The sequence below is a fragment of the Panicum virgatum genome, chromosome 1K, assembly GCF_016808335.1.
Source record: "Panicum virgatum strain AP13 chromosome 1K, P.virgatum_v5, whole genome shotgun sequence".
Taxonomy (NCBI): domain Eukaryota; kingdom Viridiplantae; phylum Streptophyta; class Magnoliopsida; order Poales; family Poaceae; genus Panicum; species Panicum virgatum.
In genome coordinates this window covers 1,227-145,405 of record NC_053136.1, presented here as the reverse complement: position 1 = coordinate 145,405, position 144,179 = coordinate 1,227, and the positions used below count along the sequence as shown (strand labels likewise).

The following is a 144,179-nucleotide window of genomic DNA, read 5'->3' as shown; positions in this document are numbered from 1 at the left end:
GAAGTAGTGCGAACATGTCCAAACTGCCAGCGACACTCTCCATACAGCAAGTTCCCGCCAGACGAAGTGTAGTTGTTGCCTCCGATCTGGCGCTAGCACGTTGGGGCATCGACATTGTGGGCCCCCTCCCAATGGCTCTGGAAAACTACAAGTACGCAGCAGTGGCAGTGGAATACTTCTCCAAATGGGTCGAAGCCAAAGCCCTCCGGGACATCAGAGCAGGAGCACTACAGAAATTCTTCTGGCAGAACATTGTGTGCCGCTTCGGCGTGCCGAGAGAGGTCACGGTGGATAATTGAAAACAGTTTGACTGCGCAACATTCAGAGCATTCTGCTCGCAGTTGGGGACAAACCTGTGTTTTGCTTCGGTTTACCACCCGCAGTCCAACGGTGCGATGGAAAGAGCCAACAGAATAATCTTCACCGGCATCAAAAAACATATCACCGAACTGCCGAAGGGGAAATGGGTCGACGAGTTGCCAAAGGTCATTTAGTTGCACAACACCACCAAATCCAGGGCGACAAAATTCACTCCTTTCAAATTACTCTATGGCGAAGAGGCTGTGACCCCAGAAGAAATAAAGCTCAAATCCTGGAGAACGACGGAAGGAGTCACGCAAGTGAAAGACGAAGACATGGAGCCTACGGTGGACACCATAGAAATGGGCAAGGTGCAAGCTGCAATCAACCTCAGCAAGTACCAAGATGAAACGCGAAGATGGAAAAATAAGAAGGTGAAGCCCAGACAAATAAAAGAAGGGGACCTCGTGCTTAGACGCATACCGAAGAGCAAGCAGAAGGGAAAGATGCACAACAAATGGGAAGGCCCATTCATGGTAACATCGATGGCACAACCAGAGGCTTGCAGACTTCGCACACTTGAAGGCATCAAAGACCCTTACTCTTGGAACAAGGATATACTGCAGAAGTATTTTGTATAGGATCTTTTAGAAAGAGCCACCAGAGAAACATGACCGAAGGGGCTCATAGTATAGACGTGTGTCACTTTGTAAACTTTTTTTTACAGCTCTTCGCGTCAATGACACATTTTGTAATTCAAGGCCCGTACTCTTTTTCTCACGGGGGAAGCTTTCGCGCAGTCGTCATGGTTGCCGAAGGTGTGAGGTTTTTAATGAGGCGGAACCTTTGTACACCCCTTATGAAATATAAACAAGGTCCCTAAAACAGAGCATGTTATCAGTTGCACATAGGGCACCGAAGCATCTATCCCTCCTCGTCATAGCGAAAGAGGGGAGTCATCGGCGCCAATAGCAAGCAAAGTCGCTTGACAGAAGGAAGCACGGGGGCCATGACCTGAATGGCCCCGCGCCCCTTAGCTTCACTTCCAGCAAAAATAGCAAAGCCCCTTCGCACTATCAGCGAAGGGCAGGAAAGACCTATCGCATGAAAGCCGAAGGCAAGGATTCTTTCGTGCTAAAGAGCTGAAGATACCCTATTCACAAAGCCCCTTCGCACTATCAGCAAATGGCAGGAAAGACCTATCGTGCGAAAGCCGAGGGCAAGGATTCTTTCGTGCTAAAGAGCCGAAGATACCCTGTTCGCAAAGCCCCTTCGCACTATCAGCGAAGGGCAGGAAAGACCTATCGCGTGAAAGCCAAAGGCAAGGATTCTTTCGTGTTAAAGAGCCGTAAGATACCCTATTCGCAAAGCCCCTTCGCACTATCACCGAAGTGCAGGAAAGATCTATCGCGTGAAAGCCGAAGGCTAGGACTCTTTCGTGCTAAAGAGCCGAAGATACCCTATTCGCAAAGTCCCTTCGCAAGAACAGTGAAGGGCAGGAAAGACCTATCGCGTGAAAGCCGAAGGCTAGGACTCTTTTGTGCTAAAGAGCCGAAGATACCCTATTCACACTAATCTGTGAAGGGCAGGAAAGTCCTTTCACACTAATCTGCGAAAGGCAGGAAAGTCCCATCGAGCAAAAGCCGAAGGCTATGATTTCCTGTCGTGCTAAAAGGAGATCGGCCCCCATTGCGGCCCTTTCTCGAGCAGGGGGGGTGGCGCTTCGCAAAAATGAGATCAGCTCGACAAGAGTGCCGCTGTATGCAATCTCAAGGCCGCGCCTTGCCCATGCAAAGGGGGGGGTGGCACTTCGCGTCAATCACAAAAATTGCACGACAAGGCGTCGAACCAACCAAAATAGCCCCACGCCTCCGCAGGAAGGGGGGTGGTGCTTTGCAAAAATAGAATATGAAGGCCATGAGGTTCACAAACTTGATAAAACAATGTTACAATGTTTACAACCAGCCCAAAGGCTCTTTCCACAAACATACATACACAGTGATTACAAGTAATTGTACAAGTTATAGGATCAACTCGGAGGCCTCATCTTCAAAGACTATGCGGTCCGCCTCTTCGACAAGATCATGGACCATGCTATCTAAAATTTCTTCGGCAGTTTTCCGAAGAAACTCTTCAAATCCAAGGCCTGCAGCGAAGGCAGGAAACAATTTTTCAACTTGACAACATTGGGAACTAAACCGCGAAGCGGTACATAAAATCGGAGGCGATAACGCCTTCCTCAACTGGCTCGGCCTTTGGCTCGAGAGCCCTTGAGGCGACATGTAAGGCACGTCAGTATCTATGATTCGCTTCGTTTCGTGGCGAAGAGCCCGATCAGCCAGAACTTGGGCATGTTTCTCAGGATCCTTTTGAAAATTCTTATAAAATCGAATAGTCTCCGCGTTCCGAAGATCACAGAGAGTTTCTCGCCAAAACCAAAACACATCAAAGGAAACCCAAGGTCGGCACGCATGAAATTTAGCCCACGAGGCTCCGGACACAAAAAAATCACCACGGTGCATCCGCAGAGGAGTTATACCTTTGGTGATCTGTGCAGGTTCCGACGCAGGGTCCTGTGCAGACACCGAAGGTGTTAGTATGTTCAACGGCAAGGTTTACACCACAAAACATAAACCCTCACATCTCACACCTCGCTACGACCCACGTCATCGCTAGGGGCTTGGCCTCCGGCATCGGCATTCCCATCAGTTTCGCCAGCTGCACGAGCACCAGCGTCTTCAGGGGCTTCGGGGTCGTCCCCCTTGGGGACTTTGGATTCACCCGGGATAGCCGTTGACTCAAATAACTCCTTCGCTTTCAGCTCCGCCTTCGCCTGAATCTACAAACGAGCAGAAGCGATGTTAACAACTCATAACAGCTTACAGCCCATAAGAAACACTATTTCTAACCTGTGCATTCAGGCGCTCCCCTTCGAGGCGTACAAGTTCTCGACCTTGGCCACGGAAAAATGCATCCATAAAGTTCACAGCAATGTTCTTGGCCAACGCGGGAAGGGCTTCGGGCCGCACAGCCTCCCCATCGGGCCAGGCGAAGCTTCGGTCCCGAAGAGAGCGAAGTTGCGCTTTGGTCACACTGGTTGTGTTGCCTGCGGCCGAGGGAAAGAGCCCGTACACTGCAGCACTAAGGGTCTGAACGGCCACCACAGCACTCAGATCCTCGTAGAAATGAGCCCCCGCTTCGACCATAGTGAGGCAACCCCTCAGCCACTGGAAGAAATCCTCCAGCCCAGCAGTCGCCTTTGAAGAGCCGGAGGACATATCGGGAGCTATGAGCCCGTACTTCGCAAGTAGGGCCGGAAGCTCTTCCTGCAGCGCTGTGGCACCGGCCTTGACGGTTTCCTTGTATGCGTGCAGCCGACCTCGCATCAAGCACCGTTTCTCTTCGACGTTCTCCGCCTCCTTCTTGGCCTCTCGCGTTTCCTCTTCGGCCTTAGAAGCCCGCTCGGAGGCCTCTGCCAGTTTGCCAGACAGCGATGCCGTCTCGCCAGCTGACTTCTCCAGACAAAGAAGCAAGGCTGTTTTCTCCTCCTCCAAAGCGGCCACTTTCGCCTCTATGTCGGCGATGCGAGAGCTCGACTCGCCATCCGCATTCACCCGACGAGCGGCACCGCGAGCAGCAACGAAGGCTTTTAGAGCCAGGTCTTGAACGCACTGAAGCGTGTTCGTGGCCCCCGTCTCCATCAGATCCCTTTCCATCAGAGGAAAATAGAAAGCTTGCCCAGCGGTACAGCAGCTCTCGCTCCCGGTCCCGGCTCTCAAAGCGAAGAGACTTCACAATGTTACCGCCGAGCCGAAGGGCGGTGGGTTTGGCCCCGAGTTCCACAGCCACAGCTTCAGGGTTAGCATCGCTGACAAATTAGCTGCTGCTATTCGAAGAACTGTTGTCCCTGTCGCCCCCCGAGCTCTTCGTCTCGGATCCAGATGGAGCTGTCGGACGAGGATCCACCCGTTCCCTTTCACCAGCGACGCTGATGTCCCCCCCCCCCCCCCCCCCCCCCCCCCCCGAGGGGCTCGTATGGGAGCGGGAGAGTCGATGACGACCACCTTCTCCGCGCCGTCCTCGTCATCACCGCTCTCCTCAGTGATGCTGAACTTGAGCTCCACACACGTAGTTGCATGCGTCAGAGAGGTCCGAGCGCTAGCATCGGCATCCACCGGCGTATGCTTCGACGGGTCGTGCGAAGCAATGGTGCTGCCATCGCTCCCTTCATCTTCGGACCCCCCTCTGCTTCGCGCGGAGAGCCCTCAAGCACCTTCTCCAGGATGTGGGTCTGCTTCCTTGGGCCGGAACCAGACGCCCCGCTCTTCCTCTTTACCTTCTCCAGCGCGTCCGTAGGAGCGGCGCCCTTGCCGGCAATGAGCTTCATCTCTGCCACCCGACGCGGGGCAACGATGTTGAAACAGTGGAACACTCGGTTCCGCCGGAGCCCTCCGAGGTGACCCACCAGGGCTTTATACTCATTGTTCGATACCGGGCCAAGAAGTTCATCGGCCCGGCCCTCGACAATGGTAGCATCAATACCAGCGAAGACCATCCATAAGAAAATATCCCGAAGAAACTGAAAATGAGATGGCATTGCGAGGCTGCAACTTACGTTCGGGGCGCAAGCCGAAGGAAGCCGCAAAATCGGGCACGGGAATTCCGTCGATCCAACGGTCTTCGGCAACCCAATGGCCGACTCTCCACCCGGCACGGATGGGAAGGCAGTCGCATGCCACGAATTCCTCAACAAGGTCCCGGGTGCTGAACGTCTTTGACACCAGACGCAGCATGCCGAGAAACGCCTCATCTTCGGGACGGGCATTGGAATCTGCCCTCGGAACGTCGCCAAGGCCACCGATGCGGCTCATGACGAGAGGGTGGCGCTTCATCGCGGTGTCCAGAGCGACTTTGTGATAGAACCAGTGCGAAGCCCAGTCGATGGACCATTTATTCTTGTACGCTGCAACGGGGCTCGGCACATTCTTGTGAAAGGCGAAGGTATAACATCCGTATTGGGGCACCGCCTCTATCTTCTCCCCGGCCGCAGAACAAACCACTATCTTCTTCGACTGGAAGTGGACCCGAAATGCTCACGCGAAGTTCTTCGCACTCGGCGTCACGTTGCAGCTCTTCACCAGCCACATATACAAGCTGAGCCGCAGGATGGATGTGGGAGTCATTTGATGAAGGTAGACCCCGAAGAGGCAGAAAATATCCACCACCACTGGGTCTAAGGGGAAGCGAAGGCCGGCGGCAAACAAGTCCTGAAAGACCACCACCTCATTGTCTTTGGTGTGGGCCGAAGTCTCCCCTGGAGGAGGGGGTGGGCGCACGTCATCCGCCAAGACGACTCCCCTTCGCACCAAATCGTCCAGAAGAGTCGGAGTCATCTTCGACATGCCCAACACATTGGTTGTAGGTCCATTTGCAATATCACGATTCGGGGCCATCGTCACAGGCGAAGCGTCGGCGCAGGCCAAAGAGGTCGCGAAAGCAGCGAGTGAAGACTAAGCAATCGAATCAAGGAAGAGATCATGCGTGTTAGAATGAGGATGGCAGAACGCCCCCGCCTGCCGTTATATTTATATCGATCTCGGTCTCGACCTAAGCACCCGTAGTCGAGAGGTGCAAAGACATCTTTGCCCTCCAAGCAAGCACGGACACCGCCCTTTTTGAAAAAGGGCATCATCGTCTTTTCGTATCCAAACTAAGGAGATCTAACACTTCACCGAGGCCGCATCCTCGCTATCTCTTCATCTACTTGTGCGCAGGACAACGGACTAATCCCCGCCCATGGCAAGCGGCGCCCAAGTCCGAAGGGTGGCGCTTTAGGCGCAAGCGGCACCCAAGAGAGGTCGAAGCCGCGTGCCTCTCGAGCTCGGCCCGTGACTTCGAGGGGCTACTGTTGGGGACGCCACCTTCGGCTCAGGCGCTGAAGAGGGCAAGTGCGCCGAACACGGCTCACTCGTGATGAATAGAACGTTTGGCCCGTGGCTTCGAGGGGCTACTGTTGGGGACGCCACCTTCGGCTCAGGCGCCGAAGAGGGCAAGTGTGCCGAACACGGCTCACTCGTGATGAATAGAATGCCAAGAACCTGCAAAGATGGCTCTCTTTCAACAAAATAGCCGAAGAGGTGTGAAGCATTGCGAAGGTCACCAGTGACCTTCGCATCAAAGGCGAAGGTCGCGTGTCATGCCGGCCGGAGGTGACGACGAAGACGACGGATCCGTACCGGACGGACGGAAGGGGCCCGCATGAGCTGTAGTCCACGCACCTTCGGTCTAGGGGAAATTACTGTCAGGCCCAGAATATTCTTGGGAAGATACTGTGCTGTACAAGTCGATTTGTAAATTCGCGAGGGAAGGCCAACGGCCTCCTATAAATACCCTTGTAACCAACATTGATGGGATATTGAATACAAGAGAGAAAGTACGGACGGCTGCCCCGAAGGCAGTCCTCCGTTCCTACGGTGTCCACTCGTCTTCCTTAAGCATCTGCATCTTCGACTGTTGTAGTGTTAGTCCATACCGGAGACACTCTCCACCACCATCTCTCACATACAAGCACACATATACTTCTTGTGAGATGTTTTGATTTTATTTGTAAACATCGTTATGGCAAAATGTGCTAAACCTTCTCAATTTTTTATCACAACCTCCACGTGTGATACCATCACATCATGACAAATCTCATAATTTTCAGACTTCATTTGCTTTTTCTAAAATTTAAAAATCATTCAGACTTAATTCTTAGCCGAGTGTTAAAAAAAACACTCGGCAAACTCTCATCTTTGCCGAGTGCCAAAAATGATACACTCGGCAAAAAACTCTTTGCCGAGTGTATTTATTTTGCTGAGTGTTTTTTTTATGATACTCAGCAAAGATCTTATTTGTCGAGTGCTCGAAAAAACACACTCGGCAAAGATTCAACACTCGGTAAAGATCAAGTTTTCCGTAGTTATTATTTTGCATGCATCGCGCCTGGCCTAAGGCCTGAGCGGCAGCAGCGTGGTCACCGCCGCCACCGTTGAGTACCTTGGAACGAAGAAGTTCAAGGCTTTCCCGCAAAAAGAAGAAGAAGAATTTTTTTGCGAAACAAAAAAGAAGAAGTTCAGGGCTAAATTAAAACAAAATTCAATTGGCGGCCGGGCCAGATATTGGATCGGGGATATATAGCCCGGGGACCAATTAGCTAGATTAATTGTTAACTAGTACTATAAGTGCAAGCAACAAGAGCAAAAGTAAAAGCGCGTAAAGGTAGAAAAGGGCCGGGTGGGGGTGAATGTGCACGGATCCCTTTATTCCCATGATGAGACGACCGCCATCTGCAGGTGCTCTTCGCTCCGACGACCAAATATAGAATTCAATCGTCATACAGTAGAATTTAGTCATACAGTATGTATAGGAAGCTGATTATATATATAGTACATACATGCATTGAGAAAAAAAAGGACTTGCTGATCTGAAACCTCAACCATATATATTAATATATATATACTATCATTAGATATATGATACCCTCCCTAATACAGCAGCTCTCTTTGGCCATTCCACCACCTTGACCTGCGCCAACAAGATGAGAAAAGCAAAATTAAATGCTCATTCATTCATGCGTGCACGCATGTTGTAATTAAGCAATGCAAGTGAAAGTAATGCGTACCAGAAGTAATCCCATCGTGGATTCATCTTTGACATGCGGTTGTTGATGGGATACTCGCCACGGCGGGTGTTGGAAATAAACCCAGCGCGATCGTGTTCACGGCTGGGGGGTGCGTGTGTGCGCGTGTGTGCGCGCGGGTGTGAGCTCGGGTCCGGCCGTGTGTGCACGCCGGGACGAGCGGAATGCGATCGTGTGCGGCGATCGTCGTGGCGTGAGTGGAGTCGAGATCGGGGGGTGATCGAGCTCGTTCGTGCGAGCCGTTGAGGTAGTTAGAGCGCCCGCATTAGCCGTAGCGTTTCTGTTCCGTGGCGTGCGCGCAGCGAGCGCGTCGTGGGCGCCATGGCAGAGCCACGCGGGCCGATCGGCGATGATGGAGGGCTGCGCGTGGTCGTGAGCGCGTCCGCCCGCCTATATAGCCTCCTTGTAACCCCTAGATCATGCTACCGCGGTGAATTGGAAAACGGCGTTCGGCGCCGACCGTTTGAGCGCGAAGTTCCCCGTGTCACTGTTCATCTTCTTCCTCCCGCCGAGACAAATTCGTCGCGTGTGTGAGTGAGTTCGTCCAACGATTGGTTCGGTGAGCTTGAGTGTGAGCTGGTGCGTCGATTGTGCACCAAGTTCCTGGCTGGGGATCGCCGGAAGAGTGAGTTCACCGTCGACCCCCCAGAGGGAGCTCTGTTCGTCTCTGTTCGCCGTCGTCGCGGCGCAAGGCTGAGCTCCAACAGCGGGCATTGCGGAAAGCACAGCAGCCGCACGAGTAGATGGCGATGAGCGCAACGAGGACGACGACGTTGAGGATGGTGATGTTGTGCCAGTCTCGCCGCACCTGCTCCAGCACCCCGGCCTTGCACGAGTCGCACTGGTAGCATAGGATGCCGGGGGCGTTGTTCCACCGGTAGCAGTCCTCGTCCTGCTGCGCCTCCATGAACATGTTGTTGTTAGCAGGGTACGTGCAAGATGTCGGGGGCTTGCAGCACCCCGACTGTATTGGCGTCAGGCTATGCTGCAGGTAATCCATGGGCGTCCAAGCCGCGATCCTGGGGCACGCCCCGGACCCGACCACGCATGCCAGCGCCGGCCGCCAGTAGCGGTCGACCTGGACGCGCTTCTGCAGCCAGGCCGAGTAATCTCCGATCCGGAACTCCTGGTAGGGCCTGCAAGGCACATGCCTGCCGCCGCCCGCCGCCGTGACGGCCATGCCGAAGACGGTGATCCCCAGCAGGGCGACGGCGAGCAGCAGCATGGCCAGGAGGTACAGCCACAGCGCCCATTTCACATGGTAGCAGGCGCCGATGAAGCCGGCCAGGGAGACGAGGAGGACGGTGAATCCGATGGCCAGGAGCGGCGCCTGCAGCGCGGATTCGCACGTCGCCGCCGAGCCGTGCGCCAGCCACAGCCCTGCGCCGATGATGGGGATGGAGGAAAGGAGCGTCACCAGGTTGAGGTATCCGATGACTGTGTTGCTCATCATCAGGCGGTGCTGTGGGTATGGGTGCGAGTGCGAGTGCATTGTCATCACCTGCTGCTGCTGCTGCTTCATCCTCTTCTCTCCTCTCGAATTTTCTTTCTCAATGCTAGCTAAGTACTGGAGTACTACCACTACCTTATTAATTAGCTGCTTGCTTGCTGCTTATATATCCCCTCGTGCTAATATATTGATCCTATATAGCTAGCTAGCTAATAGCTATAGTTGTTGCTGGCCTATATATATAGTTACTATTCACGACACTATTCAAATTCAGCTGACACTATTCAAATTCGCGGTACTATTCAAAATATTTGGTACTATTCAAATTCCGAATATGAATAGGACGTTCCCACTCACGAAGTGGACGAAGCACCTCAGGGAAAGCGTCGCTTTCACTCTACAACTCGGTATTCGCTAAGTATGCGCTTAACTCTTAATATGAGCACTCACGAGCACCCAAAATTCAAGGCTACTATTTGGAGCACTTATGGTGGGAGTATGGTGGTTGGAGCACTTCTAGGAAGTATGCGTGCGTGAATATTGTACGAGCGATTATTAACTAATATGCAGGTGGATTATAGGTATGCATGCGAATTATCAGGATCTTTGGCAGGTTGGCGAAATCAAAAATTCAACCGGTCGTGCAACTATGCTTGTGTAAATCCTACTCGGTACTCACCGCATGCATTGCTAGCTCCCTTCAAAAACTTGCCGAAAAAAAATTCGAAAAATTCAAACTACAAATTCAAAAACTCGAGTTACTATTCACATCACTATTCAAATTCGCGGTACTATTCAAAATATTTGGTACTATTCAAATTCCGAATATGAATAGGACGTTCCCATTCACGAAGTGGACGAAGCACCTCAGGGAAAGCGTCGCTTTCACTCTACAACTCGGTATTTGCTAAGTATGTGCTTAACTCTTAATGTGAGCACTCACGAGCACCCAAAATTCATGGCTACTATTTGGAGCACTTATGGCGGGAGTATGGTGGTTGGAGCACTTCTGGGAATATATTCTCGAATATATCCAGAGAATATCATGTGAAGGAAGTGGACAATGCAAAAGGAATAAATAGTAATTTCAACAGTGAGTCCTACTGTAGGCAGGACAATTATTGAAGCCAGCACCGCCGTCCAGAACAGTGAGTTCTACTGCAGCAGGACAATTATTGAAGGCAGCACCACCGTCCAGCTGTCCAGGCAACAATAAAGGAGGATAATTGAAGACACCAGGTGTCTAGGCGATTCCTTAAGCCAGAAGGCTCCTCCCATCTATAAAAGGTGAAGCCAGACGCAGCACTCGACAACGGCGCGCAGAACCGAAAGCCACCAAAGACATCCGCCACTCCACTCTACCTAATTAGTAGCCACTTCACTCCAATTGTAATATAGAAATAAGGGAGAAGCTGTGAGCGTTAGTCGTTTGTAAGGTAATCCTAAGGTTTGTACTAAGTGCTTGGGGTTTCCCGAAAGGGAAAGCCGTATGTAAGTTTGCTCTGTGGAAATGGATTAAGCTTTCCTGTGAATTTCCCTGCTTTCCTTTGAGCTCGTTCATATGGGGCGATGTCTCTACGCTAGGGACCCTAGAGAAGAAACCTCTGCGTTGAGTTACTCTCGTTTAGCCCAGGAGAGGCGTCTGAGAGAGCCTGTGTCCGCAGAGAAGTGTTCCCTTTGGGAGGAACTGCCTTGGGAGACAGTAGAGCCTGAGTCATGTGTGCGCGTAGTCGGGGTTAGCTTGGGAGAAGACCGGGTACCGAGTAGGATTTACATAAGCATAGTTGCACGACCGGCTGAAATTTGGTTTCGCCAACCTACCAAAGATCCTGAGAATCGCACGCACACCATAACCCGCCTGCATATTAGATACTAATCGAGCACATATCCACATACGTCGCTATCATCCTATAGCCAGTAGCCTTGAATTTTACTCCTAATATTCTCTAATCACCCGCATAATAATCACGCACTCGTCCACCATCCACGAAGGTCGCTATCGTTGAATAGTATCACACACCTCATCATAATCAAGTACCATATAATTTGCATAATCAGAAGAAGTGCTCTGCATAGTGCATCGAATAGTAAGTGAATTTGGGTGCCTGAGTCACTCAGTTGAAGTGCTCCAGCGCTATTCATATTTTGAATTTGAATAGTACCTGATATTTTGAATAGTTGCATGAATTTGAATATTTCAGCTGAATTTGAATAGTGCCATGAATAGTAACTCGAGATTTTAAATTTGCGAGTTTGAAAATTCGATTTATTGCGCGTATTCCCGTGATACTGGTACCAGAGCCAAGGTTATTAAAATTTAATTTTAAGGGAATTCTTGATATATTTTAGAATACAAGAATTACTGGAATATCTCAGTTATGCTTAAAATTACCAGTATCACAATGCCTGAGCCACGAATGTCACATCTTTCGGTTCTTGTGATTATGCAAATTATATGGTACTTGATTATGATGAGTTGATGCAGTATGGGTGTACGATACTATTCAACGATAGCGACCTTCGTGGATGGTGGACGAGTGCGTGATTATTATGCGGGTGATTAGCGAATATTAGGAGTAAAATTCAAGGCTACTGGCTATAGGAAGATAGCGACGTATGTGGATATGTGCTCGATTAGTATCTAATATGCAGGTGGGTTATGGTGTGCGTGTGATTCTCAGGATCTTTGGCAGGTTGGCGAAACCAAAAAATTCAGCCGGCGTAGTGTCTTATGCTTGTGTCAATCCTACTCGGTACTCACCGCATGCATCGCTAGCTTGCTTCAGAATCAGGCCCACCCGGTCTTCTCCTGAACAAACCTCGGTCACGCGCATACAGGACACAGGCTCTACTGTCTCCCCAGGCAGTTCCACCTGAAGGGAACACTTCTCTGCGGACACGGGCTCTCTCAGACGCCTCTCCTGGGCTAAACGAGAGCAACTCAACGCAGAGGTTTCTCCTCTAGGGTCCCTAGCGTAGAGACATCGCCCCATATGAACGAGCTCAAAGGAAAGCAGGGAAATTCACAGGAAAGCTTAATCCATTTCCATAGAGCAAACTTACATACGGCTTTCCCTTTCGGGAAACCCCAAGCACTTAGTACAAACCTTAGGATTACCTTACAAATGACTGACGCTCCCAGCTTCTCCCTTATTTCTATATTACAATGGGAGTTAAGTGGCTACTAATTAGGTGGAGTGGAGTGGCGGATGTCTTTGGTGGCTTTCGGTTCTGCGTGCCGTTGTCGAGTGCTGCATCTGGCTTCTCCTTTTATAGATGGGAGGAGCCTTCTGGCTTAAGGAATCGCCTGGACACCCGGTGTCTTCAATTATCCTCCTTTACTATTGCCTGGACAGCTGGACGGTGGTGCTACCTTCAATAATTGTCCTGGCTGCAGTAGAACTCACTGTTTAGGACGGCGGTGCTGGCTTCAATAATTGTCCTGCCTACAGTAGGACTCACTATTGAAATTACTATTTATTCCTTTTGCATTGTCCACTTCCTTCACGTGATATTCTCTGGATATATTCGAGAATATATTCGGTGTGTATAGTCTTCCACACCCCAATTATTGATGTCGCAGACATCAAGCAAACAGTCTGGCATGCTTATCCCACGGCGGATTTGTTGATAAGTCCTTATCAACACTGGCAGGTATTTAAATATTAACACATATTTAATTTTCATAATATATAATTCTTAATACTCTTGTTGCTGCCCATGACCACGAATATCCAGCATATCATCATCAGATATTGGCATATTCATTTTTTATTCATAATCCTTCTTTATATTTTCTTCATAGTCTTTCTTTATGGCATCAAAATTTTCCTTTGTTTCATGCTTCACTTCTTGCCATATTTCTTCTTTTATATCTTTCTTCAATTGAGAAATTATTGAATCTAGCCTTTCTTTGATCTTCTTTTCAACATATTCTTCATTTGATGCTTCTTTTTTTACGGCATCCTTATACGTGGGTATTCTTGAAGGTCCATCTTCTCTTATATTTATTCCAGGCAAGTTTGTCTTTACCTCATTTGTCTTAATTTATTCCTAAAATATTTGTTGCATATGATAGGGCTTGATCAATATCTAGATATTTTTTCCATGATATTCCTCCATCTTTTTCTCTTTCTATTTGCTGAGCTATAACTTCTTCAAATGTTACATATATTCCCGCTGTTTTTCCCCTATATATGACATATATGGGTTTCTTTTCTATATTGCTCGATAGATCTTTTGGCTGTATCTTCCCATTGATTATATGAAAATATTCAGCTAAACTATTTAATATTGCAAGCATATAACCTCTATCATCTCTCTTATTATTATATTGGAACCAAAAATTATCTAAAATGCATTCTTGTATTTCATCTAAGACAATATGGTTTTTAGGCTTAAATTTATAAGTATTTGGTGGAAAGATCCTCAATCTGTTTTCAGTTCCAAAGCTGAAACTTTCACCACCACTAGGACTCAGTCCTCTCTTCATTCCTGTAAAATAGATGATCGTGAAAATATATCAGACAAGGTATTATCTTTACCTTTTATATGCTCGAAGATTACTTTATAACCATTTCCTGTAATGATATCTTCAAATAAATCCCATCTCCTAGTTGAACTTTTCTTACTATTGACTTTATTATAATATATACATATAGCTTCACAGTCTGTCCTTACTATGAACTCTTTAAATCCTAAATATAATCTAAAAACATTTATTGCATTTATTACAGCTAATATTTCTCTATCAGTGTAATTTATAGCCTTTAACTTATATTTCCCTGAAGCGTACCTACATATTTTTTCTTCTGTTTTTGGAGAATACTTGTTTGGCTTTTGTTTTAATATAGCTCCCATCCTATTTCAGATGCATCTGTCTCTATAATAAAATAATAATCATCTAAAGGTAATTCTAAAGGTTTTAATTCTTTGACTTTTTCTTTTATAATTCTTACTAACCTTATATCTTCAGAATTAAAATGCTTCTGTCCATTTTTTCTTAACTTTGCATACAATGGTCCAGCCAATTTGGCTAAGTTTTCAATATAATTTCAAGCATAATTTACTATTCCTAAAAACTGTTGCAATGTCTTCTTGTCACTCATAACATCAGGGAACTGTAAAATTTTCTTTGCAATATGATCTTGTAAATAAAATTTTCTTTCTCCTATTTCATGACCTAAAAAATTTATCTTTTCTTTGCATATTTCCATTTTCTTTTTAGAAAGTATTAATCCATGCTGCTCTACCTTTCTAAAAAATATTTCTAAATGAGCTATATGTTCTTTATAGGATTTTGAAAAGATTAGCAAATCATCAATATAAACCAATATAAATTCTTGATTTTCATTAAAGATATTCTGTATCTTTCTTTGAAATAAAGCAGGGGCATTCTTTAATCCTAAAGGCATTACTAGCCACTCAAAATGGCCTTGAGGACACGTAAAAGGTGTCCATTCTAGTGATTCTTCTGCCATCTTTACTTGCCAAAACCCAGCTTTTAAATCAAACTTTGAGAAATATTTACTTCCTTGTATTCTATTTATCCATTCTTGCTTATTAGGGATGTTATAACCATCATCTATAGTGTTATCATTTAATCTTTTATAGTTAATGACCATTCTTGATTTTCCTCTAACTATTTCTGCATGATTTCTGACTATAAAAGCAGCTGACCTATGAGGACTTCTACTTTCTATTATGGCTCCTAATTTTAGTAGCTCTTCAATATGCATCTTGAATTCTTCTATGTCTTTAGGTGTAGCTTCGATAGGACTTGTCTTAATTATATAATTAAGATTTATTATATTAATTTTACACAGAATACCATTCTTATCCCAATATTTCATTAGTATTTCTCCAATTATTTGAATATCTTCTAATCTTTGCACAATTTATATCTCTATACCAATTGGGTGCATAGGATTGTAAACTAATACATTCTATACATGAGTTTGCCATATGAAACTCTTCTATATTTTCACCTAACTCCTCATTTGTATGATCATCAAGGTCATTATCATCAGCTCCTTGGAGTTCTAAATTGGACTTTCCGATATTGGAACTTATAGTTTTACGCACTTCTGTTATGTATGGGATATTATCTTGATAAGGAATAAATGTAATTCCTTGCTCATGTATGATCGTTGTTTGCAACGAGAATTGTAAAAACCTTAGTCCTAAGATCATATCATCATGTATCATAGATAGGTCACTTATTGTAATATCATCCATAATATATTTAGTATTATTTATTTGTACCTCAATATTGTAGGCTAACTGATTATAAAGCTTCTTTATTCCAGACATATCAGTGGATATATCTGCCTTTTCTTGATCTATTGTATGAACTATTTCTGGACATCTTGCAAAATATTTATCATGCATAATATTTTTGGTACAACCAGTATCAACTAATGCTAATATTTTGTAAGTGATAGTAGGTGTTAAATTTACTTTCACAGGTATTCTTATTCCTACAATTTTTTTAAATGACAATTTGACTATATATTTGCTACCAAAATTTATTATAGCATCCTTTAACTGTATGGCACTATTATCTTTGTTGTTTGACTGTATTGCACTATTATCCTTGTTGCTTATTATCGTTTGATCCTTTAACTCAATATTCTTACCAGCCTTTTCTTCAGCCTTTTGTACCTCACTGAGTTCTATCTTACTTCTTAGTTCTTCTAGTTCCACTTCTAAACTATTTATTCTATTTTCTAAATTTCTAACTCTTCTTGTTAATAATTTATCTTCTTCTTCTAATTCTACTTCCTGTCTCCATCTTTGATTTCCAGACTTTAAACATGAAGCACATGCTTGCTTTAAGCATATACTACAAGTAAATCTATTTTCTTGACTAGGATAATAAATGCAGAAAGCACATTTAATATTATAGTCACCTCTTCCTTGTATCCAATCATGATCACAATTTCCTTGATCCATTAATTCAGTTTTCACATCCTCTAAGGTATTAATTCTCTCACTATTTATCTCTAATGCATCCAAAGCATTATCTAGATTATATAAACTATCATGATCTAGAGAGTCTATAAAATCTCTGTATTGTTGGGCATTATTTTCTTCGTCTTCATAACTTTCTAAAAACTTATTCATAGACTCTGGTTGTTTGTCCTCTTTCAACACATTATCTATCATAATATTACCTTTATGAGTGTCTGGATCCCTTTTGGCTTTATGATTCTGCACATCTTTTGGGTTTGACTCATCTTCCCACTTCTTTATCACAACTGACGCTTTATATTTCTTATCATTTAGCTCTCTTTCTTTAGATATCTTTTTTAAATAGGCTATCTTTCTATTGAAATAAATTTCTTTTTCTCTAATAGCAAACCATTCAAATAACATAGAAGTAATATATTCATCAGGAATTTTACTTAGTTTAAATTCGTACTGCTTAATTTCATCATCTAGAGCTTCCATTTTAAGCACAACTGAGATATTCCAGTAATTCTTGTATTCTAAAATATATCACGAATTCCCTTAAAATCAAATTTTAATAACATTGGCTCTGATACTAGTATTACGGAAATCTGCGCAAGAAATTGAATTTTCAAACTCACAAAATTTAAAATCTCGAGTTACTGTTCCCAGCACTATTCAAATTCAGCAGTCACTATTCAAATTCGTGGCACTATTGAAAATATCAGGTACTATTCAAAATATTCGCTACTATTCAAATTCGGAATATGAATAGGAAGATCCCACCCACGAAGTGGACGAAGCACCTTATGGAATGCGTCGCTTTCACTCTACAATTCGGTATTCTCTAAGTATGCGCTTAACTCTTAATATGAGCACTCATGAGCACCCAAAATTCAAGGCTACTATTTGGAGCACTTATGGTGGGAGTATGGTAAATGGAGCACTTCGGGGAAGTATGCGTGCGTGAATATTGTACGAGCGATTAGTAACTAATATGCAGGTGGATTATAGGTATGCATGCGAATTCTCAGGATCTTTGGCAGGTTGGCGAAACAAAAAATTCAGCCGGTCGTGCAACTATGGTTGTGTAAATCCAACTTGGTACTCACCGCTTGCATCGCTAGCTCGCTTCAGAATCAGGCCTACCCGGTCTTCTCCCGAACTAACCCCGGCCACGCGCACACAGGACTCAGGCTCTACCGTCTTCCCAGGCAGTTCCACCCGAAGGGAACATTTCTCTGCGGACACAGTCTCTCTCAGACGCCTCTCCTGGGCTAAATGAGAGCAATTCAACGCAGAGGTTTCTCCTCTAGGGTCCATAGCGTAGAGACATTGCCCCATATGAACGAGCTCAAAGGAAAGCAGGGAAATTCACAGGAAAGCTTAATCCATTTCCACATACCAAACTTACATAGGGCTTTCCCTTTCGGAAAACCCCAAGCACTAGCACAAACCTGGGATTACCTTACAGGCGAAGGGCGATTACAACAGCTCCCTTATTTCTATATTACAATGGGAGTGGAGTGGTACTAATGTAGCCGACAAGGCAAAAGGAATAAATAGTAATTTCAATAGTGAGTCCTACTGTAGGCGGGACAATTATTGAAGCCAGCACCACCGTCCAAAACAGTGAGTTCTACTATAGCCAGGACAATTATTGAAGGCAGCACCACCGTCCAGCTGTCCAGGCAACAGTAAAGGAAGATAATTGAAGACACCGGGTGTCCAGGCGATTCCTTAATCCAGAAGGCTCCTCCCATCTATAAAAGGAGAAGCCAGACATAGCACTCGACAACGGTGCGCAGAACCGAAAGCCACCGAAGACATCCGCCACTCCACTCCACCTAATTAGTAGCCGTCTCACTCCCATTGTAGGCCTGATTCTGAAGCGAGCTAGCGATGCATGCGGTGAGTACCAAGTAGGATTTACACAACCATAGTTGCACGACCGGCTGAATTTTTGGTTTCGCCAACCTGCCAAAGATCCTGAGAATTCGCACGCATACCTATAATCCACCTGCATATTAGTTACTAATCGCTCGTACAATATTCACGCACACATACTTTCCAGAAGTGCTCCAACCACCATACTCCCACCATAAGTGCTCCAAATAGTAGCCTTGAATTTTGGGTGCTCGTGAGTGCTCATATTAAGAGTTAAGCGCATACTTAGCGAATACCGAGTTGTAGAGTGAAAGCGACGCTTTCCCTGAGGTGCTTCCTCCACTTCGTGAGTGGGAACGTCCTATTCATATTCAGAATTTGAATAGTACCAAATATTTTGAATAATACCGTGAATTCGAATAGTGTCAGCTGAATTTGAATAGTGTCGTGAATAGTAACTCGAGTTTTTGAATTTGTAGTTTGAATTTTTTGAAAAAAATTTTTGGCAAGTTTTTCCTTTACGTACTGGTATTAGAGCAGTATCACGGGAATACGCGCAAGAAATCGAGTTTTCAAACTCGCAAATTTAAAATCTTGAATTACTATTCACGACACTATTCAAATTCAGCTGGCACTATTCAAAATATCAGGTACTATTTAAATTCAGAATATGAATAGCGCTCGAGCACTTCAACTGAGTGGCTCAGGCACCCAAATTCACTTACTATTCGATACACTATGCAGAGCACTTCTTGTGATTATTCAAATTATATGGTACTTGATTATGATGAGTTGATGCAGTATGGGTGTGCGATACTATTCAACGATAGCGACCTTCGTGGATGGTGGACGAGTGCGTGATTATTATGCGGGTGATTAGCGAATATTAGGAGTAAAATTCAAGGCTACTGGCTATAGGATGATAGCGGCGTATGTGGATATGTACTCGATTAGTATCTAATATGTAGGTGGGTTATGGTGTGCGTGCGATTCTCAGGATCTTTGGCAGGTTGGCGAAACCAAAAAAATTTAGCCGGCGGAGTGTCTTATGCTTGTGTCAATCCTACTCTGTACTCACCGCATGCATCGCTAGCTTACTTCAGAATCAGGCCTACCCGGTCTTCTCCCGAACTAACCCCAGCCACGCGCACACAGGACTCAGACTCTACCGTCTCCCCAGGCAGTTCCACCCGAAGGGAACACTTCTCTGCGGACACAGGCTCTCTCAGACGCCTCTCCGGGGCTAAACGAGAGCAAATCAACGCAGAGGTTTCTCCTCTAGGGTCCCTAGCGTAGAGACATCGCTCCATATGAATGAGCTCAAAGGAAAGCAGGAAAATTCACACGAAAGCTTAATCCATTTCTACAGAGCAAACTTACATACGGCTTTCCCTTTCGGGAAACCCCAAGCACTTAGTACAAACCTTAGGATTACCTTACAAACGACTGACGCTCCCAGCTTCTCCCTTATTTCTATATTACAATGGGAGTTAAGTGGCTACTAATTAGGTGGAGTGGAGTGGCGGATGTCTTTGGTGGCTTTCGGTTCTGCGCGCTGTTGTCGGGTGCTGCATCTGGCTTCTCCTTTTATAGATGGGAGGAGCCTTCTGGCTTAAGGAATCGCCTGGACACCCGGTGTCTTCAATTATCCTCCTTTACTATTGCCTGGACAGCTGGACGGTGGTGCTGCCTTCAATAATTGTCCTGGCTGCAGTAGAACTCACTCTTCAGGACGGCGGTGCTGGCTTCAATAATTGTCCTGCCTACAGTAGGACTCACTGTTGAAATTACTATTTATTCCTTTTGCCTTGTCCACTTTCTTCACGTGATACTCTCTGGATATATTCGAAAATATATTTGGTGTGTATTGTCTTCCATGCCCGAATGATTGATGTCGCAGACATCAAGCAAACACTCTGGCATGCTTATCCCACGGCGGATTTGTTGATAACTCCTTATCAACACTGGCAGGTATTTAAATATTAACACATATTTAATTTTCATAATATATAATGCTTAATACTCTTGTTGTTGCCCATGACCACGAATATCCAGCATATCATCATCAGATATTGGCATATTCATTTTTTATTCATAATCCTTCTTTATATTTTCTTCATAGTCTTTCTTTATGGCATCAAAATTTTCCTTTATTTCATGCTTCACTTCTTGCCATATTTTTTCTTTTATATCTTTCTTCAATTGAGGAATTATTGAATCTAGCCTTTCTTTGATCTTCTTTTCAACATATTCTTCATTTGATGCTTCTTTTTTTACAGCATCCTTATATGTGGGTATTCTTGAAGGTCCATCTTCTCTTATATTTATTCCTGGCAAGTTTGTCTTTACCTCATTTGCCGTTCTGTATTTATGAATATATTCTTTGGCTGCAGGCTCTAGGAAATAATTTATTCCTAAAATATTTGTTGCATATGATAGGGCTTGATCAATATCTAGATATTTTTTCCATGATATTCCTCCATCTTTTTCTCTTTCTATTTGCTGAGCTATAACTTCTTCAAATGTTACATATATTCCCGGTGTCTTTCCCCTATATATGCCATATATGGGTTTCTTTTCTATATTGCTCGATAGATCTTTTGGCTGTATCTTCCCATTGATCATATGAAAATATTCTGCTAAACTATTTAATATTGCAAGCATATAACCTCTATCATCTCTCTTATTATTATATTGGAACCAAAAATTATCTAAAATGCATTCTTGTATTTCATCTAAGACAATATGGTCTTTAGGCTTAAATTTATAAGTATTTGGTGGAAAGATTCTCAATCTGTTTTCAGTTCCAAAGCTGAAACTTTCACCACCACTAGGACTCAGTCCTCTCTTCATTCCTGTAAAATAGATGATCGTGAAAATATATCAGACAAGATATTATCTTTACCTTTTATATGCTCGAATATTACTTTATAACCATTTCCTGTAATGATATCTTCAAATAAATCCCATCTCCTAGTTGAACTTTTCTTACTATTGACTTTATTATAATATATACATATAGCTTCACAGTTTGTCCTTACTGTGAACTCTTTAAATCCTAAATATAATCTAAAAGCATTCATTGCATTTAATACAGCTAATATTTCTCTATCAGTGTTATTTATAGCCTTTAACTTATATTTTCTTGAAGCGTACCTACATATTTTTTCTTCTATTTTTGGAGAATACTTGTTCGGCTTTTGTTTTATTATAGCTCCCCATCCTATTTCAGATGCATCTGTCTCTATAATAAAATAATAATCATCTAAAGGTAATTCTAAAGGTTTTAATTCTTCGACTTTTTCTTTTATAATTCTTACTAACCTTATATTCTCAGAATTAAAATGCTTCTGTCCATTTTTTCTTAACTTTGCATACAATAGTCCAGCCAATTTGGCTAAGTTTTCAATATAATTTCTAGCATAATTTACTATTCCTAAAAATTGCTGCAATGTTTTCTTATCATTCATAACATCAGGAAATTGTAAAATTTTCTTTGCAATATGATCTTGTAAGTAAATTTTTCCTTCCCCAATTTCATGACCTAAAAAAATTATATTTTCTTTGCATATTTCCATTTTCTTTTTAGAAAGTATTAATCCATGCTGCTCTACCTTTCTAAAAAATGTTTCTAAATGAGCTATATGTTCTTTATAGGATTTTAAAAAGATTAATATATCATCAATGTAAACCAATATAAATTCTTGATTTTCATTAAAGATATTTTGCATTTTTCTTTGAAATAATACAGGTGCATTCTTTAATCCTAAAGGCATTACTAGCCACTCAAAATGACCTTGAGGACACGTAAAAACTGTCCATTCTATTGATTCTTCTGCCATATTTACTTGCCAAAACCCAGCTTTTAAATCAAACTTTGAGAAATATTTACTTCCTTGTATTCTATTTATCCATTCTTGCTTATTTGGAATATTATAACCATCATCTATAGTATTATCATTTAATCTTTTATAATTAATGACCATTCTTAATTTTCCTCTAACTATTTCTGCATGATTTCTTACTATAAATGCAGCTGACCTACGAGGACTCCTACTTTCTCTTATGGCACCTAATTTTAGTAGTTCTTCAATATGCATCTTAAACTCTTCTATGTCCTTAGGTGTAGCTTCTATAGGCCTTGTCTTAATTATATAGTTGGGGTTTATAATATTAATTTTACATACTATACCATTTTTATCCCAATATTTCATTGGTATTTCTCCAATTATTTGAATATCTTCTAATCTTTGCACAATTTTATCTATATCTCTTTTAGATGTTATATCTCTATACCAATTGGGTGCAAAAAATTGTAGACTAAAACATTCTATACATGAATTTGTCATATGAAATTCTTCTATATTTTCTCCTAACTCCTCGTCTGTATAACCAACAGGGTCATTATCATAAGCTCCTTGGAATTCTAAATTAGTCTTTCCGCTATTGGAACTTATAGTTTTACGCACTTCTGTTATGTATGGAATATTATCTTGATAAGGAATAAATGTAATTCCTTACTCATGTATGATCGTTGTTTGTAACGAGAATTGCAAAAACCTTAGTCCTAAGATCATATCTTCATGTATCATAGATAGGTCTCTTATTGTAATCTCATTCATAATATATTTAGTATTATTTATTTGTACCTCAATATTGTAGCCTAACTGATTATGAAGCTTCTTTATTCCAGACATATCAGTGGATATATTTGCCTTTTCTTGATCTATTGTATGAACTATTTCTGGACATCTTGCAAAATATTTATCATGCATAATATTTTTGATACAGCCAGTATCAACTAAAGCTAATATTTTGTAAGTGATTGTAGGTGTTAATTTTACTTTCACAGGTATTCTTATTCCTACAATTTCTTTAAATGGCAATTTGACTATATATTTGGTACCAAAGTTTATTATAGCATCCTTTAACTGTATGGTACTATTATCTTTGTTGTTTGACTGTATTGCACTATTATCCTTGTTGCTTATTATAATTTGATACTTTAATTCAATATTTTTACCAGCCTTTTCTTCATCCTTTTGTACCTCACTGAGTTCTATCTTACTTCTTAGTTCTTCTAGTTCCACTTCTAAACTATTTATTCTATTTTCTAAATTTCTAACTCTTCTTGCTAATAATTTGTCTTCTGCTTCTAATTCTACTTCTTGTCTCCATCTTTGATTTCCAGCTTTTAAGCATGAAGCACATGCTTGCTTTAAGCATATACTACAAGTAAATCTATTTTCTTGACTAGGATAATAAATGCAGAAAGCACATTTAATATTATAGTCACCTCTTCCTTGTATCCAATCATGATCGCAATTTCCTTGATCCATTAATTCAGTTTTCACATTCCCTAAAGTATTAATTCTCTTACTATTTATTTCTAATGCCTCCATAGCATTATCCAGATTATATAAACTTTCATCATCTAGAGAGTCTATAAAGTCTATGTATTGTTGGGCATTATTTTCTTCGTCTTCATAATTTTATAAAGGTTCATTCACAAACTCTAGTTGTTTGTCCACATTATCTATAATATTAACTTTATGAGTGTTTGGATCCCTTTTGGCTTTATGACTCTGCATATCTTTTGGGTTTGTCTCATCTTCCCACTTCTTTATAACAACCGACGCTTTGTATTTCTTATCATTTAGCTCTCCTTCTTTGGATATTTTTTTAAATAAGCTATCTTTCTTATAAAATAAATTTCTTTTGCTTAGTTTAAACTCGTACTGCTTAATTTCATTTTCTAAAGCTTCCATTTTAAACTCAACTGAGATATTCTACTAATTCTTTTACTCTAAAATATATCACAAATTCCCCTAAATTCAAATTTTAATAACCAGGCTCTGATACTAGTATCACGGGAATACGCGCAAGAAATCGAATTTTCAAACTCGCAAATTTAAAATCTCGAGTTACTATTCACGACACTATTCAAATTCAGCTGGCACTATTCAAAATATCAGGATCCCAGTATCACGGGAATACGCGCAAGAAATCGAATTTTCAAACTAGCAAATTTAAAATCTCGAGTTACTATTCACGACACTATTCAAAATATCGGGTACTATTCAAATTCAGAATATGAATAGCGCTCGAGCACTTCAACTGAGTGGCTCAGGCACCCAAATTCACTTACTATTCGATACACTATGCAGAGCACTTCTTGTGATTATGCAAATTATATGGTACTTGATTATGATGAGTTGATGCAGTATGGGTGTGCGATACTATTCAACGATAGCGACCTTCGTGGATGGTGGACGAGTGCGTGATTATTATGCGGGTGATTAGCTAATATTAGGAGTAAAATTCAAGGCTACTGTATAGTCTGACCATGCCAGAGTATTTGCTTGATGTCTGCGACATCAATCATTCGGGCGTGGAAGACTATACACACCGAATATATTCTCGAATATATCCAGAGAATATCATGTGAAGGAAGTGGACAAGGCAAAAGGAATAAATAGAAATTTCAACAGTGAGTCCTACTGTAGGCAGGACAATTATTGAAGCCAGCACCGCCGTCCAGAACAGTGAGTTCTACTACAGCCAAGACAATTATTGATGGCAGCACCACCATCCAGTTGTCCAGGCAACAGTAAAGGAGGATAATTGAAGACACCGGGTGTCTAGGCGATTCCTTAAGCAAGAAGGCTCCTCCCATCTATAAAAGGAGAAGCCAGACGCAGCACTCGACAACCGGGCGTAGAACCGAAAGCCACCAAAGACATCCGCCACTCCACTCCGCCTAATTAGTAGCCATCTCACTCCCATTGTAGCATAGAAATAAGGGAGCTGTTGTAATCGTCTTTCGCCTGTAAGGTAATCCCAGGTTTGTGTAAGTGCTTGGGGTTTCCCGAAAGGGAAAGCCGTATGTAAGTTTGCTCTGTGGAAATGGATTAAGCTTTCCTATGAATTTCCCTGCTTTCCTTTGAGCTCATTCATATGGGGCGATGTCTCTATGCTAGGGACCGTAGAGGAGAAACCTCTACGTTGAGTTGCTCTCGTTTAGCCTAGGAGAGGCGTCTGAGAGAGCCTGTGTCCGCAGAGAAGTGTTCCCTTCGGGTGGAACTGCCTGGGGAGACGGTAGAGCCTGAGTCCTGTGTGCACGTGGCCGGTTTTAGTTCGGGAGAAGACCGGGTAGGCCTGATTCTGAAGCAAGCTAGCGATGCATGCGGTGAGTACCGAGTAGGATTGACACAAGCATAAGACACTCCGCCGGCTGAATTTTTTGGTTTCGCCAACCTGCCAAAGATCCTGAGAATCGCACGCACACCATAACCCGCCTGCATATTAGATACTAATCGAGCACATATCCACATACGTCGCTATCATCCTATAGCCATTAGCCTTGAATTTTACTCCTAATATTCGCTAATCACCCGCATAATAATCACGCACTCTTCCACCATCCACGAAGATCGCTATCGTTGAATAGTATCGCACACCCATACTGCATCAACTCATCATAATCAAGTACCATATAATTTGCATAATCACAAGAAGTGCTATGCATAGTGTATCGAATAGTAAGTGAATTTGGGTGCCTGAGCCACTCAGTTGAAGTGCTCGAGCACTATTCATATTCTAAATTTGAATAGTACCTGATATTTTGAATAGTGCCAGCTGAACTTTAATAGCGCCATGAATAGTAACTCGAGATTTTAAATTTGCTTGTTTGAAAATTCGATTTCTTGCGCGTATTCCCGTGATACTTTAGTGCCGTGAATAGTAACTCGAGATTTTAAATTTGTGAGTTTGAAAATTCGATTTCTTGCGCGTATTCCCGTGATACTGGTATCAGAGCCAAGATTATTAAAATTTGATTTTAAGGGAATTTATGATATATTTTAGAATACAAGAATTACAGGAATATCTTAGTTGTGCTTAAAATGGAAGCTCTAGATGATGAAATTAAGCAGTACGAATTTAAACGAAGTAAAATTCATGATGAATATAATACTTCTATGTTATGTGAATGGTCTGCTATTAGAGAAAAAGAAATTGTAACACCCGGTTTATAAAAGAACATAAACCGAGCAATCATATACGTGCCAGGATCAAGTCACACGTATATACAACAGAATGAACAGTATATCATAGCACATATCACGTAAAAAGATATAATAAAGCGAATACGAATGTTATTTATTACAATAATGACAAAAATGTCTGATACAGCGGAAGCGAAGTACAAAATACGAATAAAGCTCTCCGAAGCTGAAGCAGGGCGCCACAGGGACGTCGACTGGGAGACGAACACCTAGAAGTCCTCGTAGTCCTGGTAGCGCTGGACGAACTCCCTCGTGTCGGCAGGAACTGAGCAGCAGTAGCGTAGCCAAGAGGAAAAAGTAGAGAAGAGGCAAGAGTGAGTACACAACTTGTACTCAACAAGTATAACACAAACTATGAGGCTCTAGGCTGGCTGACTGACTGCATTAGCTTTTAAGTCTTGGCAAAATTTTATTAAAGCTATTTACTACGAGTTGATGAATTACAATTAACCCAGTTACATAGTAATTAATCAAGATTAAACATGATACTACTGAGAACCAAACCAAAACCAAGCCACCAAGGTAACCCCGAGAGGCACCTCCCTCGTCGGAAGGAGACAACCCCACTAATCAAAAGGAGGATCTGGGCCGCTCATAACCGTGAGCACGGCTAGTATACCAGTTTTACACTCTGCAGAGATTGCACATCTTTACCCACAAGTCGTGAGCTACGCTAGAGGTTCATCACACTTCCTTAGGTGAGATGACTAGCGACTCACTACGAGGCCGTTACAAAGAATCTCGTTGGTAAGGCGTAACCGCGAGAGATAGGTCAGCGACGATGGGGCCCACCTCCGGGGGTACAAGCACAGGAGCGCAATCCAAGCACAGACCAAGCCGGAGGAGCAGGGACCATTGAAGCTTACTACTCTTGCCCGCAAGTAAGTTACTCCAAACCAAAAAGACCTAATTAGTAAGCCAAGTCTATCCCATTCTAGCCTTGTGGTAGCGCTGTTGTCCCAGGTTGTCGCTCTATGAACCGGTCCTTATGGAGAGTGGCCAACCAGGCAGTAAGCACCATGATGGCCCCCTAAACCATGTTTCTATCAAACCAATTTTAACGAGAAGTGAGCCACTCAAGCCACACAGAGTGCCACTCTCAGAATTAAATTCAAGTAAACCATTAGTCAAATTAATTAAAAAGGACCAGAGTGTGTTATAGCGCAGCAACCTAGCACAACTAACCAAAATGCAACCCAAGGATATATAAAGGATAAAAAGTGGCTTGGACAGTCCTTATAGGCATACAGAATTAAATGCAGTATGAAAATATATTTAAAAGTGATGGGTTGTTCATGTTATACTTGCCTTCCTCGTACTGCTCTGGCTGCTGCTCAAACTGCTCGGAAGACGGCTGCTCCGGGTACTTGTACTGGGGCTCCTCCGGTAACTCAGCGTCTACTCACGAACACATGGCCAAAACAATGCACAATAATAAGCATACAAGCAAACACTAATAAAAACTAAGAAACAGTACATCAATACATAAAAACAGCAAGAAAAACTAAGCCTAAACTGTTCTACACATTACAACGATCGCGTGGACATAAAGAACGCCTAAAACGGAGCTAAAACGCATAATCTAGGCTAAAAACAAGGTTCAGGGGCTTATTTGTAATAAAAACAGGGTTCCAGGGACTTTTCTGCTAAAACCGAGGGCCTAGACGTAATTAAATGCTAACTCCAGGGGCTAACGCATAAAAACTCAGGGGCTGGACTGCGGGTTTGAAAACTGGAAAAGTCAGGGGCTAAAGCGTAAAAGGAAGGGCATACTTGGAAATATATTTCAACTGAGATGGACTGCGGGTTTATTTAGAATAAACCCAGATTCTCTTTAGCAAAAGGGCGCGGGCGAACCGGTACGCACGATCCTGGGATGTCGGATCGCGATCGCGCGGCTCGGGTTGGACGGCAACTCGATCTAATCAGGGCCATTGCCTGTGGATCCGGCGGCTCAGAGACATCCCCTGCGCGGGCGGCGGCGCTGGCTCTCCGGCGATCACCCCCGCGGCGGCACACCGCCGGAGCCGCTAATCTCAGTGCTCCGGGCTGGGATTCTAGCGATGATTGGGCCTGGGAGGGTCAGAGGAACATGGGAAATGCTTCTGGGCACTCAGGTTGGCGGATCAGGGTGCGGGTCGGGCTCGCCATGGCGAGGGGCGGCGAGGGCGACCGCGGAGCGACGACGAGTGCCGTTCCGGCCTTGGAAGGGGCCTACGGACCACTACATCTAGTGCAGAGGAAGCGGGGAGTTGAGAGGGTGCTCACTGTGCTTTGGATTGAAGGGAAGGCCGGCGCGGTGTGCTTGGCGACGGGGATCGGCGGTGGAGGAGAACGGAGCTCGCGTCCGGGGTCGAGGAAGGGGTGCGCCGGGCTCCTGGACGCCTCAGATTGACGCGGGGTGCTCCTGCGGCGGTGACACGAGAGTCAGGGAGATTCGGGGATCGCCGGCGGCGAAGAAATTTGGGCGGCGGAGGTACCTGCGGAGGCGCAAAGCTCTCTTGGCGGCGGAGCAGAGCGGGGCGTAGGGTTAGGGCTTGAAGGTTCTGGCGGCGGCGGTGGAGAGGAAATGGGGGAGGCGCAGGGCTGCGGCCAATTTAAAGGGGGGCCCGGGCATCTTGGGGGAGCGTGCCGTGGAGGCGCGGCGCGATCCTCGGCAAGAAGGGCGGGGTCCGTTGGCGCAGCGGAGGGGGAGGGATGACGCGGCGCGGGCGGCTGCAGGCGCTGGCGTGCGGGCCCGCGGTGCCAGCGGAGAGGAGGCGAAGCGGGCCTGCGCTGGTGGGCGCTGGCGCTGGCAGGCCGAGCAGCAATGCGAGCGGGCTGGGCCGCGGGGGAAAGGGAAAAAAGGGACGGGCCGGCCGGCGCACTGGGCCAGTTTGGGCTGCTGGTTTCAGGGTTGGGTTGGGCTGGTTTTTGGGTTTCTTTTCCTTTCTATTTCTATTTCTATTCAAACTCAAACTCAAACTCAAGACAATGAATTCAAATAAATTTGAATTCAAAACTCTAACCAAACAACAAAAGAAAAGATGCTCCAGCATGATGCAACAACCAAGTTTATACTTATGATAGATTTTTAATTGCTTAAGGAACAAAAATTTAGATTAAATGCAAGTCTAACACAATAAACCTTAGAAAATTAAATAAAGCCAATTAAGTTTATTATAAAATGCTGGAATTTAAATTAGGGTGTTACAGACCCTACCCCCTTAAAGAAATCTCGTCCCCGAGATTTAGCTGGGCTGGCTAGCAAAGAGATCTAGATATGTCTTCATCAGCTCATCTTCTCGCTCCCATGTAGCCTCAGCTTCACTGTGATGACTCCACTGAACCCTGCACATCTTGATGCGCTTGTTCCGAGTAACCCTCTCTGATGTCTCCAGAATTTTCACTGGATGCTCGGTATAAGTCAGATCTTCCTGGACATCTACTCCATCCAGTGGTGCCTGCTCCTCGGGTACTCGCAGACATCTCTTCAGCTGAGATATATGGAAGACATCATGAACTCCTGAGAGGCTGAGAGGTAACTCCAGGCGATAAGCAACTTCGCCTTTCCACTCTAGCACCTTGAATGGCCCCACATACCGAGGTGCTAACTTCCCCTTGACATTAAATCTGCGGATTCCTCTCATTGGAGACACCTTCAGATACACATAATCACCGACACTGAAAGTCAGGTCTCTCCGTTTGCCATCTGCATAGCTCTTCTGTCTGCTCTGTGCAATCCTCAGATTTTCTCGCACAGCCTGAACCATCTGCTCTGCATCATCTATGATCTCAGGGCCAAAGAGCTGCTTCTCACCAATCTGATCCCAATAGAGAGGAGTCCTGCACTTTCTGCCATACAATGCCTCGAAGGGGGACTTCTTCAGACTGGCCTGATAGCTGTTGTTATATGAGAACTCAGCATATGACAGGCACTTATCCCAACTAGTACCGTACTGAATGGCACAAGCTCTCAGCATATCCTCCAACACTTGGTTGGTTCTCTCTATCTGCCCATCTGTCTGAGGGTGATAAGCCGTACTGAAACGCAGCTTCGTATCCAACGAATCATGGAGCTGCTCCCAGAACCGAGAAGTGAACTGAGACCCTCTGTCAGATATGATCTTCTTGGGCACACCATGCAAACAGACAATCCGAGAGATGTACAACTCTGCAAGTCTAGCACCGGAGTAAGTAGTGTTCACTGGAATGAAGTGAGCAACCTTCGTCAGTCGATCCACTACTACCCAAATGGAGTTGTACCCTTTCTGAGTACGAGGCAATCCAACAATGAAGTCCATAGTGATCTCCTCCCATTTCCACTTTGGAATCTTCAAAGGCTGTAACAGACCTACTGGCCTCTGATGCTCAGCCTTGACACGCTGACAGGTGTCACAAATAGCCACGTACTCTGCCACTGAACGCTTCATCCCATACCACCAGAAACGTTCCTTCAGATCATAATACATCTTCGTGCTGCCCGGATGAATAGAGTATGCTGTATCATGGGCCTCACTCAGAATCAACTTCCGGAGATCCTTCACATCTGGCACACAGATCCGGTTCTTGTACCACAAAGTACCCTAATCATCCTCTCTGAAATGAGGAGCCTTGCCCTTCTTGAGCAACTCACGGATCTCCTGCAGCTTCTCATCATCTTTCTGATGCTACCTGATCTCTGACTCTAGAGTCGGTACTGCCTCAAATGCTGCACTCGAAGTATGATGCAAGAAGCCCAGACTCAACTGCTCGAACTCCTCACATAACTCTGGAGGCATCTGGAAAGCCACGGCCATGTTGACATAACTTCTTCTGCTCAGAGCATCTGCTACAACATTGGCCTTGCCCGGATGATAGTGAATCTCCAGGTCATAATCCTTGACCAACTCTAACCATCTCCTCTGCCGCATGTTCAACTCATTCTGCATGAAAATGTACTTGAGGCTCTTGTGATCAGTGTAGATATCACACCGCTGTCCATACAAGTAATGTCTCCAAATCTTCAGAGCATGTACAACTGCGGCTAACTCAAGATCATGAGTGGGATAATTCAGCTCATGCCGACGTAACTGCCGTGACGCATAAGCTATCACTCTGCCCTCCTGCATCAGAACACACCCAAGACCATCCTTCGAAGCATCACAATACACCGTGAACCTCTTTGTCTGGTCTGGCAGAGTCAGGACTGGCGCCGTAGTCAACCTCTTCTTCAGCTCATCAAAGGCCATCTGGCGCTCATCAGTCCATACAAAAGCCACATTCTTCTCCAGCAAAGAAGTCAAAGGCTTCGCGATCTTGGAGAAATTCTCAATGAACCTCCGATAGTATCCAGCTAAGCCCAAGAAAGACCTGACTTCCTTTACTGTCTGCGGTGTCTCCCACTCTAGCACATTTTTCACCTTGCTCGGATCAACAGCAATGCCTCCCTGAGAGATAACATGACCGAGGAATGGAACCTCGTCAATCCAGAACTCGCACTTGCTGAACTTGGCATACAACTGATGCTCTCTCAATCTCTGCAACACGAGTCTCAGATGCTCCTCATGCTCTTCTTCTGTCTTGGAGAAGATCAGAATATCATCAATAAAGATCACCACAAAGACATCCAGATAATCCATGAAGACCATGTTCATCAGATGCATGAAGAAAGCCGGGGCATTAGTCAAGCCGAAGGACATGACTGTATATTCATATAGCCCGTACTTGCAGGTGAATGCCGTCTTCGGAATATCCCCAGGACGGATCCTCAGCTGAAAATAACCCGAACGAAGATCAATCTTCGAGAATATACGAGCACCTCGAAGCAGATCGAAGAGATCCTCAATACGGGGCAGTGGATGCTTGTTCTTGATAGTGACTGCATTCAGCTCCCGATAATCCACACACATCCTCTTCGAGCCATCCTTCTTATCTACCAGCAATAATGGAAAAGCCCAAGGAGAGAAGCTGCGACGGATATAGCCCTTGGCTAGCAACTCATCAATAGTCTTCCTAACTTCTTCATGCTCTATAGGTGCCATACGGTAGGGCCGCTTTGCAATAGGAGCTGTGCCAGGCAAGAGATCAATACAAAACTCAATGGCGCGTTTAGGCGGCATACCTGGCAGATCATCCGGAAAGACATCCGGGAATTCAGACACCACGCGAATACCATCCGTGGGTCTAGCCTCCATCTGATGAAGAAATCCAGAAGGCTCTACTGCACTGATAACAACCTCTTGGCCACTGGATGCTGATAGCAAGACTGTCCTCTGAGCACAATCTATCCGGACTCCCCACTTGGCCAGAGTCTCCATTCCCAGAATGACATCAATGCCCTTGGTGTGTAGCACCATCAGATCAGTACAGAACTCTACTCCCCTCAAGGAAACACTGACTCTCGGGCAGTAAGTGTGAGACCTCAACTGTCCTCCCGGTGAAGATACTAACAGGCACCTCTTTAATGTGCTAGTATGAATACCATGATGCTCGACAAAAGACTGAGTAATGAAGGAATGCGTAGCACCAGTATCGAAAAGCATTGTAGCTAGATATGAATTAACCATGAACGTACCAATAACCACGTTGGGAGCCTCGGCCGCTGACTCGGCCGTCACGTGGTTCACTCTGCCCTGAAGTGGCGCCCTGGGCTGAGCTGGGCGCCCCTGCTGTCCCGCCTGCGCCTTCCGGGGGCAAGCGTTGGTGTAGTGCCCCGGCTGGCCGCAGTGAAAGCAGGTGCGAGGAGGTCCCTGAGCCTGCTGTCCGGTAGGAGCTGCCGGACGTGGAGCCTGCGGTGCCGGTGGAGCAGCACGAGCCAGAGGTGCCGGTAACCTCTGGCCATGCCCCGCCTGCTGCTGCTGTCGAGGCGGGTACTGCTGTGGTGGCCTCTGCTGGTACTGCTGAGGAGGCCGGTACTGCTGCTGGTACTGCTGAGGCTGCTGGAGGCGTGGACGAGTGTTGCTGCCGGAAGCAACGAGGACAATCTTCCTCTTCTTGTCCTCCATCTCCAGGTGCTTGCGCTCAGTGTTGAGCGCGCTGTCAACCAGATGGTTGAAGTCGTCGAAGCGGAGGTTGAGCAGCGCATACTGGAGGTAGTCCTCAAGACCCTCCATGAAGTGCTCCTGCTTCTTGCGGTCATCCGCAACATCGGCAGGGGCGTAGCGAGCCAGCTGAAGAAAACGATCACGATACTCCGTGACCGACATAGTTCCCTGAAGTGACAAAGACGGATAGATATCGAAAGATTAACTCAAGATTTCATAAGGATGGAACAAGGGGCATTAGCTCAAAAGAAACCGCTGAATGATTATATTTAAGATTACCTGCTTCAGTGCAAGGAACTCCTTCTGCTTCATCTTCATAACGCCCGCGGGGACGTTGTGGCTGCGGAAACGCTCCCTGAACTGGAGCCACGTGAGAGCCTCGCGGTCGTGAACTGGGTGGGACTCCCACCAGTCCAAAGCTGCCCCTCGCAGCTGTCCTGCTGCGTACAAGACGCGCTCACGATCATCGCACTGGGCGATGTCCAGCTGACGCTCCACTGCACGGAGCCAGTCGTCAGCCTGAAGAGGGTCGGACGTGTGAGAAAACGTCGGCGGGTGACCCCTCAGGAACTCAGCACGCCTGTCGCGAGGCTGCGGCGGTGGAGGAGGCGGAGGCTGAGTGTGAGCATGCTGAAGAGTCTGAACAATGTTGTTCAGGGTAGCCATCATCTGCATCTGGAGCTGGAAGTACTGCTCCGGAGTCAAAGGCGGAGGCATCGGGATCCCGGTCCCCTGGGTGTTCTGACCCTGGTTGTTCTGCCCCTGCTGGTCAGAACCACGCCTGGTGTTCACCATCTGATTTTGGACAAAAGATTTCACGAGTAAGGATATTGCAAGAATAAATTCAGATGGATATGATAACTCTTTGCGGAAAAGACTCAGCCATGACAAAGTAGACAGGATAGAGTGGACTGTTTTACCCCCAACAATCTAACTCATTTTATTAATTAGTTAACTTTAACACCTGAGTGATTTTCTTTAAACAATTTTAAACTACTAAGCTATACAATCATTCAAAAATCCAAATCAAACATGTAGCATAATAACAAGCAGACAATTTTCACAACTTAGCCGAGTTTAACATACGACTCGACTAACACAACGCGTCGTAGAACGTGCTATCGTATTATTATATAAGGGTCACCTAGCTTACTCATGGTGGTCAGATGACTGATTCAGGCCAAAGTCTACGAAAACTATTCTTCAGAGTGAAAAAACAAGGCAAGACGGGTAAAAAGTCATAGAAGTCAAGGGGTATAATAGTAAAATAATTTCAGCAGGTAAGGATTGGAGAGAAGAAGTCCTAAAACTCGACCAGTTCTATCTAGGCTTCGTCCTACAGTCGATACGGCTCTGATACCACTCTGTAACACCCGGTTTATAAAAGAACATAAACCGAGCAATCATATACGTGCCAGGATCAAGTCACACGTATATACAACAGAATGAACAGTATATCATAGCACATATCACGTAAAAAGATATAATAAAGCGAATACGAATGTTATTTATTACAATAATGACGAGAATGTCTGATACAGCGGAAGCGAAGTACAAACACGAATAAAGCTCTCCGAAGCTGAAGCAGGGCGCCACAGGGACGTCGACTGGGAGACGAACACCTAGAAGTCCTCGTAGTCCTGGTAGCGCTGGACGAACTCCCTCGTGTCGGCAGGAACTGAGCAGCAGTAGCGTAGCCAAGAGGAAAAAGTAGAGAAGAGGCAAGAGTGAGTACACAACTTGTACTCAACAAGTATAACACAAACTATGAGGCTCTAGGCTGGCTGACTGACTGCATTAGCTTTTAAGTCTTGGCAAAATTTTATTAAAGCTATTTACTACGAGTTGATGAATTACAATTAACCCAGTTACATAGTAATTAATCAAGATTAAACATGATACTACTGAGAACCAAACCAAAACCAAGCCACCAAGGTAACCCCGAGAGGCACCTCCCTCGTCGGAAGGAGACAACCCCACTAATCAAAAGGAGGATCTGGCCGCTCATAACCGTGAGCACGGCTAGTATACCAGTTTTACACTCTGCAGAGGTTGCACATCTTTACCCACAAGTCATGAGCTACGCTAGAGGTTCATCACACTTCCTTAGGTGAGATGACTAGCGACTCACTACGAGGCCGTTACAAAGAATCTCGTTGGTAAGGCATAACCGCGAGAGATAGGTCAGCGACGATGGGGCCCACCTCCGGGGGTACAAGCACAGGAGCGCAATCCAAGCACAGACCAAGCCGGAGGAGCAGGGACCATTGAAGCTTACTACTCTTGCCCCGCAAGTAAGTTACTCCAAACCAAAAAGACCTAATTAGTAAGCCAAGTCTATCCCATTCTAGCCTTGTGGTAGCGCTGTTGTCCCAGGTTGTCGCTCTATGAACCGGTCCTTATGGAGAGTGGCCAACCAGGCAGTAAGCACCGTGCTGGCCCCCAAAACCATGTTTCTATCAAACCAATTTTAACGAGAAGTTTGGGCTGCTGGTTTCAGGGTTGGGTTGGGCTGGTTTTTGGGTTTCTTTTCCTTTCTATTTCTATTTCTATTCAAACTCAAACTCAAACTCAAGACAATGAATTCAAATAAATTTGAATTCAAAACTCTAACCAAACAATAAAAGAAAAGATGCTCCAGCATGATGTAACAACCAAGTTTATACTTATGATAGATTTTTAATTGCTTAAGGAACAAAAATTTAGATTAAATGCAAGTCTAACACAATAAACCTTAGAAAATTAAATAAATCCAATTAAGTTTATTATAAAATGCTGGAATTTAAATTAGGGTGTTACAGAAATGCATTTCATTAGAAAGATAACCTATTTAAAAAAGATATCTAAAGAAAGAGAGCTAAATGATAAGAAATATAAAGCGTCTGTTGTGATAAAGAAGTGGGAAGATGAGTCAAACCCAAAAGATGTGCAGAATCATAAAGCCAAAAGGGATCCAGACACTCATAAAGGTAATATTATGATAGATAATGTGTTAAAAGAGGACAAACAACCAGAGTCTATGAATAAGCTTTTAGAAAGTTATGAAGACGAAGAAAATAATGCCCAACAATACAGAGACTTTATAGACTCTCTAGATCATGATAGTTTATATAATCTGGATAATGCTATGGATGCATTAGAGATAAATAGTGAGAGAATTAATACCTTAGAGGATGTGAAAACTGAATTAATGGATCAAGGAAATTGTGATCATGATTGGATACAAGGAAGAGGTGACTATAATACTCAATTTCCTTGATCCATTAATTCAGTTTTCACATCCTCTAAGGTATTAATTCTCTCACTATTTATCTCTAATGCATCCATAGCATTATCCAGATTATATAAACTATCATGATCTAGAGAGTCTATAAAGTCTCTGTATTGTTGGGCATTATTTTCTTCGTCTTCATAACTTTCTAAAAGCTTATTCATAGACTCTGGTTGTTTGTCCTCTTTTAACACATTATCTATCATAATATTACCTTTATGAGTGTCTGGATCCCTTTTGGCTTTATGATTCTGCACATCTTTTGGATTTGACTCATCTTCCCACTTCTTTATCACAACTGACGCTTTATATTTCTTATCATTTAGCTCTCTTTCTTTAGATATATTTTTTAAATAGGCTATCTTTCTAATGAAATAAATTTCTTTTTCTCTAATAGCAGACCATTCACATAACATAGAAGTATTATATTCATCAGAAATTTCACTTAGTTTACATTCGTACTGCTTAATTTCATCATCTAGAGCTTCCATTTTAAGCACAACTGAGATATTCCAGTAATTCTTGTATTCTAAAATATATCACGAATTCCCTTAAAATCAAATTTTAATAACCTTGGCTCTAATACTAGTATCACGGGAATACGCGCAAGAAATCGAATTTTCAAACTTGCAAATTTAAAATCTCGAGTTACTATTCATGGCACTATTCAAACTCAGAATATGAATAGCGCTCGAGCACTTCAACTGAGTGGCTCAGGCACCCAAATTCACTTACTATTCGATACACTATGCAGAGCACTTCTTGTGATTATGCAAATTATATGGTACTTGATTATGATGAGTTGATGCAGTATGGGTGTGCGATACTATTCAACGATAGCAACCTTCGTGGATGGTGGACGAGTGCGTGATTATTATGCGGGTGATTAGCGAATATTAGGAGTAAAATTCAAGGCTACTGGCTATAGGATGATAGCGACGTATGTGGATATGTGCTCGATTAGTATCTAATATGCAGGTGGGTTATGGTGTGCGTGCGATTCTTAGGATCTTTGGCAGGTTGGCGAAACCAAAAAATTCAGCCGGCGGAGTGTCTTATGCTTGTGTCAATCCTACTCGGTACTCACCGCATGCATCGCTAGCTTGCTTCAGAATCAGGCCTACCCGGTCTTCTCCCGAACTAACCCCGGCCACGCGCACACAGGACTCAGACTCTACCATCTCCCCAGGCAGTTCCACCCGAAGGGAACACTTCTCTGCGGACACAGGCTCTCTCAGACGCCTCTCCCGGGCTAAACGAGAGCAACTCAATGCAGAGGTTTCTCCTCTAGGGTCCCTAGCGTAGAGACATCATCCTATATGAACGAGCTCAAAGGAAAGCAGGGAAATTCACAGGAAAGCTTAATCCATTTCCACAGAGCAAACTTACATACGGCTTTCCCTTTTGGGAAGCCCCAAGCACTTACGTAAATCTGGGATTACCTTATTGGCGAAGGGCGATTACAACAGCTCCCTTATTTCTATATTACAATGGGAGTGAGATGGCTACTAATTAGATGGAGTGGTGGTGGATGCCCTCTGAGTATTAGGCTCGGTGTCTTCTCTCCTCTTCTTCGTCCGGCCATGAATGCGTGCGTCTGGCTTTTCCTTTTATAGACGGGAGGAGCCTTCAGGCTTAAGGAAGCTCCTAGACACCCGACGTCTTCAATTATCTTCCTTTACTGTTGCCTGGACAGCTGGACGGCGGTTGTAAGGAAAGGAGTGGAGTATGTATGACATTTTAACATTTACTACCTTGTATACGGGGCCAAAGCCACCTTCCCCTAGTTTGTTCTCTTCGGAAAAGTTATCTGTGGCATCCAGTATGTCATCGAAGTCGAAGACTGAAAACTCCGAGAGCTCGGCCTCCATTTCCCAATCCACTCCTTGGTGCTGCAAGTTGTTGTTTTGTCGTAAGAATTTGACATTGCCTGCACGACAATAAAAGAGATGCATGGGGTCATTATATTGGAAAGCAATATAATGCTTCATCGGTAAGCAGTAAATAAAGGAAGAAGCCATAACTAACCTCTTGTGTATCTCTATCTCCGTCTTGTTCGCCGGCGGCGGCAGTAGAAGACGACGAAGTAGAGCAGCGCCGCCACAGGAGGCGCCACAATCAGGGGAATCACCCACGGCGGCCTAGCTCTAGTAGTTTTGTTGGTGGTGGGAGCCGGTGGTGCCGGAGTCACAGACGACGATGGCGTGATCCGGACCATGGAGGCGTTGTCATCGTTGAAGAACCTCATGTTCTCGTACTTAAGGTGGCAGCGCAGGACGTGGATTTGGCCTCCGAGGCGCACCGACGTGGTGGTGTTGAGCACGACGACGAGCCCCTGCAGGCACGCCAGACAGTCTGTGGCGGATAGGTCCGGCGTGCACTGCGCCAAGGGGTAGAGCGTGGTCCTGACGGCGCCGCTGGAGCTGTCCATGAAGGCGGTGACGAACCTGCTGCTCCTGGCGGCCGCGAGCAGGGCGGTCTGGTTGAGCATGTCGCGGACGCCGGCGCCCACCGTGGCGGGGTCGCCGCCGGGGATGTTCAGATAGTACCAGGACTGGAACAGGGTGCTCCTATCGGAGAACCCTGTTCGGAGGAGGGCGCTGCTGTCGGAGAAGCCGAGGGCGCAGTTGTCGTTGTACACGGCGGCGACCTTGCCGTTGGGGCAGCTCTGCTGCGCGTACTGGAACGCGCTGGCGATGCAGGCGCTGCAGCCGGTGGGATTGCTATTGAAGACCATGTCGCTGCGGCACAGAGCCAGCGCGTACACTGCGTCGGGCCCCCCGGCCTGTGTCACACTCCAAAATATTTAATTTTGGATTGTGAGTATCTTTTAGAATGTGTTCAGCCATCTTTAGGGTTTTCCGAGAATTTTCTAGATTTTTCTTGAAATTATTCTCATTTTCCTATGAGCTAATTTCATTATTTGAATGGCTCTAAAATATTTTTCAAGAGTTTCAAATATTTTATTTGGACTCTTGTATCCCGAACTATCTTCAGCAATTGTTGGGAAATTTTCGGATCTTCAGATTATATTTTCTGGGGTTTAATTTAAAATAGTTATCTAGATTGTTCTAGATTTATTTTAAGCCTGAAAATATGTTCTGAAAAAAAATTCATTTTCTTTTCACCTCGGGCTGGATTCAACTTGTTTTGGCTCTAGTCCACCCTAAATCCCAGAATCGTGCCGTGCGCAAGCTTGAGCTTGGCTACTGCCACGATCTTGTCATCTATCGTGTTTCCACCACAAAAAGTACACCCGAAGCTTCTCATTGATGTACTGAAACCAATACCCTTGTTTTCACCTTTTGCCTTTTTCTTTCCAAAGCTTAATAACTCTTCGAAGCTAGCTGACCGACAATCACATCGATCATCTTCCTTCACCATGTTGGTGTTATCAAGAAGTTGTCCCATGAAGTTCTAAAGTTTGTTACCTTTTCCTTCTATTATTTTTCAGTTCTTGATTTCCCGTCGTAGTCGGATCGATTCCTTTTATCGCAATTAGCTCTTTTTACTCTATCATATCCGACACCCTAAAATGCCCCATCGAGTTTTCCATTCTCTAATCTTTGTCCTTGATCAACCACACCCAAAATGGAGTCGTATCTCGATTTCTGTGTTGTTCGTCGAGGCTTCACTATCTGCACCGTCAGCTCGGACGACCAACACCGTTGCTCAACTTAAATGCCATCAACAGCCCATCCTTTTTTGCCTATATCTTTACCTTTCTTTCCGTCACTCAAATTCTATCCATCAGCCTGATGTAATCTCCGCTTTTCTGTATGTGTGCGCCATGACTCGCTGAACGAGTTCGGTACGACCATACATGCTTGACCTCATCGTACCACACAAGCGAGCCAGCTGTTCGCTCCATGCCTATTTCAGACTTCATCTCAAGATCGGATGGCCCTCGTTGCAGTCCTCAGCATACACGTGACACAAGCCCGGCCATCTGCGTTCTAAAAAAAAGGTGCGGCCTGCTCGATCCTTCTCCTCCTCTCTCTCTCGGATCCGCTCTCCCCAGTACTGCTAATCCAGCCTGTCCTACTTGCCAGCGCGCCGAGTGCCGCCTACAAACTGAACCTTTTTAGGCCCATGAATGAACCCACTTCAGCCTAGCCCGAAACTGTTCGGTCCAACCTGACTCAACATCACAGCCCGTGTCCAGTGCCAGCCTACCAGGGACTTGCACCGCCGCTCCCAGAGTCCATGGTGAGCATGCCCAGGCTAGGGCTACGCGCTTATAAAGGGCGAGCGCTCGTGCCCCTACGTACCCTGCTGCCCCGCGACCCCCCTGCATCGCCCCTCTCTCTAGGCACCAGGAATGCCGCCGCCTCCCTCCTGAGCGCGCCCCCAGCATGCGCAGATGCAGCCCTGCATCACCCGCCCCAGCATAGCTCCACCGCCGGCCCTAGGCCATCGTTGCTCTCTCCCTCGAGCACACGCCTGCGGTTATGTGCAGAGCGACGCCACTTGGGAAGTCCCCCAGAACAGAGCCGCCGGTGAAGCAGAACGCCGAGGCCGAGATCCAGTTCTGCTTGCAAGGCCGAGATCCCCTATCGTCCCCAACATGCTTGCGAGGCTGCAATCTCACGCCCCCAACTTGCATCGCCGCACAGGCCTCCACCATGACCAGAACCGGCGCCGCCCACCACAGCTCCTCCTCTTGCCGGCCAAATCCATCCGCCCCTGATGTGGGAAAGAGGTCAAATGAGTTTCCCTCCTCCTCCTCTCTTTTCCCCTCCTTCCCATGGCCTCCCAAGCCCTCAAACGATAGTAACAGGAGCCACCAGGAGCCCCGTCCGCCATGACCAGAAGGTCTCCAAGCTTTGGCACAAAACCCCCCAAAGAATCCTGTAATCTATATGCTGTTTCTTGTGTCTTATAATTCTTACCAAAAACCCCCTAGAACTATTAGACCTTTTGAACCCAGCCCTAGCCCCACTCTTTTACATAACGAACCCCATCTTTTGGTGCTTTCGCGACTAGATCCTTTGATCATCGTTTTGGCCATAGATTTATCGTTTTAGATCCGTTTTTTATCGTTCTTGTTGCGTTAGTGTTCTAAAAGCCTAAGCTATCGTTTAGTAGTGTCGTTTTGCCATAGTTCTTGTTTTAAAAATTAATATAAATTTAATTTGATTAATATCCTTTCCTCTAGCGTTTCTAATTAAAAACAAATTAGAGTTTTAACTCCAGTTTTCATAGTTAATGCTAATTTGATTAATACCAACTTAAATATGTTTCCAAATATAATTTGTTAGTTCAACATAAATCCTATAAATATATGTGTTTAGATGCTCTCACATATCTGTTCTCTAATTAATTGTTTAATTAGTGAAATTTCTACATAGACAATTATATATAAAATTTGACTAAGTCTTACTTCATTTTTCTAAACGCAAGTATAATGTGAGTTAATTGTAACCAAGTCCTTTTCTTTTAAAAGTCCTTTACATGTGCTTTCTAATTAAAACAAATGAAGCTCATAGTTTCTTTGTTAACACCAATCTTTCGATAGTTGTCTTTTCAACCGTAGCTTCGTTTCTCGCGTTTCTTGCACCTTTGTAAGCATAGCAACGAGCCCTATCCTTTAATGTGTTCTTTTTAAGCCTTTCTTTTGTTTTGGTGTATTGTTATTAGTTGTACCTATTATTTGCTTTGTATGTTGCCCGATGATTGCTTCGAGTAGAAATATTGTTGTTTGAAGCTTAAAGAATCAAGAAGCTTGTATGAGCAAGAGCAGAAGAGCAGTAAAAGTAGCTTTTTATTGGAGAAAGGCAAGTGGCCCTAACCATACTTCTATCTATGCTTTTTACAAGATTATATGATTTAATTAGAATATGGAGAACCACCCAGGAAAACAGTACAACTACAATACTATATGGCTCTGGTCTTGGCTGATTAATTAGATGAACTATATGTGGTGTTAGGGTGGCTCGTTTGGTGGTGTTTGGGCTTGTGTCGTGGAGCAGGTGAAGAAAGCTGTGTCTTCTAAGAGACTGCAATTGTTGGGACCAACACTTACATATAGGAATTCTTTGTAAATGCCTCGTAGCGTCCCTATGCAATCACACCTCGGAAGTGTGGTATTGTGCCTGATCAGCACATATGTGTGGTTGGGTTCAAAGTTCTTCGGAACTTTTACACAAATTGTGGTGAAAGTGTACAACCTCTGCAGAGTGTAAAACTGATATATCAGCCGTGCTCACGGTCATGAGCGGCTTGGACCCTCACATGATTAATAAACTTAAAGATGGATTGAAATCATATTCTGGTTATTTCTTGTGGTCTTGCTGAGTCCCAACCATAAGTGTACTCACCCTTACTTACTGCTGCTCAGAAGAAGTTGATGTGAAGTCTTTTGAAGATGAAGCTGAGTTCTAGGCGTACACAACCCCCGGTCGATTGCCTGTGAAGTTTGAAGCCTTCATTTCCAGGATAAGCTGTATAACTCTGATAGTCTTTTAATTGTTGTAATTCTCTTTTACATGATATTGTTACTGATTATTCACTTATAATATCTCTATATGTATGGAACTTGATCCTGGCATACATATGGTTATGCATTTGGTTTTGTTCTTAAAACCGGGTGTGACAGCCTGGCCGGAGGTGGCGGTGGCGAAGACCTGCGGCGAGGAGGAGGTGTTGCCGGGGAGGGTCCTGGACATGGACACCAGGTTGCTCTGGTAGGTGCCGTTGGCCGTGTAGTTGCCGGCGCTGCTGCACACCGATCCGATCGCCGTGGCCCACCATGGCTGCTGCAGCAGGAAGACGAAGCAGCTGCTAACCACGAGCATCAAGATGTTGACGACCGCCATGGCTGCCGATCGACTCTGCTTGTTGCTTGTTTACTTTAATCCTAGCTACGCGCTCCGTGAGAGAGGTTATTCAGAGTAACATTTTTGTTGCTTCCAGGCAGGCCAGGTCACCATTTACAGTCGCATGTACATACGTTACACGGAACATAAAATTCAAGAAAAATAAATCAACATCGCCCTCATCATACTGTAGTTGTCATTGTCCTGGTCTACTCGTTTTCTTACCATTTCATTCAGCGGTTTTTGTATAAGGCACTGCTTAGTTGAGTTTCTGGACAACTTTTTAGCGTGAAAAACCAGAAACTCAACAAACATAGACCTTCCTCTTTAGTTTTTGGAAAGCCAGAAGCCTGAGTTTATATGGGAAGTTGTTGAAAAGCTTAGTTTTCTAAGCTTTTCTAAGCTTATTGAGTCCATAAAGCTAAAAATATTTTGAATAACTACTATTGGCTATTCAAGATGAAAGCTTACCTATGGCTTTTTACAAAAGCTCTAAACACTTCATCTCAAACAAACCCTAAGTCAGTCAACACCCCACTACTTTGAAACCATCAATCACGGCACCACTAAGTAATTCCTAGAATATTAATCAAACCATTAACTTAGTCAGGCCGGCCGACAAAGATCATTGAGTTATAGAGAAATGTGATACATTAGGTACGTAGATACACAGCGACAAGGACCTTATCTTTGATCTATAGTGCTGTAATTTAATAACCACCAGGAGGGTTCCCCCTGCTCAGTAATTACAAATACCATTGCCTTTCAACAGGATGCACATCAGCTCATGGACAATATATATCCAGACCCTTTAGCTAGGTCTAGGTGCCATTGATTGGACGTGTACATAGTTGTTGCCAACTGCCATGGCTAACGACAGCCACCGCATGCTTGGAAAGAGCGAGAGATTTTATTCAGCTACTTTCGGTAGTGAGTCAGTATCTTAGTTGAACCATCAAACATGACATTATTCAGCTACTTTCCATAGTGAGTCAATGGAGAGATTTTATCCAACTACTTTCCGTAGTGAGTCAATATCTTATGTTGAACAGTAGAACTACCGCCTGGACGTTCGATCCGGAGGTCCCAGATTGGACGCCCACTCCAACATTGAGCAGTCAAAAGTAAATATTGCAACCAACATCGCTAGTCACCTAATCAACGAAAATCCCCGCCACAACATCAAAACATGTTGCATGCAACATCTATCGTCCTTCTGTTGCAACATGAAGAAATAATATATACAACATCAAAAAATATCTTTTGCAACATTGAAGAATATTTTTTTCAACATCGAATAATATTTTTTTGCAACATCATAAATCAACAACTACATCTTCACAACACTTGCAACATCTAGAAACAACAATCCCACCATTGCGAATCAACTATTCGAACATCCAAAATTACAACTTGCAACATCAAAAAACTCCCAAACGCGAAATCAAACATCCCAAATCATGCAACAACATAGGACGACGATTCACAACATCAAGAATAAAAACCTACAACATCAAGAAAAATCTTCGACTCCGCGCAATCTTCTTCTCCTCTCTCGGATGTTGCCGCCGCCCCCTGCATGCGCTCACCACGCTTGTTCCTCCTCCTCCATGGTGTCCACATGCTCTCCTCCCAAGGCGTCATGCCGTTGTAGTGGCCCCGCCATCGTTGCGGATTGTCGAGGATCGTGAGCTCGCTGACGTTGTTCGTCAGCCTGTGGGTGAAGTCGTGCACCAATTCCCCGTCGCGGAACTCGAGCGCGTCGAAGTCCCGTGAGAGGGTGGTTGCCTTGGACTTGCGGATGCGGTCGACACCCACACGCTCCGTCTTGATGGAGTCCCATGCGCGCCTCGCCGTGCCCTTGCCGACGAGGGAGACGTGCATCTCCGGCGGCGTGCCGCGGAGGATGGCCTCCATCGCCATGCAGTCGTCGTGCCGATCGACCCCGCCGACGCTCACCACCTCCCAGCGTCGCCGCGCCTCCAGCATGACCTGCATGAGCACCGCCCACTCGACGTAGTTGGTGCGGGGCAGCATGGGGTAGTTCGCCGATCCCACCTCCCGGACGACGCGCTGGACTGGCGGCTCGTCGCCGCCACGGCGACGGCCGCGGCGAGGCAGTGGCGATGGCAAACGGATGATGCGACGATGCGGAGGCGTCCTGGATCCCGTCCGATGGCCCGGGACACTCGACATCCTGGCGGTTAACCGGCTCTGATGCCAATTGTTAGCTTAGCAGCTGCACCGGCGAGCTCTCCGGCGAGCTTGACACAACGCGAACACGGTGGAGTTTGGACACACGGAGTTTTTTTGGTGCCGCAGCAGCGACGTTTTCTGGGTTTATCATTGCATATAAATAGTAACAAACTACTCTAAACCGGCTGCAATCTCGCCACGATCCGGAAGCAACGCGCGCCATCCCACGCATGCCCATGTTCCCCATTCTTGGTGGCGACGCAGCCCATGGCGCACGTCCTCACGGCGCAGCGCGGACGTGCGCATGACTCGCTAACCAACTAACAGACACGCTAACAGCTAAACAAGCTAACTAACTAATATGTACACGTACAAGATTTGGCTAACAGGGTCCGGGTACCTGCGGCGGAGGCGGCCGGCCATGGGGTAGTAGTACACCAGCGCCTTGCCCAGCGCCTCCTTCACGGCCTCGGCGACATCCACTGGAGACTGCTCTGCATGACTGCGGCGGAAGAACTGCCAGCTACAATTTGTGCTTTTCAGTAGTAACATGCATGCATTTCCCTGTTTTCAAGCTAAGCAGCAACTGATCCATCATCAGTGCCTTTTTTTTTGGGGGTAACAGCACTGCCAGCCAGAATTTGTGCTCTTCAGTAGTAACATGCATGCATTTTCCTGTTTTCAAGCTAATCAGCAACTGATCCAGCATCAGTGCCCGCGTTTTGTGTGCGAAGTCTGGAAAAAGAACCCCTTTTTTTTTACAAATATGGATCATCATCAGATACACTCCTCCTACCCACAAGACTCAAATCACATATACCAACTTAATTGGCCGTGGCATATATATGTAGAGTGCACTGATTTCATATTCCTCTAGTCTACAATTAATCTTTATGATGGGAACATAAGCAAATCGCAAACAAGAAACTCAAAATAGGGGCAGAGCCAGGAATGGAGTAACAGCATGTGCTAATTAACTTAAGCCTACAAATATGACCGGCCTGTCTCCACCCCTATCTTGGTTCTTGGGCTGTAAATCCAAACGAGCAAGCAGTTATTGTAAAGCCCAGCTCATTCCAAACCCAGACCACTGGGGGCCATGGAAATGGAAGCTCAACTTTAATGGCCTGCTACTGGCTTCCTGATTTAGTAACTAATGTTAATGTTCACATCAAAGCCTGTAAGCAATTCACATACTATCCATGATCATCACATGAATGGGTCACTGACTCGCTGTGATCGTGCCCATGCAAAATCAGGGTCAAATATGTAGAATGGCAATGGATACATAAAAGCGCTGTATCTATATACCGCTATTTGGTACCCTGGGTACTGAATATTATTTAGTACCCACCTCTAACCCCGGCCAGCGGCGGAGTTCAGGTTTGCGTGTAGTAAATAAGTGCAATTTTATGACTTGCTACGTCAGGTTGCTAGAGAAGCATCGCGGCTAGTGTAGAGCAATAAACGGTGCAGTAAAGACCATGGATTTTATGCTTTGATGTCAATAAAGCAAAGATTAATTATGGTAGGGATTTATGACTTCTCGGGCTGATAGTTTGTTACGAGTAACACTTCCTGGTAGTAAAGACAAAGGGATTTTACGAAGGGATTTCTGACTTCGGTCCCAGCCCTGTACCGGCTCAATAGCACAGAGGTTGCACAAAATTTAAAAGCCTAAGTAGGATTTTACTAGTCGCAAACATCAATATTTGGTCAAAATCATGATGAATCCAGCAATTTCTCAATTTTTTACTATTTGAAAGAAAATCGTGATGAATCCATGTGGGTGTTCCTCACCGCCACTGTGTATTCAGAATGAGATCTTTACATGTTTCATATGAAATTTAAAACACAGAAGCAATAAAGTATACACCACATTTTCTGTATTGAGTGCATTCGCACCCAGCCAGTTGTTTCATAGGAAATGCACATGATCATTAACCAGGGAAATATACAAGTAAACTAAACATCGAACTGATTTTTACAGAACACAAATTCCACTAATTTCGAGTACAATAGACAATCTGGAAAATAACCAGCTGGTCATGGAAAAACCGGTTGGTCATGCTGCTGCTGCAGCTCAACCTCTAGCCCGTACTCAGCACTCCAGCACCATTGTGAGCTTGCTGACCTGCTAGCTCGTATTCTCCACCGAATGGCTGTACATCACCTGAATTGTTGGAACACCTTAATTCCTCAAACAAATAAAAACCGTAGAGTACAATTAAAAAGGAAAATAATCTATTATAGTTACAATACATCTCCAGTCCATAAACGATGCATTTTAGTACTGCATTCTACAAATAATTAACAAGGAACAATCATTTTTAGAAACAGGGCATCTCTTGCATTCTACAGATATGCATTGGCCACATTCATGTACTATACACCCCGTCTGTTTTAGAAACAAGGCATAAAAATCTAAAATTTTACTACAACTATAAACGATATTTGGCATGTCCACAGCCACATTTTGTACACCTCTCTTTTTCCATCATGGAATAAAATCCCAGGAATTTAATACATGCATAACCAGATTTTTACGGTTCCACACTCACTACATTATTATACCTCTGTTTGGCTGACAAGGCATAAAATCCCAGAATTTTACTATAGGCACAATCAGTTTTCCTCTTATGGATGCTTGCCACGTTCTTGTACTATTACACTCCATCTTTGCCAAGAAGGCATAAAATCCTAGAATTTTACTAAAACCATAAACACTTTTTCGCAGGTCCAGGGTGGCCACATTCTTGTACTATTACACCTCCCTTCTCCTGCCAACATGACATAAAATTCCAGAAATTTACTACAAGCGTAACCAGTTTTTTGCGGATCCACACTTGCCACATTCCGTTCCTAATACACCCCATCTCTTTTGCCAACAAGCCATAAAATCCCAGAATTTTACTACAACCATAAACAATTGACCAGTACTGAGTAGTATGTAGTAACACTAGTGGTACCAAAGCATGCATTTCGTACCAGCAGCACCTAACTAGGCGGTTTCTCATTTCTGTGGAGTTTAGTAACAGCACTGCCAACCAGAATTTGTGCTCTTCAGTAGTAACATGCATGCATTTTCTGAGGGACCGAAAAGGCGACCAGAGGGGGGTGAATGGGAGCCGATCAAAATTTATCGCAATCGAAACCTCGACATAAGATCCAAAAACACACCCAACCCTTGAGTCCTAGGTGAAGTGTATAGTAGCTATAGAAGAGCTACACTAACACAAAACAATCCTAGGACAAACGAGAAGTGGCGCGGAAACAAGCAGCGAGAAGAAGTAGCTGAAACAACGCACGGTATACCTCACCGGTTGATCCGACGCTTGAATTTGAATGGCGTCGGTTCAACCGACGAGCAGAGCCGGCAGCAGGAGAAAACAAACACCGGTTGATCCGATGCAGTGCCTTAGACAGCGTCGGTTCAACCGACGATCCTGCACCGGATGATCTGACAAATTCAAAGTCGAACGCTGGTGCAGTTGTCCAGAGGCGCTTCAAACCGGACTCAACGAGCGCCGGTTAAACCGACGTCCACCAAAGCCTATACGCCGGTCAAACGGGCAGAACAGCAGCAAAAAGACACTCGCCGGTTGAACCGATGCACTTTGGAGAGAAAGCACCGGTGCAGCCAGACGACAAGCAGAAAACCCTAACGTGAGAAAAACCTATACACCGGATGATCCGACGCAAACAATTTCAAAGCGTCGGTTTATCCGGTGCTAGATGAAACAGAGTCCAGAAATACTTTCCAGCCCGCGTTCTTTCGAAAACTCGATGATCGAGTGACCAAATCACGTCCAAAGCTCACCAAACTTCGTAGGCACGATCACAAAGGCCTTGTGAACATGTCCACGGAAGGAATCGTCGAATTACTCCATGGTTTGGGAGGAATCGACAAAATTCGAAGCAAGATTGGGATTTTCTTAAGAATGCAAAAACTTCGATTCGTGGTGACTCGTGATTTCGGGGGTTTTAGCACAAGGCTAGAGGGTTTTGAATCACTTCAAAGAGTCACGAAATCATCTAGAATCAAGCCATCAACTCATGCTCATGAATCGACAAAAGAAATTCGAAATTCATGAACAAGAACAAGATGAATTCAAAACCCCGGAGGGTACAAGGAGGGATGGGCCTCCTTTCCCGAACAATCTCAATACAAAATCCTCAATTATCCATACCTCTAATTCCTAGAGAGGAGAGGGAGGAAGAGAGAAAGAAGAGAGGGGCACTAGAGAGAGGGAGAGGTGGCGTGCTACTCAGGCCAAAAAAGAGGGAGAGAGGGTGAGGGGGTGAGGGGGTTTTTAACCCCAACAACTCTCAATCCAAAAGGCTAAACTACCCCTAGACTCTATTAGACACTAGAAAGCCCGTAGGAGCAAAACTGGAAAAAGATACAAGGACTCATCCGACGGTCGAGGTTCTTTCTTCGAGTCGAAGTCTTCTCCGCGATGCCACCGTGTGGATGAAGATCCGGTTCACGGTTTTGGGGGGTCCGCGAAATCCGGGTAGGTGGCCGGTTTTGAGAAAACCGCCAAAACTCCACGCGCGGGAAGATTCCCGCTTCCACGCCGTGGCCCTAGACGCCGTTCCCGCCTCGGCCTTCTGACGGCCCTAGACGCCACCCGACGCCCGTCACCTCCTCGCCCGCAGCGAGGCCCTAGACGCCGTCGACGCCCGTCGCCTCCGTCAGTCCCGAGACCGACGCTCGTGCCTCCACGACTAGGCGTCTTCCACCACCGTCCGCCTCCTTGGTTTTGTGGCGCAAACCAAGAAACCCGCCTTCCGTCGCCGCTTGCGCCCTCGATCCAGTAGTGGACGCCACAGCTGCCACCCGGCCCGAGCTCCTCCACGGCAACTCTCCGTCGACACTCGACGCCCGTGTACCTGCAATCCAAAGACCAAGTGCATGATCACACCGCACGGTTGACAATTCACTCATCACAAGCAGGATAGAGTACTCTCATTCCTCAATCTCCCCCTTGATGAGTGCATTGTCAACACACCACAAAGCGAACTAAGAGAGAAACAAAAACCGAGAAGAACAAAGAAGAAGCAGAACTCGAACAAGTGACAAAAGCTCGAAAGAAGCAAGAACAAGTCACTTGACTAAGCAAAGATCGATCCCCAAAGATAAGGGCAACGGCTCGACGCAATCGATCACAAGCCGAAATATGACTCCTCAAAGACAGAGGTAAAGCACGACGCAGTCATGCAAGAAGCAGAGGGAAAACGAAGAAACCAGGAGCCACAAACAAAGCAGAAACTCCCCCTGAAATGCATTTCCCCCTCACACGTGCAACTCTCACCAAAATGATGCACTCTCAAAGCCCTGTGCACAATAAGTTCAAAAATCAAACACCCCCTTGTTCGATCACTTCTCTCCCCAAAAACTTCTCCCCCTTGTTGGCACATTAACACATCAAGCCCAAATAGACCAAAAGCTCCCCCTGAAGCTGAGACTCCCCCTGAACAGATGCTAAGCAATGAATGCAATGCAGGAGGTGTAAGTGAAAGCATTCAGGGATACAAGGATATGAGCAACATCTAGTCACAAGCACGTGTGCATCCATAAACAAGACCTGCATCTAGCTCAACAGGGTATATCAAATCAGTCTAGAGCTAGGCAAGTTCAGTTCAGGAAAAATAAAAGCATCACCCATGATCTAGCACTAACAAGTAGGGAAAGGAAAATAGTGCTAATCAAACTCATACAGGTGAGCCAATTTCAGTCAAAACATGTTGTGAACATTCATTCTGTAATCAAATTATATCAAGCAATTTTAATGCCAGGGGTTGAGAGCTTGCCATGCTTTACTTAGAAACGAGACCAAGCCTATGCCAAAGGCAATCAAAAGCTTAAGGTACTCGTTTCAATCATGCACAGCCTTGCCCGGGTTCTCACAAGTGCAAAGTGAGCTGTCCCGAAAGCTCGATCAGTGCGACAAGCAATCCCACATGGATCTTTCCATTCCATTTCAAGCACAATTCAAGCAATTTTATCAGTTTTATATCATGTCAAGTATGAATTGCTGAACGAAAGGCTACACTAGCATGAATGAGATAGCAAAGCATATCAACACGCCCTAACATGCTAGTAGCCAAGACAGGGTAACCATGTTTTCAAGTTTTCAAATCAAAATAGCTTGACTCAGATGATGTCAAATACACAGTGGAGCAAGCTATACATGATCACATTTATAAACTCACACTAGCAAGCACTAGGAGATTATAGCAATGTATACAAGAATGCTAGTGCAAGTGAAGCAATGCAAAATACATAAATGTACAATGCATATGCACAATGCAAACCAAGGAAAAGTCAGCGATCAAAAGGGGTAACAAACCCCAAGCTCCCCTCGCAAGCGAGCAAAGGTGTTCTGCTGAAGTGGTTTGGTTAGGATATCTGCGGTTTGACTCTCTGAAGGGACATGGATCTTAGTCTTGCTACTTAGCATTGCAACAACATCTAACATGGTTGGTCTATCTGCTGCGTTCTCTTGAACACATAGCAGAGCAATGTTCATGCACCTTCTTATTTCAGCCAAGTTATGCATGGGTACCAATGATGTATCAATGAGTTCACTCCATCTTTCCTCTTCATATAATTGCCATGCCTGTTTGTAACTTCATTACATAATAAGTAACATAGATATGATACCAAATTAACAAAAGAATGCTATATGTGTGTCAGGAAACTTACATATCCAAGGACATTGATAAAATCTCCACATTCTTGGCTATCAGAATTCCTTTTTCCACTAAGGATCTCAAGAAGGAGAACACCAAAGCTGAATACATCTGATTTGATAGAGAAGAGGCCGTCAGATGCATACTCGGGAGCCATGTAGCCACTGAAATGATATGTCAAAGAATTACTATATATGGTAGATTTGTGCTATAGATGTCCAAATAAAATGATGAATTTGTGCAATACTTACTATGTACCGACCACTCTCCTTGTAGTGCTTTCTTCGGTGTTATTTGAGCTAAATATTTTTGCTAGCCCAAAGTCCGAAATTTTAGGATTCATTTCGTTGTCCAAGAGAATGTTACTTGGTTTAAGGTCTCGATGTATGACACGCAACCGGGAGTGCTTATGCCGGTAGAGAAGTCCTTCCGCTATTCCTTCAATTATATCTAGGCGTTTGTTCCAATCTAACAAAGTTTTTCTAGTTTCATCTGCTTGCGCATCACCAATTGAATGTTAGTATATACAAAAGGAAATATGCAACATTGTAACTGAGAATTTGGAGAAAGTTTTAATGTGTCTTGAGACATCTACTCTATGTGAACAGTTTGAAACTTAATTTCAGAAATGACTGCAGATAAATTAACATGTACATACCAAAGATAAAGAAGTCCAAGCTTTTGTTTGGCAAGTATTCATAGACCAAGATTTTCTCGTCTCCTTGAGAGCAGCATCCCAAGAGCTTAACGAGATTTGTGTGCTGGAGTTTGGCTATGAGTTGTACCTCGTTCTTGAACTCCACGAAACCTCGTCCTGAATGTGAAGCGAGCCTCTTGACAGCTATCTCAACTCCATCGGGAAACACTCCCAGTCAAACATATAAGAGGTACATACTCGGATTCAAAATGGAATTCCATTATTTGTTTATGACGCAATTCAATCATTTTATTTGCAGTTTTCACATATAAGAATGCATATATATATACATATATATATATACATATATATACATATATATATACATATATATACATATATATATATATATATATGAGGAAAATTCGACAGGAAGGACAGGAGTGGAGTATGTACGACATTTTAACATTTACTACCTTGTATACGGGGCCAAAGCCACCTTCCCCCAGTTTGTTCTCTTCGGAAAAGTTATCTGTGGCGTCCAGTATGTCATCGAAGTCGAAGACCGAAAACTCCGAGAGCTCGGCCTCCATTTCCCAATCCACTCCTTGGTGCTGCAAGTTGTTGTTTTGTCGTAAGAATCTGACATTGCCTGCACGACAGTAAAAGAGATGCATGGGGTCATTATATTGGAAAGCAATATAATTCTTCATCGGTAAGCAGTAAATAAAGGAAGAAGCCATAACTAACCTCTTGTGTATCTCGATCTCCGTCTTGTTCGCCGGCGGCGGCAGTAGAAGACGACGAAGTAGAGTAGCGCCGCCACAGGAGGCGCCACGATCAGGGGAATCACCCAAGGCGGCCTAGCTCTAGTAGTTTTGTTGGTGGTGGGAGCCGGCGGTGCCGGAGTCACAGACGACGACGGCGTGATCCGGACCATGGAGGCGTTGTCATCGTTGAAGAACCTCATGTTCTCGTACTTGAGGTGGCAGCGCAGGACGTGGATTTGGCCTCCGAGGCGCACCGATGTGGTGGCGTTGAGCACGCCGATGAGCCCCTACAGGCACGCCAGGCAGTCGGCGGTGGACAGATCCGGCGTGCACTGCGCCAAGGGGTAGAGCGTGGTCCTGACGGTGCCGCTGGAGCCGTCCATCCTGGCGGTCCTGGCGACCGCGAGCTGGGCGGTCTGGTTGAGCATGTCGCGGACGCCGGCGCCCACCGCGGCGGGGTCGCCGCCGGGGATGTTCAGATCAAGGAAAACATTTTCGGCGAAATTTCGCCGATACACCCGATATATCGTGTATATCGGTGGGTCCCGATAAAAAAAAGTACCGGCCAAAAAATTTCATGTGAATTCGGACTCCCGCCCCAGAACCGCGCCAATCCGGCCCGAAATGTCTTTCCCCGCCGGCCCACGCGCCTAAAGACCCCCCAAACCCTAAAATCGCCCCCAAATTTCCTATTCCCCCATCTGCATCTCTTGCGGCGGCGGCTCACACGTACGCAGGCGCCGGGCGGCGGCGGCCGTGTGCCGAGCGCCCACACAACTAGGTCTCCTACTCCTTCGCGCCTTCATCCCGTGAACCTCCTCCCTCCCTCGGCATTGGCTGGCCCGTAGTGCTTGCGGCTCGCAAGGCTCGCCGCTCGGACACACGCCGCAGCTTGGTCTTCTTCAGTCTCGTGCCAGCATCAGCAGGAGCAAGGGCCGCGACTATGCCAGCAGGAGGAGCAAGTAGCGACTGTGCCAGCAATAGGAGCAAGTAGCGACTGTGCCGTTCTTCACCCAGGCAAGTGTATCTCGAAGATTTGATTTGTTCTTGTGTTCGCTAGAAGCTGCATGCCTGCATCTATGAGCTATATGCTAATTTGAGAGATCGATTCTTGTGCCAACTAATTTTTATATGCTAAATTGAGAGATCGATTCATGTGCCAACTAATTTTGATTCACTGTAGTGCTTCCTTTCCATGTAGTGCCCTACTAATTTAACCGAGCAACTTTTATCCATAGATTCATCTTTCTAGTTAGGAATATGATAAAAAAAATTTACTGCCAAGGCTAATCTTATTCTTATATGTGGCCGGCTGTGCCAGTGAACCATCACTGCCATGGACAGGGAGAGGGTGCAGCGCCAAGACAATGGGACGGGGAGGGAGGTACCTGTCAGCGATGGTGATGTTGGCTCAGCCAGTGGAGCTGGCGACATTGTGACTGCTAAAAATGGTAAGCCTCTATACGTTCTCTAGTGGAAAATATGGTTTTATTGCTGTGTAGAATAATTATTATTAAGCATGATGATAGCCATATGTAGAATGTAATCAGTTTGTAACGTAATACACATAAACGGTATGTGTTGGACTACAATGGATGGAGCTGTGAACATAAATTTCTTTTTTTTTTTTAAATTTCAGGAGCTCAGGTAAAGCTGCGAGGACCTGTTGAGGATCCATGGAGCCATGGTGAGAAGTGGAAACAAACTGGATGGAGCTGTAGCTACTGTAATGCTAGAAAGGGAAGTGGAGGTGTAACTCGTCTCAGAAATCATCTAGCTAGTTTACAAGGGGATGTTGTGCCATGCCCTTATGTGCCAAGGTTTGTGAGGAGGATAATGCTGGATAAAGATGCAGAAGGAAGAAAAAGGAGGGCTGATATGAAAGAACGTCGTCTCTATGTGCAAAAAGCAATTCAGGATGAAGCATATGAAGATCATAGAAGGGCTAACATTCCTCGTGATGAAGCGGGGCAGATTGATTGGGCATTAAAAGAATCATTGAGGAAAACTAGGGGAAGTGGTAGCAGCCCTCCTTTTGGTAGGGTAGGTAGCAGTACCCCTCCTTTAGGTAGGGCAAGTAGCAGCACCCCGCCTTTGGGTAGAGCAAGTTGCTCGGGTACTCAGACAAGAATGGATAGGTTTTATCGGAGTTAAGTGTTTCACAAGCTCCATTTGGTATAGATTTGGCACGTAGCATTGCACCCACACAGCTTAGGGTGGACACTATGCTGCAAGGGGGGATGCCAAAGCAAGACTTGGAAAAGCTTTGGCCAAGTGGTTCCATTCTGATGATATTCCTGGTAGGAAAACAGATAACCCATATTTTATAGCAGCCATTAAATTAGCTCAACAGCTTGGTGAGGGTGTGTCTATTCCGACAGGAAGAGATATAGATGGCCCATTACTAGACATGAACTACAATGACCTAAAGGCTCACATGGAAGATTATAAGGAAAATTGGAGTCGTTTTGGGGTTACTGTCATGTGTGATTCATGGACAGGACCTACCAAGATGTGTATTATTAACTTCATGATATTTTGCAATGGCCAAATGTTCTTCCATAAGACTGTTAATGCAATTGGCTATATTCAAAATGCTGAATTTGTTTATGATTGTATCAAAACAGTAGTTGTTGAAGAGATTGGAGTAGAGTTTGTGGTTCAGATTGTGACTGACAATGGTTCCAACTACAAGAAAGCATGCAAGCAACTCACAGCTGAGTATAAACATATCACTTGGCAACCATGTGCAGCCCACACTATAAACTTGATGTTGAAGGAGATAGCACATTTTATTGAGGTTGAGACAGTAGTGGATAGTGCAAAAAGGATTTGCAGGTTCTTGTACAACCATAACAGGTGACTCTCCTATCTTTACAAGTGGTCTTACATATGCTTTTTACAAGTGCACTCACCTCTTTCTATCTTTTCAGGCTTCATGCTATGATGAGAGAGAAGATTGCAGGGGAGTTGATTCGATGGAATGCCACCAGGTTTGGCACTATTTTCTTGTTCCTGGAAAGTTTCATGGATAGGCGAGATAAGTTTGAAGCATGGATAATATCTAGTGACTAGAAAAATAATGATTGGAGACATGAGGAAGACCACAAATTCACATATGATTGCTTGACAAGTAGGCTCTGGTGGGATAATGTCGAATTGGTTTTGAAAGCTGTCACACCACTTTATTCAGTGCTTCGCTTTGCTGACCAGCAGAAGAATGGGACCATTTCTGGGTTCATCCCAAAGATGTTGAAGGCACAAAGTGATATATTTGCTACCTTAAAGCATGATGAACGTGTGACAAGAAGTCTCCTAGATAGGATAAATGAAGTAATCAATAGGAGGACAAGATATCTTCTCAATGAGACTCTAATGCTTGCAGGTAAAAATTTAAATGACAATTATTCCATGGATTTTACCTGTCACTTGTATCCTTTTATGAACTGCTGCTGCTATTTGCTTTCTTTTTCAATAGCTGAACTAATGTTGTTTTTTCTGATACTTATGTTCTTTTTTTCCCATTGTAGCGGCTGCCCTTGATCCTCAATCACTCTATCAACAAAATTTTGCAAAGCATCACAGTGCTCAGTTTGCAGTAACAATGGCACTTAAGAAGGTAGCAAGCTCACCTACAGAGGCATCAATCGCGATTGACCAATATGCAAATATCTTTTGTGAAAAGAAACTATTGTTTGGATCAATTGAGGCTCGGAGTTCGGCACTTCGTGGTCAAACAAAAGCAGGTAGTGTATTATTTCTTGGACAGATCAAATTGCATGTGTTTTATCGTGCAATCGCTAATTTTCTTAGTTCGTTGCAGCTCAATGGTGGACTCAATACGGAGGACAGTGCAAAGAATTACAAAAACTTGCAAAACTCATTGTCTCACAATGCATGTCATCCAGTGGGTGTGAAAGGAATTGGAGCACATTTGCTTTAGTTCATACTAAATTGAGAAACCGATTAGGTTATGAGAAGCTGCATAAGCTAGTATATGTGCATTATAACTTAAAGTTGTCTATCCAACAGTTTGAAATAGATTTCCAGAACCTTCAACAACACAAGGAGGTAGATCCATGTAGCATGATGATGGATGTTGCCTTATTCGATGAAGAGAATCCAATTATGGATTGGCCGTCCAACTCCATGACTGAATCTGCACCAATTCTGGATGAATATGATGACTATGATGATGATTGGACCACACCTGGTGGCTTCCTCATTGATGAGCTATAGATGCAACCAGAAGAAGTGGCTGCATTCAAGAGGAAGCTTTGTTTTGGTAGAAATGGTGGTCAGAAGAAAGGGAAGGTGGGATTGGATGATGAGGAAGAATTCGTAGATGACTATGAGTCGGATTCTGCACATGGTAGCCCTGTGTATGCTGAGACAGGGGACAGCAGCTCCGCCTCTGAAGAGGATGGTGATGGTGAGTTTCTATTAGCTTGAGTAATTTTGATAAATGGTCAACAACATAATTTTTTTTCCTTATTTGCTGCATAGGTGCTGATGATGTGGGGGGAGATCAATCTGTACTGAGTTTCAATCAAATTCAAGAACTGATTATTGTTATCTTGCTTGTTTCTTTATTTTTTGAAAAATATGATCTGTGATAGGCGCTGGAAGTAGTGGACGTAGAGCCCGTGGTGGTGGTGCAGCCTGCCGTTCAGGAGTTACAATTGGAAGGCCAAGCTGCTCTATCCGTCCAAGATCAACTAGGAAGAAGAAGCCAACTCTCAAGGCTGTCTCCGAACTCTAAAAGGTTACTTTACAATGCTTTTAACACTTGCTCAGTTTTCATTTGATGCACAGTAAAAGATTTTTTATGTGACCCTCTTACATGTTCAAGATGAGAAATTCCTCTTTCATATATGCTATGATCATTAGAAGTAAATAGAAAGTTTGTCGAACTTATACCAAACAAGGCCTACAAATGCAAAGTATTGTTTTAACAACAGCAAGAGCATGCTTAAGCCATTTGTTGTTTCAGATTTTGAAAATTTTCATGTCTATTTTGTAGGCCTCTTGGTTCAGATGCGGCAGGAACACTCCTAGTTGGTGCATGTTCTTTGTCCAAGTTTATTTTTTGGGTTTGATGTGCGCTCCTGTATTTTGCAATGGAAATGATGTTCATTTGGGATCTACATTGGTGCTCTGTGCTTCAAGCATGTACTAGGGACTGTAATATGGATTGTATTTTGTGGGGACACTTTAGTCAGGTACAGCATTTAGGATTGATGAGTCATTGACATATTGAGATGCTTGAAGCTGTCTAATCTGGCTATAACATGTGAAATGGTCTTGTTTGTTTGTTTCTTATATACAATTATGATATAGGGTGGACTAGACGTAGTTTCTAGTGAAATTCTGCAATTTTTTTTTTAAAAAATTAAATTTATTTGAATTTGTCCCGATATTCCCGATATTTCACATTTTTCGGTGGTCACCGATTTTTTTTAAATTCCGGAATGGAAAATCTTGGTTCAGATAGTACCAAGACTGGAACAGGGTGCTCCTGTCGGAGAACCCTGTTCGGAGGATGGCGCTGCTGTCGGAGAAGCCGAGGGCGCAGTTGTCGTCGTACACGGCGGCGGCTTTGCCGTTGGGGCAGCTCTGCTGCGCAACCTGGAACGCGCCGGCGACGCAGGCGCTGCAGCCGGTGAGGTTGCTGTTGAAGGCCATGTTGCTGCGGCACAGAGCCAGAGCGTACACCGCGTCGGGGGCCCCGGCTTGTGTCACACTCCAAAATATTTAATTTTGGATTGTGAGTATCTTTTAGAATGTGTTCAGCCATCTTTAGGGTTTTCCGAGAATTTTCTAGATTTTTCTTGAAATTATTCTCATTTTCCTGTGAGCTAATTTCATTATTTGAATGGCTCTAAAATATTTTTCAAGAGTTTCAAATATTTTATTTGGACTCTTGTAGAACTATCTTCAGCAATTGTTGGGAAATTTTCGGATCTTCGGATTATATTTTCTGGGGTTTAATTTAAAATAGTTATCTAGACTGTTCTAGATTTATTTTAAGCCTGAAAATATGTTCCGAAAAACAAATTCATTTTCTTTTCACCTCGGGCTGGATTCAACTTGTTTTGGCTCTAGTCCACCCTAAATCCCAGAATCGTGCCGTGCGCAAGCTTGAGCTTGGCTACTGCCACGATCTTGTCATCTATCGTGTTTCCACCACAAAAAGTACACCCGAAGCTTCTCATTGATGTACTGAAACCAATACCCTTGTTTTCACCTTTTGCCTTTTTCTTTCCGAAGTTAATAACTCTTCGAAGTTAGCTGACCGACAATCACATCGATCATCTTCCTTCACCATGTTGGTGTTATCAAGAAGTTGTCCCATGAAGTTCTAAAGTTTGTTACCTTTTCCTTCTATTATTTTTCAGTTCTCGATTTCCCGTCGTAGTCGGATCGATTCCTTTTATCGCAATTAGCTCTTTTTACTCTATCATATCCGACACCCTAAAATGTCCCATCGAGTTTTCCATTCTCTAATCTTTGTCCTTGATCAAAGCAGGAAGACGAAGCAGCTGCTAACCACGAGCATCAAGATGTTGACGACCGCCATGGCTGCCGATCGACTCTGCTTGTTGCTTGTTTACTTTAATCCTAGCTACGCGCTCCGTGAGAGAGGTTATTCAGAGTAACATTTTTGTTGCTTCCAGGCAGGCCAGGTCACCATTTACAGTCGCATGTACATACGTTACACGGAACATAAAATTCAAGAAAAATAAATCAACATCGCCCTCATCATACTGTAGTTGTCATTGTCCTGGTCTACTCGTTTTCTTACCATTTCATTCAGCGGTTTTTGTATAAGGCACTGCTTGGTTGAGTTTCTGGACAACTTTTTAGCGTGAAAAACCAGAAACTCAAACAAACATAGACCTTCCTCTTTAGTTTCCGGAAAGCCAGAAGCCTGAGTTTATATGGGAAGTTGTTGAAAAGCTCAGTTTTCTAAGCTTTCCTAAGCTTATTGAGTCCATAAAGCTAAAAATATTTTGAAAAACTACTATTGGCTATTCAAGATGAAAGCTTACCTATGGCTTTTTACAAAAACTCTAAACACTTCATCTGAAACAAACAAACCCTAAGTCAGTCAACACCCCACTACTTTGAAACCATCAATCACGGCACCACGAAGTAATTCCTAGAATATTAATCAAACCATTAACTTAGTCAGGCCGGCCGGCAAAGATCATTGAGTTATAGAGAAATGTGATACATTAGGTACGTAGATACACATCGACAAGGACCTTATCTTTGATCTATAGTGCTGTAATTTAATAACCACCAGGAGGGTTCCCCCTGCTCAGTAATTAAGCGTTGTCTGTCCCCACCACTATTGAAAATGCACAACCAGACATTTGAAACAACTCTCAAACTTGTGCACTATACAACACTTATTGTATCGTTACTACTACTACACTTATTGTAGTGATACAGTAAAAACCACGTTTCACACCAGAAAAGAAATCTATCTTGGAGTTGTTACGGATATGGTGACTTCATTGATACTACAAGAGTCCGTTCCAGTAATGGATGTTTCTTCATTTCCCACCCTCACATTAAAATATGCTGGCTGCTTTGGCTCGGCCAGAACCATAGTCTCGCTGCTTAGAAGTGCAACAACATCTGCCATAGTGGGTCGATCGACCGCATTCTCTTGTACGCACAACAATGCAATGTTAATGCACCGCATCATTTCTACTGAGTGACTCTTGGGGACCAAGGATGCATCAACAAGATCAGCCCACCTTCCCTCTTCCCATAGTTGCCATGCCTACATGCAATTTTAATTTGTCACACAGTGTAATAAGTTTAATGTAGTAGGAAATAAGGAAAGGGATTGCAAAATTTTTGTATGTAAACTCACATATCCAATGAGATTAATGAAATTGCCACACTGATGGCTCCCGGAATTCCGTTTTCCGCTAAGTATCTCAAGAACAACAACACCGAAGCTGAATACATCGGACTTGATAGAGAAGATGCCCTCCGAAGCATACTCCGGAGACATGTAGCCACTAATGGTAGCATATAATAAATGTTAAATTTCTGTATATGTATGTTGACTTGTAATATAAATGTTCACAGCTGCAGTTATTGGCATGGAACTTACTATGTGCCGACCACTCTTCTTGTAGTGTTTCCTTCGGTATTGTTTGAGCTGAATATTTTTGCTAGCCCGAAATCTGAAATTTTTGGATTCATTTCGCCATCCAAGAGGATGTTGCTTGGTTTCAGATCTCTATGTATGACGCGCAAACGGGAGTGCTTGTGTAGGTAGAGAAGTCCATGTGCTATTCCTTCAATGATTGCCAGAAGTTTGGACCAATCCAGTAAAGCTCTTTTATCTTGGTCTGCAGGCAGTCAATGGAGCAATGTTTCATGCATGGGGCTGCCGCAAACAAGATCAATGCTTAAACGAAATTAAGAAAATGTAAAAGCAGAGCAGTACTCGTACCAAAGATGAAGAAGTCCAGGCTCTTGTTGGGCAGGTATTCATAGACCAATATTTTCTCGTCTTCCTGAGAGCAACACACCAATTTGAACAATAATATTTACCGCTATTTGGGCATTATTAACAGATTTGGTGATTGTCCTATATATGCTTGTAAACCAATAGTGGTGGGGACAGACATCCATCATTTGAAGTTTCCAAGATACTACTGTGGCAAGTCGGTCGTTGTTGATGGCGATGGATACCAATATCTCCTGTCCCGGCCGGCTGGAGTCACGAATTCATGGTCGTGATATGAGTCGAGATGGTTTAATTTGTGGAATATCTATACATTGTTGGCAGGTTCAAATTGTTGTTTGGTCACTGAAGATGACACCCATGATGACATCTCTACCCCGCCCGATCCGTACGCAAACTATATATCTGATGTTTATGAGTTTAATAATTTTTAATGGCTAGCTATAATTAACCTTTTACAAGTCAGCGTTGTGTGACTGGAGGGAAGTCATGGATGGGGATGGGCGGGTACCCATCGTCGTCTATCTAGCTATATATGATGGAGAAAACAGGGAGCAGGCAGGCCTAGCTAGCCAGTGGCAGTCTTCATGAAGGTGGTCGTCTTCCTCCTGGTCCTCGCCGTGCTGATGGCACCGTTCCCGGCGGCCGCCGACGTCTTCTGTGACAACGTGAAGGTTGTCGCGGACGCCCTGCCCAAGAACACCTCCGCCTCCCCTGTGCACTTCGCCACCTCCACTGTCGGCCAGGCTCCCAACGTCGTCTACGCCATGTCCTTCTGCCGCGGCGACATCGTCAACGACACCGCCTGCGCGGAATGCGTGGCCAGCACCTTCGCGAGGATATTCCGTCAGACGCCGCCGGAGCGGGAGTGCTTCGACGCCGCCTCCTACTTCCTCGACTGCCCCGTCTTCTACTCCGGCCACAACATCATCAACAACAGCACGGCCGACGACGACGAGCCCTTTGCCCTCTGGAACCCCAACAACGTGACCGGCGACGTCCGCCTCATCGTCGGCCTCATCCGCCAGCTGCTGCTGGATACTGTGCAGATGGCGGCCAACGCGGCGCCACTGCGGTTCGCCACTGGCGCCATGGACAGCGGCACCACCTTTCCGGTGGTCTACTCCATAGCGCAGTGCACGCCGGACCTGTCCGCCGGCGACTGCCTAGCGTGCCTGCAGCGCCTCCTGGGCATGATCAACGCCACCATGGCTCCGCGCATGGGCGCACAGATCCATGTCATACGCTGCTATTTCAGGTACGAGTCGTCTCCCTTCTTCGACAACGAACCGATGCTGCGGATTGGCCCAAAGTCGCTGGCGCCGGCGCCATCACATCCCATCCTCCCGACCAAACACAAGGGTGAGTTACTCCAGCTAGTAATTGCATGTTGCTGCCTGTGATTATATGTGTTGATCAAACAAATTAAATACTCCATCAGCAGGTGGTATAAGCAAGCTGTGGGTGATCCCCATAGTTGTGGTTCCCCTGGTGGTGGCGGCATTTTTCTTCTACTGCTCCCCTTGGTTCACAAGGTACAGGAAAGGTATGTGCCTTCACATCTCTGGCTTACTGAAAGAAATTATTATTACATTCATTCATTCATTCATTGATGCATATAAATCTTCAGGTAAGGCAGGATCAGCAAGGCGTACTCAGGACTGGCAGGGAGAGGACGACCTAGTTCTGGACGGCAAGAATTCGGACTTCTCGGTCTTCGACTTGCAACAGATGCTGGATGCCACAGACAATTTTTCAGAGGAGAACAAACTTGGGCAAGGTGGTTTTGGCGCTGTCTACAAGGTAACCTAATTATTAGAGATACTCAATCGGCAACACTGATGTAGACTGCAGGAAGACGTACCCTACTACAGTACTAACTAACTCTTTCAATAATCGACAATCACAGGGCCAGCTTCCTGATGGGCTGGAGATAGCAATTAAGAGACTTGCTTCACACTCCGGGCAAGGCTTCACTCAGTTCAGAAATGAAGTCCAGCTCATAGCCAAGCTCCAGCACAGGAATCTTGTGAGGCTATTGGGGTGCTGTTCTCAAGAAGAGGAGAAAATATTGGTCTATGAATACCTGCCAAACAAAAGCTTGGACTTCTTCATATTTGGTACGAGCTAGTACTGCTATGCTTTCAGAATTTCTTAATTTCGTTTAAGCACTGATCTTGTTTGCGGCAAACCCATGAACATTGGTCCATTGACTGCAGACCAAGATAAAAGAGCTTTACTGGATTGGTCCAAACTTCACGCAATAATTGAAGGAATAGCACATGGACTTCTTTACCTACACAAGCACTCCCGTTTGCGCGTCATACATAGAGATCTGAAACCAAGCAACATTCTCTTGGATGGCGAAATGAATCCAAAAATTTCAGATTTTGGGCTAGCCAAAATATTCAGCTCAAACAATACTCAAGGAAACACTACAAAAAGAGTGGTTGGCACATAGTAAGTTCCATACAAATAGATCCATCTGTTAACACTTATATCACAAATTAACATTATACATGTAGAAATTTGACATTTATTATATACCATTTAGTGGCTATATGGCTCCTGAGTATGCTTCGGAGGGCATCTTCTCTATCAAATCCGATGTGTTCAGCTTTGGTGTTCTTGTTCTTGAGATCCTTAGCGGAAAACGGAACTCCGGAAGCCATCAGTGTGGCGATTTCATTAATCTCATTGGATATGTGAGTTTACAGACAAAAATTCAGCAATCCTTTTGTTTATTTTGTACAACATTAAACTTAATAGTGTTTGACAAAACTGCATGCAGGCATGGCAACTCTGGGAAGAGGGAAGGTGGGCTGACCTTGTTGATGCATCCTTGGTTCCCAAGACTCACTCGGTAGAAATGATGAAGTGCATTAACATTGCACTGTTATGCGTACAAGAGAATGCAATTGACCGACCAACCATGGTAGATGTTGTTGCAATGCTAAGCAGCGAGACTATGATTCCGGCTGAGCCTAAGCAGCCAGCATATTTTAATGTGAGGGTGGGGAATGAAGAGGCATCCATTACTGCAACCGACTCCTATAGTATCAATGATGTGACCATATCTGTCACAACTCCAAGATAGTTGTAATTTCTTCTTGTGGCACACGCACTACAACAAAACATAGATATAGTAACACATCCTGTATCAGTGTACTAGCTAGTAAGGATACAATAAATGTTGTATGTATATAGACTATAGTGCACAACTTCGAGTCATGTATCAAATGTGTGATTGTGCACTTTCGAGATAATGCAAGAGGCTTCCAAGTTGGAACAGTAGTCAAAACTCTTATATGTATTTTGAAAAGAGGGGAGTAACTTGCCCCAAGAGTCTGTGTTCCTTGTATTTTGATATCCATTATTTTTAATGTAATAGAAACGAAATGCATCATGCATGAACGGCATAGAAAATTAAAAACACAATAAATGTTTTTATAATTACAAGTATATATAGTGCACAGAAATATTTTATACTGATCACCTTTTATTGTAATGATAAGGGTTCATTATTAAATTATTGATCTATTAATCGAAAGGGTTAGTTCATTACCTACACAGGGGATGGGGACTTCCTTTCAAACTACTTTTTCCATTGCCCTAAAGTAAGTCTTTTGGATATTGTTCTAAGTCAAACATGTTAAAACTACAAATAAATTCTTTTGTATTAAGTTTGAAAAATATGAAAGTGATATAAGTATATTCATATCGAAATGTAGTTTCATAAAAAGATTACTTTGGCTATATTTTATAAATTTTTATAGCAAAAATAGTTCTCAAAGTTTTGTTTCTTGTAGACCGTGTCGATGTCCAAAATGACTTAGTTTAGAAAACTGGAGGGAGTAAAGGTTTCAAACTTAAGTGTCTCCATATCGGGCTCAAGAACTGTGATTGGAATCTAAGGTGTGTTGGAAACAAACAAGTTCAAGAAAGTGGTGATGATATATGCCTGTAGAGAGGTATCACGAGTCTAAGCCCCAGATCCGGCTCCCTCTTCAGCTACCTAACCAATTCCTAGCCGCGCCAAACCATAGGCGCCACCATCTCCTCTCCCGTGCCGCGAATCCCCGTGGCATGTCCACCACACCACCGGCCACCGCAAGCCTTCCTTTGCGCATCGCCGCTTATCCTGCCACGTGCGCTCACCACATGCCACTGACCACCATGTGCAATCCTTGCTTGCTTCCACCTCCTTGCGCCACGCCGCACCCACACCTCGTCGCACCCCACCACCATTTATGGTCATCATGAGCCGTGGCTTGTCATTTGCGGTCTCCATCGTGCCGGCCCTTCCTCACGCCGATCACCACCACCCAGCCATGGTGTCCACTCAGTCCAGCATCGAGTCTGTGAGATCGCTGATGTAGGACTCTCTATCCATGCTTGCCACTGTCGCCATTTGCTCCCATGTTTTATTGGTTACTCTCAACCTCGAGCTTCCCAACTACAACAAGTGGAAGGCGTTCTTCACCGCCATGTGTGGCAAGTTCAGTCTCCTCAGCCACATCAACAGCTCCGTCCCCGCACATCCGACTGATCCCACCTGGGCTCATCCTGATTCCTGTGTGCGGAGTTGGATCTACACTTCGTCTCCGATGGCGTCCTCGACCTCACCATAGAGCCCGGCCAATCTGGCTAATATATTTTAGGAAAATAAGGAGCTGCATGGTGTCATCCTGAGTCACTGAGTTACACTCCATGACTCAAGGCGGCCTCCCCTATCGTCAGCTTACTCGCAACAATAATTGTTCTATTAAGTATTTGAGTCTGACACTTTTGGCTTTTCTATCAAGGATTTGACAACCAAGAACATGATTCTTCGGTGCAATAATGGCGGGGATCTCTGGCACCATGCAGAGAGGTGGAGAAGTTGGGGAAACACTGCATAACTTATCCGGGGTGACCTTTCATACATATATACATGGCTTGATGTAAGTAATTGGAGTACAATACAAATTAGGCTATATATATCTTGAATAATGTCATGTTTGATGGTTTCAACGTACAGAAATGCTCACGAATGAGCGTCCCCGTGAGTACCCTCCAACCTTATCCCCTCATCTCCTCCACATCCCCTAGTGCCATCTCCAATAGAGCATCCGTTCCTCTATCTATCTATCTATCTATCTATCTATCTATCTATCTCTATCTCTCTCTCTCTCTCTCCCATTCCGCCATGGTTGCTTCTCCTCCAAGCTTCGCGTGCTGTGCCGGCGACCATGCCCCGCCGGTAGCGCCTCCCCTCCCCCCGGCCGCCTCTCAATTTCTCTCCTCCCTGTCACCGCACCCGTCGGCGGCCCTGTACGCTTGCAGCCGCGATGAGGGCCCCGTTGAAGCCCACGCTCACATGAACTCCATATCCCACACACACAGCGCTGGCGGCCCTATGCACCCGCAGCCACGGCGAGGGCCCCTATTGCAGCACCTGCATCCACAACGATGGCGGGGCCACTGAAACGGCACGACGCCTTGGGAGGAGAGCATGTGGACACCGTGGAGGAGGAGGAACAAGCGTGGTGAGCGCGTGCAGGGAGGCGGCGGCAACATCCGAGAGAGGAGAAGAAGATTGCGCGGAGTCGAAGATTTTTCTTGATGTTGTAGGTTTTTATTCTTGATGTTGTGAATCGTTGTCCTATGTAGTTGCATGATTTGGGATGTTTGATTTCGTGATTGGGAGTTTTTTTATGTTGCAAGTTGTAATTTTGGATGTTTGAATAGTTGATTCGCAATGGTGGGATTGTTGTTTCTAGATGTTGCAAGTGTTGTGAAGATGTAGTTGTTGATTTATGATGTTGCAAAAAAAATATTATTCGATGTTGCAAAAAATATTCTTCAATGTTGCAAAAGATATTTTTTGATGTTGTATATATTATTTCTTCATGTTGCAACAGAAGGACGATAGATGTTGCATGCAACATGTTTTGATGTTGTGGTGGGGATTTTCGTTGATTAGGTGACTAGCGATGTTGGTTGCAATATTTACTTTTGACTGCTCAATGTTGGAGTGGGCGTCCGATCTGGGACCACCGGATCGAACGTCCAGGCGGTAGTTCTACTGTTCAACATAAGATATTGACTCACTACGGAAAGTCGTTGGATAAAATCTCCCCATTGACTCACTATGGAAAGTAGCTGAATAATGTCATGTTTGATGGTACAACTAAGATACTGACTCACTACCGAAAGTATGTAACGAACATGGCACCATTTATGCCATTTCAAGTGATTTTAGTGATCGAATGACAACGCAATCAATGGGACTAATGGTATTGTTAAGTGAACATTTCTAGATCCCAGGGATGAAGTAAAAAGGCCATGCAAAGCAAAATACGAAGAAAGAACTCAAAGAAACGCTGAATTGGACAAGTTCTACTGAAATCAGTAGCACCGGAAGAACCGATGCTATAGGCATCGGTGCATCCGATGGTTGTCGGATGATCCGACAGCCTGGCTATTGGCACAAGTCTGTGCGCCTCTGGAGATCATGTGAAGATCAAGTGAAGCACCGGTTGAATCGACGACTTCAAGATAGGCATCGGTGCATTCAACGTACCATGTTCCAGAGATGATGTCAAGCGCACAGGAGCCAAGTCTTCAGCACCGGTTGAACCGGCGAGGCATCGAAGCATAGCATCGGTGCATTGACGTCAGCAGAAGAGGGAGGCCCAACGGCTAGTCCAGTTGCTGTGCGTGACCGGTTGAACCGACACCCCAAGCATCGGTTCAACCGATGGTCCCTGGAACTGCTGCAATTGTGTCAGAGAAGCCAACGGCTACTTCGGGTCTGAGAGTGACCGGATGAACTGACGCTACCCCATGCAGAGGCATCGGTTCATCCGATGGTACGCAGATTTTTGCTGACCGTTGGAGCAATGGCTCCACGACTTGGAGGCCTATATATATGGCATCCCCTGGCCATTTGATGTTTGCTGGAGTTGCTGGACTTCCCACACATACTCAAGAACACCTCCAAGCCATACAAGAGCATAGTGATCATATCCTTAGCCCTTAGCACACTTTGAGAGTGTTGTGTAAAGGATTAGCTTTTAGTGAGTGAGATTGCAAGGCCTTGAGCCTTTGTGCTGTGGTTCTTTAGTGAACCAAAAAGAAGAGCTTGGTGCGCCGGCCCCTTGGAGCTGTGAAGCTCGCCGGCAACGTCATCGACCCTCCGACTTGGTGTGGAGTGGCGAAGACACTTTGTGCGGGGGATGTGGAGACCCCCATCCTTTGTGGAGAAGCTCCTTAGTGGAACCCGGGGCCAAGGTGACCGTGATTATGTTCATGGAAGAGACTTGGTGGCCGAGTAGCAATACTCTTAGTGAGTGCTACAACAACGTGGATGTAGGTGTGCCTTTGTGGCTAACCGAACCACGGGATAAACACTCGCGTCAAGAGTTTTCTATCTCCTATCCCGCTCATTAAGCTTCCGCATTTCATACTAGCAATTTGTATGCCTTTACTTTCATAGAGTAGTTTCTTGATAGGAAAGGCTATAGGTTGCTAATATTTCAAAAAAAAAAGGCTATAGGTTGCTAAACTCTTTTGGGATAGGGGTTTCACACTAGAACAACCATAGTTGCACATCAAGATAGCATGTTTTAGTTTAATATTGTGCAAATAGTTGGAGCCATAGGTCTAAGTTTTTAATAGTGGCTAATTCACCCCCTCCCCCTCTTAGGCTAGAGCGCTACTGGTCATTTTCAAAGTAGCTGAATAAAATCTCTCGCTCCTTCCAAGCATGCGGTGGCTGTCGTTAGCCATGGCAGTTGGCAACAATTAGGTACACGTCCAATCAATGGCACCTAGACCTAGCTAAAGGGTCTGGATTTATATTGTCCATGAGCTGATGTGCATCCTGTTGAAAGGCAATGGTATTTGTAATTACTGAGCAGGGGGAACCCTCCTGGTGGTTATTAAATTACAGCACTATAGATCAAAGATAAGGTCCTTGTCGCTGTGTATCTACGTACCTAATGTATCACATTTCTCTATAACTCATTGATCTTTGTCGGCCGGCCTGACTAAGTTAATGGTTTGATTAATATTCTAGGAATTACTTAGTGGTGCCGTGATTGATGGTTTCAAAGTAGTGGGGTGTTGACTGACTTAGGGTTTGTTTGTTTGTTTGAGATGAAGTGTTCAGAGCTTTTGTAAAAAGCCATAGGTAAGCTTTCATCTTGAATAGCCAATAGTAGTTTTTCAAAATATTTTTAGCTTTATGGACTCAATAAGCTTAGGAAAGCTTAGAAAACTGAGCTTTTCAACAACTTCCCATATAAACTCAGGCTTCTGGCTTTCCGAAAACTAAAGAGGAAGGTCTATATTTGTTTGTGTTTCTGGTTTTTCACGCTAAAAAGTTGTCCAGAAACTCAACCAAGCAGTGCCTTATACAAAAACCGCTGAATGAAATGGTAAGAAAACGAGTAGACCAGGACAATGACAACTACAGTATGATGAGGGCGATGTTGATTTATTTTTCTTGAATTTTATGTTCCATGTAACGTATGTACATGCGACTGTAAATGGTGACCTGGCCTGCCTGGAAGCAACAAAAATGTTACTCTGAATAACCTCTCTCACGGAGCGCGTAGCTAGGATTAAAGTAAACAAGCAACAAGCAGAGTCGATCGGCAGCCATGGCGGTCGTCAATATCTTGATGCTCGTGGTTAGCAGCTGCTTTGTCTTCCTGCTGCAGCAGCCATGGTGGGCCACAGCGATCGGATCGGTGTGCGGCAGCGCCGGCAACTACACGGCCAACGGCACCTACCAGAGCAACCTGGTGTCCTTGTCCAGGACCCTCCCCGGCAACATCTCCTCCTCGCCGCAGCTCTTCGCCAATGCCACCTCCGGCCAACCTGTCACACCCAGTTTTAAGAACAAAACCGAATACATAACCATATGTATGCCAGGATCAAGTTCCATACATATAGAGACATTATAAGTGAATAATCAGTAACAATATCATGTAAAAGAGAATTACAACAATTAAAAGACTATCAGAGTTATACAGCTTATCCTGGAAATGAAGGCTTCAAACTTCACAGGCAATCGACTGGGGGGTTGCGTACGCCTAGAACTCAGCTTCATCTTCAAAAGACTTCACATCAACTTCTTCTAAGCAGCAGTAAACAAGGGTGAGTACACTTATGGTTGGGACTCAGCAAGACCACAAGAAATAACCAGAATATGATTTCAATCCATCTTTAAGTTTATTAATCATGTGAGGGTCCAAGCCGCTCATGACCGTGAGCACGGCTGATATATCAGTTTTACACTCTGCAGAGGTTGTACACTTTCACCACAATTCGCGTAAAAGTTCCGAAGAACTTTGAAATCAACCACGCATATGTGCTGATCAGGCACAATACCACACTTCCGAGGTGTGATTGCATAGGGACGCTACGAGGCCTTTACAAAGAATTCCTATATGTAAGTGTTGGTCCCAACAATTGCAGTCCCTTAGAAGACACAGCTTCCTTCACCTGCTCCACGACACAAGCCCAAACACCACCAAACGAGCCACCCTAACACCACATATAGTTCATCTAATTAATCAGCCAAGACCAGAGCCATATAGTATTGTGGTTGTACTGTTTTCCTGGGTGGTTCTCCATATTCTAATTAAATCATATAATCTTGTAAAAAGCATAAATAGAAGTATGGTTAGGGCCACTTGCCTAACACCACTCTTACTGCTCTTCTGCTCTTGCTCATACAAGCTTCTTGATTCTTTAAGCTTCAAACCACGATCTTTCTACTCGAAGCAATCATCGGGCAACATACAAAGCAAATAATAGGTACAACTATGAACAATACACCAAAACAAAAGAAAGGCTTAAAAAGAACGCATTAAAGGATAGGGCTCATTGCTATCCTTACGAAGGCGCAAGAAACGCGAGAAACAAAGCTACGGTTGAAAAGACACAACTATCGAAAGATTGGTGTTAACAAAGAAACTATGAGCTTCATTTGTTTTAATTAGAAAGCACATGTAAAGGACTTTTAAAAGAAAAGGACTTGATTACAATTAACTCACATTATACTTGCGTTTAGAAAAATGAAGTAAAACTTAGTCAAATTTTATATATAATTGTCTATGTAGAAATTTCACTAATTAAACAATTAATTAGAGAACAGATATGTGAGAGCATCTAAACACATATATTTATAGGATTTATGTTGAACTAACAAATTATAATTGGAAACATATTTAAGTTGGTATTAATCAAATTAGCATTAACTATGAAAACTGGAGTTAAAACTCTAATTTGTTTTTAATTAGAAACGCTAGAGGAAAGGATATTAATCAAATTAAATTTATATTAATTTTTTAAAACAAGAACTATGGCAAAACGACACTACTAAATGATAGCTTAGGCTTTTAGAAGACTAACGCAATAAGAACGATCAAAAACGGATCTAAAACGATAAATCTATGGCCAAAACGATGATCAAAGGATCTAGTCGCGATTAACTATAGACTTCGAGGGTTAGCAGGGAACTATCACAAGACTCAGAAAACTGAGCTCGCAAAAGCACCAAAAGATGGGGTTCGTTATGTAAAAGAGTGGGGCTAGGGCTGGGTTCAAAAGGTCTAATAGTTCTAGGGGGTTTTTGGTAAGAATTATAAGACACAAGAAACAACATATAGATTACAGGATTCTTTGGGGGGTTTTGTGCCAAAGCTTGGAGACCTTCTGGTCATGGCGGACGGGGCTCCTGGTGGCTCCTGTTACTATCGTTTGAGGGCTTGGGAGGCCATGGAAGGAGGGGAAAAGAGAGGAGGAGGGAAACTCGTTTTACCTCTTTCCCGCATCAGGGGCAGATGGATTTGGCCGGCAAGAGGAGGAGCTTTGGTGGGCGGCGCCGGTTCTGGTCATGGTGGAGGCATGTGCGGCGATGCAAGTTGGGGGCGCGAGATTGCAGCCTCGCAAGCACGTAGGGGATGATAAGGGATTTCGGCCTTGCAAGCAGAACTGGATCTCGGCCTCGGCGTTCCGCTTCACCGGCGGCTCTGTTCTGGGGGACTTCCCAAGCGGCGTCGCTCTGCACATAACCGCAGGCGTGTGCTCGAGGGAGAGAGCAACGATGGCCTAGGGCCGGCGGTGGAGCTAGGCTGGGGCGGGTGATGCAGGGCTGCATCTGCGCATGCTGGGGGCGCGCTCAGGAGGGAGGCGGCGGCGTTCCTGGTGCCTAGCGAGAGGGGCGATGCAGGGGGGTCGTGGGGCAGTAGGGTACGCAGGGGCACGAGCGCTCGCCCTTTATAGGCGCGTAGCCCTAGCCTGGGCATGCTCACCATGGACTCTAGGGGCGGCGGTGCAAGTCCCTGGCAGGCTGGCACTGGACACGGGCTGCGACATTGAGTCAGGTTGGGCCGAACGGTTTTGGGCTAGGCTGAAGCGGGTTCATTCATGGGCCTAAGAAGGTTCAGTCTGTAGGCGGCACTCGGTGCGCTGGCAAGTAGGACAGGCTGGATGACCAGTACTGGGGAGAGCGGATCCGAGAGAGAGAGGAGGAGAAGGATCGAGCAGGCCGCACCTTTTTTTTAGAACGCAGATGGTCGGGCTTGTGTGACGTGTATGCTGAGGACTGCAACGAGGGCCATCTGATCTTGTGACAAAGTCTAAAATAGCATGGAGCGAATAGCTAGCTCACGTGTGTGGTACGATGAGGTCAAGCATGTATGGTCGTACCGAACTCGTTCAGCGAGTCATGGCGCACACATACAGAAAAGCGGAGATTACATCAGGCTGATGGATAGAATTCGAGTGATGGAAAGAAGGGTAAAGATATAGGCAAAAAAGGATGGGCCGTTGATGGCATTTGGGTTGAGCAACAGTGTTGGTCGTCCGAGCTAATGGTGCAGATAGTGAAGCCTCGACGAACAACACAGAAATCGAGATACGACTCCATTTTGGGTGTGGTTGATCAAGGACAAAGATTAGAGAATGGAAAACTCGATGGGACATTTTGGGGTGTCGGATATGTGTTATCGCCATAAATTAACAGGCTTAATTTATGGGCCGAAAGCAAGATCGGCTTACAGCAGAAGATTAAGAAGGCTTGTAAATCGGCTCCTGCGTGAGCATTTGGGCCACATGGGCCATGTATCTTTAGATTTAGTTCAAGATTAGAGATAGAGTCCGATCGGGACAAGATAGAATTAGATTGTTTCCCAAGTCTCCGGACTATAAATATGTACCCTATGTTATTCATGAAAGAAGAACATCATCACGTCTCGCAAACAACAATCTCGGCGCATCGTCACCCCTAATCCTAGGGTTTCATCCAAGTAAGTGCCATGCTGCCCTGATCCCTTCTCGCGATCAGGGCAGCGTTGTTCTTGCTTTTACCTTGGTATTACTCGTACTGAAGCGTTTTTGATGGCGAGTAATGCTAGTTATCCTGATGTTCGTAGCATGACTTTTAGTAGATCTGTCGCACTTTGTTGCTTATTGTTTACGAATATCATGTTGTCTTTACGCGATCATGCCATCATCTTATACTAGCTCTTGTTGTATAGAGTTAGCTGCGTAAAGACAACGTCCTGCTTTTTTTATGTCTAATAGATCTGATCTGTTATGTTTTGCTCTTATTTTTAAGAGTTGGCATAATATCTGCTAGGTTAGGCCTTGCAAACGGATTGGATGATCCGGTGGCGTGTTAGATGCTTTGCTTTAGTCTTAACAGGGAATTGATCCGGGAATCGGCTCTTGCTAGTTCTTAGGCCTCTGTTTTGGGTTATGGTTTAGTTATCTGTTACGTTCATTAGGCCCAGTCACGTGTAGGATGTTCCGATCTAGCGGTGAAGCTTTTACCATCGTGGATTAGATTAGTTAGATTTAATTGAAGCAACTTTACAGTTATTTGCTTTATTCACCGATATCTGGATGCAAACAGATCCAATCTGACAACGGGACTCGATCGGCTCTTTAAAGCCGATGCAAGAGTCGTCCTGGGGAGCCGACCACGGCTCGGACTTATGTTTCCACGTGTTTGTGTATGCAGGCAAATCGTTGCAAGCACGTTCGCACCTTCCTGATCGGGTATAGGTCAGGTGGCACGCCCTGCGTCTTCACAAGCCGCGGCGTGTGCTGGAATTGCGGGCCGTCGACGAGGGAGCAGTGCCTGCCAGCGCCCCGGCAACCTCCCGGCTCTTCGTGTTGCCTGGCACGCCCGGTGGGAGATTCATCAACAACAACGCCCACAACAGAGATGACAGGAGCTCAGGACCAAGCATCGGTTCTGCCGGTCACCAAACCTGTCACGTATGAAGAACTGACTCTGGAACACAAGCAAAAATACGATGAGGCCAAAGCTCAGTTCGAAGCCGATCTCATCGACTCTTTTGAGAGGACCCGCAACCATGGCATCAGGTGGAAGGGGTTCTCACCAGAAGGCGCTCTCGACAACGTTGATCTGTCTGTGCCGTCAGAGGAGCATACCAGGGCCCTACGCCAGGAGATGAACTACATGGTGGCTCACACGCTCCATCGGCACTCAGAAAGCCTGGTGAATGAGCTTGAGCGCGTGGCACATCGCGTTGTCCAGGAGGTGATCAAGAACCAGTACTCCCCGTCGGGACCAACCCAGGGGAGTCACAGGGGGGAAGCTGCACTACAAACCAAGCCACCAGTGTCCTACTCGCTCGCGGCAGCAGGACAGTAGAATTCGCCGATCTACATCGTCCACAAGATCGGCGGTGATCCTAGAGAAGGCCAGTTCCTCACCGAGCCACCCAAGGAGATCCCGCACGGCTACACGTGCACATACATTCCTGACAGCGTCAGCCCAACACGCTCGGTGCAGTTGGTAAACCCAGGAGCCTCTGGAGCAGACGCGGAGAAACAAGCGTGGTTGGCAAAGTACGCTACCAGGCCGAGTGCTGAGCCATCGGCCCCAGGAGTTCTTAGTGTGGAGCAGGTCAGTGCAATACTGAGAGACCAGTTCGGCATCCTGCCCAAGAGAAAAGCGATCGGCTATTCCAAGCCGTATCCAAATGACTACGATTTGATCCCGTTACCTCCCAAGTATCGGCTTCCTGAGTTCACCAAGTTCAGCGGGTCAGAAGGAGCCGGCTCCATAGAGCATGTGAGCCGATACTTAACGCAGCTTGGGATGATCTCAATATCGGATCCTCTGAGGGTCCGGTTCTTCGGCCAATCTCTTACAGGCCCGACTTTTGGATGGTACGCGTCATTGGCTCCAGATTCAATTCGAACTTGGAGGCAGCTGGAAGATCAGTTCCATACCTAGTATCACTCAAAGGCTGCTGAAGCTGGGATTGCCGACCTCGCCCAAGTTAGGCAGAAGCGAGGAGAGACTGTGTCGGAATACATACAGCGCTTCAGAGAAATCAAGAACCGATGCTACTCATCGCGCATCACAGGGAAGGAGGCAGTCGATTTGGCTGTTCTGGGACTCGCTAAGCCGATCAAGGATCTGGCTTTTCAGTTGGAATTCACCTCCCTGGCACACATGGTGCAGAAGCTTACGGCATATGAGCTTTACCATCCTGAGCTGTACCAGGACAAGTTCAAGCGCCATGTCAACATGGCCCAGGCGGATGAATCTAATGACTCTAGCGAGGAGCAAGAAGTGGCCGTGGCAGAGTGGACTCGGGGGGGCAAACCCTGTCCCGTGAAATTGGGTCAAACAGCAGGGGCTTGTGAAGGGCTTCGACTTCGACGTGACCAAAGCAGAGCAGATATTTGATCTGCTCCTCAAAGAAAAACAGCTGAAGCTCCCAGAGAATCATAAGCTGCCAACCGCACAAGAGCTGCAGGGGAGGCTGTACTGCAAATGGCACCACTCGTTCACTCATGCCACGAGTGAATGTAAGGAGCTGCGTCGTCAGATCCAATCGGCTATCGAGCAAGGCCGATTAATTCTGGCTCAACACACGATGAAGGTCGACACGAAGCCCTTCCCACAAGCCAACGTGGTAGAGTTGTCAGACTTCACTCCCACGAGCCAGAATTTTTCATTCCAGATCAACATGGCGGGGCCTGTACGCCGTCGTGATGAGCAAAGGAGAGAGGCCGTTTCTGGCAAACGGCCCCAAGATCAAAATGAGCCAGGGCGACAGCATCTTACTGAAGAGCAAGTGTGTCACATCCGTAATCAGCTCCCAGCTTCTGATCGGCTTCTGGAAAAGTATGAATATCAGCACAAGCTGCATCGCCGATATCAATCGAAAGAAGAGGAGTACGAGTACTGCACAGGGAGGACGCTGGGAAGGCGCCAGGCTGTACGCGACCACTGGCATTGCCCGTTCTTCGGGTACTGCTGGAATTCTGGCATGAGCCGATTGCCCACTATAGATGATTGTCTGGAGTGCAGGCCTCGGACACGCCAGTCAGGCGATACTTCGGTGTTTCGACGTTTGGGGCCCAAAGTGCGTCACAACGAACATGTTGAGCAGTCGACCAGGGGTGATTTCGAGCCAGAAGAAGAAGACAGGTACCATCGCCCATGGTGGTGTCCTGACGGGCTTAATCGCTCGCAGAAGCGCAGAGTGCAGCGCTTGCGCAATCTAGAAGAGGCAGAAGCAAAGTACCTTGATGTGCTGAGGAAGGTGCGTCCGGATCTCGCGGAACAAGTCAAGCACCCGCGAAGGGTGGAAAGGCGCCCTCCAAGAAAAGAGTGGCGCCCCAAGCAGACAAAAGCCGATGAGAAGCCATCGGCTGATGTGAACATGGTGTTCGTGCTCCCGTCAAAGTTTCGGGCACCCCAACCGGAGGATTTGCCTGTTGCACAGTTGGATTTTGGCCCCCAGCCGATCATCTTCGAGAAGCCAAAGGAAAAAAGCTACAAACATTTGAAGGGGCTGTATCTCAAGGGCTTCATCAACGGTAAACCCGTTAATAGAATGTTGGTTGACACCGGTGCTGCAGTCAACCTGATGCCATATTCAGTGCTGCGCTAGTTGGGGCATTCTTCTGCCGACCTAATCAAGACCAATGTGATGCTCAATGATTTCAATGGGCAACCGTCAGAGGCAATGGGGGTTCTTAATGTGGAGTTAATAGTGGGCCGCAAGACGATCCCGACTTCATTCTTCATCGTCAACAGCAAGAGTACATACACGGTGTTGCTTGGGAGAGATTGGATTCACGCCAACTGTTGTATCCCTTCCACAATGCATCAGTATCTCGTCCAATGGGATGGCGATGAAGTGGAGGTGGTATGAGCAGATGACTCCAGCGAGGTCTTGCTCGCAGACATGAATGCCTGGGATGCAGAAGGGCAAGAGCCGATCTCAGGGATCGCCCTGGAAGATTGTGATCGGATCGAAGCGACAAAAAACGGACTGAGGCTGGTCTTATCCACTGGCCTCATAGAGTAGACGCATCCTGGCATGCTACGGGGTGTAATAGAGATAGAGAGGCCGGTCCCAGCGACCGGCCCCAAAAAATAGAAAAATCCTATTTGGGGTCGGAATTGTCACATCATGTACATACGATGGCCTGCTCTGGCAGTTGGCCACTCATCGACTATTTGGTTTCGAAAGATAATGGAAGTATAGAAGCGGCCAGCCCATGCGGTTGGCCAAATAATTTTTCTTGTCATCTCCCTGTGTTTGCCGCTGATCTTGTGCATAATGAAGACTCACATGCGTTCGCAGCTAGTTTCTCAGACGACGGCAAGCTGGGATACGGGTTCATGTCAGCTGATGATTTGGAAGAGGTTGACATCGGTCTTGGGGATAAGCCACGGCCGACATTTATCAGCAAAAAGTTGGATCCGGTCTTGCGTGAGGGGATGATTGCACAGCTGAATGAGTACCGGGATTGTTTCACATGGGACTACACTGAAATGCCCGGTCTAGACAGAAGCATCGTCGAGCATCGGCTCCCACTCAAGAAAGGGTTTCGGCCGTTTCAGCAATGAGCACGTCAGATGAAGGCCGAAGTCCTAGAAGAAGTCAAGAAAGAGGTGGAGAAGATGTTGGATGCTAGTTTCATCAGGCCGTGCCGATATGCAAAATGGATCTCTAGCGTGGTACCGGTACAAAAGAAGGATGGCCGATGGCATGTCTGCGTCGATTTTAGAGATCTCAACAGAGCGACGCCAAAGGACGAATACCCGATGCCTGTTGCAGAGACATTGATCAACGCAGCTGCCGGCCACAAAATGATGAGTTTTATGGACGGTAATGCCGGCTACAACCAGATCTTTATGGCAAGAAGACGTGAACAAGACCGCATTCAGAGTACCAGGCGCAGTCGGCTTGTTCGAATATTTGGTTATGACCTTTGGACTGAAAAATGCCGGTGCAACGTACCAACGTGCCATGAATTACATTTTTCATGATCTCATCGGCAAACTGGTAGAAATTTATATTGATGATGTTGTGGTCAAATCCAAATCAGCTGGGGGGCATCTAGAAGATCTGCGTCAAGTCTTGGAGCGGACTCGAAGGTTTGGGCTCAAAATGAACCCAAAGAAATGTGCCTTTGGAGTATCGGCCGGTCAATTTTTGGGATTCCTGGTGCACGAACGGGGAATCGAGATCGGCTTGAAGAGTCAAGAAGCTGTGAAAACGATGAAGCCGCCTACCACGAAGAAAGAGTTGCAGAAGCTCATCGGTAAAATTAACTTTGTCAGACGATTTATTTCTAATCTGTCTGGGCACATTGAACCGTTCATGGGTTTAGTGAAGATCAAATCCGATGATGAGTCTCGCTGGGGAGCAGAACAGTAGCAAGCTTTCGATGAAATTAAAGAATATTTGTCAAAGCCTCCAGTGTTGGTTCCTCCTCAGCAAGATAGGTCGTTCTATGTGTACCTATCCATGGGTGACACTTCCATTGCTTCGGTGTTAGTCCAGAAGCACGACGGCCAGGAGAGGGTGGTTTTCTACCTCAGTAGGCGCATGTTAGATGCCGAGACCAGGTATCCTGAAATCAAGAAGCTTTGCCTTTGCTTATTCTTTACATGTACAAAGCTTCGTCATATTTTGCTCTCGGCGGAAACAATTGTCATATGCAAATCGGATGTCATAAAGCACATGCTGTCGGCTCCTGTCCTGAAAGGCCGGCTTGGAAAATGGATGTTTGCATTATCAGAGTTCGATATCCGATATCAGCCTGCGAAAGCAGTCAAAGGACAGGCACTGGCAGATCTTGTTGCAGACAGGATCAGCACTGATATTGCTGCACTATTTATTCGTGCTTGGGCTATGTTTTTTGACGGATCGGCTTGTGATGATGGGTGCGGTGTGGGAATTCTGTTGGTGTCGCCTCGAGGGGTGACTTACTCCTTCTCCATCAGGATGACTGCCCCATGCACCAATAATTTGGTGGAATATGAAGCCGTTCGCAAAGGGATGGAACTGCTCCTCGAAGCTGGTGCAGAAGCGGTGGAAATTTTTGGAGATTCAAAACTGGTGATTTCTCAGCTCACGGAAGAATATAGATGTGAGAGCGAGGCTCTTTTTCCGATATGGATGCAGTGCCGTGAGTTGATGTCACGATTCAGGTACATCAATTTCCACTGGATACACAGGACTCTGAACAATGAAGCCAATGATTTGGCCCAGATGGCTTCTAGATACAAGGAAACGGCCGACGGGGTCGATGTAGAGGTTCAGTTTCTAGAACCCGGAGACTGGAGAGCCGATATCTTCAATTACTTGAAGGATTCGGCTCGGGGGGCACCCAGGAGGATAAGACTCAAGGCTATGAAGTATGTTCTGATAGGGGATGACATGTTCTACAGGACCTTGGAAGGACTACTGCTTAAATGTCTGGGACCTTCAGAGTCAAATCGGCTCTTGCATGAGGTTCATGAAGGAGCCTGCGGTACTCATCAATCGGCTCATAAGATGAAGTGGCTGATTAGGCGGTCGGGTTATTACTGGCCCACTATGCTTGAAGATTGCTTCAAATATTACAAGGGATGTCAGGCATGTCAGGGGTTTGGCAAAATTCAGATAGTGTCAGCATCAGTAATGAATCCTATCATCAAACCGTGGCCATTCAGAGGTTGGGCCATGGACATGATTGGTCAGATCAACCCGTCGTCTAGCAAAGGTCACCAGTGGGTCTTAGCTGCTACAGATTATTTCACAAAGTGGGTAGAGGCAGTGCCCATGAGGTCAGTGGCGTCAAGAGATGTGATGAGCTTTGTCAAAGAGCACATCATTCACAGATTTGGGATTCCTCAATCTATTACAACCGATGGAGGATCGGTTTTTATATCAGAGGAATTCAGGAAGTTCGCCGATGACATGGGAATTAAGCTAATCAGATCATCTCCATATTATGCCCAAGCTAATGGACAGGCTGAAGCATCCAACCAGAGCCTCATCAAGCTCATAAAGAGAAAGATCGATGAATATCCTAGGTGCTGGCATGAGGTGTTGTCAGAAGCTTTGTGGGCGTATCGTATTTCTTGTCACGGGTCCACCAAGACATCGCCATACTATTTAGTCTACGGCCAAGACGCTGTGTTACCATGGGAGATCACGGCCGGATCAAGGCGTGTTGAGTTTCAGAATGATCTATCTGCTGAACAATATGCAGCCTTGATGAATGACAATGTGGAGGACCTGACAGAGCTAAGACTTTGGTCATTGGAGAAGATTAAGGAAAACAAGGCTAAAGTTGCTCGTGCGTACAACAAGAAGGTCAAGCCAAAGAATTTCCAGGTTGGAGACTTGGTTTGGGAGGCAGTATTGCCATTGGGAACTAAAGATAAAAGTTTGGTAAATGGTCTCCAACTTGGCACGGGCCGTACAAGATTGATCAGGTTTTGCCTGGGAATGCATACATGCTCAAGGAATTGGACGGTGACAAGTTTCCTGTTGCTGTCAATGGTCAACACCTCAAGAAGTATTTCCCGAGCATGTGGGAAAGCGAGTAACAAGAGCCGATGAGACCCATCTGGCTGTAGCGTAAAGGGCCAACACGTTGAGTTGGCCAGTAAAAAAAAAAGAAAAGGCCAACACATTGAGTTGGCCAACAATAATAAAAAAATCATGACAGGCCAACACGTTGAGTTGGCCAGTAAAAAAAACAAGAGAGGCCAACACGTTGAGTTGGCTAATAAAAATACATATGAGAAGCAAGACAGCCGATGTGTAACCATCGACTTAAGGTGTTTTAAATGAGTACAAGTTTCAGGTTTAACAGGCGACATCAAGTGTTTTCTGAATAGTTCTACTAGTTCAGGAATCCTTCTATCGCATGGATGGCTTCTGCACGTACAACATCTGCTCGTACTATGATTGCTTTGTCGTCCTTTTCATTGCCTGATATTATCTGCCGACTCAAGGTGCTTATCTCTGCAAACTCTGCCTGTATTTGTTCAGTCATTTCTTGGGCTTCCTACTTGGAGTTTGCGATCGAAGGTTTCTCCTCTTGGATTAGTCTTTGGGTAGTGCGGAACTTTTCTTCAAGTTCCATCAGTTCCTTTTCCAAGAGGTTGAGTCGTCTTGTGTTCTCGGAGATATCACCTTTAGCATCCAGAGTTGCTTTCTTTTGGTTGAGGGCTTTGCACTTTTGAGCTATGTCAGTTTTCAGAGAAACTTGAGAACGACGTGCTTCTATTCTTTGTTGAGCTGCCTTCACCTCTGCCCGGAAGAAAGGGAGGTGGCCGGCTGGCCAAAGTTTGACTCGAAGTGATTCTGGAAGCTGGGATTCTATCTGCTCAAGAATTTCTTTTATCTTGCTGGAATCATCAACCAGAGTAATGATCGAAGCAGATAGTAGATCCTTGATGAGTTGAAGCTGATTTGCCAAGACAGCCGATTGCTGTGAGGATGGTGTTTTTGTTCCAAGGGCAGTCAGACCCATTGATGCCGGGTCAAACCAAAGCAAACCTGAAATATCAAAGCCCTATGGACATATTTGAAGTTAGAGCGAGATGCATTTATGAAGCTATCGGCTGATTCAGAATTGGTTTTTGTAATGTTACCTGTTCTGAGGAAGAAGCGTTGGGCGGTTCAAGAGCGATCGTCCTGTTAGAGCTTGTGTCGACATCAAGAACATCGACTGTATCGGCTTGCTCCTCGTTTGCCTCCATCAGTACATTAGGAGCTGCAGTCATTTCATGTTGTACTAGACTTTCTATATTGGGGATTTCTTCAGCTGCATCCTGAAAATAAAATTACAGTCAACCAGAATACATGTGTATGCAATAAAGAAGAATTTTTAGAAAGATGAGTTACCTGGTTGGTGTTGGACTCTGATGGACTCGGGGAAGCTGGTGCTGATTTCTTGATGACTCGCCTCGTGATCATCTTCCTTTTCTTGGTCAAGACTCGGGGGGCAACGCTTGCAGAAGCTTGTCTTCATTTGGAAGCCGACTGAAGTAAGTCTGGCTGAATAGTCATTATCACTTTCTTCATTGATGGTGATCCTTTGCAGAAGAGTACGTCAGGGGCAGTTGGAAGAAAGTGGAATGGCTCCCCATTGCTGGTCATAGGTTCTGGACCATCCTGTTGCTAACAGGGTGAGCAGGATTAGTCAAGTAAAGGAGTGGAGGACTTAGAAAGGATGAATGTATAAATTCAGTACCTCTTCCTCGGGGATTACATATTCAGGCTCAATTTGCTGCAGTCGAGGACCTAGAGCTTTTCTGAAAACATGGGTTTTCCACATTCCCCACCATGTGCTAAAATCGATTGATGAAAGATCAAAGGACAGATCGGCTGGTATTGGAATGTGGAGATCATCGAACATGCTGTAGCATCTTGAGCTAGTGAGACCATCAGGCAGATCGGCTCTACTCTCCACCAATTGGTGAATATGGAAGTGGGGAGGGACCTGTCCTAGGCCAAATTGCCGAGCTGCTATGGCTGGTTGGTAAGATTCATAACCTGGCTTGATAATTCTATTAGAGGCGCTGATGCCAACAGGAAGGAAGCCAGGTCGGATCATTAAAGAGTATAAATGCCGAGTGCTGTTGTCATCGGCAAAGTTATCTAATCTGAAGGCAGTTGGGTTTTCAAAGGATTCAGATTCAGTGAATGGGAAATAGAGTGGATTGTCCAGTCCCTTGTAGAAGATTCTGAACCAGTTTGCTGCATCTGCTGAATTCATTTTGCTGCCAGGTAGACTAAATAAAGCTTGGCCGTAACTAGTACATCTAATTGGTTTGCCACTCTCATCAGGAAAAGAGTTCTTGGTCAGGCCTTGGAAGTTGGGGATATGGTGCTGAAAGTACAGTTGTGCCCACAACTGAATAAACCACCAAGGGCCTCCAGTTCTCAGTTTCTTTTGGTTAAGCAGGTTAGATGTCATCAAATGGAGATATCTGTGTGTTTCTCCAAGAAAAAGTTTGCCTAGGCCGGTGTGATTGCCATGGGCCAGGTGATAGGCCAAGGGAAGATAGTTCTTAGTTGGAGCTAAAGAAGGACCATGGAAGATGAAGTATTCTAGCCAAAGATTTAAGAAGGCTGTGTGTTCCTTCTCAGTCACTGGAACTTTTGTTTTCATGTGTTGACTCATGTAAGTGCCCCAGTTTGTGCATTTAACCTTGGAAGAAAGTTTGAAGGGGACTTCTGCCATTTTGTGGGCAGGTGGATTAGGAGATTCAATGTCTAGGCCAGTGATCATGGTGACATCTAGCAAAGTGGGAGTCATGGGTCCATGACCAAAGAGGAAACAGTTCAGAGCATCAGACCAGAAATAGCCGATGGTTTTCAGAAGGTTTTCATCTTTGTCAAGTGGGGACAGTGATAAACTGAGTGCATCAGCTATGTTCAAATCCTGCCACAAGGGCATATAAGCTTTTGCTACTCTGCTGTACCATGTAATCCAGCTCTCAGGGGGGTTAGGCTATGCTCTTAAGCAGTCGGCCCAAAGGTTCAAATCAATGTTTTGACTCACGAAAGGGATCCTATTTGCTTCACAAGAGATCAAATCTATGGGATTTTCATAGGTTCGTGGGCCAAGACAGAAAGATTTTGGATTGGAAGGATGCGGCAAAAGGATGTCTGACACCTGAAGTTCAGAAATTCAGAAGTTCATATATGGTGTCGTGTTTCAGAGTTTAAAGTTTCAGAAGCTTGATAAGCTGAGGAATACTAAAAGAATTAGGCTGAATATTACCTTCAGGCCGCAGATTGCCGCATCATCAACAGTAGGATTTGTTGTCTGAGCTGCAGAGTCTGCCATGATTCAGATCTGTTGGCTTGGGGTTTGGTTGCTATGGGCTCTGATTCGAATTCTGGATGCTTGAGGAGTTCCTGCTCGAATTTGTATAGCTGGGTTTTCGAATTACGCTCGGATTTGAGAGCTTGTTTCGAGTTCGGTTCAAGGTGGAAGTGATACTCTACTCTTATGCGGGTTGCTTCTAGTTTGAATTTCGTCGGCTCATGGATATTTATAGAAGCCTGATGCGTTGCCATCGGCTTTTTGGAAAGTACATCAGACACACATAATTGAAGGAAATCAATTTCATTAATGGAAAGGTTTCTTACAAGGAAAAGCCGATTGTTACAAAGGAATTAATCCCTCGGCTTTGTGATCCTACCCCTACGATGCTACCTACTTCTACTGCTCGTAGGTACCTAGTACCTACGGCGCTTGGGGCTTCGGGCCGGCGCATCCCCGCTGCCATCGTCGTCGCTGTCGTCGTCGTCGTCATCGTCGCTGCCAAAGGCGCTGCTGCCGCCTTCGGACCCGAAGTCGCTCCAGCCGTCACCACCGCCGCTGTTCTCTTCCTCGCTGTCCTCCTCGGAGGACCCAAGGAACCGAAAGGGCTTTCCGCCCATCGGCTCATCATCGTCGGAGGAGGAGTCGATCTCCTCTTCCGAGGAGGAGTTGACTCCGTCCGAAGAGGAGTCTTCCTCGTCGCTGCTCTCCGACTCCTCCTAGAACAGGAGCCGGAGGTCTTCTCCCTCGGTCTTGGGCTCGTCCTCCTCGGAGACAGTCCCGAAGTCGAACTCCTCTGCATCCCAGTGCAGAGGAGCCAGCGCTTCATACGCTGCAGTTGGATCCCACTACGGCGTCGGCTCCCGACTCTCCAGGATGGAGTCGATGGAAGAAGCAGGAAGGGGGGGAGAAGAAGGAGAAGAGGAGGAGGAAGAGTCTCCGAAGGAGTTGGAGTCGGAGGAGGAAGAGATCGCCATGGCTATTGGTGCTGGAGGACTGGGGTTTTCTGCGCTACTTGGCTTTGGGAGGAAGAAGGAGTTTGCTGTGAAGAAGAGCCGATTCGGGGTGAGATTAAATAGTGAAAAGATGGAAGACAGATCGGCAGTTTCACGTTCAACGAGGAGCCAGTTGCAGAGACGTTGCGTCTTCCTTGGTAGTTGCAGTGTGTTTTAATGAGCATTAACGAGAAGATGAAGCGACAGAGTGGTTTTGGAATTATCATTGCCAAAACCAGGGGGGCATGTGTTATCGCCATAATTTAACAGGCTTAATTTATGGGCCGAAAGCAAGATGGGCTTAAAGCAGAAGATTAAGAAGGCTTGTAAATCGGCTCCTGCGTGAGCATTTGAGCCACATGGGCCATGTATCTTTAGATTTAGTTCAAGATTAGAGATAGAGTCCGATCGGGACAAGATAGAATTAGATTGTTTCCCAAGTCTCCGGACTATAAATATGTACCCTATGTTATTCATGAAAGAAGAACGTCACCACATCTCGCAAACAACAATCTTGGTGCATTACCACCCCTAATCCTAGGGTTTCTTCCAAGTAAGCGCCATGCTGCCCTGATCGCTTCTCGCGATCAGGGCAGCGTTGTTCTTGCTTTTACCTTGGTATTACTCGTACTGAAGCATTTTTTATGGTGAGTAATGCTAGTTATCCTGATGTTCGTAGCATAACTTTTAGTAGATCTGTCGCACTTTGTTGCTTATTGTTTACGAATATCATGTTGTCTTTATGCGATCATGCCATCATCTTATACTAGCTCTTGTTGTATAGAGTTAGCTGTGTAAAGACAACGCCCTGCTTCTTTTATGTTTAACAAATTTGATCTGTTATGGTTTGCTCTTATTCTTAAGAGTTGGCATAATATCTGCTAGGTTAGGCCTTGCAAACGGATTGGATGATCCGGTGGCGTGTTAGATGCTTTGCTTTAGTCTTAACAAGGAATTGATCCGGGAATCGGCTCTTGCTAGTTCTTATGCCTCTGTTTTGGGTTATGGTTTAGTTATCTGTTACGTTCATTAGGCCCAGTCACATGTAGGATGTTCCGATCTAGCGGTGAAGCTTTTACCATCGTGTATTAGATTAGTTAGATTTAATTGAAGTAGCTTTACAGTTATTTGCTTTATTCACCGATATCTGGATGCAAACAGATCCAATCTGACACCGGGACTCGATCGGCTCTTTAAAGCCGATGCAAGAGTCGTCCCGGGGAGCCGACCACGGCTCGGACTTATATTTCCACGTGTTTGTGTATGCAGGCAAATCGTTGCAAGCACGTTTGCACCTTCCTGATCGGGTATAGGTCAGGTGGCACGCCCTGCGTCTTCACAACCCGCGGCGTGTGCTGGAATTGCGGGCCGTCGACGAGGGAGCAGCGCCTGCCAGCGCCCCGGCAACCTCCCGGCTCTTCGTGTTGCCTGTCGCTGCTCGCCGGTGGGTTTCGACCGACAACAATATGATAGAGTAAAAAGAGCTAATTGCGATAAAAGGAATCGATCCAACTACGACGGGAAATCGAGAACTGAAAAATAATAGACGGAAAAGGTAACAAACTTTAGAACTTCATGGGACAACTTCTTGATAACACCAACATGGTGAAGGAAGATGATCGATGTGATTGTCGGTCAGCTAGCTTCGAAGAGTTATTAAGCTTCGGAAAGAAAAAGGCAAAAGGTGAAAACAAGGGTATTGGTTTCAGTACATCAATGAGAAGCAGCGGGTGTACTTTTTGTGGTTGAAACACGATAGATGACAAGATCGTGGCAGTAGCCAAGCTCAAGATTGCGCGCGGCACGATTCTGGGATTTAGGGTGGACTAGAGCCAAAACAAGTTGAATCCAGCCCGAGGTGAAAAGAAAATGAATTTGTTTTTCAGAACATATTTTGATGCTTAAAATAAATCTAGAACAGTCTAGATAACTATTTTAAATTAAACCCTCGAAAATATAATCCGAAGATCCGAAAATTTCCCAACAATTGCTGAAGATAGTTTGGGATACAAGAGTCCAAATAAAATATTTGAAACTCTTGAAAAATATTTTAGAGCCATTCAAATAATGAAATTAGCTCACAGGAAAATGAGAATAATTTCAAGAAAAAACTAGAAAATTCTTGGAAAACCCTAAAGATGGTTGTACACATTCTAAAAGATACTCACAATCCAAAATTAAATATTTTGGAGTGTGACACAGGCCGGGGCCCCCGACGTGGTGTACGCGCTGGCTCTGTGCCGCAGCGACATGGCCTTCAACAGCAACCTCGCCGGCTGCAGCGCCTGCATCACCGGCGCGTTCCAGTACGCGCAGCAGAGCTGCCCCAACGGCAAGGCCGCCGCCATGTACGACTTCAACTGCGCCCTCGGCTTCTCCGACGGCAGCACCATCCTCCGAACAGGGTTCTCCGACAGGAGCACCCTGTTCCAGTCCTGGTACTATCTGAACATCCCCGGCGGCGACCCTGCCACGGTGGGCGCCGGCGTCCGCGACATACTCAACCAGACCGGCCAGCTCGCTGCCGCCAGGAGCAGCAGGTCTGTCACCGCCTTCATGGACAGCTCCAGCGGCGCCATCAGGACCATGCTCTACCCCTTGGCGCAGTGCACGCCGGACCTGTCCGCCGCAGACTGTCTGGCGTGCCTGCAGCGGCTTGTCGGCGTGCTCAACACCACCACGTCGGTGCGCCTCGGAGGCCAAACCCACGTCCTGCGCTGCCACCTCAAGTACGAGAACATGAGGTTCTTCAACGATGACAATCCCTCCATGGCCCGGATCACACCATCGTCGTATGTGACTCCGGCACCGCCAGCTCCCACCACCAACAAAACTACTAGAGCTAGGCCGCCCTGGGTGATTCCCCTGATCGTGGCGCCTCCTGTGGCGGCGCTACTCTACTTCGTCGTCTTCTACTGCCGCCGCCGGTGAACAAGACGGAGATCGAGATACACAAGAGGTTAGTTATGGCTTCTTCCTTTATTTACTGCTTACCGATGAAGCATTATATTGCTTTCCAATATAATGACCCCATGCATCTATTTTACTGTCGTGCAGGCAATGTCAGATTCTTACGACAAAACAACAACTTGCAGCACCAAGGAGTGGATTGGGAAATGGAGGCCGAGCTCTCGAAGTTTTCGGTCTTCCACTTTGATGACATACTGGACGCCACAGATAACTTTTCCGAAGAGAACAAACTGGGGGAAGGTGGCTTTGGCCCCGTATACAAGGTAGTAAATGTTAAAATGTCATACATACTCCACTCCTGTCCTTCCTGTCGAATTTTCCTCATTTATATATACAGACACTATGGGAGAGTGCTACTTTGCCATGTGCCAAAGCACACGGCAAAGCCCTATATGCACACGGCAAAGAGCACACGGCATTCAGACGTCGGCAAAGGCGTCGTTTGCCGTGTGCCATTTATCCGGCACACGGCAAAACCTTTGCCGTGTGCCAAAGCTGAGCCACGGCAAAAAAAGCAGAAAACCTGGGAAGTGACGTGGCGGCCGCCTTTGCCGTGTGCCTGTAGACGTGGCACACAGCAAAGTTCAAATGTTTGCCGTGTGCCTTGGCTTTGGCACACGGTAAACATTGGTTTCTTTGCCGTGTGCCATGGTTTTTGCACACGGCCAAGGTCCCTGATCCTGTATTTTCTTTTTGTTTATTGCGTATATGGTACCCCAAATAATACAAACAGTTCACATATATCATAATAATCATCGCATGCAATCCAAATAAGCATCGGATGCATTCAATATTATCCAGAAATGCACAAATACAAATAAACTCTAGTATCGTTCATCGGCAACCACAAGTTTAAGTCAAATCCATACAAGTTCATACGGTAAAGCCCATACAAGTTCAAGTGCAAAGCTTGTCTCTAGAAATGAAGTCCATACACTTCACGGGGCCGACGGCGGCGGCGGCGGTGGCGGGTGCTGCGGCCACATCGGCGGGGGCGGCCATGTAGGCGTCTGCGACCAACCTGGCTGCCGCTACTGCTGCTGAATCCAAGCCACCCATTGTGGCGGTGGCCACACAAACTGCTGAGGCTGCTGAGTCTGCTGCACCGGAGGCGAGAAGTCAGGATTCACTGGCCCATCATTGGATGCCGCCGACTGATTCTGCACATAAGCTAATATATATTGTGTTACATAAGAATGAAACTACAAGCATTAGCCTAAGTTCTAAGTCATTGTAGATGTATCATAAGATATTATTTTTAAGTAAATCTAGGTTAATGCTAAGTCACTAAGACATTCCGAAACTCGATAGGAGTCAAAACCACTTACGATAGGAGGAGTTTCTGCACGACGAACAAGTGGGGCCGGAGGGAATTGTGGAGGCGAAACACCCATCGCCGAGCCCAGGCTTTGCATAAATGTTAGAGCTTGATCCAATTTTTGTTGCATGTCGTCCCGCTCGGCCCTCCATCTCTCCTCTGCCGCCTCCTGCCGTGCTTGGAAGGCTGCTTCCATCTGGGCCTAAAGGATTTGATCCCAGGGTTAGATTTCAAAGCGAACATATGTAAAAACGGAGGAACGACGGATGAAACAGAAATAACCTTGACAGCCTCAATCTGAGTCTGTGTAGTGTCTGGCCGTGGGCGTATGGCAGGGCTTGAGCTGGTACTCCTGGCTCGAATCTGCGAGAGAGTGGGAGTAGTCGCCGTGTCGACTAAGCTGTCGCCAAACCAGTACCGTCCATGCTTCTTGCCCCCTCCCGCCCTCATGACGACTTCTCCATCAATGGGCTCATTGATCGCATCAAACTTCGGCCCATGAACTTCTTGTGCCATCGAGGTGTACCCACTGAGGCGGCTATGGACGCTTGTGTTGCTGTACACTTCGGGCGGATCCTGCGGATTGAAGGTGACATCGGACGTCGCCTTTCCTTTGTGGGCCAAATAGTATGCCTGGACTTGGGTGCAAGGCACACCACCATGTGACGCCGACTGCGAAAAAAGGAAGATGATTAGAAATTATGCAGAATTGAGCGTTAGAATAAAGAAATTAATTCACATACATATCTAGCCACGTACGCCTTGAGGTTACGGTTGCCTTGATGGTGCGATGCACCTGGCATCAGCAAACACCGCTGCCGGGCAGCCTCGTGCATCTCCACCCACTCTTGCGAGCACCACCGGTCCACTATCATTTCCCAGCATGGATAATCATTGGCAATCCACCACGGAGGCACCTACACATAATCAATATCTAATACATTTAAGAAGAACAAATGGAGCATAGTTGATAACTCCTTAAGATTGAATCTTTACCCGCAAGTATTGTTCCCGGGTAAGTCTGATGTCTCTCGCAGGTCCTTTGTAGATCCTCACTTTTTCGATCCTAGCCTTGTAGTCGATGACGGCCTGGATGCGCGCCTCGTAAAGCATATCCGCCACCAACTTGTAACAAGCTCTGCTAGCCACCTGCATCACCCTGGGCATCATTCCCTCCTCGCATCTGTAGAAATCCTGCACAAAAACGTGAACAAAGTCATTATTTCAAAACCCGGTGCAATGAATATGATGTATTCGTAAATGTAGTTCCATGAGGACTTACCCATAATTCGTTCAACACCCAGTGCGCCTTGTTGTCAAATGCCCTGCCTTCCTCATCTGGTCCATCCGGTGCGGCGATGTAGTGCTCCCACGAAGAGGCTGGCTGACGTACCCCAGAAATATCCATGGCGCTTGGGTAGTGTCGCTTGCAGAGGAGGCCCAGGATGCCATTGGCCATGCGGTTGTGAGCAACACCTGGAACAACTATGTCAAAGTTCCTGCTCAAGTTATTGAGAGATAGTATTAGTGTCAATTGTGATTTTGAATATATCAAAAGGAAACGTATTGAAATCTTGTAAACTTACTTACCTTTTCCCGTCAGGTCGGAGGACCGGTCAGTGCTCTAGAGGTATCGGACGATCTGGGAGCCTCGAGGGGCCTCGCTGCCAAACGGCAGGTACGCCCAAGTCCTCCTCCTCCTCCTCCTCCTCCTCCTCCTCCGCCACCTCCGCCTCCTCCTCCACAAGAGGAGCACCTCTCCTGTGCCTGCTCCTCCTCCCAACCCTCTGTGACATCCCGGATTTTAAAATACTAAGCAAGGAAATATTAAACACATAATCATGCTTAGTAAGCAAGAGCAATTCAAGTTAAACTTTTCTTTTAGGAAATAATATAAGTGTGTTTTTGTGTATATGAAATTTTGCACATAAAATGACAGGTCAAATGAACTATAGTATTCGAGGTTTTAAACAATCTGTCGAATTTTAAACAAATATGCTTTGAAAATAATTTCTAAAATATAGCTCAAACGAACTTTTGCCCAAAACCAAAGTTATAGGTTTTCAAAAGACGAACAACTTTTGTGTTCAAAGTTTATCGAGTTGCTACACAAAACTGGGACAAAAAGTTGATTTTCGAAGCGTATACGATAATTTCAAATGCATTCAAGTTTCAATTTTTATCTTTCAAATCAGTGTTCAAATGAAAAAGTGCCTAAAACAAAAGTTGTAGATTTCGAAATTTTGAACAACTTTTGTATTCAAAAGTTTTCCATTTGGGGCCATGTAGAAGGAGAAAAACTGAATTTACAAACTGGAGTTTTGAACTTCACGTTATTGACGAAACTGCCCTCACTCCGTCTCCCTCTCTCCTTCCTCTCTGTTTCTCGCCGTGAAGTCGCCGTTCGCCACCGGACGTCGAGGCCGCCGGCCACGCGCCACGCCCCAGCCCTCTCCGCGCCCCTGGTGCCTTCCTGGAGCTTCTCGAACCGCCACGCGTCGCCGTCCCCTGCACGCACGCCGAGGTTGGCCGCCGAAGCGCCATGGCGACGTCGTGCCGCTACGGCCGACTGCGCCTCGCCCTTCTCTCGCCCTTGACCGCCTAGAGCCTTCCCTCGAGCTCAGATACATCCCCAACCCTTCCTTCTCCTCTCCTGAGCTCGAGAGCCTAGCGCCGCGCGCCTCCTTTTGCCTGGAACGGCCACCGTCGCTCACCATGGCCGCCGCCGAGGCTCGGCCTCCCGTGGAGGTCCCCTCTCCGGCCATCCTTCGCCCGGTCCGAGCCTGTAGTTAGTTTCCCCGAGCCCCCGTGCTGCTCGACAACCGTTTTCCCACCACCCAAGGCCATCAGAGCGCCGCCGCCGCGGTTCAGACCACCGCTGGCCGCCCGCCCGCTCCACGTCGAGCTCCCACCTCCGTCCTCCCACAGCTCCAATAAACCCCGGGAACGGCTTCACCTCGCCCCAACGGAGCTCCCAAGCCCAGCCAAGCCGCCTCCCCCTCGCCGGAGTGCCGCAGCCACGGCACAGGGCCGACGCCGACCGCCGGCGCCCGCGGACAGCACGCTACGGGCCACCCCAACCCCCACCGAGACCATCTGCGGGTGCGGCTCGAACTCCTCTTCATTTCCCCCAACCTAGCCCCCATCTCCGGTGCCTCCCCTCGCCGGAAAACGCCGTGCAAACTCTCCTCTGTTCTGTCCCGTCCGCCAGGGACCCTCCCTGAGAAGAAACAAACTTCCAGGGGGCTAGATGCAAAAGTTTGTTTCCTTTTTCTTTTGTTTTCAAAAACAGCAAACTTGTAAATTCCATATAAAATCGTAGAAAAATCAGAAAATGCAAAATAAAATGTTTTGGAATCCTTAGATCAAAACCTACAACTTTTGTTACAGTCACATGTTCATATTATACTTCTATTTTAATCTAGGATAAAGATTAGATTAAATAGCACACAAATGTATCTCCTGTTGTAGTAATGAACTAAGGCTAGTTTTTGGACAGAGTGCTACACCCTAGATTAATAGCTTACTGTAAAAATTTGAGGACATTTTGACAACTCTAGCTATAGGTTTCATTAGATCTTGGTTTATGATTGTGTGAAATAGAATTAAATGAACAGGGTTCTATACTAGTTTTATTGAGCTGAATTTTTATGGAAAAATTTTGGGAATTTTTAGTAATGTATAACTAGTCCTTTCGATTTAATCATGAATAAACTTTGTAAATCAAAAACCCTAGTTTCCTTCATTAGAAAAATCTCATAGTTTTACTAGAGCTTGAGTTTGAGTAGATGAACCTGCATGCCAAGTTTGAGAATCAATAACTTCCTACTTTGTCCTCTAAAAATAGACCTTTATCCCAGCAAAAGTTGTTTAACTTATTATTCATGTTTAATCTGCTTCATGAAAATAGCTGAAAATTTTATTGTAAGTTGGTACTTCAGTTTTGCTCCTTGCATCAAAATTTCAACCCCATGAGCTATGGGTAATTATAGTTTTGGACAAAGCATGTTATCTTTAGTTTTGTTAGAAGAAATAACTTTTGTATGTTTTGGTATATAATGAAAACCCCACTTTGATTTTATGAACTAAGTTGTGTTAAATAACTACTCTATAAATGTCTGCCCATGAAATGTTAATTTAGAAGTTTCACATCCAAACTCACCTCATGTTGGACGACAACTTTATCGTGAAGGAAAAATAATAAAACCTAAATTGCGAAACAACTTGGAACTTTGCATTCATACATATGCATTGTTGCATTTCATTTAGGTACGATAGATGTACCACGTGAAGGATGTGATGTTGAGGCCGAAGCAGGTCCCGAAGAAGCTCAAGTGAATTTCACAGACGCCGTTGAGAATCCGATCCCAACTCCAGAAGCCTCTAACTAACACTGACCTAGTGTTAATTCCACAAAAGCCCCGGAGCATATCCTATCTATTTTAAATTTATGCAACTTATTATTATTCCTATCTACTTGCGCATTTAAGTTTATAGGAGTTGCATGGAACCTTAGTTGCATGATCTTAGGTACCTATGCTTGAACACTAGTATGTGTAGGTCGCTAGATGGCTAGGCTAATGGTTCGGTAGATGTCGAGTGATTTCCTGTCACTCGCGAGAATTATAGGAATTGAATGTTTACTACATGCTGCAACTATAAGGCTCACGGGCGGGGTTGTGGTACTTGTGATACCCCGTCTGTTTAGTGAAAATGGATATGGCCGCAGTGTGTGGTAGTGGTGGTTAAGCTTTTGAACGTACTAACCACATGCCGAGAAATATGGTAATCGATAAGCTTAAGTACTGGATTGAACCGCAGCCGGAACATACCTTCCCACCGTCTTTGAACGTTGTTTCTCATGCGGCCACATGCGGGTACAAGAAGGCTCACGACCCGGCGTTGTACCGTGGCGTGGATTCTTGTAGTCGAGGGCGGTGGGCCTGTTCCGTGTAGCGGGAATTGAAGAGAAAAGTCGCGTGGGCGAAGCGAGACATCGATCCCCATGCGTGTGTGTTAGGTCTGCCTGGCCAGTTTAACAAATTCGATTCGAATCGTCCGCTTCTCACGGTTTGGGACTGCTTAACCCTTTTGCCACATAGAGTAAGAAGTGAAAGATGATGATGATGAATATGGTTGGTTGGATGATGAAAGATAATTGTTTTCCACCATGTATGCTATTGGATAGATGCTCACCTAGAATGGTTAATTGAACTAGAATTCAGAAGCTAAAACCTGAAATTAAGGATCTACTCTTTACTGCTTTTCGGCAAACAAACCCCTCCAGCCAAAAGCCTTGCATGTCTAGATAAAGGGTTAAGTATACCCTTAGTCGGGTAAGCCTTGCTGAGTATAAGTATACTCAGCCTTGCTTGTGGCTTTGTTTTTCAGGTGGTACATTTGAGGATGGATGATGTCATGTACGGGCTTCATCATGACGTCTTGTTTCGTCGCTAGACTATCGTTCGTTCTCCGTCACTCTTGAACTCTGTTATACTTTTATGAATTCAAACTTGGTTTGTAATAATAATAGTTCAATTTCATACTCTGCGCTATAAAATTTGTGGAATGTTACATTCTCTGGACTGCTTTGTCGATCATGTTTCAAGTGGTTTAATCGGGATTTTACCCGACAGCACTGCCGGATTACTCGGTTTTAAGTGCGTGTTAACCCTAGTTACTGTTTCGGTGTTGGTTAGCGCACTTAAGCCGGATTAATTTGGGCAGGGCTGCCACAGCTGGTATCAGAGCTGTAAAGCATACTTCCGAGAGTGTGACAAACCTTAAAAACCTGTTTTCTTAAAGACTTGACCACAAAAATTGCGTTTGCAGATGCGTTGGTCCGTTAAGGATTGTGCCTAGATCGTAAAGCCCTATGGAAAATTATGAGAGTTTTGTTAGGTGGCTATTTACTTATGGTTTATTTATATCTGACTTCCAGCACTTTACATTTCTGTCAAACCTTACTTTTGTGCACAACCAACCCTTAAATTCTGTAACGACGCACCTACGCTAAGGTAAGAAGGTAAGGATCCTCAGTCAGCTGAAGGAGTCTGACCTTCCCGTCGGTGATGCGAGCCGAACGTTGCCCTCAAGCAGTGGCTTACTTGAGGTGCTGCCAATATATCAACTATCGGTTGACTATATTGGGAGTAAAGTATACTCAGTCAGCTGAGGGAGTCTGACCTTCCCGTCGGTGATGCGAACCGAACGCTGTGCTCAAGCAGTGGCCTACTTGAGCTGCTGCCAATATACCGACAATCAGTCGATTATATTGGGAGTAAAGGAACTTGTGAATACGCTATCTCAGTAGCGTATGTTAACGTTGGCCATACGGCGGAAAATTGTATGGCTGTCGTTTCTATAGTAAACGGTAATGTATGGGTGAATATGTGGGCAACTGCATATGCGTTACCCATGTGGCGTAGGACACATGGGGGCCGTTCGTGAGTGCTGGCACGAAGGGTCCAGTCGTAAATATTTATATATATTTATGTTGTTCATTTCCTACAGGTACGCTAACCCCGATTGCGATAGGTTAAGAACGAATAGAATTCGGTTAAATATATATAGGGAGAGACGTAATTTGTGCCAAGCCACTGGTGCTAACCCCGTAAGTCCAAAGCTATTTGGCAGTTGTTTTGTTTTGTGAGGACGTATAGGACGTGCATGCATCATGGCATATCTTGGTTTGGTTGATTGCCTTTCTTGATATGTTGTTTTACTAAAATGTGTTGTTCTTACCTGAATGTCCTCCTAGGTTGCTGTTGTAGTAATGCGACCGACGTAATATGCTAGTTCAATCTTGAGTTGAGAAGGTCCTTTTGTAAGTTAGTGGCTTTGGGTCTTGTGTGAACTTTACCGTTGATCTTAACCTGCCAATCGATCCAACCCTTGATCAATGCATGAATCTATTCCTATCAAAACCATTGTTCCTTTTTCTTTTATGGCTCCCTGGCTAAACCATGATGTTTGTTAATAAGACCCCATCAATAATCATTCTATTCCTCTTGGTGTTATGCCTGATCTTGCTGGCTGCCTTGATTCCAACTTTTAAAAAAAACTTGTACCTTCATTCTTGCTCAGTTAATTTTGGATAAATTAAAAAGATTCATGATAATAATAACATTTGAAATACAGTTTTTGATGCAGCAATCATGCATCACATCATTTCATGCCATTCGTCAGTGCATGGTGTTGCATCATAATCGGGAATTTGTAGACTGACTAATGGGTATGCGTTTGAGTACCACTTCGTGGGTTGTCTCAGGTTCCTATCTTGTCGTTGTTGGCGCTATTGGGTTTCCACTCTTGATTTCTCTTGTGGTGGTGTTTAGTCACGTGACCTTGATGCCGCGACGGAACCTAGACTCTCGTGTGCGCTGCAGCCACATGATTGAGCTACTAGGAGCGCGCTGGTGTCTAGGTATGTGTGACGTAACTCACTGCAATCCCTTTCTATGCAACCTTATTAGTGTCATAACTTCTGATCCTTACTCAAGGGTATAGGGCTAACGAGATTTAGTCACGGGAAAATAGGTGCGGTATGCGCATTGCACTATGTGCATCATCAACTCATCCATATGTGCATCATGCTTGTGTATCTCATACATGCATCCGTCAAGAGCATCATCATCATTGCATCAGAATGTATGCAAAATTGGGTCAGCCTCATGGCAATTGCATCATGTCATAAGCACCATTTCAATTGCGTATAAAACATTTCGTCATTGCATTGCATCAGCTTTGCAATCATACATCTCGTGGGTGTATCATTCTTATGGTCATTGAGCATATGCATCTCGCATCATACTGTTTAATTTAATCACCAGTTTGAGCAAGAATGACCTTGAGCAAAAACTCACCTTGATATTTTTTCTATTTAGATTCACCACCAGTTTGAGAAATTGTTTCTTCCAGGACTTAGATCCTCTCTTCTCTGCAAAATCCTGCTATATGTTGGTACTAGAATAGTCCACCAGTCCTTTCCAGCCGACTTTGGTGGTGATTGTGTCCGCATATTTTATCCACAGACTTTTGCTGCAAAAACTAAAGCCCTGGAGCTTTTTAATGTGGAAAAACAATTGATTAGTTCACACAATGGTATGATTAATCTCTACCACTCATATACCATACCTTGTATTTGGATCACCTCTTCGCTATCCATCTTTCTCATAATGCCATACCGGAAATTCTTGTTAGAGATATGCTCCTTAGTGGTGTTATTAGTAACGACTGGCAGTACTACGACAGAAACGAGTGAGAGTCTCCTATGAACAACCAACACCAGGTTCTATCACTTGGCCCACGCAGGTGTCGCGTGAGCCTTCCTCAACTCTGTCTCTATTGTCTATCTGGAGATCTATATATCGGATCCCAAAATCGAGTGAGCCTTTCTTCCGAAGACGCGAAGAGGACAATCATCGAAGGAACTGGTAATGGATGTGAATGTGGGAAGACTCCAAGAAGTGGTAGACAAGGGACTCCGTTTAATCTGCCCAGATGCTCAAGCAATCTATGCCATTACCATTGGAACAAGAGGGCATCAAACGCACAAAGTTGGACAAGTTACCAATCGGACAAAATCGTAGGAGATATCGTGTTTCCTATACCTTGCTTCTTAAACTTTCTCTAAGTTCTCCATTCTTATCTGCAAAGAATCATATCGCCAACATCAATCTTCTCTATTGTGACTTTGTCCTACTGACTTTGATGGTTAGTCTATTCCCCTTCCCTCGAGAATCTTTCGTTCGGAATCTCGGGACGAGATTCTTTTTAAGGGGGGTAGGCTGTGACATCCCGGATTTTAAAATACTAAGCAAGGAAATATTAAACACATAATCATGCTTAGTAAGCAAAGAGCAATTCAAGTTAAACTTTTCTTTTGGGAAATAATATAAGTGTGTTTTTGTGTATATGAAATTTTGCACATAAAATGACAGGTCAAATGAACTATAGTATTCGAGGTTTTAAACAATCTGTCGAATTTTAAACAAATATGCTTTGAAAATAATTTCTAAAATATAGCTCAAACGAACTTTTGCCCAAAATCAAAGTTATAGGTTTTCAAAAGACGAACAACTTTCGTGTTCAAAGTTTTTCGAGTTGCTACACAAAACTGGGACAAAAAGTTGATTTTCGAAGCGTATACGATAATTTCAAATGCATTCAAGTTTCAATTTTTATCTTTCAAATCAGTGTTCAAATAAAAAAGTGCCTAAAACAAAAGTTGTATATCTCGAACTTTTGAACAACTTTGGTATTCAAAAGTTTTTCATTTGGGGCCATGTAGAAGGAGAAAAACTGAATTTACAAACTGGAGTTTTGAACTTCGCGTTATTTATGAAACTGCCCTCACTCCGTCTCCCTCTCTCCTTCCTCTCTGTTTCTCGCCGTGAAGTCGCCGTTCGCCACCGGATGTCGAGGCCGCCGGCCACGCACCGTGCCCCAGCCCTCTCCGCGCCCCTGGTGCCTTCCTGGAGCTTCTCGAACCGCCACGCGTCGCCGTCCCCTGCACGCACACCGAGGTTGGCCGCCGAAGCGCCACGGCGACGTCGTGCCGCTACGGCCGACTGCGCCTCGCCCTTCTCTCGCCCTTGACCGCCTAGAGCCTTCCCTCGAGCTCAGATACGTCCCCAACCCTTCCTTCTCCTCTCCTGAGCTCGAGAGCCTAGCGCCGTGCGCCTCCTTTTGCCTGGAACGGCCACCGTCGCTCACCATGGCCGCCGCCGAGGCTCGGCCTCCCGTGGAGGTCCCCTCTCCGGCCATCCTTCGCCCGGTCCGAGCCTGTAGTTAGTTTCCCCGAGCCCCCGTGCTGCTCGACGACCGTTTCCCCACCACCCAAGGCCATCAGAGCGCCGCCGCCGCGGTTCAGACCGCCGCCGGCCGCCCGCTCCACGTCGAGCTCCCACCTCCGCCCTCCCACAGCTCCAATAAACCCCGGGAACGGCTTCACCTCGCCACAACGGAGCTCCCAAGCCCAGCCAAGCCGCCTCCCCCTCGCCGGAGTGCCGCAGCCACGGCACAGGGCCGACGCCGACCACCGGCGCCCGCGGACAGCCCGCTACGGGCCACCCCAACCCCCACCGAGACCATCTGCGGGTGCGGCTCGAATTCCTCTTCATTTCCCCCAACCTAGCCCCCACCTCCGGTGCCTCCCCTCGCCAGAAAACGCCGCGCAAACTCTCCTCTGTTCTGTCCCGTCCGCCAGGGACCCTCCCTGAGAAGAAACAAACTTCTAGGGGCCTAGATGCAAAAGTTCGTTTCCTTTTTCTTTTGTTTTCAAAAACAAAAAACTTGTAAATTCCATATAAAATTGTAGAAAAATCAGAAAACTTCAAACTAAAATGTTTTGGAATCCTTAGATCAAAACCTACAACTTTTGTTACAGTCACATGTTCATATTATGCTTCTATTTTAATCTAGTATAAAGATTAGATTAAATAGCACACAAATGTATCTCCTGTTGTATTCATGAACTAAGGTTAGTTTTTGGACAGATTTCTACACCCTAGATTAATAGCTTACTGTAAAATTTTGAGGACATTTTGACAAATATAGCTATAGGTTTTATTAGATCTTGGTTTATGATTGTGTTAAATAGAATTAAATCCACAGGGTTCTATACGAGTTTTACTGACCTGAATTTTTTACTACAGCCTTAACTTTGTTTATGGATCCTATGGAAAATTTTTGGGAATTTTTAGTAATGTATAACTAGTCCTTTCGATTTAATCATGAATAAACTTTGTAAATCAAAAACCCTAGTTTCCTTCTTTAGAAAAATCTCATAGTTTTACTAGAGCTTGAGTTTGAGTAGATGAACCTGCATGCCAAGTTTGAGAATCAATAACTTCCACTTTGTCATGTAAAAATAGACCTTTATCCCAGCAAAAGTTGTTTAACTTATTATTCATGTTTAATCTGCTTCATGAAAATAGCTGAAAATTTTATTGTAAGTTGGTACTTCAGTTTTGCTCCTTGCATCAAAATTTCAACCCCATGAGCTATGGGTAATTATAGTTTTGGACAAAGCATGTTATCTTTAGTTTTGTTAGAAGAAATAACTTTCGTATGTTTTGGTATATAATGAAAACCCCACTTTGATTTTATGAACTAAGTTGTGTTAAATAACTACTCTATAAATGTCTGCCCAGGAAATGTTAAATAAGAAGTTTCACATCCAAACTCACCTCATGTTGGACGACAACTTTATCATGAAGGAAAAATAATAAAACCTAAATTGCGAAACAACTCGGAACTTTGCATTCATACATATGCATTGTTGCATTTCATTTAGGTACGATAGATGTACCACGTGAAAGATGTGATGTTGAGGCTGAAGCAGGTCCCGGAGAAGCTCAAGTGAATTTCACAAACGCCGTTGAGAATCCGATCCCAACTCCAGAAGCCTCTAACTAACACTGACCTAGTGTTAATTCCAAGCAAGCCCCGGAGCATATCTTATCTATTTTTAATTTATGCAACTTATTATTATTCCTATCTACTTGCGCATTTAAGTTTATAGGAGTTGCATGGAACCTTAGTTGCATGATCTTAGGTACCTATGCTTGAACACTAGTATGTGTAGGTCGCTAGATGGCTAGGCTAATGGTTCGGTAGAAGTCGAGTGATTTCCTGTCACTCGCGAGAATTATAGGAATTGAATATTTACTACATGCTGCAACTATAAGGCTCACGGGCGGGGTTGTGGTACTTGTGATACCCCGTCTGTTTAGTAAAAATGGATAAGGCCGCAGTGTGTGGTAGTGGTGGTTAAGCTTTTGAACGTACTAACCACATGCCGAGAAATATGGTAATCGGTAAGCTTAAGTACTGGATTGAACCGCAGCCGGAACATACCTTCCCACCGTCTTTGAACGTTGTTTCTCATGCGGCCACATGCGGGTGCAAGAAGGCTCACGACCCGGCATCGTACCGTGGCGTGGATTCTTGTAGTCGAGGGCGGTGGGCCTGTTCCATGCAGCGGGAATTGAAGGGAAATGTCACGTGGGCGAAGCGAGACATCGATCCCCATGCGTGTGTGTTAGGTCTGCCTGGCCAGGTTAACAAATTCGATTCGAATCGTTCGCTTCTCACGGTTTGGGACTGCTTAACCCTTTTGCCACATAGAGTAAGAAGTGAAAGATGATGATGATGAATATGGTTGGTTGGATGATGAAAGATAATTGTTTCCCACCATGTATGCTGTTGGATAGATGCTCACCTAGAATGGTAAATTGAACTAGAATTCGGAAGCTAAAACCTGAAATTAAGGATCTACTCTTTACTGCTTTTCGGCAAACAAACCCCTCCAGCCAAAAGCCTTGCATGTCTAGATAAAGGGCTAAGTATACCCTTAGTCGGGTAAGCCTTGCTGAGTATTAGTATACTCAGCCTTGCTTGTGGCTTTGTTTTTCAGGTGGTACATTTGAGGATGGATGACGTCATGTACGGGCTTCATCATGACATCTTGTTTCGTCGCTAGACTATCGTTTGTTCTCCGTCACTCTTGAACTCTGTTATACTTTTATGAATTCAAACTTGGTTTGTAATAAAAATAGTTCAATTTCATACTCTGCGCTGTAAAATTTGTGGAATGTTACATTCTCTGGACTGCTTTGTCGATCCTGTTTCAAGTGGTTTAATCGGGATTTTACCCAACAGCACTGCCGGATTACTCCGTTTTAAGTGCGTGTTAACCCTAGTTACTGTTTCGGTGTTGGTTAGCGCACTTAAGCCGGATTAATTTGGGCGGGGCTGCCACACCCTCCCTCCTGAAGCCGTGCCGGAGCCCTCAGCGGCGTCGCGCGTCGACGAACCCGCTCCACTCCTCCGACTTCTCCTGCCTGTCCGTCGAGTCCTCTGGGAGGACTCACCTGCCTGGGTAGATCTGCCGCCCAATAGGTCTGTGAGTGACCTCATCAAACCTCTGCCGCGCCCCGCCATCGCCGAACAATCTCCTGAAATTAAAATGAGTAAATCAATCAGTAGATGTCATTAAAAATAGTACAATTAGTATATAAAGTAAGTACAATGACTAAAATAAACAAAAATAGTACAAAAAATTAAGTAGTACGGTTCTTACATGTATTAAAAATAGTCATCATGATCCAGATTAGCTGGATCATATGTCTCATCATCGCTATCACGTGTGTCGATATAATCACCATCGATCTCCATAGGAGGAACACTGTCATCATCACTGTCATTGTCTAAGCGTAATTGCTCTAGTAATTCTAAGTCCTTGACATTGTGAACCTCATCCCCTGCATCGTCGTTATCAATTATTTCATTGTCCTGTTCCATTCCCATCGCTTCGGTTAAGTCTATCTGAAAAGTCCCATCTATCCCATCTTCTTGAAAGAACTCACCGGCATGTGTTTGGGTCTATGTTGTAATCTTCATTGTTCGGGACAGGTAATTTACCGTGTGGCGATACCTTGTACACAACATCCCAACCCTTGAGACAATTGTCGGTTTGGTATGGATATGAGAGATAATAAACTTGCGTGGCTTGTTGAGCCACAATATAGACATCATCTCCTGGATACACGGACGCTTGTTGAACATCAACTAGCCCAAGATTCAGAGTCCGTCTCACAGCATGAGGTTCAAACCAATGGCATTTGAATATGACAGGTTTCAGAGGTTTCGACCCATGAAACGTGAGTTCGTATATTTCTTCGATTCTTCCATAGTACTCGAGCCCATCGTCTCCTGGCGTAAACACTCCGGAATTTGTGGTCCTTCTATTCGGCCGACTCTGCTCGTGACTTGTGTGGAAACGATATCCATTCACATCATAAGCTCCAAATGACTTGACTCTATAGGCACAACCATTGGCAACCTGACGCAACTCAGCATTCACTGAGGCATCAGTTTGGGTCTGCAAGTTCAAGCAGGCCCAATTATGTACACGTCCGAGCAACTTGTAAAATCATACTACGAAAGAGCCACGACGTAGACATTACCTTTTGTTTGAACCAAAAAATAAAATCAGGCTTTCCATTTCCCACACCCTGTCTAAGAAGGGTCTCAGCTTCCTGGAAGGTAGGTATCCTTGATCGATGCCAGAATTGCACATGAAATTCCCTGGTCGAAAGAGAAACGAACGGGTTGGATGCCGAAAAAGAAGTACTCGAGAACTAAATGAATGCAGAGAACTTATTGTATGTACGGCTGCACTTCGGATAGGTTGGTCAACACATATAGCATGATACTGCGCCACTCTTCAAAATTTAAGGTCTTGATGCTCGCAACACTTGCACTTCCGAGTTGCCCTTTGAAAAGGCTGAGGTTCGAGTCAGCTTCCCCAGCATTGTAACATGAGGGTGGATTATGCACGCTTGGAAGATTCTCAGTATAATATTTCGATGTGAATTTTGACACCTCCTCTAGAATGTATGCCTCTGCGATGGAAGCTTCCATTTTGCATTTATTTTTACATTTAGTTCGAAGGACTTTTTGACATCTCTCAATTGAGTAGCACCAACGATCTTGCACTGGACCCCCCATTCGTGCCTCGTACGGTAGGTGCAAAATCATATGCTGCATCGGGTTGAAGAAGCCTGGTGGAAATATCTTCTCCAACTTACAGAGCAACACAGGCGCCATTCTTTCCATTTCTTCAATAACGGTCAGAGATAACTCCTTAGCATAAAGCTGGCGGAAGAAAAAGCTCAACTCTGCCAGCACTTGCCAGACTTGATCAGGGAGGTATCCTCAAACCATCACTGGAAGAAGCCTCTCTAACCATATGTGATAGTCATGACTCTTGAGCCCGTTGATTCGCATAGTAGACAAGTTGACTCCCCTCCTAAGATTCGCTGCATACCCATCAGGGAACATTAAGGTTTGAAACCACTCTAGCACTTCCCTCCTCTGGGGCCTCGTCAGGACAAAATCGTCCTTAGGCTTTTTCCATGCCTTGCCTGACGCAGGAGGCCTCATGTCTAGCTTCGGTCTATCGCATAATGTTGCTTGATCCACTCTGGCCTTAACGTTGTCCTTTGTCTTCTCTACAATGTCCATGATAGTTCCGAACAGTGCCTCGGCGACATTCTTTTTAGAGTGCATCATATCAATGTTATGTGGAAGGAGGAGATCTTGCATGTAGGGAAGCCTCCACAAGCCCGACTTCTGCGCCCATGCATGTTGCTGACCATATCCCTCAAAACCACCATCTGCATTAGCCACGAGACTATCTAACTGAGCACGAACACCAGCACCTGTCATAATATGAGGGGGAAGGTCCAGAACTTCGACACCTTTCGTGAAGTTCTTCTTATCGCGTCTGAATGGATGGTCAAGAGGGAGGAATTGTCGATGTTTGTCGAACGAACAATATTTCTGACCCTTCCGCAACCATATGAACAAAGATGTTGTGTCAAGAGGGAGGCCTAACGACCTCATTTCTCATACAATTGCCTTCACCATGGTAGGTCCATCGGGTACAGTCTCTCGTAAATCCATAATTGCAAAGATGTTGTGTCATGACTTCCCGTGTCTGTCGACGCGTGTTTCCACATTTGGTGCAGGGACACCAAGTGCATGAGCCTCCTTTAACCTTTGCAAATGCTCGATCCAAGAAAGTCTCGGTCTTCTGAATCCATTCCAAGGTCAACTCCCCCCATGTTTCCAACCGGAGTACATCCACGCACAGTCGTCCATACTCTATCATATCAACGAGTAATATAATATACAAGAGAATGTTTGCATCTACACGATGTCCAAACATTCTACTAGGTTAAGATAGGTCCTAATCCCACCCGAAGATGCGTAGGTTGAGTCGATTTCCATGCTCTACTCCGATTCGGGACAGAATTTCGGCAGCATTTCGCCGCTGTTCTCCAAATACACGTCCCGGAAGAGAGATTGTGTATCCGGAGAACAACGGGGAAATAATGCCGATACTCTGTCTCGAATGCGAGTAGAACATGGAAACTAACTCCATCTACGCATCCTCGGGCTGTCCAAAAAACGTGGACAATTCGAAATAGACACAGTCGTACATATGCAAAGTTTTGCATATTTCCATCCGTATCTATTTCGAACGGGAGACGCCTAACTAGGTTACGTGATATACAAACATGCGGTACGAAAAGTGGACTACTCTTGTATGCCTCACCTTGCTATATGGTCCGGTGGCGGAGGCCGACGACGGGAACTAGGTGGCAGTGCTCGGTCCTGAAAAAAAAAGAATAATATGTGTGAAATTATAATCAATAATTTGTTACTATTGGTCATCTCAATAAAAAAGTATTGAACTATTGTTGTATGCCTCAGATATGTTTCGTTTCATTTGATCTTGAACTTGCAGCATAAGAAATCATCTAAAAAAAGTTCGTGATATACATGGAACCATGTGACACATCCAGCCCAACCATCATATCAACACAAACGAGAGTTTGCTTTGGGCATGGATGTGTCACATGGTTTGATGACAATCATGAGAAATATAACCACAAGCTCAAGATCATCATACGCTACCCAGACCAAATCTAGGTAAGAATTTATATCATCACAGGCAACGAGGTTATGTAATCTACTACGAACATTAGACGGAGGCAGGGTCTTTTGCACGTGCTCACCTAGGGCTCGACGGCGGACGAGACGGTCGGCCGTGAAGTAGTGGACGTCGGCGGCACGTCAAGCGTGGGTGCGGGGAGCGGGGAGCGTCGGCGCGGCGATCGTGGGCGCGGCGAGCGTGGCCGCGGCGAGCAGCGATCGTTGCCGCGGCGAGAAGTGGAGTATGAGGAAAATTTGACAGGAAGGACAGGAGTGAAGTATGTACGACATTTTAACATTTACTACCTTGTATACGGGGCCAAAGCCACCTTCCCCCAGTTTGTTCTCTTCGGAAAAGTTATCTGTGGCGTCCAGTATGTCATCGAAGTTGAAGACCGAAAACTCCGAGAGCTCGGCCTCCATTTCCCAATCCACTCCTTGGTGCTGCAAGTTGTTGTTTTGTCGTAAGAATCTGACATTGCCTGCACGACAGTAAAAGAGATGCATGGGGTCATTATATTGGAAAGCAATATAATGCTTCATCGGTAAGCAGTAAATAAAGGAAGAAGCCATAACTAACCTCTTGTGTATCTCGATCTCCGTCTTGTTCGCCGGCGGCGGTAGTAGAAGACGACGAAGTAGAGCAGCGCCGCCACAGGAGGCGCCACGATCAGGGGAATCACCCAGGGCGGCCTAGCTCTAGTAGTTTTGTTGGTGGTTGGAGCCGGCGGTGCCGGAGTCACAGACGACGACGGCGTGATCCAGACCATGGAGGCGTTGTCATCGTGTTATAGCCATAAATTAACAGGATTAATTTATGGGCCGAAAGCAAGATGGGCTTAAAGCAGAAGATTGAAGAAGGCTTGTAAATCGGCTCCTGCATGAGCATTTGGGCCACATGGGCCATGTATCTTAGATTTAGTTCAAGATTAGAGATAGAGTCCAATCGGGACAAGATTAGTTTAGATTATTTCCCAAGTCTCCGGACTATAAATATGTACCCTATGTTATTCATGAAAGAAGAACATCATCATGTCTCGCAAATAACAACTCTCGGCGCATCGCCACCCGTAATCCTAGGGTTTCATCCAAGTAAGCGCCATGCTGCCCTGATTGCTTCTTGCGATCAGGGCAGTATTGTTCTTGCTTTTACCTTGGTATTACTCGTACTGAAGCATTTTTGATGGCGAGTAGTACTAGTTATCTTGATGTTCGTAGCATGGCTTTTAGTAGATCTGTTGTGCTTCGTTGCTTATCATCTACGAATATCATGTTGTCTCTGTGCAGTCACGTTTCAATCTTATGCTAGTTCTTGTCGCATAGAATTAGTTGCACGGAGACAACACCCTGCTTCTTTTATGTCTAGTAGATCTAATCTGTTATGGTTTGCTCTTATTTCTAAGAGTTGGCGTAATATCTGTTAGATTAGGCCTTGCAAACGGGTTGGATGATCCGGTGGTGTAGTAGATGCTTTATCTTAGCTTGATAGGGATTGTTCCGGGAATCGGCTCTTGATAGTTCTTAGGCCTCTGTTTTGGGTTATGGTTTAGTTATCTGTTATGTTCATTAGGCCCAGTCACGTGTAGGATGTTCCGATCTAGCAGTGAAGCTTTTACCATTATGGATTAGATTAATTAGATTTAATTGAAGCAGCTTTACAGTTATTCGCTCTATTTATCATATCCGGATAGATACAGATCCAATCTGACACTGGGACTCGATCGGCTCTTTAAAGCCGATGCAAGAGTCGTCCCGGGGAGCCGACCACGGCTCGAACTTATGTTTCCACGTGTTTGTGTATGCATGCTAATCGTTGCAAGCACGTTCGCACCTTCCTGATCGGGTATAGGTCAGGTGGCACGCCCTGCGTCTTCATAAGCCGCGGCGTGTGCTGGAATTGCGGGCCGTCGACGAGGGAGCAGTGCCTGCCAGCGCCCCGGCAACCTCCTGGCTCTTCGTGTTGCCTGTCGCTGCTCGCCGGTGGGTTTCGACCGACAACACATTCTGGCACGCCCGGTGGGACCCTCATCAACAGCAACGCCCACCACAGAGATGACAGGAGTTCAAGATCAAGAACCTGCTCCCAATCCCGTCATGTATGTAGAGCTCCCTCCTGAACACAAGAAGAAGTATGATGAGATCAAAGCTCTGTTGGAAGCCGATCTCATCGGCTCTTTTGAGAGGACCCGCAACCATGGCATTAAGTGGAAGGGGTTCTCGCCTGAAGGCGCTCTCAACAACGTAGATTTGTCTGTACCATCAGAGGAGCGCACCAGGGCCTTGCGTCAGGAGATGAACTAAATGGTGGCCCATTCGCTTCATCGGCACTCTCAGAGCCTGATGAACGAGCTCGAGCGCATGGCGCATCGCGTTATCCAGGAGATAATCAAGAACCAATACTCTCCATCGGGACCAACCCTGGGGAGTCACACAGAGGAAGCTGCACTGCATTCTAGGCCGCTATTGTCGTTCTCATTTGCGGCTCCAAAACCACAAAATCCGCCGATCTACGTCGTCCACAAGATCGGCGGTGATCCTGGAGAAGGCCAATTCCTCACCGAGCCACCCAAGGAGATCCCGCACGGCTACACGTGCACATACATTCCTGACAGCGTCAGCCCAACACGCTCGGTGCAGTTGGTAAACCCAGGAGCCTCTGGAGCAGACGCGGAGAAACAAGCGTGGTTGGCAAAGTATGCTACCGGGCCGAGTGCTGAGCCATCGGCCCCAGGAGTTCTTAGTGTGGAGCAGGTCAGTGCAATACTGAGAGACCAGTTCGGCATCCTGCCCAAGAGAAAAGCGATCGGCTATTCCAAGCCGTATCCAAATGACTACGATTTGATCCCGTTACCTCCCAAGTATCGGCTTCCTGAGTTCACCAAGTTCAGCGGGTCAGAAGGAGCCAGCTCCATAGAGCATGTGAGCCGATACTTAATGCAGCTTGGGATGATCTCAATATCGGATCCTCTGAGGGTCCGGTTCTTCGGCCAATCTATTACAGGCCCGGCTTTTGGATGGTACGCATCATTGGCTCCAAATTCAATTCGAACTTGGAGGCAGCTGGAAGATCAGCTCCATACCTAATATCACTCAGAGGCTGCTGAAGCTAGGATTGCCGACCTCGCCCAAGTTAGGCAGAAGCGAGGAGAGACTGTGTCGGAATACATACAGCGCTTCAGAGAAATCAAGAACCGATGCTACTCATCGCGCATCACAGAGAAGGAGGCAGTCGATTTGGCTGTTCTGGGACTCGCTAAGCCGATCAAGGATCTGGCTTTTCAGTTGGAATTCACCTCCCTGGCACACATGGTGCAGAAGCTTACGGCATATGAGCTTTACCATCCTGAGCTGTACCAGGACAAGTTCAAGCGCCATGTAAACATGGCCCAGGCGGATGAATCTGATGACTCTGGCGAGGAGCAAGAAGTGGCCGTGGCAGAGTGGACTCGGGGGGGCAAACCCTGTCCCGTGAAATTGGGTCAAACAGCAGGGGCTTGTGAAGGGCTTCGACTTCGACGTGACCAAAGCAGAGCAGATATTTGATCTGCTCCTCAAAGAAAAATAGCTGAAGCTCCCAGAGAATTGTGACACCCTAGGTGTCTGCACAATAAAAACTGCTTTTGTTTGTTATGCTTCATGTGTGAATTGTTTGAGCAAGGGCTTAATTTAAATTTATAAGGGCCCTTGTGTAATTATGATTTTATGCAAGGTCCTTTCTGCAGTTATATTGAATAGAGTGTGCAATTATTGCTTTTATGGAGGGTGTTTTTGCAAAATTTCAGTGCATTTATTACATGGCTGCAAATTTTGCTTTTAAGTCTAAGTTTAAAGTGAAATTGTATTGAAAAAGACAAAATTCCTGGAATTCAAAATCCTTTCCATGTTTTCAAATTTAGCACTTGAATCTTTGATCAAATAAATTTTTGCACAACATCAAAGTTGTAGATCTTGAAAAATTGAACAACTTTCATGTTGGGCACTTTTTCATTTGAGCCCTATTTTAAAAGTTATCATGGTTTTACAGATGGGTCCTTGGAATTTCTGAAATTATGTTTAAGTCCCTTATCTTCTTCCTCCAGTCTACTCCCCTGTTTCCCGCGCCGCCGACCGCCTGCCGCGCTGCGCCCGCCGCTCTGGGCCGCCCCCGAGCCACCTCCTGCTGTCAAGCTGCCCCACGCGTCGCGCGGAACCTCCCCCACCACCCGTTGCTGCGCTGGAGCCCTCTCCGCTCTGCCACGCGCCCCACGCCGCCCGCGCAGAGCCACCTCGCCGGCCACCCACGGGAGCACACCGCCGTCCCCAATTTCGCTTTCTCCATGGCCAAGCTCATCCCCGAGCCCTTTTCCTTGCTATTCCTTCCACTCTCGGCCTAACAAATCGCTCAGCAGAGCCTTGCTTCAGCATCCCGCCGCCCCTTCCCTCCATTTGCGCCGCCACTCGCCGGCCGCCGTGGAGAGCCCACCTCGAACCTCCACTTCTCCAGTTAGACCCTTGAATCGAACCCCCTTGGTCCCCTGAGTCTCCCCGGCCCCACCCCTTCCACTCCCCCTCACCGGACTACCGCCGCCGTCAACACAGCTCGCCGCCGGCCGCCGGGATCCGTTGAGCCGTCGTCTCAGTCCACCTCAGCCCCACCCAAGACCCTCTACAGGTGCGCCGTGGTCCCCTCTAGCTCCCTGGCCCCCTTCCCCTCGCCGCCGGCGACACAAGCCGCCGGGATCCGGCGCTCCCTCCCCTGTTCCCCTTCCCAAACCGGGCCAAGGACCTCGGGTTGAAAGGAAATAAAACCCAGGGTGTTATTTGAATAGGCCTAGACTCAGTTGAATAGTGCCACCAAGGACTCTTTTGTAATTTTTGCTGAGAACTTTGAAATTCTATAGAAATTTATAGGAAATTCAGAAAAAGGCAAATCTTGATGTTTTGGAATCCTTGTACAAAGATCTTTGCATTAGAATCAAAATCTTAAGGTTGTTTGTTGAAAGTTTTTGCTGTATAAATGGTTTTGTGTCACTAGGTAATTAAAGACTAATTGATTTGTCTTTTTCTTTACTGATGATTGAAATCTTTTCTTGCTCTAAAATTTTTATGGTAGTTTACTCATGTGACACTAGTTTTTATATAAAAATTTCGTGCTCAGTTCTCATGTTTAGCTATTTCTTTGATTTAAACCATGTTTATTAGACGTTAATTGTTATAAATAGTTTATGCTCATGATAAATCATGAAAATATTTCGGAGTGACCTTTTAGATAGATTAGCATTTACATGAAGTTTGAGCATCAGTTCATGACTAGAACAGGATCTAAAAATGAATCTTGCTAATCTGATGTCTATTTTTGTTTATTTTCTCATAATTATTTCTTTGTAGATAAAATCATGAAAAATTCACAATAGCTAGTTCATTACTGTGTCGACCTCCTGTTACATTTTTAGGTTCTTCTTTGCTCTAGTTTGACCTGTATAATTCAAGCTTGTTCTAGGTGCTGTCTGAATGAAGGTTTTGTTGTGAATAAATGGCTACATGTCTTGGCATGATTTTTACAGGGTAGCTTAATATGCTTATTTTCTGTTTAGGGTAATTTTTACTAAATTTATTTCTGTTTATGCTCTGATTTGTTAATTTATTAGCAAACCTTGATTTGTTTGTTATAGGAAATCACCCCCACTTGTTTGTGAAGTTAGTAGACTTCATTTGTGATGTTGATCATGATGCCTTGTGTAGTTAGCTTTGTTATTTAACTACTCTATAAACGATTGCTCATGTGTGTTTATAATGTTGTTCTTGCATTACATATAGACACGACTGCCTTATCGGACGGGACGTACGAGCTGATCCCGGAGTCTGACGGAGGTGATCTCGAAGCTCAAGCGAACACCACCGTACTAACTGAAGCCCCGGACCAAAGTTCGGAAAAGCCTAGAGCTGAAATAGTTAGCGACTACCGAGAAGGCAAGCCCCGGACATAACCTATATTTCAAATTATTATCATTTACTGTTGTTATTTACTTGTGCATTTACAGTTCTTAGGATTTGAATTGAAACCCTAGATGCATGATCCTAGGAACCTATGTACTGAATAATAGACTTGAGTTCGACTACTTGCTAAGCTTATAGGACCGGTAAAAGTCGAGTGATTGCCTGTCACTCGCGAGTTTTATAGGAATTGATTGTTTACCTTTCTGTTATCAATATAAGGACGACAGACGGGGTTGTGTTCGACATCATGACTTTATGTGAGACCCCGTCTGTGTTGATGAACTTGCTAAGGTCGCGGTGTGTGGTAGCAGTGGTTAAGTTTTTGAAAGTACTAGCCACAAGCCGTAAATATGGTATGCGGCAAGCCTAGTAGCCGATTGGACCGGGGAGTGGATATACCTAACACTCTCTCTTAGGGATAGATTTTATTTTTATGTTGTGCAACACTACGACTTCAAGGGACAAGGGTGGACCGGACACGGGTGGACCTTGGAGCCCTGTAGTCGGGGAGAGTGTTCCTATCCACAAGCCGGAAAGAAAGGTCAATGGTTGTTTGGGAATGACCCGACAGTGTTCCAGACGTGTGTGCTAGGTTTATCCTTGCAAGGTTGAATTTCGATTCAGAATCGTCCGCCTCTCACGATGAAATGAGACTGCTTGATCCCTTTACCACACAGAGTAATAAGAGCAACAATATTATTTATCAATCTTGATGTTTGCTTAGTTTTCTACCATGATTGGATAGTAGTTGCTTACATAGAATAGTTAATCAACTAGAATCTTGAAAGCTAAAACTTGAAAGTAAGGACCTACTCTTTATTGCTTTTCAGCAAAAAGGAAAACCAGAGCCTCACAAACCTTGCATAGTCTAGCTAAAGTGGGTTAAGTATACCCGTTGACGGTTAAGTCTTGCTGAGTATTAGAATACTCAGCCTTGCTGTTGAAACCCTTTTTCAGGTTTGAGTTTCGAAGAGCAGATCGCTAGCTTGACCTATCCCTGCTCTTTGCCTCCTGGCTGGTCCGTCGAGTGGGATACGTCTTCGGCCGGCAATGACCCTGACGAGTGATACCTTGCTTGGGCTAGCTTGGTACCATTTTGCGATGTGTTGTAGCCGTCGTGTTTTATCTTTTGCTGTTTAAACTCTGAAACTTTACCCTTATGGTTTGTATAACTACTTTTTAAAGTTTGTACTTGTAATAATGTTTTAGAACTGGTTTGTAATAACTTTTATGCATGTGATGCAAAACTTGTGGTTGTAATATCTCTGGACTCGCCTTCGTGCGGGGTATGCTTGTTCTATCCGAGAACCGGTGGTTGTATCGGGACGTTACCCGACAGACCAAGAATTGTTCCGTTTGAAGTGCGTTTGAGCTAGTGTTGCCTTTATGGTGACGCCCTGCGCACTTGAGCCGGGATAATTCAGGTGGTTCTACCACAGCTGGTATCCGAGCTACAAGTGCACACCAGAGGTGTTGGAACCTTAAAAATCGTTTTCCGTATAAAATTGGAACAACAAAGAATTTCGGAAAACTACGTTGGATTAGTTAAGGGTTGTACATAGAACGTAAAGTCCTAGGGAATTTATGGGAATTACTAGGTGATTATTTATGTATGGTTTATGTATCTGACTTCCAGCACTTTACATTTTGTTAAACCATACTCACAAGCAACTCTTAATTCCTGTAATGACGCACCTACGTTGAGGTAAGAAGGTAAGGATCCTCAGTCAGCTGAGGGAGTCTGACCTTCCCGTCGGTGATGCGAGCCGAACGCTGCCCTCAAGCAGTGGCTTACTTGAGGTGCTTCCAATATACCGACTATTAGTTGACTATATTGGAAGTAAAGTGTACTCAGTCAGCTGAGGGAGTCTGACCTTCCCGTCGGCGATGCGAACCGAACGCTGCGCTCAAGCAGTGGCCTACTTGAGCTGCTGCAAATATATTGATCTCGGTCGACTATATTGGGAGTAAAGGAATTTGTGAATACGCCTTTGGGTAGCGTATGTTAACGTTGGCCATACGACGGAAATTGTATGGCTGCCGCTTCTATAGTGAGCGGTAATGTTTGGGGACGCTTTCATGAGTGCTGGCATGAAAAGTTCAATGGATATATATATATATATATATATATATATATATATATATATATATATATATATATATATATATGTTCTGTCAATCTTCTGCAGGAATACTAACCACAATTCGATAAGATAAGAACGGTTAGAATGTATCGACTAGCTATATAGGGAGAGCCGTATTTATGTATGCCACCGTGCTAACCACGTAAGCCCAACGATAGTTGGCAATTGTTTATCTTGTGAGGAACGAACAGGACATGCATGCATATTGATTGATGTTACTTTGGTTCCTAGTCTTTGAAGTTGTTACCTAAGCTTTGTAAGGAATTTCTAGTATGAATCATCATAGATAAATGTTAGTGTGTTTAAATCATGAGTGAGTTAAATTTAGATTTTAGGAGCATGCTTGTTAAAATGCTTAGACTTTCTTAGATGAAAAAGATGGTTTTTGAGTCATGCCTTCATCCTAAGCCCCATCTTGATGTCTAGTGATCTTTTCATTCCTTAGAATCTCAAATGATGAAACAGTACCACTTGGACTACCAGTTTGGAAGATCATAATCCTTCCTACTTGCCAAATCTCTTCATTTGTGCATTTCTAGGCTGTTTGATGAATACTAAAAATGTTGCAAATTTTGTGACATGGGTGCTCATCAAATTTTAGCCTATTGAATCTGTGAGAGGGAAGAAGAAGAAGGAGATGAGGAGGAGGAAGAAGAGGAATCTCCAAAAGAGTTGGAGCCAGAGGAAGAAGAGATGGCCATGGCTGGTGAAGGATTGGGGTTTTCTGCACTACTGGCTTTGGGAGGAAGAAGGAGTTCGCTGTGAAGAAGAACCGATTCGGGGTGAGGTTAAATAGCGAAAAGATGGAAGACGGATCGGCAGTTTCACGTTCTACGAGGAGCCAGTTGTAGAGACGTTGCGTCTTCCTTGGTGGTTGCAGTGTTATAGCCATAAATTAACAGGATTAATTTATGGGCCGAAAGCAAGATGGGCTTAAAGCAGAAGATTGAAGAAGGCTTGTAAATCGGCTCCTGCATGAGCATTTGGGCCACATGGGCCATGTATCTTAGATTTAGTTCAAGATTAGAGATAGAGTCCAATCGGGACAAGATTAGTTTAGATTGTTTCCCAAGTCTCTGGACTATAAATATGTATCCTATGTTATTCATGAAAGAAGAACGTCATCACGTCTCGCAAACAACAACTCTCGGCGCATCGCCACCCGTAATTCTAGGGTTTCATCCAAGTAAGCGCCATGCTGCCCTGATTGCTTCTTGCGATCAGGGCAGTATTGTTCTTGCTTTTACCTTGGTATTACTCGTACTGAAGCGTTTTTGATGGCGAGTAGTACTAGTTATCTTGATGTTCGTAGCATGGCTTTTAGTAGATCTGTTGTGCTTCGTTGCTTATCATCTACGAATATCATGTTGTCTCTGTGCAGTCACGTTTCAATCTTATGCTAGTTCTTGTCGCATAGAATTAGTTGCACGGAGACAAAACCCTGCTTCTTTTATGTCTAGTAGATCTAATTTGTTATGGTTTGCTCTTATTTCTAAGAGTTGGCGTAATATCTGTTAGATTAGGCCTTGCAAACGGGTTGGATGATCCGGTGGTGTAGTAGATGCTTTATCTTAGCTTGATAGGGATTGTTCCGGGAATCGGCTCTTGCTAGTTCTTAGGCCTCTGTTTTGGGTTATGGTTTAGTTATCTGTTACGTTCATTAGGCCCAGTCACGTATAGGATGTTCCGATCTAGCAGTGAAGCTTTTACCATTGTGGATTAGATTAATTAGATTTAATTGAAGCAGCTTTACAGTTATTCGCTCTATTTATCATATCCGGATAGATACAGATCCAATCTGACACCGGGACTCGATCGGCTCTTTAAAGCCGATGCAAGAGTCGTCCCGGGGAGCCGACCACGGCTCGGACTTATGTTTCCACGTGTTTGTGTATGCATGCTAATCGTTGCAAGCACGTTCGCACCTTCCTGATCGGGTATAGGTCAGGTGGCACGCCCTGCGTCTTCATAAGCCGCGGCGTGTGCTGGAATTGTGGGCCGTCGACGAGGGAGCAGTGCCTGCCAGCGCCCCGGCAACCTCCCGGCTCTTCGTGTTGCCTATCGCTGCTCGCCGGTGGGTTTTGACCGACAACACATCGTTGAAGAACCTCATGTTCTCGTACTTGAGGTGGCAGCGCAGGACGTGGATTTGGCCTCCGAGGCGCACCGACGTGGTGGTGTTGAGCACGCCGACGAGCCCCTGCAGGCACGCCAGGCAGTCTGCGGCGGACAGGTCTGGCGTGCACTGCGCCAAGGGGTAGAGCGTGGTCCTGATGGCGCCGCTGGAGCTGTCCATGAAGGCGGTGACGAACCTGCTGCTCCTGGCGGCCGCGAGCTGGGCGGTCTGGTTGAGCATGTCGCGGACGCCGGCGCCCACCGTGGCGGGGTCGCCGCCAGGGATGTTCAAATAGTACCAGGACTGGAACAGGGTGCTCCTGTCGGAGAACCCTGTTCGGAGGATGGCGCTGCCGTCGGAGAAGCCGAGGGCGCAGTTGTCGTCGTACACGGCAGCGGCCTTGCCGTTGGGGCAGCTCTGCTGCGCGTACTGGAACGCGCCGGCGATGCAGGCGCTGCAGCCGGTGAGGTTGCTGTTGAAGGCCATGTCACTGCGACACAGAGCCAGCGCGTACACCGCGTCGGGGGCCCCGGCATGTGTCACACTCCAAAATATTTAATTTTGGATCGTGAGTATCTTTTAGAATGTGTACAGCCATCTTTAGGGTTTTCCGAGAATTTTCTAGATTTTTCTTGAAATTATTCTCATTTTCCTGTGAGCTAATTTCATTATTTGAATGGCTCTAAAATATTTTTCAAGAGTTTCAAATATTTTATTTGGACTCTTGTATCCCGAACTATCTTCAGCAATTGTTGGGAAATTTTCGGATCTTCGGATTATATTTTCTAGGGTTTAATTTAAAATAGTTATCTAGACTGTTCTCGATTTATTTAAAGCCTGAAAATATGTTCTGAAAAAAAAATTCATTTTCTTTTCACCTCGGGCTGGATTCAACTTGTTTTGGCTCTAGTCCACCCTAAATCCCAGAATCGTGCCGCGCGCAAGCTTGAGCTTGGCTATTGCCACGATCTTGTCATCTATCGTGTTTCCACCACAAAAAGTACACCCGAAGCTTCTCATTGATGTACTGAAACCAATACCCTTGTTTTCACCTTTTGCCTTTTTCTTTCCGAAGCTTAATAACTCTTCGAAGCTAGCTGACCGACAATCACATCGATCATCTTCCTTCACCATGTTGGTGTTATCAAGAAGTTGTCCCATGAAGTTCTAAAGTTTGTTAACTTTTCCTTCTATTATTTTTCAGTTCTCGATTTCCCGTCGTAGTCGGATCGATTCCTTTTATTGCAATTAGCTCTTTTTACTCTATCATATCCGACACCCTAAAATGTCCCATCGAGTTTTCCATTCTCTAATCTTTGTCCTTGATCAACCACACCCAAAATGGAGTTGTATCTCGATTTCTGTGTTGTTCGTCGAGGCTTCACTATCTGCACCGTCAGCTCGGATGACCAACACCGTTGCTCAACCTAAATGCCATCAACAGCCCATCCTTTTTTGTCTATATCTTTACCCTTCTTTCCATCATTCGAATTCTATCCATCAGCCTGATGTAATCTCCGCTTTTCTGTATGTGTGCGCCATGACTCGCTGAACGAGTTCGGTACGACCATACATGCTTGACCTCATCGTACCACACACACGAGCCAGCTGTTCACTCCATGCCTATTTCGGACTTCGTCTCAAGATCGGATGGCCCTCGTTGCAGTCCTCAGCATACACGTCACACAAAGCCCGACCATCTGCGTTCTAAAAAAAAGGTGCGGCCTGCTCGATCCTTCTCCTCCTCTCTCTCTCGGATCCGCTCTCCCCAGTACTGCTCATCCAGCCTGTCCTACTTGCCAGCGCGCCGAGTGCCGCCTACAGACTGAACCTTCTTAGGCCCATGAATGAACCCGCTTCAGCCTAGCCCGAAACCGTTCGGCCCAACCTGACTCAATGTCGCAGCCCCGTGTCTAGTGCCAGCCTGCCAGGGACTTGCACCGCCGCCCCTAGAGTCCGTGGTGAGCATGCCCAGGCTAGGGCTACGCGCCTATAAAGGGCGAGCGCTCGTGCCCCTGCGTACCCTGCTGCCCCGCGACCCCCCTGCATCGCCCCTCTCGTTAGGCACCAGGAACGCCGCCGCCTCCCTCCTGAGTGCGCCCCCAGCATGCGCAAATGCAGCCCTGCATCACCCGCCCCAGCCTAGCTCCACCGCCGGCCCTAGGCCATCGTTTCTCTCTCCCTCGAGCACACGCCTGCGGTTATGTGCAGAGCGACGCCGCTTGGGAAGTCCCCCAGAACAGAGCCGCCGGTGAAGCAGAACGCCGAGGCCGAGATCCAGTTCTGCTTGCAAGGCCGAGATCCCCTATTGTCCCCTGCGTGCTTGCGAGGCTGCAATCTCACGCCCCCAACTTGCATCGCCGCACAGGCCTCCACCATGACCAGAACCGGCGCCGCCCACCACAGCTCCTCCTCTTGCCGGCCAAATCCATCCACCCCTGATGCGGGAAAGAGGTCAAACGAGTTTCCCTCCTCCTCCCCTCTTTTCCCCTCCTTCCCATGGCCTCCCAAGCCCTCAAACGATAGCAACAGGAGCCACCAGGAGCCCCGTCCGCCATGACCAGAAGGTCTCCAAGCTTTGGCACAAAACCCCCCAAAGAATCCTGTGATCTATATGATGTTTCTTGTGTCTTATAATTCTTACCAAAAACCCCCTAGAACTATTAGACCTTTTGAACCCAGCCCTAGCCCCACTCTTTTACATAACGAACCCCATCTTTTGGTGCTTTTGCGAGCTCAGTTTTCTGAGTCTTGTGATAGTTCCCTGCTAACCCTCGAAGTCTATATTTAATCGCGACTAGATCCTTTGATCATCGTTTTGGCCATAGATTTATCGTTTTAGATCCGTTTTTGATCGTTCTTGTTGCGTTAGTCTTCTAAAAGCCTAAGCTATCGTTTAGTAGTGTCGTTTTGCCATAGTTCTTGTTTTAAAAAATTAATATAAATTTAATTTGATTAATATCCTTTCCTCTAGCGTTTCTAATTAAAAACAAATTAGAGTTTTAACTCCAGTTTTCATAGTTAATGCTAATTTGATTAATACCAACTTAAATATGTTTCCAATTATAATTTGTTAGTTCAACATAAATCCTATAAATATATGTGTTTAGATGCTCTCACATATCTGTTCTCTAATTAATTGTTTAATTAGTGAAATTTCTACATAGACAATTATATATAAAATTTGACTAAGTTTTACTTCATTTTTCTAAACGCAAGTATAATGTGAGTTAATTGTAATCAAGTCCTTTTCTTTTAAAAGTCCTTTACATGTGCTTTCTAATTAAAACAAATGAAGCTCATAGTTTCTTTGTTAACACCAATCTTTCGATAGTTGTGTCTTTTCAACCGTAGCTTCGTTTCTCGCGTTTCTTGCGCCTTCGTAAGCATAGCAACGAGCCCTATCCTTTAATGCGTTCTTTTTAAGCCTTTCTTTTGTTTTGGTGTATTGTTCTTAGTTGTACCTATTATTTGCTTTGTATGTTGCCCGATGATTGCTTCGAGTAGAAAGATCGTTGTTTGAAGCTTAAAGAATCAAAAAGCTTGTATGAGCAAGAGCAGAAGAGCAGTAAGAGTAGCTTTTTATTGGAGAAAGGCAAGTGGCCCTAACCATACTTCTATCTATGCTTTTTTTAAGATTATATGATTTAATTAAAATATGGAGAACCACCCAGGAAAACAGTACAACCACAATACTATATGACTCTGGTCTTGGCTGATTAATTAGATGAACTATATGTGGTGTTAGGGTGGCTCGTTTGGTGGTGTTTGGGCTTGTGTCGTGGAGCCGGTGAAGGAAGTTGTGTCTTCTAAGGGACTGCAATTGTTGGGACCAACACTTACATATAGGAATTCTTTGTAAAGGCCTCGTAGCGTCCCTATGCAATCACACCTCGGAAGTGTGGTATTGTGCCTGATCAGCACATATGCGTGGTTGGGTTCAAAGTTCTTCGGAACTTTTACGCGAATTGTGGTGAAAGTGTACAACCTCTGCAGAGTGTAAAACTGATATATCAGCCGTGCTCACGGTCATGAGCGGCTTGGACCCTCACATGATTAATAAACTTAAAGATGGATTGAAATCATATTCTGGTTATTTCTTGTGGTCTTGCTGAGTCCCAACCATAAGTGTACTCACCCTTGCTTACTGCTGCTTAGAAGAAGTTGATGTGAAGTCTTTTGAAGATGAAGCTGAGTTCTAGGCGTACGCAACCCCCCAGTCGATTACCTGTGAAGTTTGAAGCCTTCATTTCCAGGATATGCTGTATAACTCTGATAGTCTTTTAATTGTTGTAATTCTCTTTTACATGATATTGTTACTGATTATTCACTTATAATGTCTCTATATGTATGGAACTTGATCCTGGCATACATATGGTTATGCATTCGGTTTTGTTCTTAAAACCGGGTGTGACAGCCTGGCCGGAGGTGGCGGTGGCGAAGAGCTGCGGCGAGGAGGAGGTGTTACCGGGGAGGGTCCTGGACAGGGACACCAGGTTGCTCTGGTAGGTGCCGTTGGCCGTGTAGTTGCCGGCGCTGCCGCACACCGATCCGATCGCCGTGGCCCACCATGGCTGCTGCAGCAGGAAGACGAAGCAGCTGCTAACCACGAGCATCAAGATGTTGACGACCGCCATGGCTGTTGATCGACTCTGCTTGTTGCTTGTTTACTTTAATCCTAGCTACGCGCTCCGTGAGAGAGGTTATTCAGAGTAACATTTTTGTTGCTTCCAGGCAGGCCAGGTCACCATTTACAGTCGCATGTACATACGTTACACGGAACATAAATTTCAAGAAAAATAAATCAATATCGCCCTCATCATACTGTAGTTGTCATTGTCCTGGTCTACTCGTTTTCTTACCATTTCATTCAGTGGTTTTTGTAAAAGGCACTGCTTGGTTGAGTTTCTGGACAACTTTTTAGCGTAAAAAACCAGAAACTCAAACAAACATAGACCTTCCTCTTTAGTTTTCGGAAAGCCAGAAGCCTGAGTTTATATGGGAAGTTGCTGAAAAGCTCAGTTTTCTAAGCTTTCCTAAGCTTATTGAGTCCATAAAGCTAAAAATATTTTGAAAAACTACTATTGGCTATTCAAGATGAAAGCTTACCTATGGCTTTTTACAAAAGCTCTGAACACTTCATCTCAAACAAACAAACCCTAAGTCAGTCAACACCCCACTACTTTGAAACCATCAATCACGGCACCACTAAGTAATTCCTAGAATATTAATCAAATCATTAACTTAGTCAGGCCGGCCGACAAAGATCATTGAGTTATAGAGAAATGTGATACATTAGGTACGTAGATACACAGCGACAAGGACCTTATCTTTGATCTATAGTGCTGTAATTTAATAACCACCAGGAGGGTTCCCCCTGCTCAGTAATTACAAATACTCCGGAGCATACTCCGGAGCCATGTAGCCACTAATGGTAGCATATAATAAATGTTAAATTGCTGTATATGTATGTTGACTTGTAATATAAATGTTCACAGCTGCAGTTATTGGCATGGAACTTACTATGTGCCGACCACTCTTCTTGTAGTGTTTCCTTCGGTATTGTTTGAGCTGAATATTTTTGCTAGCCCGAAATCTGAAATTTTTTGATTCATTTCGCCATCCAAGAGGATGTTGCTTTGTTTCAGATCTCTATGTATGACGCGCAAACGGGAGTGCTTGTGTAGGTAGAGAAGTCCATGTGCTATTCCTTCAATGATTGCCAGAAGTTTGGACCAATCCAGTAAAGCTCTTTTATCTTGGTCTGCAGGCAGTCAATGGAGCAATGTTTCATGCATGGGGCTGCCGCAAACAAGATCAATACTTAAACGAAATTAAGAAAATGTAAAAGCAGAGCAGTACTCGTACCAAAGATGAAGAAGTCCAGGCTCTTGTTGGGCAGGTATTCATAGACCAATATTTTCTCGTCTTCCTGAGAGCAACACACCAATTTGAACAATAATATTTACCGCTATTTGGGCATTATTAACAGATTTGGTGATTGTCCTATATATGCTTGTAAACCAATAGTGGTGGGGACAGACAACGCTTAATTACTGAGCAGGGGGAACCCCCCTGGTGGTTATTAAATTACAGCACTATAGATCAAAGATAAGGTTCTTGTCGCTGTGTATCTACGTACCTAATGTATCACATTTCTCTATAACTCAATGATCTTTGCCGGCCGGCCTGACTAAGTTAATGGTTTGATTAATATTCTAGGAATTACTTGGTGGTGTACGTACCTAATGTATCACATTTCTCTATAACTCAATGATCTTTGCCGGCCGGCCTGACTAAGTTAATGGTTTGATTAATATTCTAGGAATTACTTGGTGGTGCCGTGATTGATGGTTTCAAAGTAGTGGGGTGTTGACTGACTTAGGGTTTGTTTGTTTGAGATGAAGTGTTTAGAGCTTTTGTAAAAAGCCATAGGTAAGCTTTCATCTTGAATAGCCAATAGTAGTTTTTCAAAATATTTTTAGCTTTATGTACTCAATAAGCTTAGGAAAGCTTAGAAAACTGAGCTTTTCAACAACTTCCCATATAAACTCAGGCTTCTGGCTTTCCGAAAACTAAAGAGGAAGGTCTATGTTTGTTTGAGTTTCTGGTTTTTCACTCTAAAAAGTTGTCCAGAAACTCAACCAAGCAGTGCCTTATACAAAAACCACTGAATGAAATGGTAAGAAAACGAGTAGACCAGGACAATGACAACTACAGTATGATGAGGGCGATGTTGATTTATTTTTCTTGAATTTTATGTTCCGTGTAACGTATGTACGTGCGACTGTAAATGGTGACCTGGCCTGGCCTGGAAGCAACAAAAATGTTACTCTGAATAACCTCTCTCACGGAGCGCGTAGCTAGGATTAAAGTAAACAAGCAACAAGCAGAGTCGATCGGCAGCCATGGCGGTCGTCAACATCTTGATGCTCGTGGTTAGCAGCTGCTTCGTCTTCCTGCTGCTGGAGCCATGGTGGGCCATGGCGATCGGATCGGTGTGCGGCAGCGCCGGCAACTACACGGCCAACGGCACCTACCAGAGCAACCTGGTGTCCCTGTCCAGGACCCTCCCCGGCGACACCTCCTCCTCGCCGCAGCTCTTCGCCACCGCCACCTCCGGCCAGGCCGGGGCCCCCGACGCGGTGTACGCGCTGGCTCTGTGCCGCGGCGACATGGCCTTCAACAGCAACCTCACCGGCTGCAGCGCCTGCGTCGCCGGCGCGTTCCAGTACGCGCAGCAGAGCTGCCCCAACGGCAAGGCCGCCGCCGTGTACGACGACTACTGCACCCTCGGCTTCTCCGACAGCAGCGCCATCCTCCGAACAGGGTTCTCCGATAGGAGCACCCTGTTCCAGTCCTGGTACTATCTGAACATCCCCGGCGGCGACCCCGCCGCGGTGGGCGCCGGCGTCCGCGACATGCTCAACCAGACCGCCCAGCTCGCGGCCGCCAGGACCGCCAGGTTCGTCACCGCCTTCATGGACGGCTCCAGCGGCGCCGTCAGGACCACGCTCTACCCCTTGGCGCAGTGCACGCCGGACCAGTCCGCCGCCGACTGCCTGGCGTGCCTCCAGGGGCTCGTCGGCGTGCTCAACGCCACCACGTCGGTGCGCCTCGGAGGCCAAATCCACATCCTGCGCTGCCACCTCAAGTACGAGAACATGAGGTTCTTCAACGATGACAACGCCTCCATGGTCCGGATCACGCCGTCGTCGTCTGTGACTCCGGCACCGCCGGCTCCCACCACCAACAAAACTACTAGAGCTAGGCCGCCCTGGGTGATTCCCCTGATCGTGGCGCCTCCTGTGGCGGCGCTGCTCTACTTCGTCGTCTTCTACTGCCGCCGCCGGCGAACAAGACGGAGATCGAGATACACAAGAGGTTAGTTATGGCTTCTTCCTTTATTTACTGCTTACCGATGAAGCATTATATTGCTTTCCAATATAATGACCCCATGCATCTCTTTTACTGTCGTGCAGGCAATGTCAGATTCTTACGACAAAACAACTTGCAGCACCAAGGAGTGGATTGGGAAATGGAGGCCGAGCTCTCGGAGTTTTCGGTCTTCGACTTCGATGACATACTGGACGCCACAGATAATTTTTCCGAAGAGAACAAATTGGGGGAAGGTGGCTTTGGCCCCGTATATAAGGTAGTAAATGTTAAAATGTCGTACATACTCCACTCCTGTCCTTCCTGTCGAATTTTCTTCATATATATTGAAATAACATATAAATACAATAATTTGATAGTATTCAAATATCAAATAAATTGATAACGTATATAACTACAATAAGATGCTACAAATAAAAATAATTATCACATATATAAACTAAATCAAGTAATAACTGTTCTAAAAATTAATTGCTAAGTTATAAAGAAAAATAACTAACCTTTTTTTCAAAAAAAAAACAAAAATTCGCCTCCCCTCACCCCACTCAGCTGCCATGAATAGTGAGTTCACGGCAGCTTGAGAGGGGGAGGGGCTGGGGTATTTATAGGCTCAGGCCAAAGGCACCGGTTGATTTCAATGACCCGGTGCTAAAATTAATTCAATAGCACCGGGTCAAGGCACCAACCGGTGACTTAGGCCCGAGCTCCTGGCAGCTGCCACGTTTCATTACCATAGGAACCGGTTATTCCTATAAACCGGTGCCTTTAGCGCCGCCTTCATTTGGTATCGGGTGGTGGTTCAGACCGGTTCCTATGGTGACGCATTGGAACCGGTTGGAACCACCACCCGGTGCCAATTGCCCTCCACTAGGTCGGTCGATGGCCAAAGGTACCAGCTGCTATTGCAGCCGGTACCTGCAACAGCAGCTGGTACCTTTGGCCAGGACCGATGGCCCGTTTTCTAGTAGTGGTATGTACCTCTTATATGTTTGACAGGGAGTGTTTCCCGATGGAGTTGAGATAGCTGTCAAGAGGCTCGCTTCACATTCAGGACAAGGTTTCGTGGAGTTCAAGAACGAGGTACAACTCATAGCCAAACTCCAGCACACAAATCTCGTTAAGCTCTTGGGATGCTGCTCTCAAGGAGACGAGAAAATCTTGGTCTATGAATACTTGCCAAACAAAAGCTTGGACTTCTTTATCTTTGGTATGTACATGTTAATTTATCTGCAGTCATTTCTGAAATTTAGGTTTCAAACTGTTCACATAGAGTAGATGTCTCAAGACACATTAAAACTTTCTCCAAATTCTCAGTACAATGTTGCATATTTCCTGTTGTATATACTAACATTCAATTGGTGATGCGCAAGCAGATGAAACTAGAAAAACTTTGTTAGATTGGAACAAACGCCTAGATATAATTGAAGGAATAGCGGAAGGACTTCTCTACCTGCATAAGCACTCCCGGTTGCGTGTCATACATCGAGACCTTAAACCAAGTAACATTCTCTTGGACAACGAAATGAATCCTAAAATTTCGGACTTTGGGCTAGCAAAAATATTTAGCTCAAATAACACCGAAGAAAGCACTACAAGGAGAGTGGTCGGTACATAGTAAGTATTGCACAAATTCATCATTTTATTTGGACATCTATAGCACAAATCTACCATATATAGTAATTCTTCGACATATCATTTCAGTGGCTACATGGCTCCCGAGTATGCATCTGACGGCCTCTTCTCTATCAAATCAGATGTATTCAGCTTTGGTGTTCTCCTTCTTGAGATCCTTAGTGGAAAAAGGAATTCTGATAGCCAAGAATGTGGAGATTTTATCAATGTCCTTGGATATGTAAGTTTCCTGACACACATATAGCATTCTTTTGTTAATTTGGTATCATATCTATGTTACTTATTATGTAATGAAATTACAAACAGGCATGGCAATTATATGAAGAGGAAAGATGGAGTGAACTCATTGATACATCATTGGTACCCATGCATAACTTGGCTGAAATAAGAAGGTGCATGAACATTGCTCTGCTATGTGTTCAAGAGAACGCAGCAGATAGACCAACCATGTTAGATGTTGTTGCAATGCTAAGTAGCAAGACTAAGATCCTGGCTGAGCCAAAGCACCCAGCATATTTCAATGTACGGGTGGGAATTGAAGTGGCATCCACTACCACTACCCAGTCATGCAGTATCAACGACATGACCATATCTATCACAACAGCTAGATAGTTTTTATTTCTGCCATGTGGGGTTCACTCAGATAATGTATCAAATTATGGCACTCTAGGTTGTTATATAGTGCTTAGTTTAAGTGGCGTAATGTGTATATAGGTTTCTCTGTTTATCTTAATTGAAATGTACTTTATCCATCTTACTTGTTATTGTAGCTGCCAGGCTCCCTTTTGTTGCAGCAGCAGCAGCCAGGCTGCCGAACACCAGTCCACAGAAGTGAGTCCATGAAAAATCAGCTGAATGATTGAACCATTCTAGCTTGACTGTTTGAAAGGTCTTACCTTCCCAAATGATGGCGACTAGGGGGAGGGGGGCAGATAATTATTACTCTGATGATGCGTTAGATAACTGTATGTAAGGCCTTATATAAATGACACGGCATCTTATTATCTGAAACCGTATACCTAGATCCCATTTAACTTTCAGATGATATAGTTTGACCATTAAATTTTAGTATAACATGTTAGTAAGCAGTTATAAGTTACAATAGTACATGCATACTTTTGTTGATGAGAATACATGCAGCATTTGAGTGGTACAGCACTTTTATGTACCATTACCATTCTACGTATTTGAGCCAGATTGCATGGGCACGAGCACAGTGACCCATTCATGTGAATGTGATGATCATGGATAGTAGTATGTGTACTGCTCAGAGGCCTTGATGTGAACATTAACATTAGCTACTAAATCAGGAAGTCAGTGGCAGCCCATGAAAGTTGAACTTCCATTTCCATGGGCCCGCCCCAGTGGTCTGGGTTTGGAATGAGCTGGGCTATTTGGATTCACAGCCCAAGAACCAGGATAGGGGTGGAGACAGTCCAGTCATATTTGTAGCCTTCAGTTACTGTTACAATGTTAGTCCATTCCTGGCTCTGCCACTGAAGTACCCCCTATTTTGAGTTTCTTGTTTGCGATTTGCTTATGTTCCCATCATAAAGATTAATTGTAGACTAGAGGAATATGAAATCAGTGCACTCTACATATATATATGCCACTGCCAATTAAGTTGGTATATGTGATTTGAGTCTTGTGGGTAGGAGGAGTGTATCTGATGATGATCCATATTTGAAAGAAAAAAAAGGGTTCTTTTTCCAGACTTCGCACACAAAACGCGGGCACTGATGCTGGATCAGTTGCTGATTAGCTTGAAAACAGGAAAATGCATGCATGTTACTACTGAAGAGCACAAATTCTGGCTGGCAGTGCTGTTACCCCAAAAAAAAAAAGGCACTGATGATGGATCAGTTGCTGCTTAGCTTGAAAACAGGGAAATGCATGCATGTTACTACTGAAAAGCACAAATTGTAGCTGGCAGTTCTTCCGCCGCAGTCATGCAGAGCAGTCTCCAGTGGATGTCGCCGAGGCCGTGAAGGAGGCGCTGGGCAAGGCGCTGGTGTACTACTACCCCATGGCCGGCCGCCTCCGCCGCAGGTACCCGGACCCTGTTAGCCAAATCTTGTACGTGTACATATTAGTTAGTTAGCTTGTTTAGCTGTTAGCGTGTCTGTTAGTTGGTTAGAGAGTCATGCGCACGTCCGCGCTGCGCCGTGAGGACGTGCGCCATGGGCTGCGTCGCCGCCAAGAATGGGGAACATGGGCATGCGTGGGATGGCGCGCGTTGCTTCCGGATCGTGGCGAGATTGCAGCCGGTTTAGAGTAGTTTGTTACTATTTATATGCAATGATAAACCCAGAAAACGTCGCTGCTGCGGCACCAAAAAAACTCCGTGTGTCCAAACTCCACCGTGTTCGCGTTGTGTCAAGCTCGCCGGTGCAGCTGCTGAGCTAACAATTGGCATCAGAGCTGGTTAACCGCCAGGATGTCGAGTGTCCCGGGCCATCGGACGGGATCCAGGATGCCTCCGCATCGTCGCATCATCCGTTCGCCATCGCCACTCCCTCGCCGCCGCGGCGATGAGCCGCCAGTCCAGCGCGTTGTCCGGGAGGTGGGATCGGCGAACTACCCCATGCTGCCCCGCACCAACTATGTCGAGTGGGCGGTGCTCATGCAGGTCATGCTGGAGGCGCAGCGACACTGGGAGGCGGTGAGCGTCAGCGGGGTCAATCGGCATGACGACTGCATGGCAATGGAGGCCATCCTCCGCGGCACACCACTGGAGATGCACATCTCCCTCGTCGGCAAGGGCACGGCGAGGCGCGCATGGGACTCCATCAAGACGGAGCGTGTGGGTGTCGACCGCATCCGCAAGGCCAAGGCAACCACCCTCTCGCGGGACTTCGACGCGCTCGAGTTCCGCGACGGGGAATCGGTGGACGACTTCACCCACAAGCTGACGAACAACGTCAGCGAGCTCACGATCCTCGACGATCCGCCGCAGGAAACCACCGTGGTGAGGAAGATCCTGTAGGTTGTTCCTCCTCGCTATGATCAGATCGCGCACTCCATCGAAACCCTCCTCGACGTCGACGACATGTCGGTGGAGGAGCTCGTCGGCAGGCTCAAGGCGGCGGAGGTGCGCGAACGGAGCCGCAACCCACCGCCGTCCACGAACTCCAACGGCAAGCTGCTTCTCTCGGAGGAGGAGTGGCTAGCGCGCTACAAGCATCGTCTCGCGGGCGAGAGCTCTCGCTCCAACGGCAATAGCGGCAAGCCGTCCGGGGGGCAACGCGACGGCGACAACGGTGGCGCGCGCACAAGTGGCGAGCCGGGGAGACCGGCGACCAGGAAGGACAAGTGCAAGTACTGTAGCAAGAAGGGCCACTGGCCCGCAAGTGTCGCAAGAAGAAGCGTGATGAGGCCGCACTCCTTGTACAAGCCGCCACCGACGACACGGAGGAGCCGTCCCTGATGATGGCCATCGGCAGCACCGAGCCGGAACGCGTCACGCCCATCCACGTTGACGAGCGAGTCTACCTCAACGAGGAACGTGCAGTGGTGCAGCTGGGGGAGTCTGAGGACCGCTCCGGCAAGCCTGGCTCCGACGTGTGGTACCTCGACATGGGTGCGTCAAACCACATGACGGGGAACCGAGCGGCGTTCTCCGAGCCGGACCAATCCATCACGGGCACGGTCAAGTTCGGCGACGGTTCCGTGGTGGACATCGTCGGGCGCGGGACCATCCTCTTCGCGGCGCGAAATGGAGGACATCGAGCTCTCACTGATGCCTACTTCATCCCTCGACTCAGGAGCAACATCATCAGCCTGGGCCAACTCGATGAGTTTGGCTGCCAGGTCCTGATCGAGGAAGGCATCCTACGGGTCCGTGATCCGCAGCGTGAGCTTCTCGCAAAGGTACGGCATTCGTCAAATCGGTTGTACAAGATCACCCTCACCCTGGCGTGGCCCGTCTCTCTGTTGACGCACACGGACGACATCACCTAGCGCTGGCACGAGCGCTTCGGGCACCTGGGCTTCGACACACTGCGCAAGTTGGGAAAGGGCGGCATGGTGCGCGGTCTGCCCCCAACTCGACCATGTCGACCAGCTCTGCGATGCCTGCCTCGCCGGCAAGCTACGTCGCGACCCGTTCCCACAGCAGGCAAAGCACCGGGCGACAGGCCACCTCAACCTGGTCCATGGCAACCTGTGCGGTCCTGTCACCCCGGCAACGCATGGCGGGAGGCGCTACTTCCTTCTCCTTGTCGATGACGCCAGCTGCTACATGTGGCTTGTGCTGTTGTCGAGCAAGGATGAAGCTGCGGGCGCGATCAAGAAGTTCCAGGACCGGCGTGGAGGCGGAGACCGGCCGCAAGCTGCGGGCGCTCCAGACAGATCGGGATGGCGAGTTCACCGCCATCACGTTCGGGGAGTACTGCGCCGAGCAAGGTGTACACCGACAACTCACCGCTCCGTACTCGCCGCAACAAAACGGAGTGGTCGAATGCCGGAACCAAACCGTCATGGCCATGGTGAGGTGTCTGCTCAAGGCAAGGGGCGTTCCAAGTGCGTTCTGGGGGGAGGCGGTGAGCACTGCCGTCTTCATCCTCAACTGATCCCCCATGAAGGCGCTGAAGCACAAGACTCCCTATGAGGCCTGGCATGGCGAGAAGCCCGTGGTTCACTTCATGCGCACCTTTGGGTGCATCGCGCATGTGAAAGTGACTCGTCCCCACATCACCAAGCTGGACGACCGAAGCGTGAAGATGGTGTTCGTCGGATACGAGCCGGGCTCAAAGGGCTATCGTGTATATGATCCTGAGAGCAGCCGACTTCACATGTCTCGCGATGTGGTGTTTGATGAAGCAAAGGGCTGGAACTGGGGCACACCTGACGACAACGTCACGCCGGACACGTTCACCGTCAAGTACATCGTCACGGTGACACCAGAAGCTCCACCGTCAAACACGCCATCCGAGGCCAGGGAGCCTCAAACTCCGGTGGCCAACGTCGACAACGCCATCAGGTTCGCCACTCCACCATCGCATATCCCATCTGGACTTGATCTGGATGATGAAGGTGCACCACGCCAATACCGCATGGTGACCGACTGCATCGACACCTTGGAGCCGGTGGAGCTTGATCCGGACGAGCTCCTGCTGGCGGCAGCCAAGGAGCCAGCCACGTTCGAGCAGGCGAACGCGGACCCGGCGTGGCGTGCAGCGATGCAGGACGAGCTCCAGTCCATCATCGACAACAAGACCTGGAGGCTCACGGATTTGCCACCCGGACATCGCCCAATCGGCCTCAAATGGGTTTTCAAACTCAAGAAGGATGCGACCAGGGCGCCGGCATCGACTTTGATGAGGTGTTCGCGCCAGTGGTGCGGCTCGACTCTGTCCGCACTCTGGCGGCGATCGCGGCACATGAAGGATGGGCGATGCATCATCTAGACGTCAAGTCCGCGTTCCTGAATGGGGAACTCGTCGAGGAAGTGTACATCACACAACCTCCGGGGTTCGCCGTGGCTGAGCACAAACGCCAGGTCCTGCGCCTATCCAAGGCGCTCTACGGCCTGCGTCAAGCACCCAGGGCGTGGAACGAGAAGCTCAACCGCACTCTGGTGGCACTCGGCTTCAGCAAGTGCGTCGAGGAACATGGAGTCTACACGCCTGGCCAGGCGCAGAAGCGTGTACTTCTCGGTGTGTACGTCGACGACCTGATCGTCACCGGCACCGATGAAAGGGAGATCGATGTGTTCAAGCAGGAGATGAAGAGCACGTTCAAGATGAGTGATCTCGGGTGCCTGAGTTACTATCTGGGCATTGAGGTCAAGCAAGAACAGGGACGGATCATGCTTTCGCAGGCTGCCTATGCTGCCAAGCTCCTGGAGAAGGCAGGCATGGGGGAGTGCAATGCTGTACAAGTCCCAATGGAGAATCGCCTGAAGCTCAGTAAGAAAAGCTCATACCCTTCTGTTGATGCATCACACTATCGCAGCATCGTGGGAAGTTTGCGGTATTTGGTTCATACCCGGCTGGACATCGCCTTCGCAGTCGGGTATGTGAGCCGGTTCATGGAGAACCCAATGACAGAGCACTTCAGCGCCGTCAAGCACATTCTTCGGTACATCGCCGGCATGCTGCACTTTGGACTCTACTACACCAAAGGTGGCACGGCGTCACGCCCGAGTACATCCGCTTCTACGGCAACGCCTTCGTCTTCGCCCACGCCGCCCTCCCTCCCTCCTCCTCCTCCTCCCTGTAGTCAGCCGTGGAGCTCGTCCGGGAGGCCAAGCGCGGCGTCACGCCCGAGTACATCTGCTCCATGGTCGACCTCTTCTCCCTCAGCGGTGCGGCGCCATATGCCGTTGGATGGACCTTCGTCGTCTCCGACATCACGCGCATCGGGGAGGACTGCCTCGACATGGGCTGGGCACACCGGGTCGCCGGTGGCGTGCCCATCGTCGGCGACCACCACGCCACCAAGCTCGTCAGCTACCAGATGAGGTGCAAGAACGCCCGCCGGAGCCGGCCATGCACAACTTCAACCGCATCCTCGCAGCCCTACTCACACTGTAGTAGTGTGATTCCCGCCCCACCCGCCACTATATATATCTACTCCCCTCTTCTATATATGATATGATTCCCGCAATGTAATATAAATAAAGATCGAGTTGTTTGCAGTGGAAAATGTGCAGGATGGTGGTTTAATTCTTGGTGAAGCTGTATCTCAAAAATAAAAGTGATGGTTTTCGATGGGTTCCCATGGTTGTTTATGGTGCAGCTCAACCAGAACACAAAGAAGCCTAGCTTCCTCACTGAGCTTGTTCAACAGTCCTCACTGAGCTTGTTCAACAGAAACGCTGTCCTTAATGGTTGGTGGAGACTTTACCATTATTAGAAATCCCAAACAATGATCAGTTTCATAGTAGATGGCCTAATTTGTTTAATGATTGCGTACAACTTTAATCTTAGAGAGTTGGTGCTTTCCTCTCTTTTTTTTTGATGGAACAGGAGGCTCCTACTGATTTCATTAAAAGTAAAAAGAGTTACAGAGTTTGTACCCAAAAACATAAAGTAAAGTAAAAGGAAAAAAAATAATATAACAACATTACAAAGAGTCCAGCCATGATGACATAAGTGAAGTTACAAATGCTTTTTGCACGATGGATAACCATCATGAATTCTCTCTTGAAGTTTTGCCAAACATCTTTGTACTTGTCCATCTTCATTCCTGAAGATTTTTCCCATTTCTCGTGATCCAGATGCTCCAAAACATGAGAATAGTTATTTCCATAAAGAAAGGCCCTTAACGATTCAAGAACTTGAAAAGGGTTGGTGATATTTTGATAATGAATACCAATAATTGCCTAGCATTGCTTTGCAAAGTCGCATTCAAGGAAGAGATGTATGGCAGTTTCATCCATATTGTTTCCACAGAGAACACAGTGATAGCTAGGGAGAATCATATTTTTGTGTCTCAAAATGTCTCTGTTGCTAAGTCGATCTGATATTAGGAGCCAGAAAAAAAAACTGTGTGTTTGGGCTGGCAACATGATTTCCACAACCATCTGAAAGAGTTTGTGCACAGGTATATGGCCTTTTAATGATTTGTAAGCCTTTGATGACAAGAGGATGGCATTACCCCATATGTATATGTCCATATGTCATTTTCTTGTGAATGTTCCGTAGTGACTAGTTCTTCCAATAATTGTAAGTATTGTGAGTAGGTTTCTACTAATAAAGGCAGATGAAAAATGTTGTGAAGTTCATCAGTTTGGAGGCCCTTCAGTAAAGTGATATTCTTATCCTTAGCAAACAAGAATAAGTGCGGGTATTGATGTTGATGGACTGATCTAGACCAAATATCCTTCCAAAGTAAGACAGTAGATCCATTTTTCATCTCCACAGTCGCGATGGCTTTGTAAGTGTCTAGCAGGCTTAGCATGGTTCTCCACCAAAATGAACATTTCTTTCTTTTTGTTGGAACAGAGCTATTTCGGTAATAGGACTGCCAGATCAGGTGTGGCCATGGAATATCTTGCCAATTAAAGAACTTATGGAGATTCAAGAGAAGAAGAGAATCATTTTGAACTGCAAGGTCAATTACACCAAGCCCTCCATTGCTTTTGGGTTGGGAGACCAGTTTCCAGGCTACCATGGGAGGTTGCTTTGCATTGACATCGAACCCTGTCCACAAACAATGTTTCCTGTATTTGTCAATTTGGCCAATGACAGTCTTTGGGATTTTTAGTGTACACATGAAGAAAGGTTGGCAAAGAAGAGAGAACTGAATTGACTAGCAGCAACCTCCCAGCTTGTGTTAACCAATTTGACACCACAAGTAATCGAGCTTCACAATTTTTGACCAAAGGCAAATAATCATGAATAGCCGGCTTTATGATACCCAATGGTAGACCTAAGTAAGTGAATGGTAAAGATCCTTTAATACAACCAAAAGTTTCAATTAGCATTTCAGCTCTAATCATCATGGACCTATTGCAATTAACCTTAAGACCCATTGTCATAACATAAGTATTAGGCAATTCCTTGAGGTGTAATAATTGAGTTTCCGATGCTTCCATTATGATGGCTGGTGCTGGCGTGCTGCTGACAACCCAATCTTTGAAACTAGATTGAATCCTAGTGAGCACTCAATGGGAACATAAGTATCCGCTTTCAACGGTAGTTACCTTAATGCGGGATATTTCTCACCATACACATTTGCTACTAGATACCCATCAAGTCGCACATAGAGGGAGTACCAACATGTTAAAGTTTGAACTAGGTTGGCTCTCTAAGTAATGTTTTTTTTTCCTGGTTGCGGTGTGGGTTAAAGAAAACCGGGGTTCAGCACCAATGAATCGTTTGGAAAAACAAAATAAGGGCAGTACATAGGTTCCTAAAAGGCTAAGAACCTGGTGGCGAAAAATAGGAAAAAGAAGAAGCTGTTGTATATAAAGTTAGATGATTTGGATAGGGAAATGGAGCTTTATCCATTGTCAGCTCAAGAATTGGAAAATAAGCATTGTCTGTTGGTCGAATTAACTGTGCTGCTAAGAAAGGCGGAATTATACTGGTTCCAAAGATCAAAACCGACTCGATTATTAAAAGGTGGTGACAATACTAAATATTTCAAACTTTTGGCTAATGGTACAAAACTAGAATTTATATACTAGAGTAGGACTAGGGTGTTAGCATAGACCAGGAAAATATGATTTGATTGCTCGCTGACCCGTGGCAGGAAGGATTTCATTAGATTGGATTGCTCCTGCTGTGCTACCGGCTGCTGCTGCTGCATGGGGGAGATAACAGCTTCACTGAAACAAGAGTCTGATTGGTTTGGAGACAACAGCTTCAGAACAACCTGATTGGTTTGTCCCACTCGGAGAATTGGATTTCAGTTGTGGGAGCTCTGTCCGGTGCCGTTGCTGCTGTGCTAACCAACCGCCTGCAGCCACGCGGACAACCTGAATTCGATTTGCTTGACCTCGCTTCCATATAAACACAGAGCATGCGCTCAGACTGATGCCGTTAGTAATGATGTCACTGCTGCTGCTGCTGCTGTGCCAACCTGACCAGCAGCCATGTCGGCAAACCTCAATCACTGCACCTTGTCTGGAGCTCCCAGCTGCTTCACTTAAGGATTCCATCGGTTGTCTCCTTTAGGCGCATTGATGCAATGCATTGGAGACGTTATTGGTGGCGTTGCTGCTGTGCTAACTGATACCGATAACCCATATATTCTAGAGTAATTCTTGATGATTGACGTTACCACCTATGTCTTAGCCATTTGCCACACCATTTGACTGTACCTAGGGTTTATATGTGCTGCCCTGTTCTCCCTTCCATTTCAATGTAGTGGAGTCAGATTAGCCTATATACATTTTATTTGAGGTACAACCATATGGATAAAACAACATCCCTCCTACTTCCTATTATATTGATTTTGGAACTGGTTGATTTTAGTATAAATCTTTTCTAGTAATGGAAAGCTAGTACTTGTTTGTGTAAGGTAGATTACTTGTTTGGAAAGATTCTAGTGGCCCTGTTTTGGTAAATAGGTACTGCTATGGATTTGGTAGCAGTTAATGCAAATCATTGCTCTGTAAGGTTTTTGTTTACTAGGTGTTCAGTATAATATAATAGTTTTGAACCATCTCAAATGGAGTGCTGGTGCTTCTGATTGCCATCATAACTTACATTGAAATGTTCACTAGTTGCAATTGACTTTTTGGACTCACTATTTGTTTTCTTCAGCCGTGAGACGTGCATTTACACATATTTACACATACTGTTAGGGCAGTGTCAGTTTTCAAGATCAGAATTGAATAGTGGAACTGATCTTTTATTCCACTGAATTCAATTTCCTTCAGTTTTGGAGTGCCCTATCGCCTCGTGCACGGCAGGAACTGCTCAGACTTGATAAACAGACCCTCATCGAGCATGCTCGGAAGAACCTGTACTGTTCAAGGTGCAACGGGCTGCTTCTGGAAAGTTTCACACAAATAGTCATGTATGGGAAGTCACTGCATCAAGAAGGTTCAGGTGAGCCAAGGATTCAGGAAGTTGAAGCCGAAGAAGTTCAAGACCCATCAGTTCATCCTTGGGGAGGCCTTTCAACAACAAAGGATGGCATCCTAACTCTTCTTGATTGCTTCATAAATGCAAAGTCTCTCCATGTACTCCAGAATGTAAGCCTGCATATAGCTTGCATTTTCATTTTTCTGCTGTACAAACTTATTCACTGGTATCTTTATGCGTTCTCCGATTGTCTTCTATGTTGTCTTTCTGCGGCGTTCCATCTCAGAAGTTGCCCCTACCATTCTAGGGTTCTTCAGTGATGTCCATGTTGTTTTGACTAGGTATTTGACAATGCACGTGCAAGGGAACGTGAACGTGAAATGCTTTACCCTGATGCATGTGGTGGGGGTGGCAGAGGATGGATTAGCCCTGTGATACCTAATTATGGTAGAGGTCATGGAACACGAGACACATGTGCTTTGCACACTGCGCACCTTTCCTGTGATACTCTGGTGGATTTTTGGTCAGCACTCAGTGAAGAAACCAGAACATCTCTTTTAAGGATGAAGGAAGAGGACTTCATTGATAGACTCATGCATAGGTGAGTGCCATTGTTTGATAATGTTTGGAGCTAAATCACCGTTAGGAACTACTGTCAAGGGATGTGCTACTTGAGCAAAAATGAGATAGGCAAGTGCTGTAATGACTTGCTATGCTTCTTAATATCGGTAGGAGTAACTTTAAATCTATAAAAGTTGTTATTTGCATTGATTTACTGATTTTGTGGTTTTGTAAGCTAGGCTGATTTGTGTTTTCATACTGGTAGAGATATCTTTACAAGGTATATGACATACTCCCTCTGTCCCACAAAGAATGGCGTTATAGGATTTTAAGACAGATTAGTCTGGAAGGTAAATGACTTAGGTACCCCTAATTAATTGATGTTAGTTGCAATGTATGGACCTTTGCATGCCTGTATGCATAGAAATAAGGAAACAATTAAATGCACAAGGCCCACAAGCTGCTATAGTGCCATTCTTTGTGGGGCAAATTTTGAATCCTATAATGCCTTTCTTTACGGGACAGAGGTAGTACTAATTGGCATATCCTTTTACTGGTTCTAATAAATCAGAGACTATGTCCAAGAATCTGAAGTTATATTTTGACTACAATTCTACATTACTAGTGGGCCTGATAGTGTTGCATTGCTGAACTAGGAAATTCTTTGTTCTCTTGTATTCATGAATGTGTGTTTGCTTATCTGGTAAATGTTGACACAGAATCGCGCCAACACACTCGAATGCGCTAGAACGCGCAGGAGATCGTCAAAACGATCTGAACCAGCAGAACCCTGGCGGACCGGTCTGACCGGTTCCACAGACCGGTTTGACCAGTGTGGAGCAGAGAACCGCCAAGACCTAGAAATGCGAGCTCGGGAGGGACCCCGTCGGAGCTTGCACGGCTAGGGTTGCTCTGAGGTCGGCAGGCCACTCAGAACGTCTTCAAACGCCGTAGAGACGAAGGAAGAAAGCAATCTAGGGTTGGAAAAGGCTAGGGTTTGAGAGATAAAAAGTAATGCGATTTTTGTATTGATTCGATTGGGAATAACCTCAATCGGTCTTAGCCTTTATATTTATAGGCCGGGGAAGACGTACCCCTTCATGAGTAGGATTACATATGGACTCTTTACAAAAACCCTAATTCTACTTGGACTGTACAGACCCGACCGGTCGGCCTCGGCAGATGCCAAATTTGGCTGTCAACATATGCCCCCCTGCTTTTTGGTGAGTTTCACATGCCTAATGTACATATCTTACACAGAGTATACAAGTCTAAAAAATAAAACTAAGGGCGATATCCAATACCGGCCGTCTTCATCTTCATGCACTTTGCCATACGCTAGGATAAAATTTCTTCAAGTATCTCCCATTGATAGCTCTAGTAGATGCTCACCTTGCACCGTCTCCATCACATATGAATTACCGGAGATAACCTTGATAATCTTGTATGGACCCTCCCAACTTGGCGACCATTTGCCAAACTTATTGCTTTTCATCCCAAGAGGCAAAATTGTCTTCTAAACCAGATCTCTAACCTGAAAAGACTTAAGTTTTACCTTTTTGTTGTAAGCTCTGGCCACCCGAAACTTATCTTTCTCAATCTCCTTTAAAGCTTTCAAGCGCTTGTCGGTCACTTCATCAATATTATCCATCATCAAATCATGGTAATCAACAGCGGAGAGGTCATTTTGCTTTGCCAATCTATATGCATCCAGATTTACCTCAACGGGTAAAACGACCTCTTGACCATACACAAGCTCAAAAGGAGTAACCTTAGTAGCACCATGTCTAGATATACGATGAGCCCATAATGCTTCGGATAACACTTCATGCCACCTCCTAGAATTTTCTTCTATCTTCTTCTTGACAAGTTTGATCAAAATCTTATTACTTGACTCGGCCTGTCCATTGGCCTGAGCTAGTATGGAGATGAGTTGAGCAACTTAATCTTGTAAGATTCGACAAAGGCACGCACCTCTTTCGATATAAATGAAGAACCTTGATCTGTTGTCAAAGTTTGTGGAATAACGAATCTATGAACAAAATGCTCGGTAATAAACTCAATTAACTCTTTATGTGTCATATTCTTCAAAGGAACTGCTTCGGTCCATTTAGTGAAATAATCCGTAGCAACCAACACGAAGTGATGCCCCTTTGAAGATGGAGGATTAAATTGTCCAATAAAATCTAACACCCAACCTCGGAACGGCCATGGTTTAATAATAGGATGCATCAACGCAGCAGGCACCAATTGCAAATCACCAAATCGCTGACATTCTTCACACCCTTTATAGTCTTTAAAGCAATCGGATAGCATGGGGGGCCAATAAAAACCGGCTCTTCTAAGTAACCACTTCATCTTGGGAGCCGATTGATGAGTACCACAAATACTTTTATGAACCTCACCCATAGCAACCTGAGCCTGATCCAAGTCTAAACACTTGAGAAGTAAATCTTCGGCAGTTCGACGATAAAGCTCATCGTCAATTAAAACATACTTGAAAGTCAAACGCCGAATATTTCTCTCCGCACCACGACCAGGATCTCTCAAATATGTTGTAAGAGGGACCCTCCAATCCTGGGCTTCGGCCGAAATAATTGAATCATCTTTTTTGGCCGAATCAGAACCAACAGCAGCATCACCGGTCAGACCGGTCTCTGTACCGGTCAGACCGGTCTCACTGACCGGTCGGACCGGTGAGTCCAGAACCAGAAACTCGGCTTTCGTTTGTATCGGCTTGAAATATTTTTCGTAACATTATAGACAGATGCTTGCTGAGCCAGAATATTTGCCTTTCCATTCTCTTCCCTCGGTATATGTTTAATAATAAATTCATTGAAGGAGGAAATAATATCAAGGCATTTATCAAGATATGCATTTAGAGAACCATTATATCATTGGCATACCTGGATACTTGCTGCACCACTAGAAGAGAATCTCCGAAAGCTTCAACATGCTTCACGCCCATGGATTGTAAAAATTCCAAGCCAAATAGAAGTGCTTCATACTCAACTTGGTTCTTTGTGCATTCTTCTTCCAATCGGTTTGAAAATTCAAAAACGGCACCATTCGGAGAAATAAGAACAGAACCAATTCGTTGACCATCATCACAAACCGATCCATCAAAGTACAACTTCCATGGTGTGCAAGTAATATAGCCGACTTCTAGATTATGCTTGTCATTAATCCGATGTTCAACAATAAAATCCGCTACAATTTGGCCTCTCATAGATTTTAAAGGTTCACAAGCCAAATCATACTCAACCAAAGCATAAGCCCACTTGCCGATTCTACCACTCAAAATCGGTTTTTGTAACATATGCTTAATCACATCGGTTTGACATACTACTATGCAAGTACTAGATAATAGGTAATGCCTCAATTTAGTACAAGCATAATAAAGAGACAAACACAACTTCTCAATAAATGTATACCTTGTCAACGCATCAATAAGTCGTCGGCTTAAGTATGTAATAATGTACTCCTTCCATTCGGTTTCTTGAGTCAAAACAGCCCCAATGACCTTGTCCTCAGCAGCCACATAAAGTCTGAAAGGTACTCCTCTCCTAGGCGCCTTGAGCACGGGTGGTGAAGGCAAATAAATCTTGATTTTATCAAATGCTTCTTGCTGTTTTGCCCCCCAAGTAAATTCGGTTTCATCTTTTAACCGAAGAATAGGAGTAAAAGCATCGATCTTCCCGGACAAGTTAGATATAAACTTCTTAAAAAATTTACCTTGCCCAAGAACTTCTGTAAATCCTTCTTGCATGTAGGGGTTTCAACCTTCTTCATGGCTTCAACTCTCTTAGGATCAATCTGTATTCCTTTCTCATGAATAATGAAGCCAAGAAACTTTCCAGCCGATACACCAAAAACACATTTGAGTGGATTCATCTTTAAAACATACCGGCGCATCCTCTCAAGAGCGAGTCGCAAATCGGCTAAATGATGATCCAAATCGGCCGATTTAATGACAATATCATCAATGTACACTTCCAAGATAACACCAATCAAATCATGGAAGAATAAATTCATAGCTCTTTGATAAGTAGCACCCGCATTTTTCAAACCAAAAGTCATAACTACCCACTCAAACAAACCGACAAATCCCGCACATCTAAAGGCCGTTTTAGATATATCTTCTTCGGCCATGAATATTTGATTGTAACCGGCGTTACCATCAAGAAAACTAATGACACGGTGTCCGGAAGCCTCATTGATCAACATATCAGCTATAGGCATAGGATATTCATCCTTGGGAGTAGCTTTACTAAAATCAATGCACACTCTAATTTTCCCCAAATCCTTTTTCTCAACGGGCACAATATTAGAGATCCAATCAGCATAACGACAAGACCGAATAAATCCAGCATCAAGTAAATGATTAATTTCAATTTTAATTCGGTCACAAATAATTGGATTGAAACGCCTAACCGGTTGTTTATAAGGTCTAAAACCAGCTTTAATCGGTAATCGATGCTCAACAAGATCACGACTCAAACCAGGCATTTCATGGTACTCCCAAGCAAAGCAATCAACATACTCCTTCAATAAATTAACCAAATCGGTTTATATTCAACCGATAAATTTTTGTTTACAAAGGTCGGCCTAGGAATAGTTCCATCACCAATGTCTACCTTTTCTAAAGGATCGGCCGATGTAAACCCTTGGCCCAGCTTATCTAGATCATCAGAATCTTCAATGGCTTCATACATATCGTTCGTACGCGCCCGATATTGATCTAGCCTCTGCTGCAGCCATTCTGCGTTGGACCGGTCTGACCGGTCGGGGTGTCCGGTCTGACCGGTCAGCCCTGTGCACCGAACGGGACAGGACCGGTCTGACCGGTCGGCACGGGCGGTCTGACCGGTCGCTTCTGGAGCTTCTATTGTACTCATCTGATTTACATTAAATGATTTAGTCGATTATCCATCGGCTTTAGTACAGCAGAAACAAAACCATCCTTTGTGCAACTGATCAAATCATAATCGGACAGATACACGCCCGATAAACACTTGATGTTGTCGTGTGCACTAATAGAATCCGAATCGGCCAAAGCAACAAAGGACAATCTCGACCTCATCGCCGATCCATTGAAAAAAAAAACTGATGCAAGGTAGAAGGAACACACTGATTTGCATGAATCCAATCCCTCCCAAGAATCAAATTGTAGTTACCCTGTACTTCCGAGACGAAGAAAGTTGTAGCAAGCGTCTTACTCCCAATGGTGAGCTCCATGGAAGCAACTCCTTTGGCGCTAAGGGGCTAGCTCCCTCCAACACCGCTGACCGTCATGTTTGTCTTGATCAAGTTCTCGTCTTGGCCACCGAGCTTCTTGTACAGCGAGTAGGGTATAAGATTTACAATGGCCCCACCATCTACTAGCATGCGAGTCACCGGCTTCCCGTTGATGTGTCCCCTCATGTAAAGAGCCTTCAGATGGTTGTCCTTCTCGCTTGGCTTCTGGAACACAACTTCACGAGGCCCAAACTGAAGATGAGCCATGTCCTCCTCCGGAACCACAAAGTAATCCGAAGACAAGTGCACCACATTGATCTCCAAGTTGGTGTGCTCCGGAGATGCCTCATAATCCACCAATTCCTCATCTTCTGTTGTCAGAGGAACTGCTGGGGCTTCATCAACAGAAGAAACCAAAATGGGCGGCGCCGATTCGGCTGCTGGCTCTGTAGTAGGCTCGACCGGTCTGACCAGTTGGTCAGAGCGGTATGATCGGTCTGTCTGACCGGTCGGCTGCGGCGGTCCGACCGATTTGGCTGGCTGATCAGCTGTCTTGACCTTCCAAACCTTGCTCTGAGGGAACATGGGCCTGTATCTGTTGAAGTCCTCATCCCTCATCTTCTCTTTCTCCTGTTCCTTCTTTTCTTTATTGCGAAGGCACTGCAATTTTCTCTTCTGTGTATGAGTTAAACCTGAAGGGCACCACCTAGGCTGATGGTACTTGTCCGCTGCGCTCTTGCTACTACCGGCCTCATGATCATTGGCCATGACCGGCTTTTGCAAAGGAACGTCAACCGATGTATCTATATCCATCGGTTTCTTGCCCGTATCCTTTATGGGCACCTTGATTTCACCGATTTGAACCACAACATCAGCCTTAAGCTTCTCTGAGTCAGCCACAGGCTTCTGCTCCTCCTTCTTCTCCTTGACGCGATACTCGATCCTCGGAACAGGAGCTTGGCCCTGCACTGGACCAGATTGGTGTGGTCCCAATCGGTCAT

At 45.6% G+C, this 144,179-nt stretch overlaps 5 protein-coding genes, 2 long non-coding RNA genes and 3 pseudogenes across 7 annotated transcripts; 5 read left to right on the top strand and 5 right to left on the bottom strand.

Annotated features, from left to right (window-relative positions):
• Positions 1 to 7,826: 7,826 nt before the first annotated feature.
• On the bottom strand, positions 7,827 to 9,545 carry LOC120647513 (tetraspanin-6-like). The gene is made up of 3 exons (XM_039924334.1): positions 8,693 to 9,545; positions 7,964 to 8,030; positions 7,827 to 7,866 (listed from the first exon to the last, which is right to left on the bottom strand). Exons 1-3 carry the CDS (start codon positions 9,501 to 9,503, stop codon positions 7,827 to 7,829), a joined length of 918 nt encoding a protein of 305 aa, XP_039780268.1. The 5' UTR covers positions 9,504 to 9,545.
• Positions 9,546 to 19,840: 10,295 nt separating this feature from the next.
• LOC120678219 lies at positions 19,841 to 22,475 on the top strand. The gene is made up of 2 exons (XR_005677828.1): positions 19,841 to 20,240; positions 20,549 to 22,475. It is a non-coding gene; the product is annotated as an uncharacterized LOC120678219 (long non-coding RNA).
• A 16,176-nt stretch (positions 22,476 to 38,651) lies between these two features.
• LOC120647505 (cysteine-rich receptor-like protein kinase 10) lies at positions 38,652 to 43,428 on the bottom strand. Its single transcript, XM_039924322.1, has 2 exons — positions 43,237 to 43,428; positions 38,652 to 39,395 (listed from the first exon to the last, which is right to left on the bottom strand). Exons 1-2 carry the CDS (start codon positions 43,426 to 43,428, stop codon positions 38,652 to 38,654), a joined length of 936 nt encoding a protein of 311 aa, XP_039780256.1.
• Positions 43,429 to 45,972: 2,544 nt separating this feature from the next.
• On the bottom strand, positions 45,973 to 54,158 carry LOC120647497 (annotated as a pseudogene).
• A 459-nt stretch (positions 54,159 to 54,617) lies between these two features.
• LOC120647485 lies at positions 54,618 to 55,884 on the top strand. Its single transcript, XM_039924302.1, has 2 exons — positions 54,618 to 55,181; positions 55,370 to 55,884. Exons 1-2 carry the CDS (start codon positions 55,067 to 55,069, stop codon positions 55,882 to 55,884), a joined length of 630 nt encoding a protein of 209 aa, XP_039780236.1. The 5' UTR covers positions 54,618 to 55,066.
• A 4-nt stretch (positions 55,885 to 55,888) lies between these two features.
• Positions 55,889 to 58,266, top strand: LOC120664413 (annotated as a pseudogene).
• Positions 58,267 to 61,084: 2,818 nt separating this feature from the next.
• Positions 61,085 to 107,904, bottom strand: LOC120647478 (annotated as a pseudogene).
• LOC120647525 (cysteine-rich receptor-like protein kinase 10) lies at positions 62,807 to 65,518 on the top strand. The gene is made up of 7 exons (XM_039927587.1): positions 62,807 to 63,586; positions 63,669 to 63,770; positions 63,855 to 64,027; positions 64,134 to 64,344; positions 64,444 to 64,684; positions 64,779 to 64,929; positions 65,016 to 65,518. Exons 1-7 carry the CDS (start codon positions 62,812 to 62,814, stop codon positions 65,319 to 65,321), a joined length of 1,959 nt encoding a protein of 652 aa, XP_039783521.1. The 5' UTR covers positions 62,807 to 62,811; the 3' UTR covers positions 65,322 to 65,518.
• Positions 107,905 to 122,773: 14,869 nt separating the features above from the next.
• On the bottom strand, positions 122,774 to 123,318 carry LOC120672663. The gene is made up of 3 exons (XR_005675284.1): positions 123,239 to 123,318; positions 122,894 to 123,134; positions 122,774 to 122,798 (listed from the first exon to the last, which is right to left on the bottom strand). It is a non-coding gene; the product is annotated as an uncharacterized LOC120672663 (long non-coding RNA).
• A 960-nt stretch (positions 123,319 to 124,278) lies between these two features.
• On the top strand, positions 124,279 to 127,716 carry LOC120655949 (cysteine-rich receptor-like protein kinase 10). Its single transcript, XM_039937062.1, has 7 exons — positions 124,279 to 124,308; positions 124,342 to 125,254; positions 125,398 to 125,525; positions 126,263 to 126,473; positions 126,640 to 126,880; positions 126,968 to 127,118; positions 127,205 to 127,716. Exons 1-7 carry the CDS (start codon positions 124,279 to 124,281, stop codon positions 127,508 to 127,510), a joined length of 1,980 nt encoding a protein of 659 aa, XP_039792996.1. The 3' UTR covers positions 127,511 to 127,716.
• The last annotated feature ends 16,463 nt before the right edge of the window (positions 127,717 to 144,179 follow it).

What these genes read in the sequence shown, in the direction of transcription:
- LOC120647513 (XM_039924334.1), bottom strand. Translation starts at nt 9,503, where the DNA reads ATGAAGCAGCAGCAGCAGCAGGTGATGACAATGCACTCGCACTCGCAC. An exon ending in CTGCTGTGCTTTCCGCAATG is followed by an intron (nt 8,031 to 8,692) that starts CCCGCTGTTGGA and finishes TTATTTCCAACA; the next exon opens with CCCGCCGTGGCGAGTATCCC. An exon ending in CCACGATGGGATTACTTCTG is followed by an intron (nt 7,867 to 7,963) that starts GTACGCATTACT and finishes TTGTTGGCGCAG; the next exon opens with GTCAAGGTGGTGGAATGGCC.
- LOC120647505 (XM_039924322.1), bottom strand. Translation starts at nt 43,428, where the DNA reads ATGGCGGTCGTCAACATCTTGATGCTCGTGGTTAGCAGCTGCTTCGTC. An exon ending in ACACCTCCTCCTCGCCGCAG is followed by an intron (nt 39,396 to 43,236) that starts GTCTTCGCCACC and finishes AGTGTGACACAG; the next exon opens with GCCGGGGGGCCCGACGCAGT.
- LOC120647485 (XM_039924302.1), top strand. Translation starts at nt 55,067, where the DNA reads ATGGACAGGGAGAGGGTGCAGCGCCAAGACAATGGGACGGGGAGGGAG. An exon ending in CATTGTGACTGCTAAAAATG is followed by an intron (nt 55,182 to 55,369) that starts GTAAGCCTCTAT and finishes TTTAAATTTCAG; the next exon opens with GAGCTCAGGTAAAGCTGCGA.
- LOC120647525 (XM_039927587.1), top strand. Translation starts at nt 62,812, where the DNA reads ATGAAGGTGGTCGTCTTCCTCCTGGTCCTCGCCGTGCTGATGGCACCG. An exon ending in GTTCACAAGGTACAGGAAAG is followed by an intron (nt 63,771 to 63,854) that starts GTATGTGCCTTC and finishes ATAAATCTTCAG; the next exon opens with GTAAGGCAGGATCAGCAAGG. An exon ending in CTTGGACTTCTTCATATTTG is followed by an intron (nt 64,345 to 64,443) that starts GTACGAGCTAGT and finishes CATTGACTGCAG; the next exon opens with ACCAAGATAAAAGAGCTTTA.
- LOC120655949 (XM_039937062.1), top strand. Translation starts at nt 124,279, where the DNA reads ATGGCGGTCGTCAACATCTTGATGCTCGTG. An exon ending in GAGATCGAGATACACAAGAG is followed by an intron (nt 125,255 to 125,397) that starts GTTAGTTATGGC and finishes AGCACCAAGGAG; the next exon opens with TGGATTGGGAAATGGAGGCC. An exon ending in AGGAGAGTGGTCGGTACATA is followed by an intron (nt 126,881 to 126,967) that starts GTAAGTATTGCA and finishes ATATCATTTCAG; the next exon opens with TGGCTACATGGCTCCCGAGT.